Genomic DNA, 124,644 nt, shown 5'->3' on the forward strand with positions numbered 1-124,644 from the left:
GAAGCAGCTATTGAATGCATTTAAGCAGTAAAACTTCTACAGCAACTTCAGATATTGTTGCAGTAGGCAGTTTTCCTTATCAATTTTACCTTGTCGATGGGATTTTGTGAGGTGTGAAGGCAAGTGGAGTCGTACTTTGAAGTATCGCTGATCTTGGTTGTAACACCAAACTCTTATTTAAGCAAAAATATATTTAAATAAGAATGAGATCCTTTAGGGAAGATGGAGCAAGAAGCTTCACACACGGTGAATGGAGGGACACTAGTGCAGCTCCACATTGAGCCATGCAGTGACTTCTGCTCTTGCTCTGTGTTGTTACCTGTTGTTTTACATCAATCTACTGGTTACTGATGTGCAATCTGCCCGTCTGCTTGGAGATGTTTTAAGGGGTTTGTTATCATTAAAAGACACTTTGCAGCTGAATGAAGGGTCACAACTTAGTAGGTGGTGTTCCTGCCATCGATGCAACCAGCTGAGGGTCTGTTCTCCCCCAAAAGGTGAAAACAAGGTTTTATCTTCTATATTCCACCATAGTTGTCAGAGTAAGGAGATTACAGTGTACTTGACCCTTAACAATTTGGAAGATGATGTTCACTCAGGTTTCACTTTTCCAGTTACATAGATCTGTCTCTCTTGCTCGACCCTACAAAATTGTTATTTATATACACACCTTTTACAGGGTTGCCAGCTTCCACCTGAGGGGAGTAGAATATGGTAGGGCACTCTTTGCTCCCTCCTACCCTAGTCTACAGAGACTTTAAAATACCTCTGGGACCCTGCAGGAAGGAATGAGCTATAAAAATATGACAATAATGACTTCTTTCTAGCACCTTCAGCTAAGGAATCTCTAAGCGTGTTTCAAATATCAAAGAGAAAGAAACCCATTGCAGCGTTATTCCCTGGGTATAGTTGGGAAATGGCAGCTCCACAAGGTAGAAAGTCTTGTACAAGGTTAGATGCAAGGCTGATAGCAGATCAGGAGATGCAACCCAAACCTTGTGGCACTCAAGTCTGACCTTTGCTATGGGAGTTGTCCCTGTCCTGATTCCCTCAAGATCATTGGAAGATTTCCTACGTTTAGAATCCAGTCATCAACTCTGAAATAAAATTGTTGATTCCTCTCTACTGCTGTCCCCAGCATATACTGTGATCTTGTTCTTCATGTTATATATTCTGTGAGGTTGTTCCCATGTTCTTGTGTTTCTGATGATTAAAACCTATTAATGAAAGAATTACTATGAAATTCTCTCAGTTTGAAAGGAACAGACTGATAACAAAGTGCTTAATGAAATCACTTGCAATCATTTTCATTTGTCAGAAACACAAAACAACGTTTGCAGCAGCTCAATATTGCTGTTGAAGTTCAACAAGAATTGGGATCATTTTTATTAAGAATGCATACATAAAAACTTACTGGCTGGTAAATATTTTGATATGTGTTTCTTGCAGAAAAGAAGGGCTCTCTTCCATTTTAAACAAGCTAAAGTTATACCTACGTGTCTGCAGACTAGAATGTAACAAATTACCAGTACACAATGCTCTATTCCATCCTATCAGTCACAGGGCTGTACCTTTACTTGACTGTCCTGTAAATATTAACAGACATGCTAGATAGTGATAGTTCAAAGCAGAGAAGTACCAGAATTATTCTTTTCATATTCCAACATAATGAGCTTTCATTATTTCTTACACTTCCATATTTGCCCCAATTTATGGGGTAGATAAGGGTTGAATTTTGAGGAACGACATCATGAATTGCTTTTCTTATTGATCGAGCTTTTAATGTGCGAACAATGAAAACAAAACTTGCATTTAAAAACAAACATTTCTAACACAGGAGCTGCATTAAAATGACACAAATTGCTTTTGTGGGCTGAATTTAACAGAACACCCATGAGGTTCCACTTAAAAACAACAAGCCAACAAAAATCAAATTGCATTGTTTTACTAGCAAACAAAATGGTGAACATGCCTTGGGCTACGTTTTCAGCATGTTTTCTTGAAAGATCAAAGCTTAAATCCCATTAACCCTTCAAATGTCAGTCTAGTGAATTCATTTCTTTACCTCTGGGCTTCTAATACTCCCTTTAACATGAACCAAACTCTTTGCCCACATCTGATCCTTTTCTTCCTCCTCTGAGTGCAGCCAGCGCTTCGCTCGTCTCCCCCACCGACATCTCTACGGAAGCACCACCTTGTAAGTGGGTAGAGTTCAAACAGACGGTTATCCATCCCACATTGGTTTCCCACTTTACTAACTTGGAGATGTGGATAGAAGCCAGAACTTTTTTATTTTTTTTATTTTTTTTATTTTTACCCACTCACTGGCACTGCATACCTGCTGGCCAATGGCTGAATGAGACGTTCACCAGCAGACTCATCTTTAGAGCAAATTGTGGTCTTGGTTTGATCCTTAGCTTTTAATGATACCCTTCTGCGCATCAGGTACGTGGGTATTTCAGGGCATCTGATGTTTGCTTTTTATGAAGGAAAGCTGATCTGTGTTGGTGTGTCATGCTTGCTGTCACCTGTTTAAACAACCATTGGCCATCTCATGTGCCTCCTGTTCACTCAAGACACCTTCTACCTGAGGATTAGCTGCTTTCTCAGTGATAAGAAACTAACAGCTTTGCATCAGGATGCCTTTTCTAACATGGCAGACCAGATCCTAATCTGACTTTACCCTTATTTCCCTGCTCAGCTGGGACCCTGTTATGTGTAGAAAAACTGAATCCTCCAAATACTTATTAATTCCAAATATCTGTGTGTGTGAGTTGTGTAATGTCGGAAAGATTAAGGAGATAGAACAGATGCACCCTTCTGGAAGTGGTTTGTCCTTACAGGAAAGTGTGGAAAGATTTAGATGCACTGAAGAGCAGCAGCATTCCCCCTGGGCGCTGCAGGCTGATCCCTCCCAGCCCAGGATGACACCGGCATCCAGTCGGATCCTTGGAGATTTGGAAATGTGCCAGAAAGCAGGGGTCAAAAGGGAGGTTTTTTTCCTTTTTTTTTCTTTTTTTCCGTGGCCAGAATTACAGTGCTTAAAAACAAACCAACAATGACAACAACAACAACAAAAAAAAAAGAGTGAGGGAGTGGAGGGGGGAAAAAAAGAAATCTGCAGGCATTTCTTTCCAACCAGCCCTGCATTCATTAACTTGAGCAGTGCAAGAAGGTGGCTGTGTCCCGGCTCATACAGAAGCAAACTGTACTTCCCGGCCGCGCTACCCTTCCCGGGCCTCCCATCGACATGCCAGAGTTCACTCTTAAAATGATTCAGTTACAGTACCAGCCCCACAGCTGTCTGCAGCTGTATGCCTCCCAGCTCCGCACAACTGGCTTTTCACACAGAAATGGCCCCTTTTAAAAGGGTTACTCGAACAGATTGCTGCAGTCTAACAATGTGTAAAACATGGTACTTCAGACAGGCTTTCCTTTTTATTGTGTGGTCTTTTTTTTTTCTTTTTTTTTGGAGCCTTTTATACTCCCAGACGAGAAGCACTATTGGCAAATAACTCGGCAGCGTTTTTTTCCACCTGAGTACTTGGCAGGGAGGGGTCCTGCCTCCCCGCTGCCCCCTTCCCCTTGAGAGCGCCTCGTCCCAGCTCCCTTTCTTTCTAAGAAAAAGTGAAAACTCACCCCTTGTCCTTTCTCCCTGAAAGACCCAACTACGCAAACGGGACTATAGCCCCAAGGGCTGCTCCTACGCACCTGTACAGAAACCCTCCTGCAGGATTGCTCAGCTCTTGTTTTTTCCTCTACATCTCCTTGCAAGACCATGGACCATGGCAGAGTCCGTGGTAGTTCTGTGCTACAAGGTATAAACACGAAACAATTCCCCCCGTTTCTCCCTTGATGTGGATATTTCGCAACAAATGCCCTCAATCTAAAGAAGGTGTGCAGGAATAATAACAGATGGAAATTAATATTTTATTTTCGAGAATTTCTGAAGCATGCTCCCTGCTGCCCAGACTAGGGTTAAAGGGGAGAATCTCCTGCTCTGGAGAGCTTGCAGTCAGAACAAAAGGTGCAGAAGTTTGCCATCATCCCTCCCGCTTTTACTTGACTATTGATCTGCAAGGAGGAGAAGGAGAGGGGGCAAATAAAAGCCTTTTCTGATTTTTGTTTGTATTTCTGTTAGTTTGGGAATATCGAGGGCTGGTGGGGAGTGTTAGTTCATAGCAGAAAGGCCAGCATTGCTTCACCTTCACTGTGAGCTGGTTCTTCACTCTTCCCATGCTTTCCTATTTTCCTACTGGGATGAGGACCTGAAGAGAAAGGAGGGGGCAAACAAACAAAATGGCAGCACCTTGTTTTCCTTTGGCCATCACTCAAACCTCGTACGTGTGCTTTGGGGGAGAGGGGAAATTAAAAATTAGACCATTGATTATCTGCTATCAGCCATCGCTGGAGAGGAGCTGTGAAATGAATTGCCTTTGCCATCCTCGGCCGGAGCTTTTCCCTCCCCGGTTGAGCAAGTCTTGCTGGGGCTTGTTCTGTAACACACACGTACCCCTGCCGTACCTGCCAGCAAGCTGCCTTTTCTGCCATGCGGCAATTTTTCTGGGGATTTTGTGAATGTAGGGAGTCAGGGTAATGCTGTGCTTGAAACCTGGATTCCGGGGAGAATTTCCCTGCACAATGGACTGAATTTAAAGAGGCTTGCTCCAAACAGCGCGGTGGCTGAGTCCAATTTCCAATGTGAAGCGAGGTGTGATTTTTAATTTAGTTTTTATGAATTCTTTTTTTTTTTTTTTTTTTTTTCTAATCCCATCATCATTATTCTGTTCTAAGGTTTTTGCCAAATGCTGGCATTTGGTATTGATTTGAAACATAGCAAACTCTCTCGGTGCCAACTCACACGAAATAAAGGCTGACCTGGTACTGGGCAACTGTGGTCAGAGCGGGCAGCACGATGACAGGGCTTTCACCAATGCTAGATGGTTTAAATCTGCTCTCTCCTCCAAATTAGGCTGCTTTTCAATTAGCTGGAAAGGCACCCATTTTACACTAGCTGTGGAAATGATGGATATAGTTTCCACACTGTTGAATTTAGATGAATTTGCTTCCCATCTGAGGGTGACTGGGTTGACTGTGCGATGTGGTGTAACAGTCCCACCTCCCAGATGGTGCTTTTTTGGCTTTTTCCAGGGCCACCAGAGAGGGATGTGATGTTCCCACCTTATCCCTCTGGTGCTCCCATGAGGTCAGGGTAGAGGCACGCTGTGCTGCCTGTCCAGGCTGTCCTCGCTGACATGTGGCAACTGGAGACGCTGAGGTTGGTCAAGCTGAAACTTTTCACTGGCCCTACGTTCTCACAAGTCCACCCCCCTGCCTTTTTTTTTTTTGGTAAAGGAAAGCTAATATCTTGGCTCTTTCCTTTGGGAAGTGTTGTGGGATACCCAGGAAGCAAAGGCATCAAATTAGCAGGACCTTCTAGGATCAGAAGGCATCCTGGAGGCATTAGATATGGATGGTATTTGATACAAGAACTGAGGTTTCTCTGTTTTATTGATTTAACCTATTTGTGGTCGTACACGCACAATGGACTACATTATGCGTGCCATGTGGATCTGTGCTCCTGCCAATAAACCCAGAAACCCCACCAGAGTGAGCTGAAGGGCAGATGTTTCCCACCCGACGTCTCATTCCTTTATGGCTGGGAGAGGGAGCGCCCGTTCCCCAGGCCCCCTGCAGCAGACGGGACAGAGGTGCACATTTTTGTGTCGCCGTTCACATAAGCCCCTTGGCCCTTCAGTTGTGGCAGATAACCCCCTTCCTGTGTGGTTTATTCGTGTTCCCAGCAGAAATAATGCATGTGGGCTGAAGGGAAGCCTGAGCAGAGCGGCTGCTCTCAGCTGGACTGCAGGAGCATGGCAAAGGTCATCATCCATAGCATGACCACACCTGTAATTTAGGAATCTTTTTTTTTTGCAACACAACAGAATAATTTACCCATCATTTATGCTTATGCTGACACAGCTTTGGTAATACTTTTGGAGGGACTGAGAACTTAGGCTCAGGTTTTTAGAAATGATGCCTAGCCTTAGGCTGCCCAGCTGGTTGGAGAAGTCTGAGGTTGGATTTTCGGTGGTGGTTGGTACCTGGTTGGGCACACGCTGGTGGCAGGGAAGTCACTGGGCAGAGGATGTGAAAACCAACTTCCAAGAGTCTCAAGCTGAAGGTGAAGCTCAAGGATCAATAGAGATTTAACTTAAAACCAGCATCTGCTATTGCAAACATCTCTTCTCTCTGCATGTTCCTCTTTTCAGCACAAATCTCAATGTACCCAGGCCCAGTTCAGTCAAAGGTACATTTCAGGAGAATGAGAGAGAACTGTAATAAACCCAGGTACTACACGTGTTGGTCACTTGCTATATAAATGATGGATGGCTTTGGAGTACCAGCGTACTAAAGGGCATTTAACACAGGAAAATACAGTAGTGGCAGCACAAATGGTGGTTTCCTTTGGTGCTGGAGGGAGGCAGCTTGGACAAAAAGCACAGCCCAGGATTTGCTCTGCTCTAGTGGAGGTTTATGCTCCGTGCAGGCAGCAAGGTAGGTGTAAGGCAGAGGACGCTCTTCTGCCAAATTGCACTGAGGTCTCCTCCTTCCCCTTCATGTAAGTAGGAGCCAGGATATTTAGTCTCCTAATCCGTAAGCAGCTGAAATTTCTCTAATGGGACATTTCTCATTTAAGCTGTTACCTTCCTCAGAAAAAGCCTTTGTTTTGAGAAGAAAAAATAGTTATTTACTCTGTTTCAAATCAAGATGGAGCATTCCAGCGAAGCTGAGACATGCTTTCCATCCTTTTTAAAATTAAACACTTCAATTTTCCATTTGGAAATGACTTTTCATTGCCATTTTTGTATAATACAAGTACATTAAAAAAAAAAAGTCAAAATTGAAGTGAAGCACTTTGTTTTTTTATTAAAGTGAAACCATTTTGAGCTGCTGAAGAACTGTTTTGTGCAGGGAACAGAGAGGATCTTTCAGAATTTCCAGCATTTCAGTGCTGTTTCTTCTGATTTTTAAAAACACTAACAACAACAAAATGTGGAAAACCGCGAATTACCCGCAGAAGAGTTTCCAGTTTACCACTAGCCCCAGTAAGCAGTCCAGTGTAAGGATTAGCTGTATATGGTCTTGCACAGCACGCACCAGCATATTTTACAGTTGGGACTGAAAGTCTATATTTAAATAGCAATAATTTACACAAAGAATTGACAGATTGGAATGCACCTGGTTCAAGCTGTTTGTTGCTAATATCATTCCAAGTTCTCTCTGGTAAAAGCCAACTTCATGGGTACACACAGTCACACCTAGGGCTGCTGCACTGAAATATGCCCTCAAATTACATTTCTGTTGCAGGCTTGCAGGGCTAGATCTGGGACAACACAGCTGAATTTTTTAGGGTCTCCTGCCATGCAGGGAGAGGTGTAATTTGGACGGTTCCAACAACAACCGGGCCCTTTAAGGAGACTTCAAGTGGGACCCAAAAAATCCAAGCCACCCCAAATCACCAGTTGCTTTTGAAATTTGAGGCCAAGCTACTTAGCTGCACTGCTGGCAATATTGTTTAAAAACAATGGGGCTCAATTAGAAATTAGAATTATTTTAACACTTCGGAAGGCTGCCAAGTCATTTCCTTCTCCTTTATTGATTTTTTCCGTTGCCAGTAAATATATATGCAGCAGCAGAATGAAAGAAGTAGCATTAGAGGGGGGAAAAGTTAAGTGTTAAAAAGGAGACTGTAACAAGATATGTCCCTTGAACCTCTGGGAGGGAGGAGGACATTTTAAGACAGAAGGAAGCAAGGGATTCATGGAGGCATTCACAGGGTTCGACGTGGTAGCAGACAGCCCAATATTATTTTCCTTCCAGTGCTTGCCTGATCCTTTACTTAGATTGGCTCCTGTTTCTTCCCCTTATTGTGCAGTCCCTGCGTGAGCTGGTCTCTATGTAAAGACATTCCACCTACATTCCTCTGCCACCGGCTGAGACGAGGGGGGAGCGCAATTATGTGGGCTATCGAGACACAAAGGGCTCTGCTCCACTGCTACAGCTTATAAACTTGAGGTAACTTCTTTTTCCATTAAAAATAAAATAAAATGTCCACAAAAACCCCTAACAAATTAAAAAAAAAAAAAAAAAAGGAAAAAAGGAAAAGCCAACATCAACAACAAAAATGCAATCCCCCCAAAATTGAGGTTGCCAAAAAGGTTTGCTCCCTACTTTTCCTACCAGTCTACGATGAAAGTTTTTTGAGCTGTAACGATCCCAGTTGCAAATATCTCCTGCCCGTCACTCTGTAGAGCACCACCACACAATAAACGACTTCTTTCCTTTTGGCAATCTCTGTGTTTCTCTCTGGCATTTGATATACTTTTTTTTTTTTTTTTCCATAATAATGGATAAGGTGGGAGCAGATCTAAATGGTCCTTGGTTAAAAAAAAAGGGGCTGTAGCTGATAATTTGGGAATAGTTGTGTCATATGTACACTAGGGTCTGATGTGGCCATTATAACATCCACCCAACATGTGACAAAGCTTAGGGATGACTCTGCCTTCCTCTATCTTCACCAGCATGCTTGAGTCATGTTACCATACTGCTAACAAGTGCTAGGCATATTATGCTCTACACACCACTGAAAGGCAACTAGCTCTGAAGGAGACATGGCAGGAGTGGTCTATAAAAGCACCATGAGTCACAAAAAGTGTGAGCTGGTCAAATTCTTCAGTTGAGTAAGCTGGAACATGGAATAAATTGTTTGGAAGTTCGCTCAAACTGGACCTCTTCCAGGTGAACATCTTCAAGGATGTTATCAGTGCAGGATTTGTTATCAGAGTTATTACACTTCTCAGCAGAGAACTTCATTAGCTATGCTTTTTTCCATGTGCAGTGCTTTCTAAATGTTACCGCCCTGCTTACCATATTGATTTCTGTGCCCCTGCACTCTTTCTTCCCATTTTGTCTAATAAGCAAATTTCATTACCTGACTTCACAATTTTTCCTCTGGGCCATTAGAATTGCTTGACTGTATTCCTGGCAGAGCCCTTAATTAGAGATGGATCAGAACTGATGCCATTAAACTGATCCATTAACCACACTCTTCCTGTGACTCCAAATGTGGGTGCTTCAGATAAAATGCAACCTGGATCCAACTCACCATTGAATTCATTGTCCAAAGCTCCAGACCTCCTTAGCTTGCCAACGCTGAAGAATAAAAGTTAAATGAAGCCAGGCACTCCCACAGACCTTTTGCAGACTCTGCCTAAGTGGTCTTGATATAGGAAACATCTCCGTCTTTATTCTGCAACCAAAGCATTGCTGAATTCTTTTCTTCTAAGTGGAGTTTTTGGGAGGCTAGGTACTTACTTCATTAAAATGAATGTTCTCTGTGTCTTCTATTCATATAAGGATCTTTGGGTACATGGACTGTCTTCATGTAGCATGATCTGTAAGAGCAGGCATGCATCCCTGCAGCTGGCTCAATGGGCAGGCTGGTCACTGCGTGGCTCTGGCACACTGCTTAAAAGCTGAAAAGGGTGAGCTGAACCCTGGGGAAGAGACAGCCCTGCTACCCCGCACTTCCAGCCCATGTTGCAGCCCTCTGAGCCCAGTGCTGGCCTGGGGCTTCCCCCAGCCCTGGGGGTGCGGCTTTCTGAGGTTGTAGAGCATGAAGCCAGCTTTGGAACATCAAATTTCCTAACTATATTTGCTTTGCTTTTAACAAAATACCCCTGAGAGCTCTCTGAAAGCCAGTCCAATTTTTAAGTCTTCCTATAAAACCCAATTAAGTTGGAATCTGTAGGCTAAGATAGACCCTTTGGCTTTCTGCAGCCTCGTCAGGTGATGCATTGCAGCAGCCTGGCTACGTGCTTAAAGAAATAGTTTTATTTAAAATTCACTTTCCTCTATTTCTCCGTGTGTTTTAGTTGGGTTTCAAACATCTCCATCGGCCAGCATATAGTGAGAACATCAGTCTCTGCTCCTGTTGTAGGAACCTCTCATGCTGCTGGCCTGCTGCCTCCTTTCAGAGCTAGACAGAGCCAGAGATGGGTGCAGAGAAGCTGAACATGAGGATCTTAAAGAGATGCTCAGAATCGAGCAAGAAGGTTGTTATGGCATGGGAGCATTTTGCTCTGAAAAGAAAGTTGCACCGTGAAGCTGTGATGCAGAATGGGATTTGCCAAGCGAGAGAGCCCACATAGCTGTGTCCCTGCCTGGCTGTGGTTGTAAATAATAATAATAATAATAATAATAATAAAAAATATACTTGAAGTCATGGAGGGCTTCATCCTGTACTTCCTGTAGCACCCATACTTAATTCCCAACAAGCAAAACCAAAGAGCCTCCCTTCCCATGAAACCTCACACGTGCAGCATTGAAACAGGTCTGCTGCTGCTACACACACAGATATTACAGTAAAAATAATATGTGGTTCTCCCCTTTGTCCCCCAGAATGGCTATTTTGGGGTTCCCCAAGGAAGGCTCAGCTCAAACAGCACACTTTCCAGAGAGTTATTCCCAAAATGAGCCCAGGGAGGGTTAACGTGGCCTCGCACCGAGCCTCGCAGGGCAGTGCCTGCTGGCAGGGTGCGGCAGTGCTGCCTCGCACAGCTTGTCGGAGGCAGATTATGGTGATGATTATTTTGTGAAATAACACGTTTCTTTGTCTGCGTCCTACCCCACAACCTTCGGTAATGTCGCTGGTCTCAGCTCTTGCTGCCAATTTTGCTGCTTTTCCCTGTTTGCAGAGACCTTAATGCTCTGTTTGAATTGGCCTGCAGAACAACCCTTCGAGGAGGGCGAGGGGCTGGACAAAAATGGGAGGCTTCCCCCGTCCCCCCTCTCATCCCCCCAAAAAGAAGTGTAATTTGCCTTTAAAGGCTCTTAAACAGCAAACACATTCTGTCTGATCCTCCTTAATAAAGTATCCCAGCAGTGCTACAGTGCCTTATTTGAGGTCTGTGCAGTCTCATTAAATTTGATGTGTCACAGAGGGCTTGGACATGTGAAAGGGAGGTTGCAGGAACGAGGATTGAAGTTTGCCAGATTTGCTAAGGAAAAATGATTCATTACGGCTCTGCAAAATGGACGCCCTTCAGGCTTCCCGCTCCATTGATCGTGTGCGCGCGGACGAGGGAGAGCCGGGCGAGGGGGCCATGGCAGCCGGCAGATTTAACCCTTATTAATAGCTGGTTAAATTACGGATTCGGTTTGATCTCCTAAGACGTACGCTTGTACTTCTGTGCTCCGAGTGGAGAAAAGAAAGGTTATTAAAGATTTAAGGGTTGAGAAGACAGGGTGCGGTTTGTGGTGCTGTGAGGAGCGGGGCAGCAGCTCCAGGCTTTGCCTGCCCGTGTTCGGGTCCCTCCGAGCCCGCTCCATCCTCCAAACAGCCAGGGAAGCCCCTGCACCCCCAAAATCAGGGTGCTGCCAGCCCCAGCACCTGGGGAAGGAGAGGAGGGTGGTGAGGAGCCGGTTTGAGACCCCAGCGTGCTGCTGAGCCTGTTGCACAAGGTTTTATTTATTTGCCTCCTGCCTTGCTAGGAGCAGATGACGGCTGCGATGTGTGCTGTGGTCTGGAGCAGGAGACCCTGTTGACGTGTGGGTTTTTGAGTGTTGGAGCGTGATCCCTGCTGTTTTGCACCAGCGCAGCTGAATGGCTTTGTCCCGAAAAGCTCGGGTACCTGCCGGGTGCTTTGATGGGGGAACAGCCAGGGCAGCCCCACGGGGGCTTGAGGGCATCACCTTTGCTGGGTTTGGGGTGGGTGAGGAGGGAGCTGGCGTGGAAAGGTTTGGAAGCTCCTTGGAAAACACTGCAAGGGTGGGGTAAGCAGGACACTGATCTGGGAGAGTGCCTGGGGAAGCTGGAGCTGCCTGACAGCACCCACCACACAGTGAGGGCAACAATAGGGCAGGATCTCTGGGATTGGGAAGGGGTTGATCCCAGACGGGGCTGCTCCAGCAGGGCGATGCGCGACCCGTGTTGCAGTCCTTTCCTCTCCCTTTTCTCTCCCTCCGTCCACGAGCCTGCAGCGTGAAGCTTGCAGAGCAGCCAAATTTCAATTCAAGACACCAGGGGGAAAAATGGCAAGAAAACTGATCCCCGGGATCCATGTCTGGCTCTTTGGACTGCAACAAAAGGCGGGAGAAGCCCAGCAAGGGGGATTTCCTGATGCCGCAAAGATTTTTCCTGATTTGTGGCAACTGAGTTGGGGGGCCTAAAAGAAAAACATTTGTGCTTTTAAAAAGGTTGTAAATCACACTCTGAATGCTCACCATTTACATTTTAAGTGAAATAGGATGTCAAGCCATTTTGCTTTATGTTTATTTGCAAATACAGTATGCTTTACTGTCCACTTTCTCTAGTGCCTGTGCCATTTAAATCTTATTGTATATAGTCAAAGATGCAGGGAATATAAATCTCACACCGTGTATATATACACTGATTATTCTGGGGAAATGCAGCCTGCCAGCTAGAATTCACAGTACCTGAGAACATGCGTGCGATGGGATGTGCCGTTTCTGCAAAACTTTGGGTGTGACCCTTGCCCAGCAAGGATTTAAGAGGAAAGCCGCCGAGTTCAGAGGTGTGGCACAGGTATAAAATGGATGTAAATCAGGTCTTTTAATTTTGGAGAGCAAATTTCAGCTGTAGATGCACACAGATGCTGTATAATAAATACAGTCTCTCAACTGTATATTTAAACAAAGCATTAAAGCATTCACACTTCCTGTTGGAGTAGTATTTTATTTCTTTTCCTTTATTTATACAGTGTGGCAGAAAGAGCAGAAATAAATTTCATCAGCTTCTTACTGCCTCATCACCAGCAGAGACACACAGGAACAAGATGAAACATTGTTCAAATAAAATGTAAATTTAACTCGCAAGCCTTGTCCAGTAAAACGCTGTGAGACTTGGCAAAGAACACCGCAGGGCAATATGGAGAGCTAGACGGGGCCACAGGAGGGATGGACCTGGTCGTGCTCCAGGACTAAATGAGCTGAAGTGGTGGGGGTATCGCTGTGCAGGCTGCGGGCTCGGGTCCATCCCTAACGTCCACGCTGGAAGCACGAATATCGATTCCCCGAGTCCTGGTGCTAATGAAGTTTGGTTTTCCTTGGACTCGTGCCTCGTTTTTGCTTCGCTCGGTCTCCCAGAAGGTGAGGGCTCCCAGTGAAGCCTTTGCGGTGGCAGCGCTATTTGTGGAGCTCTGCTGTAGCTCTCTGGTCTTTCCTAGGGCAAATCTTTCCAGCTTTTCCCCAAGCTGGAGGGTTTGCTTCTACTCCAAGCTGGCTGCAGTTCTGAATATCCCAGGGATGTAATTCCTGGTGGGACTGCTGTGCCTCGGGCAAAATGGTCTAGCAGGTGTGAAGGGGGTAGGGATGGGGACGAGGTCAGCATCACTGCCTGAGCCTTGCTCCTCTGGGCTGTGCCCCGCCAAGCCCTGCAGTGCTGGTGACGGAGCAGGACCCATGCAGAGTTGGTGCTTTCTGCACAGAGGAGCTCGGTGTGCTCGTAGGAAAAATATTTCCCCACCAGCGCTGTAATGAGAGGTTTGGATTGCCTTGCCTTGAAAATAAACAGACTGCCTTCCTCTGCTGTTAAGCAGCGTCACTTCCCTGACCTCCGTCAATCGGATTTACATCACCTGAGGATCAGGCCCACCAGAGAGCAGGGGGGTGAATCCTCTTCCAGTGCACCCCAGGAGAGGTGGGCTGGGGTCCCTGCAAAGCCACACCTGTACCGGTGTCCCTGCTCACAGCCCAGTTAAATAAGGGGAGAGGAACCTAAGTCATCAGGAATTTGATTTGCAATTACTGTTCTGCCTTACTTTGTATGTTTTTCTCACGTTGAGACTGGAAACACAGCTAGGAGATGGTGCTAGATCTTCCTCGAGCTGCCCTCCTGGTTAATTAAAAGATATTCTCCCCTATAGCTTCCAGCACAAATCCCATTTACCAGGCTTTCTCATGGGCAAAGAAAGGCTGCAATTCTAGCTATAAGGCTAAATAGATCCACATTGTGCTGCAAGGAAAAAAAAAAAAAAAAAGCACATCACAATTCAGTTAGCTGCTTAAAAAGCTGCCTTGCTTATTGCCATTGTTATAAAACCTAATAAATCATGAGATTACTTTCTCAGGGTCCTAGAAGCTGTCCTGTGGGTGGGGAGATGTAGATAGCAGATGAAATCGGGATGTCGGCTCCCCACACGTTCAGCGTGGTGGCCACAAGCAAAGCCCCCCCGAGCCCCCTCCCCAAGCCCCGAGTGGTGGCGCTTGCACACAGGAGCTCTGTTTCTGGTGGGGAGGAGGCTGACTAAGCCTCTGAGCATGCTTTTAGGGAGCTTGGAGGCTCTGCTGCTTTGTATCGTTTAGCTTACATCTTGTAGTGCTGAAGAGACTTCGCTCTGCAGTCACCCAGACGCCGCAATGCTTCTGAAATGAGACCTCGGGCACACTGCACAGACCTCTGCCCTCTGGGGTACCAAGGGTGTTCCTCTGTTTTTAGGATCAGTGGCTCTCGGCAGCCCTCAGGAGGGATGCTGGTGTGGACGAGGTGCTTGTCCTCATTTCTGGGCTCATCCAGATCCCCCGTGGTGGAGGAGGTGCTGTGTAACCGCCAGGGCTGCACGTGTCTGGGTTAATTGTGGTGTAAATCTGCCCATGTTCGGACCTGTGTTAGAGATAATCCTTTGGCAAACAGCTGAAGGAACAGACCTGAGGAGTTTGTACCTACACTGGGACAGCTGGTGTCAACCATGGAAGTACGTTCATGTTAAAAAAAAAAGTACATCTGTGTCACCCGTGTTATTGCAGTATTCCTAAGGACCCGGTGGATTCAGCCTCTGCTTTGTCCTGCAGGCGATGCGTTTGACATAATGTCCATATTTTGGCTCCAGCCACCAGGCTGTATGAAACCACAGCTCAACCCACCTCTGCTGAGCAGGAAAACGCAATTCTCAGTGCAGGTTTTTGCTTGGGGACAGGATGGTGCTGTGGGCAGCACGCCAAGGAGAGGCAGAGAGTGCAGGAGCTCTTCTCAGCTCTGCTGTTGATCCCTTGGGTGGCTGGGGCCAGGATTTCACTCCCTTTCTGTTTGCTTTCCCCTATTCACATGGCAAGGGCTTTTAGGGTGGGCTGGTGCTGAGCACCACGGGGCTGGGGAGCTGAGCCCTGCTGCAATACAAATGCCCCCAGAAGGAATTCATGTGGCTCTGTTCCTGCTGCTGAAGCTGTACCAGCTGCCACCAGCCCAGCACCTGGCCCTAAATTTAGCTGGAGACCTGACACACTCTGCAAGCCAAACTGGGGCATCCTGTTCCTGGGCGAGCAGATAGGAGCGATTCAGAGAGATAACATATTCCAGGTCTTTCTCATTACAATTCTCCTCATGCAAGATTATCTTTGATTTTTCCATAGCTCCTCCACACTGGCAGCCAGAGGCTTTGTTTAAAACACATCCATCATTATCACTGTAATGTATTATTATTATTATTATAACTTATGCATTCATATAGCATTTTCCCACAACAACCTAGGAATCAAAGTGTTTTACACTTTGCAGTCGGAAAGCAATCTGAAAGGAGAAATCTGGGGTGTGTGGAGGGGGAGATTAAAAATACTTAGGCAAATCAGTGCAACTGATTTGTGGTGCCCAGTGAAAATTCCTAGTCTAAGTAGGAAGCTAAATAATGGTGAGAAGCTGTGGGTAGGTGAGAAAGAAACTATTATGATGGATAACACTAGATGAAAGAGAATTTAGAAGGGACTTTGCTTTATCTCTGCCCTGAAGGATGTTGTCCAGGTAGCTTTTTGCCTGCATTGTGGCACACAATGCCCCGCCTTGAAAATGGGAATCCAGATCTTGCCGTAGCATTTGGACACCCAGGAGCTAAGGTGTAAATTCAGCTGGGTGTCATTAACAAGGGTCAAGACTGCTGCCTGCCCAGAATGCCAGTGATACATCTGAAGTTCTCCAGTTCTTTGTTTTCCTCTGCAAATATCGATTAAAAATAAAAGAGCAGCAGCAACAAAACCAAACAAACAAAACCAGACAAATGAACAGAAAGGAAAGATTCGGGACTGCGTGAGGTCAGGGTATACTGCTGTTAATGTAAAGAAGGGAGGCAAAATCCAAATGAACCCTAAATATGCCCCAGTCTTTTCTCAAAGAATTAAAACCGGCTCACATCTGCATCACTCCAGTCAAAGACAGCAAGAGACCTCGAAAGAGATCATAGTGACATCTTGATTTTAGATCTATCCAGACAGACTAGAGAACCCTGAAGCCTTCAATAATTCATTGTTTTCTCCTCTTAATTTCCTTTCCTGCTATGAACGTGCACCATGCCATGTGTTTCATGCTCAAGGTTTCGCTGAAGGTGATTCTGTTTGTGAAGCTTTTAGATGCAGCCTCTTCTCCTTTTAATTTTAATGCAGCATTTTGAGGATGTCTCCTGAAAACCTTGATGTCTGCTTTGTGGAGCATCAGGAAGGCATGAAAAGATATGACTAAGGAAGATTATGATATCGTTCTGGTTAAGTGCAAATGCATTTTATAAAATGCTTTGGCTTCTTACTAAGAGGAAGTGACAGATCATCTTTGGCAATTTTATTAATGCATCTTTTCTGTATTGTACTATGGATTCCTATTATTTTCTAGAAACGGACAAGGATCAGACTTATTTTTCTGAATCTTTCCTGTCTTCTCTCAAGGAATCTTGTATGGATTTGAGAAAATGTATCCTAGATCCAAATGTTTCTTTTCTTTTAGATAAATATATATAAATATATATGTACTTATATTCTAAATCCTTGTTTGAATACCTGCCCACTGGTTATTACACATTATAATTTAAATAGTTTAACACCAGCCTGATTCTTCTGCTAGATTACAGCGCAGCAGCCACCCTCTTGACATGTGTTAACAGGATTATTACCTGTCTGGAAGTTCACCTAGATGTCTTTTGAGAGCTGCCATATTTACAACTAGAAAATTAGGAAGAGCATCGTGGTGGCTGAGAATTTCATGGATGCTTTACTCACCCACGTTTGTTACAGCTGAGAACCAGTTTCTGTGTCACCCCCATCGCCCTGATGCGTTCCCAGTCCTCAATGTAACCTCCCAGGTGCAGGGAAATGATGCTGTGAAGTCTGTTCCTTTTGATGCTTGGGTATAATATATACCCAATATATATAATATATAGTTATATATGTGTATAATGGAATAAAACCAGAGTTTTATCCTTCTTTTCTGCCCCAACTCCTTTACATCATGAGTTCAGTGTCTCTTCTGGTGGGATGGGATGCAGCTGATCTGGTGGAAGGTCTGTCCATGGAACGTGGTGTCCATCTGTCCAGGAAGGCAGAATAAACCGAATGGCCTCCTATTCTGAAGGCCATGAGGTGTTTTTGCCAAAGGAGTAGAGACGAGGCTAATTACAGTATCAGGGATATGCTGAGAGACTAGTCAAATACAAAATATTCTATTCATTTAATATTCCTGATGAATAGGCAAATTACTCTAATCACATTAGTTATTCTATTCATTTATTAGCTAAGAGTGATTAGTAGTGAATAGCTGTAAGAGGATCTTCCAGGTGCAAAAATTAGGCATCTATAGTTTCATGATGTTTATTTTCAGCTGAAGATAATTGTCTCTTTAGTTCATCTCAGACGTACATACACACTGACACACACAGATACGCTCTCTTTTGTCCAAGCACGGGGAAAAAAGGTAGAAGAAAATAAGGCTGGCACACAGGTGTGGAGAGATAAGGACAATTCTCTGCGGAATTTAACAGGATTTATTTAAAAAGAGTTGGAGAGAGATTTCTCAAAGATTATGCCAAGTGAATGCAAAGGGATTTGAATCTCTGGTTCCCACAGAGCACGCTGATAATGCTGTTTTAAGCACTGGGCTCTGCTACGTTCCTGCTTAATTTGATCGTGCTAGCGAGTTGCTTCATATGGATATCACCTGGGTCCTTTGTGTGACAGTGGCATTGTCGTGCTGCTGGGTTTTCACCCATCCTCTCCTGGCCCCCAAGGAACTTTTGGGTTGTTCCCGATGGGCTCAATGCATGTGCTGCCTGGGTGCAGGACGGCGTTGGCCAATTTACAAATGACGCAAAAGTTTGAAACTTTTCCCTTATTAGCAACCATATCAGGAGTGTCGAGGCGACTCCAGCACATGAGGAAAAACAACCAAAATGGCTGGAAGTCTGCCTGAAATAACTTCATTTATAATAGCCTAACAAATATTTGCAAGAAAGAAAAAAAAATCTCGCCGTGTTCACACAGCTCTTCCTGTGGGTCGCAGTTAGGGACCAGCAGACACATGCAGCAGGACAGGTCACATGCTAGTGGAGAAAAGTGAGGAAAAAAGTGGGAAAATGTGGGTTTGGCTGTGGGTAGGGTCAGGGGCAGGTAACGGGGAAGTTCTGCATACTTTGACTTCGGCACTCGTGCTCGCGCCGTTGCCTTGGGACTCATCTTTCACTTGGTGCCTCGTGGCTTGATGGATTTCGCTAGGGCTCTGCACCAGTTTGTCTCCAGGCGTGAAACTGCAAGATCAGAGTTTGGACTGCAAGCAAGGCATTTCGCTTATTTCACCGAGTAGAAAATCAATGGGCAATAGTATTTGGACAGTAAATTGACAGTAGTATTTACTTCTATATTGCGCGCAGTGTTACCCAGTGGCGTTAATTTAATGTTCCCATGCACTTTCAGGATGTTATGCTAAACAAAAGCTGAGCTGTCATTACATTTTTATAAAGTCAATGCAGTTTCTAACAGCTTTAAAAAAAGAATTTAAAAGAATTGATCAAATATCTCATTTTTCTAAAAGAATCTGGTCCTCTGGATTTCCCTGAGCTGTCAGCTTTCATTGATATGATCTGATTGATGCTGTTTGCCACATTAAGAAACGTCGGAAGCTAATCTGTTTTAATCCCATTCTCTGTTTTTAATATAATACTCTTCAAGGGAACTGAAGGTTATTACTTATTTTAAATAGCTTAAATATTTGTGTCAAAACATTGTCCTGAACGGTTCAAATCCAGTCTTTGCCACAAGGCTGGGGAAAAAAAAAAAAAGAAAACCCCCAAACCACCAATGTTGAGACCATTTGGAATGATCTAATCCATGCTTCAAATCCCTTTGTTCTCCTGTTCCCTTGCAGTGCTGGAGAGTTTGAGCTGAATGCTATTTATTAGATTGTTTGAGTGTGTGCTGGCTGCTAAGTCTCGTTTCAAAGATTTTTCTCTGAAGGCTGTTTTGGGAGGCTGCATTTTTCAAACTCACAATTTGCTCCCAGTTTGGAAGGGAACTGCTGCATCACAAGGCATTTTATATGGCAAGGACTAAGAATCCATCGCCATGCTGCAGGGAAGGCTCTGTTACACTGAAATGGGGGAGCCTTTATTTCGGGAGGTGAAAGCCTCGGTTTTCCAGGACTTTAAAACCAGTATTTGGGAGGGGGGGGGGCCGAAAAAAGTCCATGGGTAATGAGAGTTGTACGTTATCTTAGAGGAATCATTTGTCTCTATGCCACTTGTTTAACCTGGTTTGCCAAGCTTGAAAATTTAGATTTATTGGTGCCAGAAATAGGAATGGAAGCGTTTAATGGGCTTTTGCTCCACAGAGGTGATGGGGAAAAGCGAGAAAAAGTCCAACAAGGCTGCAAGTGTGGGGCAATGACTTTTTTTCCCCCCCTGTGCCTTTGTCAGGGGTTCATTTGCTATATCCCCCTTGGTAAAGCTTCACCTGTGAAATCAGACTGCAGCCCCATGCAGGAGGCATTTTCTCCTCCCTGCAGTTGCCAGACAAGGAGCCTCTCCAGTTACGAAGGTGCCGGGCTCAAGATGGCCCCCGCAGCATATGCACGTTTGCTTGTGCTTGTGTTTCACTAGTGATGCTGTTGTTTACACTACATGCTAAAACAGGGCTTGCACTGGCTTCGCAGGAGCAGATGTGAATGAATGTAATCTTGGACGCTTTCCCAGTTCTGGCTCGGAGCGTCCAAGTGCTCAGTATTTCCTGCACGAAGCAAGTCTAGTCTAACACAATGCCAGCTGCACTAAATGTGCTCTCGGAGTGAATGCTCAGTGTCTGGGTGGCTGATATCTCTCCTACAAAAACCAGCGTTTTCAGCCGGTCCCGTTTCTACCTCATTTCCTTCCCATGCCGCCGAACCGTCAGCGGCGCCGTGCTGCTTTCGCCGCCTCGGCAAATGTCGGCGTTGCTTCTGCTTGGAGCATCTCCGAGCAGGATTATTCAGGACGAGGCAGTGGTGGTGACAATGCTTTTCTCGTGCCCGGCACCTTCCCCATGCACCTGCTGCCACTGTGCGTCCCCACGCTGCTGCCACCCGTGGTGCTCCAGCCCTGCGGGTTGTGCCTGGCCCTCTGGGGTGAGCCGTCCTCATGGGGACAGGGAAAGGGAGGTCCCCGAGGGAGCTGGGTATGAGCTGCGGTCCAAAGAAATGGGCTTTCTCCTGCCCGTCACCTGCTTCTGATTATGTCTTCAGATTTAGAGCTAGCAAATAGGCGGACATTTATGTTTTATGTAGATCAAGCAAAGCGGTGAACATTTAATGCCTTCCTGCCAAGTTTTTCACTCGCTATAGTACATAGTCCACTTAAGAGCTACAATCTGGTTGCTTCATTTGCTTTCAAATTCGGTTCCCATTTGTTCCTCCAAGACATTTGGGTAAGTGGCAGCATCTGTCTTATGTTTGTGTTATTCACACTGAATTTCCAAATGGACATTTCAAATGGGTGCAAGATGCTACTCTGGCTTGAAAATCAGACTTCTCCAGGCTGTGCTTGACTTATTAGATGCTAAATAGGCTCCGTTTTGATGTGGAGCGAGATGGAAGACCTCCAGAGCAGTGCCGGAGCCTCTGCAAGGAGCAATTTTCCTGCTGCAGCTCTGTCGGCACCGTGGTGTGGCCACGACGGGGACACAAAGGTCCCCGACCCGCGGCAGCGACATTGGAAGGGCCGGGGGTTGAGCCCTGCATCCATACGATGGCCGAAAGGTCACCTGGCAGCCTCTGCAAAAAGACAATAAAATAAAATAAAAACCGAAGGGCGTTTAACCCTCAGGTCCCAGCCATCAGGTTTGTCGCATTTGGCTGCCCGAGGAGCCCTCTAGCGGCTCTTGGTGCTGCTGCCGGCAGGGCAGTGGGGTCCCCGGCCCCCAGCTTGCTGGGCTTGGGGTCCACAGCCCCCCTGCACCCCTGGGCCACCCCCTTTTTCCCAAAGGTTTCCCCTCCCGGTGCCAGAGGTAGCCCAGATGCTGCCCCGCTGCCTTGTGCAGCCTCCCACGGGGGGATTTCTGACCCGAGCGCTGCCTTCTCCTGCGGGGAGGTGGATGTGGGGTGAATGTGGGCTCAGCGGGGTTTTTGCTGGGCACAGAGGGGACATCTCCTCCTCAGCTGGGTGCTGGGATGCCCATGAAGCCAAGCTGGGGCTCTGCGTGCCCATGACTGTGCTGGCTGTCCCACTGTCTTAGCAGGACTGGCAAGGATTTGGGGATGGAGAGATGGCTTTTCTCTCTCTAACTTTCCCTCCATCACATCCAATATGAATTTTCTTGTCCCATCTTACAGGTGGAATCCCTGTAAGCAAAGGAAACACCTCTGCTCTTTTATAAAACAGCGACACCCGGGCTTCTCTGGGCAAGCTCTGTTCTTCACTTAATTATTTCTACAGTTTGTCTGCTACCCTAATTTCCCTTTCTTCATTCTTAACATGTTCTCCATCAGCACTTTCTCCAGTTTCTAGGCCCCCCTTTTCGGTCTGTTTGCAAACAAATTTGACATCGTCCATTCCCTTTTTCCTCAGACGATCAATTTTTTGAAGTAGTTGGAGAAATTGTTTGGATGTTCCCCTGGGGAAATAGAAGCCTTAAGTTGTTCCCTGACAGTTTTACTTCTCATGCCTTTCACTTACAGTGGTGGGGGGAATACAGATAACTGCAGATCCCGTACAGCTCAAACTGTTTGTGGTGGTAGTTACAATTATCTAAAATAATTGGCAGACAGATCTGTGGACTTAATGTGCTGGGCTAAATTAATACTTCAAATGCTGGCACTTTAACAGCCTGTGTTTGTGACATTGCCTGTGCTGGATCTTCTAAAATGGGGTAAATTGGCCATGCCAGGCATAAGAAGGCATAAAAAGGTTTCTCGTGTCATTTTAGATTGAGGTTCATTTGTACAGCTATTAGGAAGGACAGGAAGGAATATTGCGCGCACCCATAGGAATCTTCTTTCTTCTCAACCTAAGTGTGATGCCCTCATCTCTCAAAGACTTGAAATAGGAAATTTTCATCTGCTGAGCTGCGTTGCTTCACAGGCAGAAATGGCAGAAAGCTCATTTTCATCAGGAAAATGAGGGGAGAAGGAAACATCTGTAATTGCTGGATGCGCATTCCCCTTCCCAGAGGCACAGAGCTGCCTGCCTGTCCCCAAGAAAACCCGCAGAGTTCCTTGAATGCCACCTCCACCGTCTGGGGTGGGACTTCTTAGAAATACTGAGTTTGGGGTCAGATTCAGCCAGATTCAGGGCTTGAGGAAGCCTCCTGCTTCTGTGGATGGGCTTGGCCAGTATCTGGATGGAGCCAGTCAAAACCTCTAGGAAAGGAGAGCAGGAAAGGGGTGCAGACAGAGAAGCTGCTCTGCCTACAGCCCTGCAGGCGGCTCTGGAAGCAGAGCCACGGCGGTGACTTTTGCCAAGAGACCTCACTCCCCCACCAGCCAGACTGTGGGGAGAAAGACATTGGGAGTGAAGGGCTGACAGAGACTGACAGAAGCTTAGCACCCTGCTGGATTCAGCATTTGAAAATCTGCGATGAAATATAAAATTCACTGCGCCGCGATGGCAGCGAAGTCCCTGGTGCAGCCCTTTGTCTGGAAGATGCCAGGGAAGACTGTGCCAAGGTGCTTTTCCCTGACCATCTGCCTTATGAGCCCACATGCCAGGGTTGATGCAATCCAAAGCCTGATAGCACACAGGCCTGCTGGTTTATGAGAATCCATTTCGCAATTAAAACAAATATTTAGGATTTCTTCTAAATGAAGTGGCCAAGTCCTCAGAAGGAAAGTCTGGCAGATCTGAGCCGGCTAAAGAGGCTTCCCTTGCTCTCATGACAGATGCAAATAACACTGAGATTCAGGCAGTACAGGGGTCATATACATCATTAAAAAGTCACACCGGACCTACATTAAAACACAAAGGAACTCGAAAAGCAGAGAGGAAGAATACTGGCTGTGAGCCTTGGTACAAGGCACATCCTCTCCCTTCTGCTCAGCCGAGATCTCGGAGTGATAAGCAAGGCGTAAGAGATAGAGGTTATCCAGTGACCAGGGACGCTGGCTTTGTCTTCACCTTCCCTTTCTGATGTGACACAGGGCTTCTTCTCCACACCCGGGGAAAAACCCTGGCCTGGCATGGGCTGTACCAAGTGTGTTCTTCTTCCTGAGCTTTCTAGGGCTGTGCCTCTTCCAGCGAGGCTTGATGTTTCCTGAGCTTCCTTCTAGGACTACCACCATGTTAAACAAATGCATATGCTTCCTGCAGTTCCTTGGCAGTCTTTTGAATATCTCCTATGTGGTAATGATGAGGTCTGGCATGCCACTGTGCAATCCAATGGTCTCACACCCCAACAGAGCTCAGCTGCAGGTCATATGTTCCCCTCTGAACCATATTTTCTGATGAAAACCTTTTTGGCTGCAGCCTCGTAACCAGCTTGAGTTAAGTCAACAAGACAGAGGAAATGACTTGGCCGAGATGAAAGGGCAAGTAGGTAGTGAAGCTGGGCCTGGAGCAGGGTCTCTTGACTCACGGGTGGTTCTTTATTGCTGTTGATGAGCACAGAACGAATGCCAGCCCCTCCTATTAATGCTATGCTCACCTTCATCTGCTCTTTTGTTTCTGCTAAGCAGAGGGAAGGAAGAAAACGAACTCCCCTGTGAATATTGACGTGTTGTACAGGTCAGAGATGATCCCTAGGCTCCTGCCTGGAAACACTTTTTGGGGTGCTGGACATTCCCAGCCATGCAATCAGGCACCCATCCTGCATCTGAAACATGTCAGCAGCTGCAAACCATGTCCTTTGTTCCACCTTGATCCGGGGAGGGAGGACTGGCTTAGTGCTCTTGATGTCAGACCCCAGAACTAAACACGTTACGGGTCTGGCTGCAGTTACCTGGTGCTACCTACTGCATAGGGGACACAGGAATTGCATCCCCGTGCTCCTCTCCCCATTTAAGCTGTGCTGTAAAAAGGAGTGTGGGACCTCCTTTTTTTCTGCTGGCAGGGTTCTGGCTATCATTCTGTGTGGATGGTTTCTAGACACACATTCCTTTGTTTAGGAAGACCCTGTATTATGTTGACACAGCAGCATGTGGCACTAGGAGAGGAAATAGAAAAGGCTTTTGAACACAAACTGGACAAGTGTTAGAAGAATGCAGGGGTTTGCTGACAGCCCTGTTCTCTTTCAGGAAGAAAGATGATTAAATATTTGGGAGCAGCTGAAATCAGAAATTCAGATCTGCATCCCCACTTCCTAAAGAGTGTGGGGCAGGCTGTCCAGGTGTTTTATTCCTCCTGCAGGGCAGTGAGCAAAGCAGGTTCTGTATTAACGTGGTGGGGCTCCTCGGGCTCTGGGCACTATGTGGATGTTGTGAGTATGGAGAACAAGGAGATGTTGGAAGCTCTTTGGGTTCTTTGCCTTCTTCTGGCATTGTGTCGTACGTCCCACTCCATGAGCCTCAGTTTCTCCTCTGGGAATATTAATGGTTATTGGTGAAGTGCTTTCAGGGCTCGTCCATGAATTTTTAAAACAGCACAGAATTGCCAAAAAATCCGTGGTTTCATTCCAAGTCAATAATTTCTGACCCCCTAAGGACCATGTCCTCAAGCAAAACACATCTGTTGAAGTCAGCATAGCTCCATCAGTTTGTAACACCTATGTCAGAAGTTTATCTAAGCTGTTCCACCGATCTTTGTTTCCCAACCTGTTTCCTGATGGATAGTCCATGAAATATGCCTTTTGAATGGCCTGCACACTCAGGGCTGTTTCCTGGGCTTCCCAGGCATAGATTTAATTCCTTATCTTTCTGCAAACTCCCCAAAGGTCTGTGCGCAAAGCCAGCATTTCTGCTTTTACTTGGGACTTGTACGCACCATTTCCATATTTACAGCTTAACTGTTGCTGCCACTCAGCTGAGCCACACGAAATGATGGCAAAGGCTCCAGGGATGATGTGACAACAGGGAGGCTTCATTTTGTGTGAACCCCAGCAAAAACAGCATGAAGGGGCATCTTAGATAGTCCTAAAAGTCCTTTTAGAGGAATGTAATAGGGTAAAAAGCGATGGTGTTTGAGAGTGAGTTTTAATCTCAGCTCTGCAACTGTCACATGGGGATAATTGATATTTTTTAATTTGTTTCTGTGGGTGTGGGTTGTAAGAAGGTTTGGAGTAAGCACCTGGCATCTCTCGGGAGATTTCAGGGTGCTTGGCAGTACCAGGCACCAGCTCAGTGGCAATGTGGGGAAGGAGCCCAGAATTTGGCCACCACCGTGGGCTTCATCACAGCCTCCCAGCCTCCCTCCCTGCATTTCACCTCCCGCTCCTGATTTGTTCATCTCTTGGGGGCCTCTCTGTTTTTAATTCCATTGTTCCTCACCTGGGAATTCCAGGCTATTATTTAATTTCCTTCCAGATTTCAGCCCTTCCCCTCGCTGCCCAAATCTCCCCCTGCTTCGCCAGCCCCTTGGAGAGGGCGTCTTGCTTTTCTGCCCCTCTGTGCAAGTCCGTTTTCGTTGGCTCTCTCAGCATCTCCTCTTGTCAAGGCATTATCCGGTGGGGAGCCTGATTATTTAGATTCCTCCAGTTTCCCCTTTTAATATATCTCCTCTGTGTCCTGCAGCCTGACCCCTGCCAAAGGACCTGCCACGAGGGTTGTTTCTCCCAGCCTGAAGCCCTCCCCCAGCTTCCCTTTCATCTGTGTTTTCTAAGAGCTCTGGGCTTCAGGCAGCAAAGTCAGAGCAGGGTTTGGGGCCTCCGGGTCCACGGCCGGATCCCTCCCCCATCACCTGAGAAAAGGCAAAAACCACTTCCAGGGCCCGTTCTGGAGGGGGTGGGGAGTAGCCGAGCTGGGTGAAGGAAAGGAAAGGAAACTATTAAATCCCCCCCTCCCCAAACTTTTTTCTTTTTTTAAATTATTATTATTTTTAATTTACGGCATTAGGGGATTGTAGACACTCAGGGTCAACTCCTGTGCTATGCAGGTCTGCTTTAGGGCAGCAGACCTGCAGAAGGGAAGAGGGGGTCCCTACAAACCCAAAAGCAAGTGGGATTAGTGATGTGCTGGTCCGGCCACATCTAGAATAGGGTGTGCAATCAGGGCTGGTCCTTGCTGGGTCCATTTCAACCAGAGGGACTGGTCCACTGATGGGGACCTCAGTGGGAGCCCTCCCTGCATTCAGCATGAGGACAGAAGCTGTGTAGTGGGATTTTCTTCCTTATTCCATAGAAATATTATTTAGCACCTCTCATCCACCAATATCCAGGGGTGTTGCATAGCAAGGCCCAACCATTTGGGGTGTAATGGTGAGGTGGAAACTGAGGCAGGCCTCCCAGCATCACTACTGGGTACACAGCCACGGTGCTTGCAAGCCCTTGCAGCCGCAGAGACCACAAGCACGGCGGTGATGTTTGTGTTGAGAGGCGCTTTTGGAGGCTACTGTAATGGAGGGTGCAAATCTGGACACCCTCCCTGTTTGAGGTGGTGCAAGTGTCATCTCGCGGAATTCCTCGCCTTGCCCCCTGTTTCACAAGCTGCTCGGAGCTCCCACAGGGAGGGCTGACACCAGCTGCAATTGTCGAGATACTCTGAGCAAATCCCCCTGTGATCTGTATGATGGAGAGCATATGCACAGCCCGGGATCTGAAGGAAATCACCTCCCATATGAAGAGCATAAACATGTTTTTCCAGCTCTCTGCCAGGGATTTATTCGTAAAATTCCTCAAGAAGGAGGAGACCCTTGGAGGTCTCCGAGCTCTAGACCCAAAATAAATAAAATGTTGCAAGAATATATTTAGCAAAGATAATGCTGGACACAGGAAAACAGAGAGAGAATGGTGGAAAGATATGCCTACTGGGAGCTATTTTTGGGGTTCTGTCCAAAGAGAGGGGCACTGCCTGGATGCTTTGTTCGAGGCTCAGGGGATGCATAAGCCCCACACCAGCCACTGGTACTGGTGCTCAGTGCACATGGCCAGCCCAATGTGGGTGCTGAGGACTGCTATTGACAACTCTGACTTCTGAGTTTTGCTTACTCCAGCCTTCCAACAACACGTAGAGGAAAGAAACCCTTGTGGAGAGCTTCCTCCTTCAGAATCAGCCAGCGCTGATCCCGTAATTGCCAGGACTTGTCATTCCCGGTCCCATCTATCACGGAGCACAACGTGACTCCTCGGCCAGGGAAAATTCAAAAAGAAGCAGTTTGCTGTCTGCTTCAATTTGCCAATAAAGAGCGAGAAAGGCTTTGAAAACAGGACTTTAACTGGCTGTATTTCTTGATGAAAACCTCCTTTATAGGATGTAATGGGACATTTCCCTTGGAAGAGTGCTGGGCCAAAACTGCAGTTATAATTGTTTCCCCTCTTTCTCTACCCTCATCCACCCTTCCCTTCCAGGGCCAGCAGTACCACTGGATTTTGGCTTTACAGAGGGTTGAGGACTGAAATATTGCCCCTCGCCCAGCTTTCATCTCCGGCCAAGCATCTGAGCTGTCCCGCCGACTCTCCCCCCTGCCCTCAATGACACACGAAGGAAGAGTTATTGGTACTGAGCAGCAGCCCTTCCTTGATATTGTCAGGAGGGGAGGGAGTAGGAGCAGTAAAACAAAATGTTCATCCATTGCTAGGACTGCTGCAGTTAAAATATCCTAAATACTTCCCAGTCCTGCTTGCCCAGGTATTTCTTTGGCTGGCTGATGTTAGCACTGCTCAGCCAAAGTGAGGGCTTGGACTGATAATGAATATGTTGCAGCTATATAAGTTCCATGCCTCTGTTAAAATGCATCTATATTATCCCTGATATATTACATTTTTAAACATTTGGTTCCAGGAGTAAAACAGTGCTGTCATATGGTTTCAAGTAAACCACATGCTTCTCCAGGCCAAAGACTGTAGGCAACGAATATTACAGGAAACAGAGATTTGACATCTGGATCAAAACTGCACCGCAGTTCAGTTACCTTCAGGTTTAAAAACCCCCAGCATTAACCTCCCCCTCGGCAGTTACCATCTTGCCCCTCTCCTACCTGTCTGAACATCGCTATAAACATCATTTTCTGGCTGATTGTCTAAGGCCCCTTTTAGGTTTTTTACCTCCATAGGGAGCTCAGCCTGGCGATGCCCATCCCAAGGCACTCAGCACCCTTGGCCCATCTTGCATCTCTCATGCTGTGCAGATATCTGCTCTTATCTCTTGCTTTGCTGGAAGTGCCTGTCTCACCTGCAGCCAGAATAACTCCTGCCTCCAAATGCGGCGTTGCTAAAGTGTGAGCAAAACCCTCTGCAGCAGCAGGTGAGAGGCTGCCGGGGATGCTGCAGGGTGCCAGCACCTCGTCCTGCACTACTCGGTCTATGCTGCAGAGTGTGGTGGAGAACAAAGTCCAACCCGCTTAAGGGTTTAGGAGAAGGGGAAGAGGAACCCAATGAAACCATTTTTCTCTGGTGTTCCTCTGCAGCGTGCAACTTGAATTTGGATTGTAAAATGTCTGGAGTTGGCTGCATCTTTTTTAATCTGGTGTTTGTTTGGTATCTCGTGAAGTGGGTGAACGACCACAAGCATGGTGATTCAGCAAGAGGAAGGGCAGGAGTGAAGGAGCAGATGAGCTGAACCCACAGGTGGTGTAAAAGGAGCACGGCATCCCTGGTTTGGGGAGGTTTCTGTCGTTTTGGGGATCTGGAGAACAGCAGAGCGGTGATTATTTTCTAGCACTCAAAGCACATATTAACTCTGAGTTCAAAATTCTTTATTTTCTTTGGCTTAACGAGAAATGAGACCTAACATGGTAATCATACATAATACATGAAACAAGCAAAAAGACATAAAGCAAACAGAAATGAGATCAAATGCTCGGGATACGCAGCAGTCCAGGGCAACCCAGCACTCGTGTACCACTGCTCGCAGCAATAACATCCACGTTCCTCCTGCACCTTCAACGCAGGATCCCAAAGCCTGTTGTAGTAAACAAGACTCAATTCATGACCCTCCCGGTGCCCAGCTGAAGGAAGGAAGGGAGAAATATTTGCTCACCTCAGCAAGGAGCAAAGCCCCTGTCCCCAGGGAGGAGCACAGCCGCTGTTTCAGCAGGCACAGGGGGGGCTCTGGTGGTCTGCTGAGCCTCCCCAGGGAGAAATGGGGTCCTCCTGAGTCCAGGCAAAAGGATATGCCAAGCCTTTTGTATGGCCAAAGATATTAGAGCTCTATGGACTGAAGTGAACTTGGTCCCTACCGAACACGCTTATGGCTCTTGGACTTGGGGTAGGCTGCATGGGATGCGTGTGCTGGAAAACAAACCCGGCAAGAAATTCGATGTTGAAAGGGCGTTTAGCGAAATGAGGGAAGTCAAAATATTTCATGAGCCTTCTTTGTTTAATCACCGCGCTGTGAATTTCCCCCAGCAGCATGTAACACCCCCATCCCCCTCCACACGCGTGCACGCACACACCCCCTCCGCACCAGGGCAACTGCTCGGCATTTTATTGGAAAAATATAAAACGGCTTTGCATTCTTACCTTTATTTCGAGACCTCCTACAAGAAACAGGAAGGGTAAACATGAAAGATCTGTTTCCTTTAAATTGTGAGTGTGGGGGAGTTTTCCTGTAGTGAAAGGGCTGTTTTGAAAAGCTCTAAATGCTTTTGAATTGAATACATAGAAGTAATGTACACACGGTTTGAATTTACAGTTCTGGGTCTCCTATCCCCCTCCATATGAATCCTATAAGTCAGACGTGTTGCTACAGTGATTCCCACCGGGAAAGTCTGGACCTAGACTAGGAACAGCTGTAGATCTACAATCCACCAAAGTCGGCTTCTGAAACAGATATGAATTATTGGTTCAGTCAGATAAATATGGCTTTGCCTTTCCCCCACAGGCAACCACATATGGCACTTGGAAAGAATTAAAACCTTTACCCTTGGCCAGGTCTGGTTAAATAATGGCTCTTTCTTATACTTTCCCCCTCTCTCCATTTCCTCTCATTCATTCTTCTTTTAATTTTCCTTTCATGATCTTTTTGGCACCGGGATCCAAAATGTCACCTCCTCAAAGTGACCCTGAATTTTACAGTGTCACCTACAGGGCTGCGGGAGCACGGGCAGGCAGGCGGATGGGAAAAAATGCAGTTCTTATTCAGTGGGGACAGAGCTCTGCGGGGAGAAACAAAACCACCTTTCTGCCTCTCAGCCTGGCCACAGTGAGCCCAGGAAAGCCTCAGAGGCTTCAGCAAGGCAACAAAAACGGGGCTCATTTCATCTCCCCATCCTGGGCACGTGCATGCTTGCTGCACACCTGGAGACCCTGCTAACCTGCACCTGAGAGCTGCTCCATCCTGCACCTCCGAGGGTCCCTGGCACCCCCTCCCTGCTCTCTGCCCCTCTTTTCTGCCCCTCATCCATTTGCTCCTTCGGCATCACGAGCTGGAGGTGCTGCCCCCCGGCCAAGCCCTCCGCCAGGCTTAACCCAGTTCTCTTCCGAGAGCCTACTTCGTGGGCTTTAAAAATCTGGAATTAAGAAACCTGTAACTCGCTGCTTTATCTCATTATCTCCTGTTTTGCATTTTAATGTGCCTGCTCTAAAAAAGACCTCATTGATATTCTGGTTCGGCATGTGTTTGTTTGTGTCTCTTGGGAAAATTGGCTACAGATATTACTAAGTCAAAAACACACACAGGAGAGTTTGCTGCATATTTTCCTCCCCTTTTTTCTTTCTTTGAAAGAAGATGTTTTCTTCACTTTCTTGAATTGCAGGCGAATTGAAATGGCAGAATTTGGAGACAGCTCGGGATGTAGGGTGTAATTTACTGATCGTGGAGATACCTGTCTGCAGGCATCCTCCTCCCCCTCTGCAAAAAGGACCCCAGGATGAAATAATGACCTGGGACGGCACAGGGTGCACCTGGTGGATCAGCCCTTCCTAAAACAGAGTGCTGGGTCATGCAGTGGTGCTGAGCCCTCGGTTCTGTGCTGGAGAAGGGTTTGTCCCCACCTGGGGTTTGGGGTTTTCCTTGGGCAGCTTGCTCTGCTCCTGCAACATGGTTCTTCACGTCGGGGGATGCCCCTCGGTCCCCCTCTAACAGCTCAGGTCTGTCCTGCTCCCTCCTCGGTGCATCCTTCTGCCTGCACGCAGGGTCTAAAAGCCCTAAAAATCTGCTGCAAACAGGGAAAATCCAAATAGCTCAAAAGCATCGTGGTTGAAAAATTACAGGGGACTTGGTTTGGGTGGCTTCAACCAGTGAGATGTTGCCAAAGCTTTTTTTCCCCTCCTGTTCAAGGTGCAGAATTAGCTTTCTGCCCTCGTGCAACCACTGAAGATCCCTCTGGTGCTCCTGTCTTGAGCTCATTTAACTGTTAGTTCTGATGCATTTCCAGTGTGTGACTATTTGCTGCTCTCCTCCTGTGGTTAGGAGGTCTTAATGGGAGGAACAGCCCTCTGGAGGCTCTCCATTGACTAGGGAGGGAGTTTAATAGCTGCTTCAGATGAGAGGCTGAATTTTTTAGGTGGATAAATATTAGATGAGGTGAACCCCAGGCTGGCTGCTTGGGAAGTCAGTGTCAAGTGGATCTGTGAACAGATTTTTAAAAATGCAGATGTTTTCAATGCGTTTTCAGGAATGACAACAGTTAAGATATCCATCAGGCTGGGGAACAGCATACAAGAACTACTTGGTGGTCTCTTTTGGGGTTTTGGCATTGCATTTCGTACAGGTGGCATCCCCGGGGCAGGATGGGAGGGGAGCTACACATTTGTAAGGGACGTGGCTCTGAGTGTGTGCAGCTCAGTCTCACAACCATGGCAGCTTTAGGGTTTACCCTGGGCATGGGATAATTTAGTAAGCCCTGCCATCACGTGGCATAACCCAATCTTCCCACCCAAAAGCTGTTGTCATCCTTAGTCATCTTCCTCATGCGTTGCACTGCTGCATTCTGCTGTGGGCAAGGGATGCTGCCCCTCTTACACCAAAGCCCAGCTCCACCCTGGTCACTGCTGTGAGGCTCCAGGTGCCCTCGCAGCCTCTTCTTGCTCCTCTTGTGGCTTTGAGCGATGCCACAGGCTCGCCCAGCAGCCTCCCCACCCCTGGAGACTGCTGTATTTCGGCAAAAAATGCAGCAAAGCATTTTTCAGCTCCATTGCTCTTCAAGGGTCCAGCGTAGGGGACTGAGCAGGGGCTTTTCATGCAGGGTTTGAACTCGGGCTGGATGGTGTGTGCATGCTTCGGGCACGGTGTGCTCTGAGCACTGCATGGCAGATAAATGCCCAGAAGCATAGGTCTGCATTTGCTATTTCTACCTCTTGTGCATGTCATTATTAAAGAGTTGTGGACGCTTTTTTTTTTTTTTTTTTTAAATGCTCCTTCAGTTTTCTGTAAGTTCGCTGATATTTCCAGTGGGATCACCTTAGCAGCCCCCATCTGAGCCAGGGCAGCTTGCTCGGCTCTGCGAGGGCAACAACAGCTCCGTGGCTCTCTGCTCCCACCAGCAAAGAGCTCGGGAGCCTTCCTGCACAGAGGGCTCCCGACAGCACCGCAGCCATGCTCTCCACTGACTTTAAAAGGGACCGAGGTGAAGGAACCCTTCTTTCTTTATTATTTTTTTTTTAAATACCCTGTGGTGCCGAACTGAAATTGCAGCCAGCTTCTATTTTCAGAGGCCTTGCTAAGAGAATGTTTTTATCTGGAGATACAATGACTGTCGCCCTGTAGCCTGCAGTTCCCATGCTGGTGCTGCCAGGACCCATGAATGCTGGCTTTATGAGTTGCTCTCGCAGGTGTTCGGGGGGCATGTAATCACTGATGAATAGTGGGGGGACACAGAAACTCGAGGCAGGCTCTGGCACGGGCAGCTAGGCCAGGCTTTTTTCACTCTGTGAGAAAAGAGAAAAGGGAAGAAAAAAAAAAAAAAAAGGAAAACACAAAATTACAGCGCCTTCCCTCTGCTCCTTTTGCATGCTCGACTGCGGAGAGCTCTCCCAGCCTCTGCTGGGCTCGCTAACTGCAGGCTCCCTTTATACCTCCCCAGATGTAAATTTGGCCAGGGGACTCCTCATGATTCCCCCACCTCCTTGGCGGTTGCTGCCCGTGGAGTCCCCGCAGGCAGGGCTCCACCGGCGTGGGGTTTGCACCGTTTGGCTCAGGTTTGGCTTTGCATTTCGTGCCCTGTGCTTTCTGACACATAAATGAAAAATAAGTACATGAAGAGTATGTATAGGTTGAGTGCAGTCCTCAGTGCATTTTGGGAAGGGTTATGATAATTATGGTTAATTCACCATCCATCCTGCCTGATGCTTCTCCTTCTGCAGCCCTGCAAAGACAGCTCACGTGGTGACGCATGGGCACAAAGGGAGGTGAGCAGCATTGAATGGGCAGTTTGATTTTTGGCACGCCTGGCTATGAAATATTTGAATTTGCAGCCAAATAATGTACTCCTGACAAAGTCCTGGGCCACCTGTGCAAAAAGCAGGAGCCCAGGCTGCTGATGGCTTGCGGGTACAGAAGCTGGTGTGAGCCCAGCTACCAGGGGGCATAGTGGCATCACCCCCAGGAAAATCCCTGTGATTTCTCTTTATTAATATAGTTGATATTAAAGCATTCTCTGGAAGAGAATAACCTCAAGTTATGATTGCTTTTATCAGTCAGTGTCAGGTTAACAGTTAGCTATAAAGCAATATATCCTTAAGCTTAAAAGGAAGGCAGTATTTTTGAAAAATATTAATATTCAGGGTGTGCAGCCTGAGCCAGTGTTTTTATTTGTGCTCATATTTTTTCATTGCCTTTCCTTTACACCTCAAGGACACATTTATGATCTCCTCACGGTATTTCACTTCTGAGGTGATGGTGATGCCTTGAGAAAAAACAGATCTCACATTAATTTGGCCCCCAAAGCCATTAAAATGCTTGTGGAATAGGGAAATGTGAGTGCAGTTCTCTGATACCCAGCTGTGGCTATCGGGGATTTGCCATTTTGTGTCTTATACCTGCAATACCAGTACATGGAAAGGCCTAATATTGGGGCAGAGAAGATTTTCTTTAGAAATCAGGTGAGTCTTTGGAAATAAAGGCACTCCCTGCCTCCTGGAAGCCACAGCCCTGAAGGATTTGTCCATTATGTGCAAATCCAGGATAGTGCCTGAACATGCCAGCAGAAATAAAACCTGCGTGGCTTTGTATACCTGTGCAAGTAGGGTTTTACCCTCCTGAGGAGGAAACAGAAACGTGGAGGTGATCTGCCAGTAAGTGAGGATAATTAGGATAATAAGGAAATCAGGGTGTCCAGAGTGCCAGAGCACGCGTTAGGTTGGAAGAGGATTCTTGGAGAGCTTTGCAAGGAGTGATACAGCACCTGTAAGAGAGGAATTACCCCAATTTCTGCACTGCATGGCTCCAGCAGCCGGGCATCGGTTTGGGGCAGCAGTCTAGGCTGAGCTCAGGAGCAGGAGATGGACCCATCTGGGAGGCAAGTTATCCCAGCCTGGTTGGTCCAGAAGTCACAAACTTCTGTCACAAAATTCTGCCCTTGTGACAAGAAGTCACAAAATTCTGCCCTTCCATACACTGGCACTCTCTGTGTTGTCTGCAAATTTAATGAACATAATCTCCATCGAGGTTATTATGGAAAATGCTGAATAGAATCAGGAAAAAAACTGTTTGTTTGACACCCACCATGCAAAGATTTCCCCAAATCTTGCGGTTTTTAGCATCGGGGGGAGGCATGTAGCTTCTACCTGGAAAATCAGAAGTTCTCCTGACTCCTTCCAGCTCTGCTCTGTTGTCAGATCCGTGTCTCACCTTAAAGAGGAGACCACCCCCGCACGACTGAAGTACTTTGAGGTTTTTAAATAGCACCCTTCCACTCCCAAGCAATGGGACCGCATATGTACTGAGGATGACATTTTCATTCATAAAGATCTCAGGATCCACCACAGCTCTTGCTAGCATATTTTACTACCTCCAGAGGGGGATACGGCAGCCATCTTAATGATGCACCATTTAAATTTGCACATGATTCACTCGAGTCGTGAGTTTATAATTCTGCGGAGTTATAAAGTTCTTGTTCTGTAATCAGTTGCTTCCTAACTTGAAGTCATCTCAAATTATAAATTGCTCCTCTAACCAATGCGGAACGCGGCAGCATAATATCATGATTGATGCTATAGAGAAAACTCTGGTACAGTTTGCATGCTATCAAATATAATCCTGGTGCAGGTGGGTGACTGAAGCATGGGGTAAATGCAGTTGATTAGATATTTTGTCTCATTCAGGATCCTTTTCTGCGAGCACTATATGACTAAATGCATATTGCATGAGGGGCCTGTTCCAAACTCCATTGAAACGAAGTGAAAGGCTGCCGTTTCCCTCAGCGTGCTTTGGATCAGGGCACAAACACTGCCGGGCATGCGGCGGAGACGTTGTGCTTCAGCTTACGGAGCCCGTCTTTTCTAACGACAAAAACAAATGTTTGTCCGTGATGTATGGAGCTATTAATGACAGTGATTCCTCTGAGACCCCGACGATTTGCAAATATCGAATGTATTTCCATTTTGCAGGGGAGTGGTAGAAACCGAGCTGCGGAAAGCTAAACGAGCTGGCCAGTTCCCTAACGAAGAGCCAGAGCCTTGACCTCTGCCACAGCCTAACTGGGCAGGGATACTGATGCTGGCAGGGAGAATACGGCTACGAGTGTGTTCCTCGCTTCTAGCATTGTTCCTGCTGGGGAAATGGATGCTCTTTTCTTTGTGCAGCCAGCCTTTTAGGAATTCAGGACCCCAGCAGAAGTCTGATCCTGCCGTCCCCTGCCTGGGTCCCAGCAGGGCTGCACCCTAGTGGGATGCTGGGTCCCAGGGCTTCATCCTGGAGCTGAAACAGGAGGCGTGAGGGCAGAAATTGTAAGGCAAAGGGATTTGTTGTTCTGCTTCACATCCTTGTAGGAGCGTTGTTAGAAAATTTGCTTTACCTGGCGTGTATTTATGAGCTACTGCAGCCTGGTTGGGACCGGGCTGGGAGCTGCTGCCCTTCCTGCTCCCAGGAGGCTACAGCGAGCCAAGCCCGTGCCCCACGCTGCCTGTGACAAGCAGCATTTTGAGGAGTTTTTCTCTCCCTCTGCTAAGTGTTTGCATTTATACGTGCAACATTTCTCCTTCTTCCTCCTCGCTCCTTACATAGCCAGGAGAGGGGAGGCTTCAAGGCGCGAGGGCAGCCTGCCAGAGCCTTCAGCCTCCCCTGCCAGCGCTGATTGCTCTCGAGAGCCGAAAATTTAGTCCGGACCGGGGCTGTAATATAACTATTTGCAGCCTCATGGGACACTGTTTGTGTAAACGCCTGGGAAAATAAATAAATGAAGTGGTGGACACCTAGAGCATAACGGGAGCCTGTAGCTGGAGGTGCAGCCACCCCACTGCAGCCCTCACCGGTGAGCAATCAATGAAACTTTGTTCCCCCAAAGGGTGGGTGGGTTTTTTTCCCCGTTCTGCTCCTCTCTAGCGGTGCTAGAGACCTCCAAGAGGGCTGGGAGCATATTGCAGTGACTTCCAACCTCCGCGCAGCTCTTTGTGCCAGTGGTGCATTATCTGTGGCTTTTCTTCTTTTTCTTCTCCTGCTTTCTTTAAAAAGCCATAAAACAGCAAGTACTGTTCAGTGATTAAGATTATTTGGGTTCACTTCAGTCCTGGCATGGTGCAAATAAAAAATAAAAATAATTAAAAAAAAAAACAAAAACGTTAAAGGGTTTGTTCTCTCATTTGCAGAAGAAGCCGTCTCACTATGGGAATGAACAATTAACAACATTTAAATGAGCTGAACTTAGTCCTTTTCTTCCATTGTCTTTGTGCCTTTGAATCATCTGGAATTGGATTTTCTCTGCTGTATATTTTCCGGTGCGCTAAAATGTTTTACATAAATTGCAGACTGGTCCTGAGCTGTAACCCCCTCATCCCCGTGTCCCACGGCTCCTCTAAAAATTAGCAAATGCTGCAGTTAATCACCTGGAGCTGCTGTATGATTGCAATCTTTGCTGATCACGATTTTTTCGCTGCCATTTTTTTTTTTTTTCCTCCCCCTAAAGAAAATACAGTGCAGAGACAGGGAGGGCGTTCTCTCCCCAGTTCCGTATCTGCAGGCATTTCTGCCTTCATTAATTAAAAATGATAGCAGGGAAGGCAAGCGAAAGGTTTTGATCTTTGCGTCGAGAAGCAGCGTGCAGCCTCTGCTAAACCCTTTCAGCGATGGATTTCGGCGTTCCTTTTGCACGCCGCAGCCTCAGAGGGCTGGCTGTATCCGAAAATATTGCCTCCCTCCCCGGGAAAAGCACAGTGCATTGGAGGAGATAGGGAGTAAAGGGATAGAGAAAATATTGCACGGGGGTTTGTGTCCATCTCACGCGGGCTGTCGGAGGTATTCCCATCGGTTTGCTTTATTGAGGTGGCGAAGAGAGAAGTGGAGATGTGATGCTGAGCAGTTTGGGGGGATTTACAAGGGATTTTGGGGATGGGGGTGGATTTGGGGTTTGTCTTTCGGTCGCAGCAGGACCGGTGATGGGCAGCATGGCGATGGGAGAGGTTGGAGGGGCAGAGGGATGAAACGCAATTCCTGCGGGCTGTTAACCTCCATCCCCGGCTCGGGAAAAAGGGGAGAAGAGAAGCGCGGGCGGCGTTTCGCGTGGTGTAGCTTTAAGAACCGAGACTGAAACACCTCAAATGAACTCTGCAGCAGACAGCTGAAAAAAAAAAAAAAAAAAAAAAAAAAAAGAGCGGGCCTGGCCCCGCTGCCTTCCTATTCTTCATGATGTCATTTTTCAGGTGTCAGTTTGCCGGAGCGAGATTGGAACAGGCCTTGTTGCTAGGACATGAATGGGGAAGGCGCTGCCCATTGGCTGCCGGGGATTTCTCGGGCAGCCAAAGAGGAGGGAGCAGTCGGCATAGAAATGAGGAGCAGAGGCGCCGCTGGCCGGGACAATTAATGTGGTTGCGGTGTCGGAGCAAATTGTGGCGCAGAGCACTGCACGCGGGCAATTAGACCCAAAATCTTCCCCCGTGCAGGCTGCCCTAATGGGTCGGAGGCAATTAGCAGCTGTGCTGCCTTCTGCTTGAGTTGGCAGGTCGGAGCGGGGCCGGTTTCCCTCTCGGACAACGTAGGTTATAGCAGGTTTTGATTACCTTCTGCCTGCAGAAATACAACAGGTAGAACCGATTTCCTCTGGTTGTGGTGATTATTGCCATCTAGGTCCATGGTGTGCAGAGAACGAGGTACCACCACGTGTGATGAGTGCCCGTAGGAGGAAGGAGAGGAGCGGGGCCAGTGGCTGGTGGAAAGGTTCACCTCGTGCTGTATCCCCCACAAAGGCAAGGAGCCGGCGGGATCCTGCTCCCCGCAAACACCTCCAAGCAGAAAGTACCACTTCAGAAAGCCCAACCGAGTCCGATTGTGGTATTTCAGCCCCCCGCTATAAAAAACATTCCTATTTCAGTTGTTAGAAGTGCTTGCCTGATGGTGGAGCAGGTTTGCCTGCCCATCACCCTGCCCATCATCCCAGCCCGCCCCGTCTGTTACCCCTGCATGGAGAGGGCACCGATGTGTGGCTTCACAGAGGTCACCGTGGTGGTTCTGCAGAGCCCACGGGGAAGTCGATGCCACCAAAGGCAGCATGCGTTGTGCTTCAGATGGGGCTGGAAGCTGTGGAGTTTTGCCATCAGCCCCCTTGCACTGCACACAGGACAGTGCCCCGTGCCACCGCGCCAAGTGTTCCTGCCCTCAAGCCGGCTACGAGACCAGCCATTTTATTTATACCAGCCTGGGAGCACTAATTCCAGTTTCAGAGCATTTGCATTTGTGGCGCATGCCCAAAAAGTAGTAAAAAAGGAGAAAAAAAAAAAAGATTTTTTTCCCTAAAATTTCTATGTAAGCAGAGCTTATCCTAAAAGCAGTCAGTTTAACCATTTCAGCTCCTCTCCCCAGAGCAGAAGTAAGGTGTTTTCAGTGGGTTTCCCCAGGGGATGATGCACTCGTTGGGCTGTCCCGTGGCCATGCACAGGCAGACACACACCAGGCTCCCCCTGCAGTGCCCCTCGTCCCGTCCTCATCCGTCCCCCTGAGCAGAGCCCGTGGGGCCGCTTGGCTTGGGAAACGTTCGTGTGCAGTTTCACCACTCTAAAATAAATGAATTTCCATCTAAGATGTGGGGGCAGGGAGGGGTTAGAAGGGAAAAAAAGTAGACGCACAAACTGGAGTCCTGCTGCAGAATTAGGGCAAAAGTCTGGCCTTGTTTATTCTGATGTAAATCAAGAGTAAACCCGTGCAATTTTGTCATTCCCCACTCTGACGCATTACTGTAAATCCTACTTTCGTAACTGTCATTATTTATGAGTGTTGCCGCAGTGCTATATGAGATCAGGGCACAGTTATGCCTGGCCACGTGCATCTATTAAGGACTAGAGCTTGTAAGTTTAAATAGACAAGACAGACAAAGGCAGTTGATCATCTTCATTTTACAAATAGGGGCGTAAAATTACATGATCTGCTTGAAAGCATTCAGGAAGTCGGTGTCTGGTCTGGACAGGAAACGGTTTTCCTGTCCTGAAAAACTTCTCATAATAATAATAATAAAAATCCTGTTTGACGTTTGGGTGAAGAATTTCGAGGGCAGGAAAACGTGATCGTTAGCTGCCCGGTGCAAGTCCAGGTTTCAAGCCCTGAGTGTGTTTTGTGTTAAAGTGTCTCCTGTATTGGGTGTGTAGGGGTCCTGTAGGGGTACTGTAGGGTCTCTGCTCACAAGCTGAGCCATGGTCAGGCCATCCTTTCCATCCTTTCCATTTCCAAATTACCATCCTGGCCACTTGTTTGGTGGCTGTGTGCTGGGATGGTTACTGCTGCAATTCAAGGATTCCCTCCCATTTTGTTCTTGCCCTGTTATTTGCCTCTATTTAACTGGAGGTCTTAAATCCTAGAGGTCAAGTGTAAATACCATCCACCAGCCTGCCTTTCATTGGTGAGGCCACTACAACACAGCCATCTCCTCTTTTTGCATAGCTCCACACCCCGAGCGACTTCTAAAAGCAGATCAGGTAAACCTAATGCCTTGGTGTTGACCTGGGAGGAGAAAAAGGACTTTTTAGTCCATTGAAGATGATGTTTTTGTCTCAGCTCAGCTCCGTCCCCTCTTCCTACCAGTGTGCAGCATCGGCACAGGTGAGGTTTCAGCTCAGGTACTGCGGGAAGCACCTTGGTTGTGCGCCTGCAGGGATTGCTCACACCTGGGAGAACCAAGCAGAGACCTCTTGCAGGACGGAAAAGGCAATTAATTAGGCTAAATAAACATCTATCAGGGTGCAAAATATGCACAGCCAAAACGAAAGCAGCGTGCTGGTTCATTGAGCCTGAAAAGACTTCGCACATTTTAAGCCTCTAATCGCGTTCATGGATGCTTGTCCCCCTCCCCACCTTTCCCCCCCCAAAAAAATGATTTCACACCTCAAGGACGGCTATAGCCACACGAAGCCACGGCTCTGGGCCACACACTGCTTTGTGGCATAAGAAAATGGTGGCGCCGGTGGCGTGTCAGGACCTTGGCTCGTGGCCTCCAGCCTCACCTCCGCTCCCGGCCTCCCGCGCCGAGCCCTCCGTGCCCGGCCTCCCCTCCCCGGCAGGGTGCTGCGTTACCAGGGAGCTAAGCTAAAGAACATATGGAAACGTCACGCGGGTATATATAGGAGAGGAGCGAAAATGGATGCTCTCGGGGACGATAAACATTAGCGTGTCTGCGGGGGGAAAAACAAGAATTTCAGCTATTTGTGCTGCTCCGGGGGATTTTTGTCGGTGTTTTCTTCACTAGTGTTCATAAAAGAAAAAAAAAAAAAAAAAAAGGAAAAAGAAATAGATCATTTATTTGAATTACTGAGTCTGTGAAAGCCAGGAGCCATTCTTGATGTTAAACTTTAGCTTTTTTCCATAAAGGCACAGTAACAAGGCAAGGTGTTAGGAATGCGTGTCAGCAGATATTTGCGAGGAGACATTTTGAAAAGCTGAAGTGATCAGTTTGGGCGCTATCAAGATTTTGGGTCTGGTCCTGGAATACCTTGGTGATCCAATTATTTCTTCTGGTTTTAGATAGCATGAGATCCAAACTAAGATGTTTCTATTATGCAAACTCTTACAGGTAGCTTTGACCCTTTTTTTCTCTTTTAGTGTTTTTTTTTCCTGATTTTTTTTTTTTTTTTTGATGAAGATTTCACTCTGCCTGAGGGTGTGTGTATTATTCAGCAAGGAGCCAGGTCCGTGCTCCACGGATTGCTGTGTTCTCTCTTTCCAAGCAAGTGATCCCGAGGAATTTGATGCGGGTTGTGAGGAGAGCACGAGGCTCTGCACAAGGTGTCCTGCACTGAAACCCGGGCACGGCAGTTCCTGCGCCAGGGTATCTTGATGGGTGAAACTGATTAGGAAAGCTTCTCGGTTCAGTCCTGGGCAGGCTGCAAAACGATCCCTGCTCTGTATAATGAAGTATTTTATCTACCCTGCCCTATAATAAATCGAGAGAGGGCTTGGAGGGGGATTGTCATCTGGTCTCGATTAGCATTGCTCCGCTGATGTCGATGGCGCCTTGACAGTGCTCACCAGGTGAGGACGTGGCCCGTCCAGGGCGGTCCCCTGGGGTTACAAAAGCAGCATTGAGGGACCACCATTTCAGGGGAGGAAAGAAGCCAAGAAAGGGCCAGGACAGCTTGCAGGGAATCTTAAATGACATTAATTGAAATCTTATCACTTCCTTCATCTTAAGGTGAACCCAGGGCACAATAAAGAGCAATTATCTGCCATCTTCCTTCATCTGTCCCAAGTGCAGGGAGGGAAGAGTATATCCATCACTCTTCCTGCTCTACCTTTTTTTTTTTTTTTCCTGCAGATAATACAATATATTTACAGACCTGTCACCCCTTCAAACCCCTCCTCTCACAGGAGGGCTGAACAAAAGCATGTGAAAGCAGCAGAGACAGGGAGAGAGAGGGGATTGGGAAACTGGAACCACAGCAAAAATGTGGGCTTCTGCCCTCCAAGACAACCCTGCTGGGGTCTAGAACTGCCCCACACCAGGGCAGTGGCTGTGGGAGGTTTGAGGGGGCTGGAGGTGTGTGTAGGGGTGATGCAGAGCCCAGCTGGGACCAGCACTGTGGATGCTGTGATGCTCAGACTGGGTGCCACGCTGCTGGAGGACCTGGGGAGCTGCTGCTTCAGCCCCAACTGCTGGGAGCTTTGTCCTGTCCCTGCTTGTGTTGGGTTAATTCTGCAAACACGCTGAGGATTTGGGGCCAGGGCTGATGTTGTGGCACTGTTCCTCGCTGCTAAAATCCATGTGGAAGGTTTTACAAGTGACACGGGTGTGCAGGGCTGTGCCCAGGTCCCGGTGTGCCAGGGGCTCTGTGTCTGAAAGCAATTTCCAGGGTGTTTGAAGAGATCAGGGACAAACCAGCACTCGCTGCAAACTGTAACACGTGCTTTGGTTTAGACAGCAGGGAGGAAATTTTATCAAGTTGTAACAGGAAAATGTGACCGAAGGTCTTGGCTAGAGGAAAAAGGAGCAAAAGGGCATGGTTTGGCCATAAGAGTGTAGGAAACCAAGTTTCCATGTTGCTGCTTGCTTCTTTGTGCTTAATCTCTCCCTGCCTCAGTTTCCCTGCCTGCGAGCAGCCTCACCTGCTGGACCACGAGGGTTTGTGGGTCCGGAGCCAAAAGGCTGCCCTGTGGTCATGTAGATTTATTCCCAATAAAACCCATGTAGTCGGCAGAACGGCAGGCATGGCTCTGCGTGGAGCCACATCCCCTTCCCCAATGTCTGAGAGGAGAAGCAGCATTTTTTTACTCCAAGGCCACGCTGCTCTCTGACAGCAAATCGATGCTACTGTAAACACGGGAACAAAGGAGCTCGCACAGGAGAGGGGGACGGAACAAGGAAAAGGGAGAGATGGAAAGCTGATAAGCGGCCAAAGCTGAAACAATGTTGGGAAAAGCTGAGTTACTTCAGTACCTATTCATACCTCGGCCAGAGCTGGTCACTAGCCCGTTCCCAAGGCCATCAAGGAAGCGATGGGTTAGGGGCTGGGTGGTCTGGGTGGTTCCTGCCCCACAAAAACCACTGCCTCCCGATGGATGTCACGGGCAGGGTGAATTCCCTCTCATTTGGATCAGCAGTGAACGTGGTTTCTGTTCAGATCCTATAGGAGAGAAGACTGGAAAAATGGGGGGTCGGGAGTCAAGAGCTGGGCTCTGCAGTGGAAGAGCAGCTTTGGGGCCTGGCAAGTTGAAGTTTGGGATGGAGTCTGGCTCTCAATACCCAGGGCATGGCGTTAGGTTTTAAAACATTGCTGACCAGCCAGTGAAACCCGTGAGAGATTATTTAGGATCGTGCTGCTCCACGTGGCAGGAGCACAGATTTCCACCAGCAGTGATGGAGCATGACCTGCCCAGAGGTCTTTGCAGGGACCAACATGCTGTTGGAAGGCTCAGCCTTCAAGGGAGACTGGGTTTTCCTGGTGGTTTGGGGTTTTTAGTGTGTATATTCTCTGTCTGTCCTTCGAAAAGCCACACGGAAGGGTTTTCAGGAGATCTAGAATAAGGAGAAGGGAGTTTGGTCTCTGAGTACCCCCATCTGTAAAGAATCAGCAGAACAGCACCTAATATAGTCCCCAACACAGCCATTGTGGGGCTTAATTAAACTGCACCGAGTGCTCAGAGATCCTCAGGTTAAAGGCTGTGTGTACAGTGAGTTACAAAAGCAAACAAGGTGAAATTTTGCACATGTTTTGCTATAGCTGTCTTCATTTATGAGAAACAAATCATTTAATGTACTTCTTGTATGCAGCCTGTTTATATAGGATGTGCTTATTATTCCAGTGGGAGGGAAATCTGGGAGTTTTTGATTATCATTTCTGAATACGTAATCCACATAAGGAATAAAATTTGAATAAGACGGTAAAATAGCACAAATAGGTTTTATAACTATATATGCGTATAATTTCATTCCTTAGCCATGGGAAGCGTCATCAATTTTAATAGGCCCGAAAGATGGAGGGAGGTAAATTTAATATAGTATAAAAATAAAGGTAATCCCAGCAAAAGACAAGCACCGAGCGGTTACTAGAGTCACTGCAGGCAGAGACAGTACACGTTTTGTGTCCAACAATAGCAGCGTACGTGACTTGAAACGCTCTTTCCTTATAAAACCCAATACCCACCGGTTTGGCTTATTAGCGCTAATCTTCAAAGGCAGGCATGGGGCTGAGGTTCCTGGTTCGGCTCAGAGGCAAACAAGGTGCCAGTGCTGCCCACGGCCAAGACAGGGGGTTCGTGTGTGAGCTTTAACCTCTTGCTTTTCCCCTTTTCGGCGGCACGAGGAATGCCCAGAGCCGTGCAGAAATATGTCTCTGATGGATAGTTTACATGTGCAAACGCTGCAGTTGAACTCGCACTGACTCCGCGCAGAGTAGATCGGGTTAAATGGACTATTACAATGGCAGGAGCTCATCTGGAACTAATAATTTTTGAGGCCACCAAAAGTAAAAAGTAAAAAAAAAAAAAAAAAATAGGGGGCGGGGGGGCAGGAATCCTGGTGAGTTTGGTGGTACGGTGACTAAAGCTTCTGCTGCCATCTACTGCACGTGGGTGGCAGCAGGACCAGCTACGAATTCGCTCTCTTTTGGGTTGAATTGGCCACGGAACAGGTTAAATGCTGAGGGATGGGTTGGGGTTTGGAAGGAGATGCCCAAAGCTCTGCACGCCCGCTTGGCCCTGGGCTCTGGCTCTCGCTCGTTGCCCGAAGCACCATGCAGCATCTGGTTGGGCTGCCCTGAAGGCACCCCAACGCGGTGCTTCCATCCCCGCAGAGCTTCATCCTCACCCCGCTCACCAGGCTTTGTTGCCACTTGCTTAGGATTCACCACCACGGGAGCCGTTTTTGGCTCCGGTTTCATGGGGGGGGGAGCGCTAACAAAGCTCCCATCAGCCGCATGCGAGCGGCTGCGTCGCAAATCACACGACAAAACCGGCGCTGGGTGACCGACATCTGTTTTGTCTCAGCAAGCGCAGCACGAAGGCACGGTGCCGGCCCGTGGCCCCACCCGCTGGACCCAGCTCAAGCATTACCGTGCTCGCCGGCCTGGCGAGACAATAAACGGAGTCTATTTATTTATGATGGCTGGACCCGAGCAGGTCATTGGCACGGTCTCCAAGGGCGATGCGTTCGAATCCCTTTCTCAATTTTCTCTCTTCCATCTCTCCGGGCTGCCTGCTATTCTTTGTGCCCGTTCTCCCAGGAGATCTGGTCTCGAAACAAATAGCTCGCCATCGCTGCGGCTCTTGGTTGTGAGGTTAAATAAGTTTAGGAGGAAAAGTACATTTCAGATGGTGCTGATCCAAACGGAGGAGCCAAAGGCACTATTGTCTTGACTAGCTCAGAGCCTGCCGTGGTAATTTCCTGGGTACATAGGCATGCCGGCTATGAGCTGCAGAGAGCCACTGCAAAGTGGAACTGGATTAAAAATAAAGCTGCTCTTGTGACAAAACAAACAACTGGGAATTGGCCTCTGGGCTTCTGTTCCTGGCTTTCCGCGGGATCTCAAGAAAAGCCACGACGGGGGAAAGGGAAGCCGTGGGATTTCACAAAGCTGGGTGAGGACGTGCCACGCTGCCGCAGTGCCGGCAGAGCCCCGGTGGGTTGCTTGGGGCAGGGCACGCTCTGAACTGCTGGGCCCCAGCCCTGGCCACAGATGGGACCCAGAGGGACCCCCTCAGCCTGGCAGGGATGGATTCTGCCTCTTGTGTAGAGCTGTGGCACGAGGAGCCCCTGACCTCTTCTCCATCTCTCTGCTGTTACCCTTCGGGATCTCAGGGCTGGGGAAATACGAAATGTTCAAGCAGCCATTCTTGCAGTGGGAGGTGAATGAAAAAGTGCCAAAAAGGTTTGAGCACGGCGCGTTCAGGTTCCAAATTCCTCCTCGGAGGGCATCTGCTTCCCTCCCTGGAGCACAGGAAGATCCAGGGGAAATTGGCCTTCTCCTTTGGCTGGGCCTCCCTGGAGCCATGAAGCAGGGTGACGGGAATGTTGTATTTTGTTTGTCTCTGTCCCCAATCCTGCATCTCTATACCACGTTCCCCTCCTGCACAGGCTGTGTCAGCGGTTTCAGGATGTATTTCATTAGCTGCTGCTCAGCTCACAGCCCCGCTCGCCATTTGCTGACCGTCTTCCTGGCTTCCTGGCCTTCCTCCCCTTGTGGCTGCCCTGTTCTCATCATCCTCAGTCGGTCTGGGAAGCGGTGTGATGATTTCCAGCCTGGCCACAGGCAGGTGCTTGTGCCGAGAACACAGCTCCGCTGCAGGGCCTGGGCAGAGCAAAGCTGCCGAGCATCAGACAAGCTCAGTGATGAGATCTGGGGGAATGTGGGCTTCTGGACGCCTGTAATTTACAGGGAAGAAAGAAATCGCATGTCCTGGAAGAGCCCTGGGCTGCCATTTCTCTTGCATCCCACTTCTGGCAGGTTGAGAGGCTCATGGCAGGAGCCAGGGCTGCGATGGTTAGCATGGCTCTTTCCTTCCCACACAGACCTTCTCTTTCCTCCTTAAGGCAGGGGCTGGGCTATCTGGGAGCTCTTGGCTCCCCCGTCCTAAATTCCAGCTTGCATTTTGCTGCGAAATATCCTCGGTTATTTCATCTTTCCTGCAGAGAAAGGCTAAACACAACCACTCGGGTGTCTGGCACAAGAAACTCAGATTGCTTACTCAAAAGAGGATCAGCGAGCCAGACCTTCAGCTGCGCTCTCTCAAGATCAGAGCACATCTATTTTGTGAAATGCTTAACCCACGCTGGGAAGTGCTTTTGCAATGCTGGCCGTGCCGCACACACACCTGGCTGGCTTTGCTCCGTGCGCTCCTCTGGTGGCTGGGCCCCTCCTCCTCTGTGGTTTTTGGGTGTCTCAGGGTCATGTAATGAGCAAAGCTGGGACATCTCTTTGGAACTGGCAACACACTTAGCAATTATGAAGGTGCCGTTGTTCATCAGGAGTTTTGCCTAATTAAACTAAACCCTAAAGTGCTGGAGAGCACAGCTACACCTACTTGCGAGGGTACTATACTCTGCGAGAATCTCTTGGTTGCATTTAAGGGTGAGATAATATGGAAAGGTCATAAAGAAAAAGGAGGGAGATGCAGAGTCAGAGAAAGGGCAGGAAAAACCCGCAGTGCAGACGTCCCGGGCAGGTGGGCGCAGTCTGCAGCTATAGCTGCTGCTCTCCAGGCCATGCTCTGGAGATGTGAGTCAGGTGAGAGCCAGCGGGGCCGTGCCAAAAAGTCCCTGGGCAGCCTGGGGAGGTTTGGGAGTGGAATTGGGGTGGGAGAGGCTGTGTCTCGGGCTCTCAGAGCAATATTTCTGCAGTCGGTCACAAGGTAACTTGGTCCGCACCATTCCAGTGAAGGCAGTAAATGAATAGGGGTAAAATTTTTCCTTTAGAAAAAAAAAGTAATTTGCAAATGTTGTTAGGAAGCCTAATCAGATCGCTTTTGTGCCGAGCCTTTATTCCATCAGGATTTTCTCAGTGAGGCTGGGCGCTGAGGCTGAAGAGTCACGTAGACTGCTCCGAAGGAAAGTAGGTGCATGGGAATGAGGTGTCGCTTCTCGTACCTCCGGGGAGAGCAATCTATTCCAGCAACAATAGGGAGAAATCAGCTTCATTCATGAAGAAGGGGGCAACCGGGAGGAAGGAATGGCTGTTTGTTAGCGTTGCCTTAAGCTAAACATTAATGAAGTGCAACACTTAAGATGCGTGCATGCCTCAATTATGTCCACCAAGCTCACATGTTGCCTTTCCAATTATGTAGGCTAAAAAATGAGGTACGTGTGAAGAGACTGCTGCCTGCTCATTACCTCTCTGGGAGCTGTAATTCTGCTCGCTTTCAGCTGCCGGGGTGTCAGGTGAACTTGCACATACAGCGTTTCAGCCAGTGATGGGAATGCAGCGCAGGGATGGGATTGCTGAAGGGATGGGTGCTAGCACAGGGAAAACCGTGTGGTTTGGGCACCAGGTGGGGTTATTGCTGGTGATGGTGCTCAGTGAGCACGGATGTGAAACTCTGAAAGGCTCTGCAGGTTTTCTGGCCCCCGAGGGTGGTGCTCACTGCCTGGCTCCTTGGAGAAGAGGTGTGGGAACCGTGGGGACTAGGTAATAATTATGGAGATCAGGAGTCATTCTATTTACCCAGTCCGTTTTTATTATCATTATTAAGTGGAAAAAAATTGACAGACAAAAATTCCTTCAAAATTGTGCAAGAATAACACAATAACACAGCAGAAATCAGTGAATGGAGAAAAAAAAAAAAAAAAGACGGAGTAGCAATTCAAATGGTATTCAAATAGTATTAAACTTCAATTAAGGAACCCGATCAGAAGTTGACACTACGTCTAAAAACTTCATTAGAGACTGGCTGCTCGTAGTCTGCCCCAAGACTAATTACTGACATCACAATTAGTACCAGAAATGAAGATGCTCTCTGGAACCCACAGTAACCACCTCTATGGCACCATTTCTGTTCTGAAGTCCATTTGAAGGAGACTTGAAATTTGGAAAAGGTTCTTTTGGTCTTTCCTGAATGCAGTTCTACATTCTTACCAGCACATTACTGAAGCCCCTGCCTGGGGCTCTCAGGTCACTTCTCCCAGGATTTCTAGAAACTGGCAGGATGTGGTCACCTTTAGTGACCACATGGTGACCTGCAGGCACAGAGGTCCTTTAGAGCCACGCGAGGCCACGGGATGGCAGCGGCACCCAGAACATCACCGCACATACTCCATCCTTCTTGTGTGCTCTCCTCCTCTTTCTGTCTGGCTGTGCACCCATATATATATCTATAAGTAACTTGATCTTGACCCAAGGAGAACTGTCTTCCCAGTACTAGACCCGCACATCCCTGCTGCTAACGCTGTGGCAAGGCAGGAGAAGGTGGAACAAGTTAGGGCAAGCTTACCTGGGGCATGAACCTGCAGCACGCCAGCTATTCTGCCATTAAATCTCTGCATGCACAATTTTCCCCCGTGGTCAATAGAAAATGCTTTACCCCTCCCTGGAATTCCTCTTGGTGTGTCCCTGGGGTGCCAGCCCTGGCAGAGTGGCTGAGGAGCCACAAGCGTGTGCTCGTGGCAGATGCTGCGCCCACCCGATCTTAGAGTCCAGCCTTAGTCTTCTGTTCAAATGGACTTCAGAGTACCAGCTGGCATCTGAGGTGGGCTCAAACATGAGGTATCAGAAGTGCCTCCTTAGCCCACGTACCTCCCCCACTCCTTTTCTCCTTATGGGTCCAAACATCTCACAGGGTTACTGCCAGGTAAACCCAAGTCACCTCCCAAAAATTCGGGTAAGGACTCATGTCACATTGCATCAGGCTACTGAAACAAAACCAGAACAAAATATGCATCCACATCCATGTACCATATATACACCACAACCCTCCCACCCCATATACATCTCTGTGAACAAGATTCCGTGCTTCAAAAGTTCATAAAAATATACAATTTACCCAGAACTGCATCTATCCTGCTTATTCCCCGCCTGGAGCTTAGACTTCTCTATTTATATATAAAATACAAATACACTAGCCCTGTAAAGTTGCTTTGCTGGGAGCACAGTGGTGATTTTTGCCCTGAAGGGAAAGCCTCTGAGGGCAGGGAGCGTCTGAGCATTGCAAGAAGCGCCCTGGGGCGTGCAGCTTGGCACAAGGACTGAGGGCTGCAGTGCCCCAGAGCCCCGTGCAATGCAGGGACGACTGCAGAGCGAGCGCCAAGGTGTCCCTCACCCCCGTTGCATTGGAGAGGCGCAGCTAGCTGGGAATATTTTCGGAATATAGTATTCCAGCAAAATGCCTCGCTGGCAACAGGCTCAGCACCGTGCGAGCGTCGCTTTGCTGCGGCACAAAGGAGCCTTTCAGAGTGACCAGAAGTGACCCGTCCCCAGCTGAAAGCATCCAGCCAAGGGATTTCTGCAGAATATAAAGTGGTTTCGAGGTTCCCCCTTGGCATCTGCCTTCCACATACAGGCATGAGATGGGCTCACTTCTGCTCCCCTTATTTGAGCAGGGTTTTCCCTTAGGGGAGTAAAGTAGCAGAATTTAACCGCTATTAATTCTCACCAGAGAGGCACCATCTTCTGGGATACTATACTGCAGTTTTCAGTTACCTGTGCCAGAAATATTTGTTTAATAAGGACGGAATGCAATGCTTTTTACCTCTGATTTCAGGCTGTCCCCTGCAGAAATATGTTAAATCTTCTGCTTTACACTTCTAGAACAGTTTTGCCTCTGGGTCAGGTTCTGCTCTCTCTGTAGCTGTGACTCCAGACAAATTGAGATCCACGTGCTAGGTTGAATTATAAGCATTTTAATCTGTGAACAGCACCTGACCCACTAACAAGGTAAAAACATTGCAACTTGGCAAGCTCGCTGCTACTTATAAAATCTGGTTATGGTTTGGTCCCAACTTTGGGGGAATAAACTGTCACCGGGATTGAGAACACCAATAATTAAAAATAGAGTCAGTATTTCTATAGCGTATCAAACCATACAGAACCCCATCTCTTTAAACATTTTCTGCAAGTGAAATTAAATGGATCAGTTGTGTATCAAAACATAGTTGGCCTCTTTCATCTCATCTGTAGGAAGACTGCAATTATAATGTAATTTACACAGCAAAAATACTTCTGGCTTAAACAAAGAAAATAGCATGACAAGACAGTGTGCTGTATTTTTACTGGGCTTTGCATATATAGAGTGCGGCCAGGTGTGAGCCGCAGACATCCGCTCGTATTGATGCTCGTGGGCTTGCGAGCAGTGGGATTCGTGGTGAGATTCACATTTTGCTATCACCAAAAAAAACAGCCTCGACAATGGGAAGCAGACATTTCTACTGCTTAGCTCTGTTAGCCAGTATTATGTCTACAGTAAAGGTGAAATGAGGAGTGATAGGAATATATTACATCTACGTTACTTCTAAAGCTGAAGGTGCGACTACAGCTAGTTTTAGGAAACTACTGAAGGAGCACCGAATCCCTGCTGTAAACCAGATGAATCGAGCTGCTCAGTAATTACAGCTCTGCACGACTGTGGAGAATCTGTAAGCGAAGCTCTTCTCCAGTTGCACACAGTGGAGGCTCCCCCTTCCGTCCCACACCATCCTAGCATCTCCACGCAGCTCTGCAGAGGCTACGTTTTAAGGTGTGCGCTTCAAAGTCAGGGGATGGCGATTTGTTGCAGTGACATTACTGACATAAATTACGGATCAGGGCACGGCCAACGGGTTGGCACCTGCTGGTGATCGTTGGAGGGATTTGGGCAATGGTTGGGGGGCTGCAGCACGGCGCGGGCAGCTCTGCCTGCACGTGAGGTCAAAATTGCATAAACCGGGCGCTTGCCCAGGGATGACTGAGGAAAGATTGTGTCTTTCAGTGAGGGAAAAAATAGGTAAAAAATAAAGATTCTTATTCTCATGGTGAGAACAATGATGGGGATGCCAAAATACTACTGCCTTGCAAGATAAAGTGGCACATGTTCTACACAATAATGTGTACAATGTCTGACGACTTCGGAAATCTGTTCTTAAGCAGATTTCCCAATAAATTAACACAACAAAAATACTTTCATATAAAACAAAGTCCAAAGGATTTTTTTTTTAAAGTAAAAGCAAAACCTTCAGGGACTATATTACTTATCTCTCTCTACATATATAATCTCCTGAATTTTTTTAAAATAAATTTATTCTTGTCTTAGAAAAATAAAATGAGTAGCCAATTTAGTCAACGGAAAATATCTCACAGACTTAAAAGCATGCCCAGCAAGCATAGCCTTGTAAGACTAAATCAATGTTAAATCAAAGCAATTTGTTACTAAACCAACCTAGTTTGCAATTCACAGTTGATTACTACAAAGTGTTTCTTAAATTTTTTGGCCCATACAAAAATAACGTATTGCAACTCAAAGTGCATTTTTAAAATAAACAATCAACTATTTTTATCAAATAAAATATTTACACCATTTGGTTTTTACAGTCAGAAATGCGCTTCATGCGATGACCATGGGGACATCATCTGAAAATCCAGTTATCATGGGAGCTTCGTCATCCTCATCTCCTGGAAAACAAACCCAGAGCTCTGTTACGCTGCCCTTGGTTTCATTGGGCACAACTAAACTGGCCCCAAAACTGTCCCCCAAATTAATGCATCAGCATGTGGCCCTTAGCTGGTTGTTGTATTTGTTATATCCAAGTTTTAATTGATTATCATTAGTGGGAGCTGTTTATGTGAGGTTACTAATTACATATACCCTAGGCCAGGCTTATCCTCCTAAAACCAGATCAAACCCATGGAGATTTTCATGCCAAGGATGGCCTAAAGCATAAGAAAGAGGTTAGGTCTTGTGCTGATTTGGAGGCCCTGCAATCCCAAGGCATGACACCAAGAGCTACTGTTAGGTTGATGGTTGGACTTGATGATCATAAGGGTATTTTCCAGACCAAATCATTTCCAACCAAGATGCCAAGATTCCACGTACCTAAATCGTCCCCTGAGGAGAAGATGGCTGAGCCCAGGCGGGAGCTATAGTGGCTGTTGGCAAAGGCGGTGAAGCTGCTCTGCAGCCTGCGGTGCCTCGTGTAGAGCACGATGAACCCAATGCCCAGGGTCACCAGCAGCACAAACAGGATCGGGACCACGATGGCAGCTACGTCTGTGGATTTGTCGGTTTTTGATGCAGAGGAGTCTTCACCTACAGAGCAGGGAGGGTGGAAAGCGCTATTTGCAACCAATGCCACATTTCTCCCCATGTTACTTGTGCAGTGCCCTAATGGGGTGTTAATGGACCAAACCCAACCAAACATGGCCAGATTGCCACAATATTCACATCTGAAAATCGCAGGATGGTTTCTTCCATCCTGCCCTGCTAGGACACCAAGCCACCAAGTGACTGGCTGTGTAATATTGTATTAACTCCTCCTTGGGTCAGCTTCTGAGGCTTTAATTAGTGTTAATTGAGGAAGAGGGGATGATGTTAGTGTCTTACCGGTTCCTAGCTCATCATAGAGAAGCGTAGCCGGCTCCCCGCACATCTGCCCGCTGTACAGGCATCTAGCCCGAACTGTGAAGGAATAGTTGTGACCTATCTTCAGGTTGGAAACTTTGAAGAAGTTTTCCGTGGTGTTCCCGAGATAAGCCGTGCTGTTCATCAGGCTGTCGAACATGTGAATCTCGTAACCCTAAGAAAACAAAAACACAAACCCCAAATGGCTTGGCTGCAGAGGTCAGCTTTGCTGCTTCTGACGGGCCTTTGAAAGTTGTTTTTCCTGCTGAAGCTTTGTGATGAAGTGCATCAGGCTACCAGCCAGGGGAGAACAACAGTGGAGCCTCCTCCAGGCACGCCTGGCAGCAGGCACTGACCTTGGCCAGGTCAGAGAGGAGATTTCGGCCTCTGGTTCCCTCTGTTCTTAGCAGCCACCCGAGGCCATCCAAAAAAATGGAGCCCAGTGATCATGATGTTTTTTTTTCTGATGTACATTTCTACTTTCTCATGCCCCAACAGAGAGCACATTGCAGATTTTCTAACAAAGCCTAAATAACAATTCTCAGATGCTACCGATGCATTTCCCAGCATGGTAGGGCAGTGGCCTGCTCCCAGTCCTGTGCAAGTATGATAGCTGACCTTTTTCAAGAGGATAATTATGTTCTTAAAAGGTGACCGGCTGGATCTAACAGCACTAGTGCCGTGGTTGTGATGCAAATTAAAGCAAGCTCTATGTGGAGGGCTCATCAGGGACTCCCAGGGGAGCAGAGCCTCCTGTTGTACTTAAAGACTCTGTGTAAGGAGCCCTGCAAGCGACTCTGCTCTTGCTTTTACTGAAACGCTGCCTGTAAGATGGGGGAAGAGTGCCACTTACCCGGCTTTCATTGAAATTACTTTCCTTTAACGCTAAACTCTTCCAAAAGAGCAGAATGTGGTCGTTTTCTGTAATAATTTTTAAGGCATCTGGTGCAGACAGTGGTACTGCAAATGAGAAAAAAACAGCAGGCAGGTTAGGTTTTAACAGTGATAACACTTTTCTTCCATTTGAGAAACAGCACGGGGGCCACTTCTGAAATGGAGTGGGTTTTAGGGATCAGCCCAATGCACGGCTTACAAGGGGAGGGTGCTGTGGTGTGACCTGGTAGGAGTCTGATGGTGGGTTTTATGGTAGGGCAGCATTTCATATGAATACTTGCTCCTTTACCTGTGTTAATCTTCATGCTGGATTCTTTGCTCATGTTTCCCAGTTGAACAATCACGTGGTATTTGCCTCCCGGTTCGAGTTTCTTAATGGTGTACTCCACCGTGCTGTTCCGCGTTTTCACTTTGTAGATTTTATCTGTTTTTCTTACCAAATCTTTAACTGCAACAGCATACAACTGAAGGGGGAGGGAAGGCACGCATGGTGAATGACAGGAGACCTTACTTTCCTGCAGACTTGCTAGCAGACTCATATATTAGGGCATCAGACTGGGGGGCCAAAACTGGCATTAAAGCATGCCTGCACCCTATAGAAACCTGGGAAGTGAAGTTGGTTTTCAGGCCTCTTGCTGGGTTAGCTGGATCCCTGCCCGAGATCACTACTTACAGATAGAGAAAATGCAGTTACTGGGGCATACGAGGGCAGGAGGAAGACCTCAGGTTGTATTTCTTAATGAACAATGGGGATGCAATGCAAACCTGTGCCATGTCAAAGTCTGCAGTGTTGTGGGGGAGATTTATACCCCTAAACCTTTGCTGTTAAAGCCTTGGGACCAGATTAGGAGCGGAAAACTTGCTGAGAAAAACAATTTCCTTCAGTGGACCTGTCTGTGAGCCAGGGTTTTTGTGAGATATTACCATGTCCTGGTCGGGCGAGTCGTAGGGCGATTCCCACTTGATGACGGCAAACGTCTTCCCGGTGAGCACCGAGTGGAGGTGCCGGGGGGGCAGCCGGTTGTCAGGGATCATCTTCACCACGACGTAGTCAGACGGTGGCCCTTGGTAGGGAGACATCACACGGACCTCGAAGGGACGGCCCAGCAGTTAATAGGGTGCCTTCGGGCTTTGGTACCGGACTGCGGCCCGTAGCGCGGGTAGGAGAGGGGCCAGAAACGCAGCCTACCAGGAACAGGTACTGCTCGTCCCGCTGCACGATCACGGTGATGTTGTGGGAGGTCGTGGTGGTGTTGTGAGGGCTCCTGTACAGCTCGAGGAAGGATGTGGCGTAGAAGATGCCGTAGACCTGCAGAGGAGGAGACGACAGGGACGGTACAAAGCTTGTTGTGGCAGGGAGCTCCCACCCAAACTTTCGTGTGCTGTTGCTTTTTAGGGACATGATGCAAAGACCCTGTGGCAGGGGCAGCAAGCACTTGTCTTACTTTTTTTGACATAAATTTTTCTATGAAATTCAGTCCCAACAAACAATCCTGTTTAAAGATTTCTTGTGTTTTGAGGTTCCAAGCTAGACCCCATCCTGGGTGGCGAGAAAAGGGCTCGGTGCCTTACCACGTTCCTCGGCCCAGTCCAGTTGCACTCCACTGCAGTCTGGTTGATGGCCCTGGCTTTGAGACTTGGTGCTGCCGGTCTTGTCCCACTGGTCATGACGTGTACAAAGGACAGAGGACTGTCGCCCAGCTCCGTCTTAGCCCAAGCAGAAATTTCGTAGGGCGTCTGAGCCGTCAAATTGGCCACTGAGCAAGAGGAGAGATTTGCACTGTTAGGTGAGGCCCAGCACTGCAATGGCAGGGTGAGAGCTTTAAGAAATGGTCAGCATCATTAAATAATCTTAACCAGGATCCTCTCTCCCTTGGTTTGTGTTTTCATTCATTCTGAGTAACTTCTTTTACACAGAAACACCTGGGTATCTAGCCCAGCTTGTTGCTTGCCTGTATTGGGATGTTTTCCTCTACCTTGACTGTGCACACCAGTTATTTCTCCAAAGCCGAAAATAATCTGATTACCAGGGACATGTACTGTATACCAGCCCAAGAAATCATTGACCTTTTGCTGAGTAGATAAGGAATCACAAACAAAATCCCCGTGATGAGAAAAGGCTAGTGCAGCTCTAGGGGATAAATCCCAAATCTCCTTGAAATCTCCAAGTCCTAAGAATAGAGGCTAAGGATTTGCCGATTTGTCCTTGCAGGATTTACTCTTTCCTAAACAGAAAGTACTGAGCTGAGCTGCCATTACAAAAAAATAAAATAAAATAAAATAAAATAAAATAAAATAAAATAAAATAAAATAAAATAAAATAAAATAAAATAAAATAGCTGTGGCTTTCAGTAAAAACACTCTGTTTGGAGGTGATTTAAGCAGAATTTTACATCTAAATTTACCTTTCTGGATCGACTTTTCTCCTTCTATGGTCAGAGTTCTTTTTTCCTGCCTGTGCGTATCAAATGTCCAGTAGATGTTCACAATGTAACCGCTGACCTGTCAATATGAACTTACATGAGCTTTTCTTGTATTCAGTGAAAAAGAGCCACCATTTTAAGTTTCCAAATTGTATTTTCCATCCTAATTAAGAGAGCTGGGACAGCTGATGAGTACCAAGTAATAAATTGGCATGGGATAATTAGTTTCCGAAAGCAATTGTGCTACTAAAATGGGTGCTGGCTTATCTTATTCAGTATTTATCCCATATCCAACCCAGGTCTTTTCTTCTACTGTAGTTGCAGAAGTAAAGGTTAAAATGTTACCTTGATATTAGTATTCATTTTTAGGCTGAAACTTATGGAGTCCTCAGTGTAGCCCTCAACACGTATGACAGGTGGAGGAATGACTGGAAGGAAAGGGAGAAACGGCTGTTACTGCAACCCCAAAAAAACAAACATGTAGGGAGAGGACAGGCAAAATGCAGACTTTCATTATGACAGTCACCAACCAGACCCAGAACATCCCCATCTCTCCATACTACAAAGAATCCTGCATTTTTAGTAGCACGGTGTTTTCTTTCCTTTCTTTGTCAACATAGCAAGGGTGCACTTTTATCTCACAAATTAGATAGCAGACAATTTTGACATCAGAATATAGGCTTGGAAAAAAAAACTTGCCAGGAGTACAAACAATTTCAAAAGGCTTATCAAAAAACATTTCAGAGGGAAATGATTTATCGTGTTGGTTGGATTTATCTACCGTCAGCCCGCAACGATGTGATCGTTTCTGGGAACCTCCGTGATTTTTTAGTGGTCTGACACAAAATGCAGCAACCATCATAGTGATAAGCTAAGAGGGAGAGGAATGAGCAAGCAGCCTTTCAGCTAACAGTATTTAAGGAATTGCTGGTAATGTATTGTGCTTATCCAAAGGTAGAATCTAGCCTGCAGTCCAGGAGAGAGGGACTTGCATCCTGCATGCCACAGAGTTCAGAGGAAGAGTCAACAACCTGTTCAGACTTGCCACTGAACTCTGAGGTGGCTCCAGTTAAGCGAGCAGGTACAGCAAAGTTGTTAAAAATGTCAGATGCTCAATAGGGAAAAGTAAAGAAAGAGGAGGTGGTTATGTGCGCTGATACTAACACTTTGGGCTTACATTCAGTATTTTTGCTGCGTTGACCAAGTTGGTTGAAACCAAAACAGCATTTACCTTTGCCTTTGATGGTGGTTATGGATTTGGAATCGCTCCAGTTTCCCACTCCTCGACTAGTCACTGCAGCAACCTTTGCAAATAAGACGGTTAGTTAATATGAACGAACGTATGCCACCAACGCTGCATAATGCAAACAGAGAGCGAGGTTAGAGCAAGGGTATGGACATGGTGGAGCTCATGGGAAAAGGACATTGAAGCAAGCAATAATTTAATTACTTGGCAATAAAATGCTTATTACAGAGATAAAGCAGACTACTTTAAGTCAATTAAAAGAATCTAAGAGGAGGGAGGTGCATCCTCTCTGCAGATAACCGCTCTCTGATGAGATCTTTATAAAAAAGTCTATAAAGATAAGGAGCCTTGGAATCGATCAGCCCTGGTGTAGGTAAGATCCGTGCCTGCAGAGCCCATGCGAAAGCTGAATCCAGTTCCAAAGATTTATTTGGAAACAAGGTAGTATGGGAAGGAAAGACATGGAAGGAAAGAGTCACTTCAGCTGACCCAGAGAAAACCATTAATGCATGGGGGGTTATCCCAGCTCCCAGTGAGCTCCCACAAGTACCTGTGCTCAGCCTGCTCATGGAGGATGGACAGGGGCAGAGTACACTTTTCCCAAGGTTGGCTGTGCAGATTTTCATTTCCTCTCCTTATTAGTTCTGCCTATAATTACCCAGCTTCTCCCATGTGCACGCCTTCCCCACATGCATATCTGCTTCTTTTCCTGGCAAGAGTCAGGACCAAATTTATCTCCGCCCCAGATCTGGTGCAGTTGCAGTGAGCTTGGAATGGGCAGCACAGATTTCATAACACAGCCTGGCCTCCTGGGAGGAGGAGCAAATCAAGGGCCATAATTCGGGGCTTAAAACTATACAAATTGTTGGCACAAATGCCAGGCCCCTGCTGAGGGCTGACATTAAAGGGCAGAATTTTAACTGCACACTTTTTTAGCAATTAGTTGACTGTGTGGGACTTGGACTGCCTAGCAAAGAGTAACAAGCTCCTGCAGAGTGCTCCTGCAGACAGAGCTCTGAAAATACTCACTCGAACCGTGTATAACGCGTTGACCTGCAAGTTCTTGATCTCAGTGTAGTTCTTGGTGGTTCTGAGCGAGGACCACTCCTTGGATCCACTCCGGCTGTATTCCACCTAGGAGGACCAAAACAAGGGGTAAGGGCTTCGTGGTCAGCAGTCCCACAGGGCCACAGGTCTTTCTATTACTCAACCATAGGAAGGAAGCCAGAAACAAAACCATGGACTGAAAACCATGGACTGAAACAAAACCTGAGGACTGTGTTGCTACCTACAGCCCTGCACCATTTCTTCATTTCCTCTCCCATCTTGCCCAGCATTCTCAGTGGATTTCCACTTCAAATTGCAAAATAAAAAACGTGGTGCAGGACTCACAATAAATTCCCGTATGAGGCCATGGGCGTTCACAGGAGGGCTCCAGCAGCCTGTCACCACCCCCTCGGCTTCTTTTTTTAGGGACAGCTGAAGGTTAAAGGGGGCATCTGGTACTGGGGAGAGAAACAAAAATGTTAGTGATGGTCACAGGCGGTGTGTCCAGTTCTTCTGGGGAACAGCAGGAGGTGATCAGGGTCTCCTAGAAAGGGAGAGGGCAGACGTTATCTCCTGCAGTTGTCTCCCAAGGCCTGATCAACCCTTTCGTAATCTGACCTCCAGCTTGAACCGAGAGGAGCCAGGCAGGTCTGCTTACGTCCTTCGGGTGCCCGCAGGGTGATGAAGTCGTTGGTGTTGTAGACTCTGCTGAGGCACTGCACCTGGACCTTCACCTGGTAGGTGCAGTCAGGCTTGAGGACCTTCAAAACGCTGTTGGTTTTGTTGCTGTGGGTTTCCAAAACCTTCCAGATGCTCTCACCAACAGTCCTGCACAAGAGTCAGACCCCTGCAGTCAGGAATATGTTCAGGAACACAGGGGGACACAGCTTGCCCCAAAGGATGAAATCAGTTTTCTGTGTTTTAAGGGCTTGCTGCTTAGTTTTCTGCTCAGTAAAGCCACGGCACCAGCTTGAAAAGCTGCTGTTTCAAAGCTTGAACCAAACATAGCTCGGCGCCTCCTAAGCACCGTCCTCTGAGGTTTGCTATAACCGCTGTGCTCTAATTTCTTGACTTTGTTCTCATTGTTAGCAGCCCCACAAAGACGAGACCCAAGCAGAAACAGAAAACCCAATATACCCACATTTCTGTCCGAGTAAACAATTTGAAGGAAACAAAGACAGCTTTTCACAAATGTCCCCTAGTTGCTGCTATTTTGGGTCTGCTTTGCAACGAAGCATTAGAAGATTTTCCAAACAGAAATAGACTGCAAAGCTCCATCCTCTGGGGCTCGATTTGGTACGGTGCTTTGCTGCAAATACGTGCGTGCTGCTACCTCTGCTCATGTTTCTCCTGTCCTTTCCTTGCCACGACCACCCATGGGTCATGCAGTAAGTGGTGTACCTGTAATACACGTTGTAGACACAGGAGGTCGAGGACATCCTCTTTGGCCGAGCCCATGTCAGAGTGACAGCGCCGGAGAAATCGGCCGTCCACTGCAGGTTCTGGACTTTGTACACGATCGTGTCGTCTGGGGGAGCAAGAGGGGGAGTCAGTCTGCTGGTGGAAACAAGCCCTTCGCCAGGAACAGAAACGGGAGGTAGAAACAGTGAAGTGACTGAGGGGAGGGTTTGCACCATGCAAATTGGATGTGTAATTCAGGTGGGGAAGGGTGGGCAGTGCAGAGCAGGAATGTCACTTTTCTGCTTGTGCAATGGATCTGTGCTGTCACCGTGAGCCACCCGGGGCCCCTCTGTGGGGCTGCCCATGTCCCGTCTTGTGTTCAGTGGCAGGACCAAAGCTGAGGCTGGGAATTTGGACAGCAATGTGTTGGGGCAAGGGGAGAGCCTGGCCGGATGAAGTTTCCAAAGGAAAACAAATGGTTTTCCCTGGGTGTAGACTCCCCATGAATCTCCGCAGTGCCTCCCCCCTGCACCAACCAGCCTCTCCCAATCAATATTTAATTAAAGAACTAAAACCTGACTGATGCTCGAGGCCCCGAGCAGGTCGGTAGGACCGTGGTGCACCTCATGGCTGGGCAGAGACAGCGATCGATCGCGATTCTCTGCCCGGGGCCAGCTGCAGCACACATCCCCCCATCCCCACGGGGCCAAGAGAGGTGGTGGTGACGATGGAAAATGGCTGGGAAATGGGGTTTGCAGGAAAAAGGGGAGCGGGCGGCAGCTTACCCGTACAGTTCCTCTCGTCGCTGCCATCTGAGCAGTCCAGGTACCCGTCGCAGCGCTCCACCACCATCAGGCAGGCCTCGCCGTCCTCGCACTTGTAGCCCTGAGGGCACGGCAGGGTGCTGTGCGTTGCTGCAAGGCAGAAAGGGTGCAGGGCTCAGTGCCGCGAGGGTCCCGCACTGGCACCGGGCTGTTTGCGATGCCAGGTGCTGGTGCAAGAGCTTTCTGGCAAAGTGTTTTGGCGTGACAAAAGAGCCACCATCAGGAGAACCTGGGGCTTAAGCCACCGGGGAGGTGGTGGAGTCACCTCCTTAGATCTTGGGATCTCGGAGATGGGTGGATGTGGCACTTAGGGACATGGTTTGGAACTGTTATGTGATGGATGGACTTGATGATCTGACGGGTATTTCCAACCTAAATGAAATGAAATCCATTCTGTGAAATCCACAGCTGGACTTCTGATGGAACAGGCACCAGTGCTTTGGGTGCTTTTTTTTTTTTCTTCCTTTTTTACTGCGTGGATTCCACCAGCGATAAATCCTCCCGTCCTCGCAAAGAGCATCCCAAGGGAAGGAGCCAGGCGAGACCCTCTTGCCCCCGCACTTACGGCAGTTCCTCTCGTCCGTGCCATCCTGGCAGTCCCGCCGCCCGTCGCAGCGCTTCCAGTTGGGGATGCACTTGTGCAGCTGCTGGCACTCGAACTCGAACCTGCTGCAGCGGCCCCGCGGCGCCGGGGAGGTGGCCGTCACGTTGGGACCTGCGGGCAGGAGAAGTGAGGAGAGCACCCACGGCCACCAGCAGGAGGGACCGAAAACCGTCCCCGGGTCCCAACTCCACTAGATGGCAATGTCTTCCCATCCAGCAGGTGGATGGCTCCCTCCCGTTGGGGTGCCCAAACTTGCGATGCAAATCGCTGGGGTGCAAGGCAGGGATGCCACCGGGCATTCGGGAGGAAGAGGGTGAGGAAGAGAAGAGCTTACGGGAGGTGGGGCAGGCGTCCTCGTCGGAGCCGTCGGTGCAGTCCTTGTACCCATCGCAGACCCAGCTGTTCACGATGCAGGCGCCGCTGTTGCAGCGGTAGTGGTTGGGCAGGCACGTCGGCGGGGCGGCTGCGGTGACGGGAACTACTGGGGAGCCTGAAAGGACACCGAATGAACGGAGAGGCTCTCGGGGGCTGCTCCCAGCACCCAGCCAGCCCCCGTGGTAGGGGGGAGCAGGGAGCAAGCCAGGCAGCGCAAGCCCCGTGTTTTATCTGCATCGTCTCCTCGCAGCTCATGAGCAGGGGGTTCAACAAGGCAGAATGCCTGTTCAAGGGGGATTTTGGGGCCGTGGGGCCCCTGTATGCAGAGCATCACGGAGCACCACAGGTCCTCACCCTCGCACTCCTTCTCATCTGACCAGTCCCCGCAGTCGTTCTCCTCGTCGCATTTCCACCGGTTGGGGATGCAGTGGCCATTCCCGCACTGGAACTGGTAGTACCGGGAGCAGTTCGGGGCCTCTGTCGGGTTTTCTGATGAGGACAGGAGAGCCCCGTGAGCCCCAGTGTCATCTCAGCAGCCTTCAGCACATTTGGGGCACGGGAATACCAGCCCTGAGAGCATCACCCCAGCATCCCCCCTGCACAACTGTGGGTCCTCTCTTCTCCAGCATCCCCATTCCTCCCAGTCCTCCCTGGCCTGGTGTCACCACCCCAGTGTCTGCGTGCTGGGTGCTCCATGGCCAGATAGCACCTATGATGTCAAAACCAGGGCTGACAGTGAAATTCACCCAGAGCATGGCAGGAAGGGAGAAGCAAACCCTGCCGCTCCGAAACGAAGCTGCAGCTGCTTCGTCTGGCTCCGCACAGCTCCTAAAGCTACCGAGGGAACATTGATAAATATTGAGCTTGGCTGTAAGCTGCCTGTCTGCTTCGGGCTGGGAAGCCGTGGAGTAAATATGGTCACACAAGACTTAGTCAAGCACAACGTGTGCCTGCCGTATCGGATTTTCAGTGTGCTCCAGTTAATCTACCTGCAGTAAGAGGAAGATGACAGCGATGTATATTCAAGATGCTCTGCAACGTGCAAGTGGGATGGTGCACGCATGCATGTGTGGGTATAAGGAGCAGAAGAAGCCTGTTTTCCGTGCCCCGAAATTCAAAGGGGGTGACGAGGGACCTCGAGGTACTGCTCACCACAGTTTGCTTCGTCCGAGTAATCCCCGCAGTCATCCATGCCGTCGCACTTCCACACCAGGCTGATGCACACGCCGTTCTGGCACTGGAAGCTGAACTGGTCGCACGTGCGGTGGAACTCGGGGTCCTGGGCTGCACGGAGGGAAACCAGAGGGTTAGCATGGAGGAGGAAGGAAGGTGCACCCTCAGAGGGCATCTGGACTTGGGAAAGCAAAGTATTAGAGTCCAAAGCCGCTGTTTGGGTGACCTGGCAGGGTTTGGTACCCTCCCCATGCCTCCTTTCCCTTCTGTCTCCAGCCCTCCTCATGCAAAGTGCCCTGAGATGCGCGATATCACGCTTACAGCATCCAGCATAGTTGGCATCCTCATCTGATCCGTCTCGGCACTGGACGATGCCGTCACACACCATGGAGTGGAACAAGCACTGCTGCCGGTTCTTGCACACGAAATCCATGTAGCGGGTACAGAGGGGTTCTGGGGAAAGAGGAGGGGATGGCATCTCGGCCAGCAGGGCGGACACTGATTTGGACAAACCCAAACGCAGCATCCAGATTTCACGGAGCTACAGAAAGTTTTCAGGACCAACAGACTGAGCACCGTCCCTGCACAGACTGCCCTCACCCCATAATGTCCTGATCCCCTTTCCCTCATGCCCTGAGCCCGGCAGCCCTTGCTGCTGAGGTCCCACCAGCCCCCCTGGGTACTCACCACAGTGCTGCTCATCCGAGGCATCGGAGCAGTCGGTGATGCCATCGCAGTGCTTGCTGGTCGGGATGCAAGTCCCATTGGGGCACTGGAAGCCATTGCACTTTTTTTCTGAAAAAAAATCAGAATCAGGTGGATTTTGTTGGTTTCCTTTCCCATACAAAAAAACTGCAGCGCAGCCCCGATTCCCTTTTTCCCCGTGTTTGCCCTCTTTTGGAGGGACAGGAGTCATCTCTCTGGGTTTGCTGGAGCGTCCCCGTGCCGTACCGCAGTCGGCTGGGTCCTCGTCGGAGCCGTCCTGGCAGTCGGCGTCACCATCGCACGCCCAGCGCTGCGGGATGCAGTGGCCGTTGAGACACTGGAAGCTGGAGGCCTCGCAGGTGTGGGACACTGCTGGAAGCAGAGCAGGGAGCGGTGCTGAGCACGGGGCACTCAGCACCACGCAGCCCTGCGCCCTCCCTCTGCATCAGCACATCACATCGTGCTGGATCCCAGCACGGATTCGCATCTCTGCAGCACAAGTTCACACCCAGAGGGCTTCAGGCAACACATTGCTGGGAATCTGGGTCTCCCCAGGCCAGGCCATGTCTTTTTCTCTCTCTGCTGTATTTGCTCATAAGACCACTGTGCCCCTGGGATGGTTTTCAGAGGCTCCTGAGGGGTCCTAATGCTCTCCAAATCAGGAGCCTCTTTCCCTTTGATCCCAACCCTTGACAAGTGTGGGCACAAGTGACTGTGGCTGCATCTTGCTGCAGATGGCAAGAAATGTCACAGCAAATGAGCAAAACCTTGGCAGGGTGGCAGGGTCCCTGTTCAGGGACCCTAGGATAGGGGCAGTGAGCAGGGATGGGTGACACCGAGGGGCATTGGGGATGGTCTGGAATTAAGGCCAGCGAGCCTTTTCTGTGCTCCCACAGCAACCTAGAAATACAAGTCTCTTAAAAACGAGGAGGCAAATTAACTCTATCCCAGCTGAAACCAGGACAGGGTTTCAAGGGGATCAGAGCCTTGGTCTTTTTTAGGATCCTGTTGCAAACGTATCTGCCTGTGGGGGATGCTGGTTGAAGCCTAGCATACATTGTCGCTTTAAAGACAAATGCTGCTCTTCAACCAGGAGAGCACTTGTCATTATCGAGAAGAAAAGCAATGTGCAACTTAATTAAATTGCATGCTGGTGAATTTCAGGTTAGCTAGTGACGTGTCCTTGCAGATATTTCCGAATGCTACAGTTTTGTGGCAGTAATATTCTATTAGGCATTCAGTGTGAAATGTAATTATTTTAGATAAGAGCAATAAATGCAGCCAGTGGAGTCAGATGAAATGTTTCTCAAATAATTGTGATCCTCTTAGATAATTTCAACTTTAGGCTCTACAAACCCGATACGCGTTTTGAAGTAGGTTCCGTTCCCGTAGCAATTCTCTCTGGAGAAACTCATAGGAGAGATAAGTGCTACCAATATAAATTAAACCTCCTCGTGCAGCCACGCACACGGAATATCAACCACCCTCGTCCCCAGAGCATCACCGCAAACCCTGCGTGCTCCAGGCAGGTTCAGCACTGCAGGGGGAGATGCAGGAGCTCAGCACGGTGCCTCCCATCCCCTGGGGGCTCCCCTCACCCCATCAGCCCATCTGTCCTGACGCTGGTTGTTACCTGGGCTCTCCTGTGTACTGCTTTATGATGTGACCTCATGCCTTTCACTGCTGGAACAAGGCGCTGCCTACTCTCAAAACTCTTTTCTCCTCGTGCAAACATTTGTTTGTGCGTTGTTGTTTTGGTATTATTATTATTATTTTTAATGAAAAAGATCAATGCATTGTTATCAGCTGGCTTTTCTGATGAGGAGTAGGCTCTATCTGGCTGTTGACTTTAGCAGACTGTCAGTTTTACAGTGGTGTTGGGGGTGGTTGAGTACCGTGATTTCAGAGCATGAGGCTCCCAGGTGCAGGGCATGATGCACAGGGTGAGGACTAGCATTTCTTGCAACCAGGTGGCATCAATTTGAGTTATAAGCAAAAAAGAGAGCAGACCTGCCACTTGTGGCTCCATAGCTCTGCCACCCACTTTAGATTTCTGAAGCCATGGAGAACAGCAAGGCTGCTCACAAGAGGAGCTGCTTCCCCACCAAATCTGCCTCTCCTTTGCAGCCTCTCTGCAGTTTCTTGCTTTCTTGTTTTCTGCAACGTGCTGAACGGCAAGAAACCGGTCAGAGTTCAAGCTCTGAAAGGAGATCAGTGCACACTGCCCTGTTTGTTGCCTCGCTGCAACAAAGGAGCCCATTTTGCACACAAGTATCCTTTGGCTGCCCGGCGGCCACGGCCCCGCTTCGCTATTCAGTGCGCCTTCAAAGGCACAGCCCCCGTGGCACAACGCCTTGCAGCACCTCGGGCTGCTGAGGATGTGCTGGGAGCAGCCCGTGGTGGTGCAAAGCACGGTGTAAAAACATCCTCACCAAGAGCCATGCGAGTGAAACCCCTCGAATGCTGTTTGGAGAGGTTGGGAGCCCTTAAGGAGTGATGGCAGCGGGCTATTGAAGACATCGCAGTGCTTACCCGTGCAGTTGGCTTCATCAGACCAGTCCCTGCAGTCGTTATCACCATCGCACATCCAGGAAAGGCGAATGCACATCCCTGAGCTGCAGCTGAACTCGTCACTTCTGCACTGGTGAGCCTCTGCAAACAAGCACAGGCGCTTTTCAGGTGCTTTGGGGGCTAGGGGAGAGGAGGAGGACAACTTCACACAGGCTATGGACCTAGGAGAGGAGGCTGATGGTTCAGAAGCAACAACCCTGCAAAGCAGAGCCATCTAAAAGCAGCTTTTCCTGCCTTGTCCCTAGCCCTGGACAACCCAGGGGTCCCATCCTGCTCTGTTTACCAGCGTCTTTTCTCCTTCAGTTCAGCACTGACCTCTCTGAATCGCTGAGCTGGAGATGGATGGCTGCAAACACGGGAACACCGAGCAACCCACGCCTCCCATGCGTCTGCTGGGCGGCTGCCCAAGGTCAGCCTTTAATCTCTCCCAAATATTTGGCTTCGAGTTACAGGGGAACCCAAGGACCAGAGCGGGAGAGCTGGATGACAGCAGCACAGAAGCCTCCCTGCCAGACCGCAGCGAGCGGGGAATCACTGCACGGCCTCGCTGGCTTCTTCCCTCCCTTATCTCCTGCCCAGAACGTGGTGGGAGGAGGTGGTTTTTGGCCAGGGTGAACACAAGGGGATCTGAGGCAGCACTGCCTTGCCCGACATCAGGCTTTCATCCCTCGCACAGGGAAAGGGGAGGAAATTTCAGGCCGGGAGGCAGCTCACCGCAGTGACTTTCGTCGCTGTTATCTCCGCAGTCGTCCTCCAGGTCGCACTTGTAGGACAGCGGGATGCAGGTCCCCGAGCCCCGGCAGCGGAACTGGGTCTCGGCGTCGCACACCGTGGTGGCTGATGTGGCAGGGAGAGGAGGAGGAGATCAGGGTCATGGGGAGGGGACAGATCCTGCCACCACGGGCATGCATGAAGGAGAGGGAAAGCATCCTGCAGAGCCTCGCTCAATGCAGCCTGAAGCACCGCTTCGATGTCAATGTCAATTTTGGGGAACGGGGCTGGAAGTCATCCCGCCCCACTGCTTGCAAGCCAGGGCGGAAAAGTCAAGGGGCAAATGTTGCAGGGCACCAGATGCCCAGCCAGCTTGGGATATCATCCCCAGGAGCTCCTCTTGCTCCCCCTGACTACACACGGAGTATAAGCAGTCGGCTCAGGTGCAGCGACACCGCAGCAGACATCTAAATTTGGAGGGGCAAACGCCAGCGCAGGACACTCACGGCAGTTCTTCTCGTCGCTCATGTCCCCACAGTCATTGTCATTGTCACACTGCCAAATGCTGTTGATGCAGTTCCCATTGAAGCATCTGTACTGGTTGGGCAGACACGTGTTTTCTGGTGCAGAGGGGAAAACAAAAACAAGCCGGCAGGAGGCATGACGCCGCGTTTTGGGACAGCAGGCTGCTCTCCTCCTCACCCAAAGGGCAGCAGGAGAGGCTTTGAAATAGAGGCTGCCACCTCGCAAGGCAGGAACAGAGCTCAGTTTTACCTTCCTTCAGGCAAGTGGTGTTCTTCATGACGTAGCCACGAGGACAGTCACACCTCACCTCCCCTGTGGGCAGCACGGAGCTGGAAACCCCCTCGGGGCACTTGCAGCTCCGGCCGTTGTTGGACTTGGGCAGGCAGAGCAGGCTGCAGGGGTGGGTGATGCAGGCGTTCTGCCCTGGCACCGGGGGAAAGAGGGGGACACCATGAGGGCAGGAGGCTTCAGACCCCACGGGAAGCTCTATCCCACCCAGAACCCAGCTTTAGGTTCGCACCCCAGTTTTTTCGGTCTCTTTCAGGCTGGGAAAAGCCCTCTGGAGATCCTACGCCCACCTGAAGAAGAAGCCAGTCCATTACCTGTTGTTTTCCCTTTGTAAAATATTTTCATGTCCATGATCCCGTTTAACCGGCCGACTAAAGTCTCCATCCTGGAGCCGCTGGTTTTGGATGCTCGGAAGATGCTCAGCTGCGACCAGTCGTTCCAGTAGATCTCATTCTGAAACGCAGGCCCTGCTGTCGGTGTCCCCTTGCACTACAGCACCCTGTGGTCACGGGGTAGCAGCGTGCAAACCCTCCCCAGCCCGTCGGGAGGAAGATGAGGAAGACCTGAACTGGGATTTGAGCATGAGTGGAGCAGACATTGCTAGCTTCAGGGGGCTGTGGGAACACACCCGGAGCATAAAGAGATTGAGCATCGTGCTAGCTCCTTCCCACCAAACCCAAAGTGCTACAGGCTCTGCATCCACCTGCCCAACGCAAGCAGCAGCCGCAGTGTGCGCGCAATGGAAACGTGTACAAAATGAGAGGCTGCAGCGATACCTTAAACACAGCAATAGCGTAGGGGTGTGGGAGGCTGTCCAGGATCACGGATCTCTGCAGCCCGTTGAAATCCACCCTCTCGATTCTGTCCATGTAGGCTTCGGTCCAGTAGATCCAGCGGTCGTCCACCGAGATGCCGTTGGGCCACCGCACGCCCTCCGAGACAATGCAGCCGGCCGAGGACCCGTCCATGTCACTTCTGTAAATGCCGGGTCTGGAGTCTCCCCAGTCGGTCCAGAACATCAGCCTGCAACAGGCAGAGAGAGTACCCGAAATAACAACAACCCATGTCACGAGGGAACAGGTTATCAGGCGGTGTTTGAGTGCTTTACATTCCCCGTCTCTTGCAAGACGTGCCTTTGGGAAAGGAGCGCTTTGCAAGTCAAATGAGCGCGAGCGGCAGATCTGCGAGCAGAAGGCAGGCTAATTTAGCTGCAGTTTCTGGGGCATGAGTGCAGCTGGAGGTTACCTAGCTGTGAACTGCTGTGTCGAAGAGCTGGGAGCACCGCAAGGTGCCAAAGCAGCTGTCGGGGTGGTGCTCGTGCTCTAACCGGCCACGGGAGTGCAGCCAGGCTCTGTCGGTGCCTCCCCGTCACCCCCAAGCCTTGCCTGCAGCACCTCCCTTGGGTTCTGCTCGTGTGAATGTGGTGGTGAAGGAGAGGGCTTGGTCTGCCTGGTGCCACCTAGGAGAACTGAGGCTACTGTGGATGATTTCTTACCCTTCTCGGGGAACCAGGGCGAGGGCTCTGGGTCGCTCGAGTATGGAGGAATTGAGGACGGTGAGACGCAGGTCTCCGTCCGGATTGGCAACCTGGAGTCGTGATGAAAGAGAAGGGCTGTGCTTACTGCGGGCTGCTGCCTCCCTAAAGCTTTGTGAAACCTGGGGCATTTAATTAATGCATCCTAATAAAATAGCTGCCACGGGCACAAGGAGCAGGTACTCTAAGGTGCATGATAACAGATGGTGGGGTGGTGAATTTATCGGCAGTTTGGTGTCACCGAAGGAGCTCTGTTTGCAACCCACCTGGCTGGGTGTGGGTGTTGCTTTTTTTCCCCCTCTTTGGCCTCACAAACTGATCTCAGGGCTGAATATTATCGTGTTCTCAGGAAACAAGTGTAGGATGCAAGGAAAAGGTTACACGGGGGAGGTTCAGGTTGCCTATTAGGATATTAGGAGAGGGCGCACAAGGGGCTGCCCAGGGCAGTGGTGGAAGCCCAGTCCCTGGAGCCATTTAGGAGATGTGTGGACATGGCTCTAAGGGACACGGTTTAGTGGTGGGACTTGGTAGGTCAGGTTGACTGTTGGACTTGATAATCTTGAAGGTCTTTTCCAACCTAGATGGTCCTGTAGACCCAAAGCAGCATCATGCCATGCTGCTGGTGAGGGCTGGGGCTCAGTCACAACAAACCAGCAGTATTTTGGGGCCCAGCTGCCCCAAGGGTGCCCTGCTGCAGTCCCCTCTTTGCAGCAGGGGTGGTGTGGCCATACCTCGATTTTGGGAATCCCAGCATTGACCCAGTACAGCAACCGACTGAGAGGTTCAAAGGCCAAGGCTTCCACTGTTTCCAGCCCGGTGCTTACGATTATTTCCTGCCCAGAGCTACCATTGAGACAAAGACGCTGGGAAAAGAAAAAAAGAAAAAAAAAAAAAGAAAGACAAAGAAATAGAAAAATGAACATTAATAAAAAGCAAGAACATTCCCAGCCTCGAGATTAGCAGAGGCAGGTGTGCAAGACAAGTTGCACAGAGAGCTGAGCGATGAGAAACGCCTGAAATGAGGCTCTCAGCTCAGTCCTGCCCTGGCAGCAGGAGCCCCCCGCTCACCTGGATGATGTCGAGGGTGACGTCGGCCCAGTACAAGCAGTTGTGCTCGTAGTCAAAATCGAGGGCGACCGCCCCGCGCAGCCCAGCCAGCGGCAGCTCCTCGCTGACGCCCGAGGAGAGGTCGTAGCGGTGGATGGAGTAGCGGGTGGCGTACAGGATGAACTCGTTCTCCTCTGCGGGGACAGGGCGCTCGTCACCCGGGCACCTCGGGCCCTTTGGGGATGCTCAAGGAGTGCAAGGGCATTTTATCTTCCCCCCTCCTGCCTGCATGCTATGGCTCCACGGAAAACGTAGGCAAAGGCCCTTGTCTCAGTGGGATTAGGCTGATTAGGATCCACTAATAGCCTTACTCGCACCCCAGGAAAACCCTCCAGCCGTTGTTTATCCACAGGGCCGAAGGAGGAGGCGAGGATGGCAAAAAGCGCTGTGACCGCTTCCTTTCTACATTAGCATGCTGGCAATTAGGAACAAAAGGCTGCTCTCTGCTCCTCCAAATTCTCATAAAAAAGGTGAGAGCGCTGTCTCGGAGGACACCTTCCCTGCAGAAGCTATCCCAGCGTGGGGTTGTGTTCCTGATGTGCGCAGGGTGGTGCACAGTGGATACCTGGCCCAGGACAAAGTCTCCCGGGTGTTAGCACGCTACAAGCGAAGCCCGATAATGCTATTAACAAGGGAGGCTGATGGCAGGGAGTAGCTCTGGCTCTGCACCCCTAATGAGATTATAAGGAGATAGGAAATGGATACCGTACACCCAAGGGTTACCATGGCACAAGCCAACACGTATCCAAAGACGATGAACAAACGCTCTGGGAACACGGCACTGCAAAGCTGGGGCAGGAAGGGACCGCAGATTTATTTTCTGATCACCAGGGCCTGTCACAGCATGCCCAGAGCAGCTTCCAAATAGCTGCAGAGGGCTTGGAGGGGTGGAAATCACATCGGTGCTGGGCGAGGAGGAAAGCTACATGTGGTGAGGGCCCTGCCTGCAGCGTGGTGCCAGCCTTGTGCAAAGCCATCACTCTCGAGCTGCTGCGTGATGGCAGATTAAATTAAAGCTGCAAGGAGCAGAATGCAAATAGCTGGCAGCACGCAGGCACGGCAGCATGTCAGTGCATCATAGGTTTGAGAGGAGAGAGCGCAGGGATGGAGGTGATGTCTTACTGGGTGTGTGAGGATAAAAGGGCAGCCTCTGCCCTGGTCCCCAGTAGCCGTGGCTAATTTACATCTAAGGCACGAGCTGAAGGTGTCTGAATGAGGCCGTCCTGCAGGTACTCACCAGCCAGCGGGCATGGTACAAGCTCCCCTTCGAGCCGGGACTCGATGTCTCCACCTGTACACGTGTCTCCGGAGATCTTGCGGTAGCTGCAACACACAGAGCCAGGCAGTTCATGGTCCTTAGCTCCAAATTAGATGTTGTGATGTATGGTCTGAGCATGTGTGTGTGTGTTTTACCAGTTTTAGCACCAGCAGCATAAATGCCAGCGCTGAGAGGATCGGGTTCCCCTCCCGAGCACAACACGTACCCTCGAGTCCTCTTGTAAGTTGAGCCAACGGGGCAAGGTACCGGCGGGTCGTACGGCTTCCCAGCAAATTCAGGGTCGGGGACACAGACTTCTAATGATAAATCCTCGCTCAGCTTAAAGCCAAAATCACTGAAAGGAGACAAACGAGGTGAGGAGGGAAGGGAGGGAAGGAAACCAGCGTCACTGCGCTGTGCTATTACTCCCCTCTATTTTTGCAAAGAAGTTTTAAGCTCTCACTCATGTATTATCAATATTTAGCTGTATACCAATACCGTACAGCCCAGACAGCTTCTTTCATCAGGGCATTTCACAAACACCTCACAAATAAGCCTCCCCAGGGCTGGGCAGCCTGGGCTGGGACAGGTAGCGAGGCAGAGAGGAGCCAGAGCACCCCGTTCATTTCCTAACCCCAAAGCTTTGCATCCAATTGTCAGAGCCCATTTCCGAATCCCGACAGCTGTGTGGTTGCATTGCTGAGCACACTGCAGATAAAATGATAAAGCAGGGCCAGCTGCTCCTGCTCAGGGTCAGCAGGCTGTTTAGCAGAGCATCTCTACGTGATGGCAAATTGTCTGCCGTCATTTGAAAGAAGGTGATGGATTAACAATACTTTCCTCTTCTAAAGAACCTTTCAGAGGCTCCCCAAAGGCTCTAGGGACATTAATTAAGTCTCATGCCCCATTATTAATGAAAGGATGTTTTCAGTCTATTTAGTTTCCTCTTCGCTATAAAATCAAGCAGCGATACAAAGAGCTAAGTAAATTGGATGTTTGTCCACTTTGAGCGATTGGTCACAGATATTTATCTCAGACTTACGACCCAGACTAAAAGAAATTAATTGGTATTTACCATTCAAAGTCTTCCCTCGTACAAGAGCAGTTGGAGACCATGACAGGCCTGTCAAAATCCTCCCCATTGAAGCACGTCGCATGAGGAGTCCTCCTTTTGAAAACGGTTTTATGCCCCAGTAAGCATTCATTGCCTCGCTCGTCGGAGGGCGACCACAGCTTGTAGTCGTTCTCAGTACATGGGACCCCTACGAGAAGGGACAAGGTTGGCTTAAAAAATTGCGTAGGCATCCCAGAATGAAGGATTGGGAGCAGGAGAGTGCCGGGTCCCCGGGGAGGAGGCGCCAACCCCAGCCTCTTGCCCGGCCCCCGGCTCCGTGGTGGTGGAGGTGAAGTTGTGATGCCTCGTGGAGCCGTTCTGGTTGCCAGACAGCTCCGCTTCTAACAAAACGTCAAGGGAATCCGCTGCAGATTTTAGTCGAGCAAATTCCTCTGCCAAGCTTAAACTGCTCTTTGATTAAAACCGCTGCCTCGCAATCAAAGCTGAAGCGGGTCATAAAACATTCATGGGCACAAGCCTTCAGAAGGTTTGCTCTTCTCTGTTCCTGCTGAACAAATCCCTCGGAGACGAGGGAGGGAGTTTGGGTGTGAGCATCTCCAGCAGCCGTGTCTGCATGGACATGGGTGTTTTTGGGCGGGTGCACGGTGTGGGCACCAGCCGGGGTTTGGCGAGAGCTTTATTAAATTGAGCAACCTGGGCCAGGACGGCTCTCGTGCACCCGCTGCAGCCCTGGTGGTGTCCCTTACCCAGCACATCGGTGGTGTTGATCTGCAGGATCAGCCAGCTGTGGCCGTTCTCTTTGTAGGAGCCAAAGATGGTGAAGATGGTGCTCTTCTCCCCGGGCTCCGTCAGCAGCCCGTACACAAACACCGGCTTCTCCGAGAAGGTGAACGTCTTCCAGGTTTCCCCTTCGTTGGTGCTGTACCTGAGGAAACAAAGGAGCGGGATGTCCGCAGTGGGCGAGCCTTTGCCTGCCCCAGGGCAACCTCTAGCCCCAGCCCGAGGCCAGCCTCCACTGTGCCTCCCTTACTTGAGCTGGTCGGTCTCCGTGCCTTGCGCGATGGCCACGAGAATGCCCCCGTGGTCGCCCCAGGTGTAATAATGGGGCCCCGACAGCGCCTGGAAGAGAAATGGGGTGAAGGGAGAACATCGGGGCATGGGGATAAAGGGCGTCAGGGCATTTTGCATATCCCAGTGTCAAGACCCTGAATTGGTCACGCATGTTAGGATGTCCCTGGCTTAATGCTGAGATCGCCCATAGCAGAGCTGTGTTGGATCAAGGGGAAAGCTTTGCTGAGAAGCACACGTCAGGGCTGTTGTCTGACCCACACGAACCCCTCGGGTCTCCAAGTGTCTGGAGGCACCAGAAATTCAGCTGCGTATGGGCCAACTCCTGCCATTGGCCTCATTTCCCTAAATAAACAGTTGTGTGCTGCACCCTGGACTCTCTTCCTCCTGCACCAAACCTCTCGCCCTCCTGCTCCCCACCTCTGTGCCATGCCCGAGAGCCCAGCGGGGCCTTGCTGCCCTCCTACAGCAGCCGAGAAATGGTTCTTCTTGGGCTGAGAGCTTTCCTGAGAGCTGAACAAGAAATGGAGCTGCGGCAAGCAAAAACAAGCCCCGGAGATGGTCTGCGCATCCGCCCCCAGGAAGAAACTTGTTGTGCTTCCTGCTCCCCCCCCCGCTCTGCACAGTGAGCCCCAGCACAAAACCACTCTGCTTTCCTCCCCAGGGAGCTCAGCTTCAAAACAGAAAGCACGGACGTGCCCGACTCTGCTCGCAGTATGCACTAACGCGCTCGGGGATGATCCCGTGAAGGGCACCAAGCGCACCGGCTCCTTTTTACTGCTTTTTCAGACCAAACCAGGGATCTGCAGAGCCAAAAGCCTTCCAGCAGCCTCCAAACCCAGGAAGCAAAGGTTGTGTTGTGCTTCCAGCTGGCAAACAACAGCACGGGGTCATTCTGCCCCTCTGCGTGGGACACAAAGGGGCCGGGTGGTGCAGCAGCTCGGCGCACAGCACTCCAAAGTCTCAGCTTTCTGCACACTCTCCCTGCCCAGAACTGCAACGATCTCACCAGGGGAAACTTTGGATCCCCACGTGGGTCCCCAGGCGGATTTTGGAGCTGCCAGCCCCAGGGGTGCTGTGGCAGCAGCCAGAGCTGCGGTGTGCCCAGACACTAACCCAGACCGCGCGGCACTTACGGGGAGGAAAAGGAGGCCGGTTAATTCACAGGACTAAATAGCTTGCAGATGTTGAAATACCATATTACACTCGCAGCAGAGCGCGCGGGCAGACCACAAATACTCCCGCAGACCAGAACACCCACTCAGTAAACAGCATTGAGCTCCCTGTAAACTGAGGGCAATGTCCCGTGTTTCTGGAGGATGCTGGAGCCTCTCCAGCCCCTTTGCAAAAGCCCTGGCTGTCAGGCTCGTCTAAAAGGGGCCAGATGACCCAGGCCAAGGACACGTCCTGCGAGCTGAATAAATACAAAGAGAAGGGAGAGCTCTGCTGCACGTGAAGCGCTGCCTTGGCCACGAGGCTCCCCTCCACTGTGCCTGTTCCTACATCTACATCCTACAGAATGTATATCCTACAAAAAGAAAAAAAAAAAAAAAAAAGCCTTTTTGCTTTGATCTCAAGGGGCATTCAGCATCTTCCAGCTCTTTGATGCATGCACGGAGGTCACCTTTAGTGCCTGGAGGCTGCACGGCTCTTATCAACATCCCGCCTGCTGCACCGCCACTGCGGCTGAGCTGGTGAGCAGGTGCCCTTACCTCCCTCCACCTCGCCCCGGCGCTGCTGGAGATGTAGACGTTGGTTTTCCTCCCCATGTTCCTGCCGACGGAGCCTAGGAGAATGAGAAAAATCATTCCTCTCCAGGTACACAAAGGCACTGCTTAAAACGAAGCCAGCCACCTCAAAAACTATTTCAGTCCATGAGCCAAGAGGCAGTGATGGAGGAGCTGATTTTTCCCCATAGAAGCCAATGCTTTAAAACCAAATATTTTAAGGACCATTACAAGTTTTAAAAGCAGCTGGGGAAAAGCATATGGCTATAAACACGATCAAACAAAACGGGCTTGTAGTTCTGCAAATGTTCCATAACTTGTTTTCTACGGGAAAAAAGTGAAGCAAACAGCAATTTCTGTATGTCCAAGCCCCCTTTCGCTTGGACAGAGGCAGGAAGGAGGAACAGAGCGAAATGGGCAAGGTTTCTAATGTCACCGTGCTGCAGTGACACGGACGTGCTGTAATTACTGGGAGAACGGGGCAGCAAAATGCACAACGTAATTGCCATTGTGTAAAATCCCTCCTGCTGGTGCATCTGGGAGCGAGATGCCACTAAGTTTTTGGTGTCCTGACAGCAGGGAGCCCCCGAGCCCTCCCCGTGCAGCCCTGGGGAGGAGAAGCAGTACCGGTGGCGATGATCAGTCCCGGCGCCGACTCTTTGGAGAGGATGGGCATCCTGCGCAGCTGGAAATTCAGCAGCTGGCTCAGGCGCTGGGCCAGGTGGAGAGAGCAGCCCTGGGCGAGCTGGAAAAACAAAGCGCATCAGTGGGCATCCACCCCTCGTCCCACCGAGTCCTGCAATCCCCCTCCGCCCGGCGCTACCTCGCAGTTCGTCTTCTCCCCGTAGTGCGTCTGCGCCGGGGGCTGCAGCGGCTCCCAGGTGCCCCCCTTGTCGAAGGTGATGACGGAGCGCATGTTCTCCTCGCTGAAGGAGCCGTTGATCAGCGTGGCGATGTAGACGCCCCGCACGCCCTCGACGCGGTGGAAGTCCGCAAAGGGCTCGTTGGCAAAATACCTGCGAGGGGAGGCAACGGGGAGCTCGAGAGCCTTTAGGGACCAAAAGCAGCCGACAAGTACTGAGATTTTGGCCGGAGAGCACGCTACCTGACCAAGGTGTCACTGCCAGCTCCTCCCGGGCTGTAGTACAGCACATTTTCTAAGGACAGGGAGAACTTCAGGCCCTCTGCCTCCGAGATGTAGAGGTTGGTGCGGTTGTTGTCGTGGCTGACGCACACAAACACCTGGTCCTCCGATGCGTCGGCGATGTAATACTCCTGCGGGATGTGAACAGGAGGCTTACGAGCAGGATTTACATGTAGGGCAATTTAGCTTTTCCACTTAGCAGTCACTCTTCCCTCTGCCCTGCAGCAGGGAGGTCGTCTTGGACGGCACCGCTTACCTTAATTGGGTGCTTGGTAACGAACTGGGCCACCCGCATCGGCTTGCGGTTGAAGGAAACCCAGAGCTGGACTGATGGTGGCTGTGAGCTACCCATCAAACGCTGTGGTGGAGCAGAAGGAAACATTAGGAGCAGATTTCAGCCCTGAAAATGCCCTGAAATTGGCTGAATCGGGCAAATCCATGGATGGTGTGGCTGGGGAGCAAGCTGGCACCCGCTGCCCACCTCCCTGAACCCGAACCTACAAGCCAGGGATGGTGACGGCATCCCTGCAGCAGTGATGAACACGAGCATCCCTCCTGCTGCCCCTTCTGCCAGGTCAGGTGGAGGGAAGGAGGCTGGATTGAAGCAGAACAGCCTGTCCTCGCCTTCCTATTTTTAATGATTTGCACCAAGTGAAAGGCGCCAGCGCTGAGCCAAAAAAGCAAAAGCTGGGGGCAACACATTTCACGTGGGTTGCCAACGGTAAGAACCCAAACCCAGATTTAGGCTCCAAAAATAAGCGGCCTGATTTTTCCCAGGCTCTGCATCGCTAAGCAACCACGGCTCCCATGGCGAGGAGCAGGAGTCAGGAGGTCCCCGCGCCTCTGCGCCCGAGACGCAGCCGCTCTCCTCCCCTGCACCGCGGCAAGGTTTGGTGCAGGGACCAGATCCCGAGCACGGGACCCCCATCGCCAAACCGGGGGGGTCCCAGCCAGGCTGATTGCACCAGAGTAGGTCCTACTGGTCCTCATGTACAGGTAATTTTAATGTGATTTGGTGCAGCACCAGCCAGTACAGGAGAAAGCGTGGCAGTGGCCCCTGCACCCCAGGAGTTCTCCAGGAGCAGAAACAACCCTGAAGAAACCCCAAATTGAGGTCGTGCTGCAAAATGTCATGGCTCGAACCAGCTCCAGCTGTCAGGGTGCTGCCCATGAACCCGAAGGCTGTGCAGGACGGGCTGGCACCTCCATGTCCCCACGCTTCCCCTGACACCAGCAGCGCACCCAGATAAAATCTGCAGGCTGCAGGGCGGGTGCAGCGCCAAGGCGCTGGGCCCTAGGAGGTGCAGGAGAGATTTCTGAGAAACTGAAAGCCCTCCTCTGAGCTGTCGTCTGCACGGTGATGTGTTTGCTGCTCGCTGCTGAGGAACCATGGCGTGGTTGTGCAAGGAGCCACCCCCAAAGGGCAAACAAAGAGCTTGCTGGAACAGCCTCGGTGGCAGCAGCGGGGGGGATGCAGTGCTTGCATCTTGTAAAAAGGATGGTGCTCCTTAAATTTGAGGGAGAACAAGCATTGTAGCTCCTTTGTAAAGGATTTGCCAACAGTGAAAGCACCGATAGGGAGCTTGATGCTTTCAGTCTTCCCTTTGGGTTTGTCTGAAACTGGCTGACAGCTTCAAAACCAGAGGGGGACTGGGCTGCCAGGGGAAAAAAGCACCACAGCCAACCACCGCCACCCCCTTCCCTTAGGAAAGCAAAGTGACAGCCCGGCTCTCTCGCCATGCTGGAGCACGTTAGGCTGCTTGGACGTAGCTCATGCTTGAGCATAATCCTCACTGACACGTGGCCTCCAGCCACTGAGCCACAGCCCCCCTCCTCCTGCCTCTGCAGGCATCCTGTGCGTACTCCCAGGGCCCGGCACTTGGCAGCCTGACCTACTTCTGCCCAGCTTGATAAAAAAGAGGGTAGGAGACAGCAGAGCTGCTCGGCACTGCCTTATCCACGGGTACGTACCACAGACTTGGTGGCAAACAGGTATTTGTCCCTGAGCTGGAAGTCTTCGGCGTCTTCCAGGATCACCTCTTCGTTTTCTCGGGTTTGGAAGAAATCCGTGCTGCGAATGACAGTCGAAGCCCCGGAAGGCTCGTGCCGCTCGATGTACACCGTGTTTGGCTTGTCGTAGGGCTCGACGCCCCTGGAATTAAAAACAAAAAAGTGAGGTTTTATCATTCCTGCGCTCCCAAAGGCACCGAGGAGCCGCAGCCCTTCCCAGAGAAGCGTTCAGCATGCAAAGTGTGGGGGGAGCTGGAGCACCCCCAAGGTGCAGAGCCCAGGGAGCTCAGGGAGGAGGAGGCTCTGCAGTGCCCACGGGAGCTCTGTGAAAGGCAGAGGGACCGGGCATGGCTCAGGGAATGCAACGACAATGTTTGCCCAGGTGTGTTTGCCTCCTGAAGTTACCGCGGCGCTCTGTGTTTCCTAATTTTCCTCGTTAAGCTCTAGGCCAGGAACGATGGGTTCGGAGCCCTCGCCAGCCCTGTTTGTCAAGTGCTGTCCCTTCTGATGTGCCCCCGAGGAGATGAGATGGAAATCTAGATTAAATGGCAAGTTTGCATACTGCGAGGCGTGTGGTGAAACTACGGAGATGGGGATCGGGATCGGGAGGGCTCGGTGCTGCCCTGCTGGAGGGAGCTGCGGTGGCCAGGGAAGAAGAAAGTCGGTGCCCGGGCTGCCACTGGGTGCTGGGACAGGGTTGGATGCTCCTTGGCACCCCCAAAAAAGTAGGGAGAGGGCAGGAGCTGGATGGAACACAAAGCCACGACACATACCAAGAAAAGGACTTGACGTGTTCCTGAATCATGATCCAGGTCTGGCCAAAATCATCCGATTTCCAGAGCTGCAATGACAAAGGTGAGAGATGCCAGGGGGACACGGACCCTACAGCAGCCCACGAGAGGGAATCCCTCCCTCCAGGAGGATTTCCCCCTGCCTGCCGAGCCGCTTGGTTTTGCAGTAACTCCGAATTAAAAATAACTTCTTTTTTTTTTTGTAACGGGTAAATATCCGGGTAGAGCCGCCACCCTCTCGGGGCCGGTTGCAGCACCGAGCCCAGCAGCGCGCTGTCACTGCCCATCTGCGGCTGCAAGGAAGGCAAAGTTCACGAGCAGAGAGAGCAGAGATAGCATCTCGCATTGCGCCAGCAAGAGCAGCAGCAGCGATAAACACGCCCGCCCGCAGGCACATCAGCCCCTCTGCAGCTCCCAGCCTCCACAGGGCCCTCGTCCCTGAAAGCTGCCTGATTTTTTTTTTATTTTCTAAGCGCCGTGGTGGCTCCCGAGCTGGGATTTTTGCATTTTATTTTTTGCTTCCAGCCCCAGCAGCCTGCCCGGGACAGGTTCTGCTCGCAGCCAGCTCCATCCCATCAGGGTGCTCACAGGGACCGTGCACGCATCCCGCTCATCACTCCCCGCTCATGTTTTAGGGGATGCTTGCTCAGCCTCCAAATTTCACACATGCCACGCGTGTGTGCGTATCTGAAGGTGATGTCATTATTTACAAACTGTACCCTGTGTCTTCAGGGAAAAAAAAAAATAAAAAGGGGTTGTTTTCGAGAAGCAATTTGTTATGCAAGACCCAAAGCCAAACCACATGCCCACGTTTAATGCTGCAGGGGCCGTTCCTGGCCGAGCTGTGGGTTAGGACTGCAGCAGTCGGGGAAATGGGGCCAAGGGGTCAGGGTGAAGCCAGGGTAGAAGCTCTCACCTGCTTGTTGGGATGGGACCTGTCGAAGCCCAAGACGAGGTTAGGGTTCCTGCTGTGCAGGAGGAGGTCTGCTGCCCTGAAGGGGATCGAGAAGCCCTGGATGCTCTTGCAGAAGTCAGTGGTGAGCCAGAGGTAGGGGACGAAGGCATCCACAAAGATATACTGGGGACAGAGGGGGAAGGAAGGAAGGAAGGAGAAAAACAGGCAGTCAGCCTCCTGGAGATCAGAGCGGGGCACAAGCTACCAGGGAGAGGGAGACAGATCCTGGGGGAGCATTTGGGTGGGTGAACTGTGGACCTCGGCCCAGTTGCCCTCTCCTTTGGAGAGGGGAATATCCATGGGGATGGCGAGTGGCAGCTCGGCTGCTGCAGGGCAAGGACATCCCACCTCACTTTATGAGAGCTTCAGATAAAGATGAGAGCTGGGATAAAGATGCCCTCATCCCTCCCTCTCCAAGGGCTTGTCCCTCCTCACCCGCTGGTTGTCGGCCGGGCTGTGGTAGAACTGGGAGATGGCCACGGCGCTGCTGTTCCCATCCCCGAAGCTGAACCGCTCCGAAATCTTTTTAAAGCTCTTCCCGTAGTCGTAGGAGACGTAGACCTGGAGGAACACGCTGGGTTACAGCGGGCAGAGGCCACACGGTGCCAAGGCAGAGGTGAAGCAAGAAGGAACCCGCAGCCGCCCTGTGCCGGAGCCGGGCAGCATCACCATGGGGTACAGCACTCTGCATGCTGCTGGGGGGTCTGCTGTGCCAGAATTGACCCCAAAATAGTGTGGGGTCATCCTCACACTATGCTTATCTCCCAGGGCAAACCTGGGGGCCTCTCCAGCATCTCTGCACGGAGCAGGAGGCTGTGAACGCTCGCCCGGTGCCGCGGGAAGGGCAGGCTGCGGTACTTACGTCGCTGTTTTTGGGACCCAGCAAAGACAGGCTGTCTCTAGCCAAGGCCACGATCACGTTGCTCTTCTCTCCTGCCCAGTGAACGACCATCTGGTTGTGGGAGTCGTTGAGGCTGACCTGCAGCGCGGAGGAGAAGGGCACCGTCGTCAGCCTGGGCTGCGGGGGAGGCTGCCGGCACCGGCTCATCCCGGGAAACGCACGGGGTTTGGGGAAACTCCTCCAAACCGGGGCTTGGGGAAGCTCATTCGAACCGTGAGATGAAAACCCCGAAGGCAATAAGCTTGGGGGCTTCATGCCCAGCTCCTTGGAGCTGAGAATGCGTTTATTGTGAGTACCAGCCAGGTGCTCAGCACTCGCTGCAAGCTACCACAGGGTTAAAGCACCGAGAAGACTTCCCCGGGGAGGAGGCGGTAAAGGAGCATCTGTTATGAACATGCTGGCGAAACCTATGTGTCTGAAGGGGTTCGTTTTCCTCATATTTTGCCTCGGTGAAAGAGGATTTGGGGGATGACAAGAACAAAAATGACCCCCAGGTTGTGCTGGGGCAGGGAAGGGTCCCTCCGGGGATGCCATCGCAGCCCCACTCCAGCAGGAGCTGAAGGTGCAGGAGCTCTGCACAACCCTGCTGTCTGTAGGCAAGCTGCAAAAATACGGGGCTAAGCCCTTCTTAGGGCTGATGCCCTACAGCTCCTGCTCCCCCCCCCCCCAGCGACCAGAAAATAAATGCTTGGGAAAAACGAGGGTTTTATTCTGCCAGGGGGGAGGCGAGTGGAACAGAAGTCTCCAAATCCCTCTTATATAATGGGTTCGTGCAAAGGGGGAGAAATAATAATAAAAACAAATTAAAACCATGCAGGGGGGGCAGTGAGAAGCACCCCAGGGTCTGTGCCCAGCTCAGCTCGGCACAGCCCCGGTCTCCCCTTTTTCCCTGTTAAAAGCAAAACATCACATCTAATTTTTTTTTTTTTAGGTATATTTTGGTTATTCTAGTTATTTTGTTCAGATTCCCGGTCGTGCCCGGGATGAGGTCGGTGGCTGCAGGTTTATTGCTGTCGGAGTTTGGGGAGAGGGGGGCTGTGGGTGCAGGGTCCCTGCAGGGGTCCAGTGCCTGCTCCTGAAGGCAAGGCAGTGCCGAGGGGTGCCTGGTCTCCCCCAGGCACATTTTCTCCAGGAAGGGTTTGTCACCGCCTCCACGGCGTGTTCAGTAGCACTTTGCACATTTTTCTGCCAGAAATCCGATGCCAGAACCATTCCCCCCCCCCAAAAAAAATAAAATAAATAATCCAGATCAGGAGGCTCCCACCTGTGCCTGGCTTTAAACTCACGAGGAACATCTAAAGCTTTTTCCCCCATGAGCCAAAAAGGGGACCTGTCACTGGGGAAGGGAAACTGGGGACGTGTGGGCACACCCCAGGGCTGGGACAGGGCTCTGGGCTGCCTGAGGAGCAGCTGAACCTCGTTAGTGCTCAGGGGCAGCCTAATTAGGGCTGAGCCCTTATATAAAGGCTGAGCTGATCTTAGCTGAGGTTTGGCTGCCTGGGAGGAAGGAGGAAGTGGTGCTGAGGGTTTGTGCTCAGCAGAAAGCTCTGGGCAGCTGCAAGCTGCTGACCTGGGCTTTACCAAAGAGCCTGAAGGCACCAGGAGGCTGCCCTGTGCTGTAAGTCCCCCGTTAATTGAAATTCTGGGGATCCCAAGTGCTGTGGGGATGTGGCACTCAGGGCAGTGATAACCAGGACCCCAATCCTTCCTCTCTGGGTAGCCTCGTGCCCCAAGCCTGGTGCCTCGTTGACCAGGATGTGTCCTGTGAAATAGAATAAAATCTCTTATCCCTGCCCTGAGCAACCTGTCCCCACTTGCAGGGGTGACACTCACTCAGCAGACCCCAATGTCACAGTCCCTGGCTCCCCTGGTGCAGGAACCTTCCCCAGGAGCTGCTCGGACCTAAAAGGAGGCAATGGCCAGTGCCCAATGGAAGCAGCATTTAGCATAATTTCCTCTTAATGGGGCTGTGTTTTGGTCTCTGCCAAGTGATTAAGTGTATATGAAATATGCATGAAATTCTAATTTGTCCTCCCAGTACGTGAGGTGCCAGATGAAGTCCAGGAGGGGAGAACTGGAGCCAAAGCACAGAGGAGGCTGCTTGGTTTTCCTCCTGTTAACAGCATCCCCCAACACGTGGAAGCTGGGAAGGGACAAGAGGGCATCCCCTGGAGCTGATGTCTGGCCAAGCAGGTGGGAGCTTCCTTGGGGTGTGAAGGGCAGAGCCTGACCCCGAGCTTGGGTGCTGTCTGCTGGGGGGGTGGCACTGCCATGGGATGTGTGACCACAGCACGGACACCTTGTATGAGCAGGAGCTTCTCAGGCCTGGCTGGTGTCACACCTCAGCACGTGCTTTTCATGAAGAAGTGACGTGGTGCGAGCCCTCGGTGCTGGAAAAATGGGGCTGCACAAGGCAAAAAAAAAAAAAAAAAAAAGCCTCCTAGGGTTATGGGTTTTTTTCCTCCGTCCTTGTTACGTAACAAAAATGAGATGCTTAAAAACAAATGCGGTTCCTAGAAATTTTCTGAATAATTAATAGGCTATTACCAGGGCTTGATAAAGCGAGCCCGTTGGAGAGCCACGGGCCTCTGCGGTTTTGAGCTGCTGCCGAAACTTTCAAGGTTTCTTGGCAGGAGGGGGGACACGAGCTTCACATGGCCCTGCAGGCATGGTGTGGGTGCTTTGCTGGTTCGGCTGAAACCTTTGGGCAACCCCCATGAGCCGTGAGCCACTGCTTGCTCAGGGTGCTCAGAGAGCAATGCCAAAGGTTGCAGAAAAGGCCCTGGCTAAATATTTTGCTCCTGTTAGCCGGAAAATGGGGACACAGCAAGCGGGATCAGAAGCAAAGCTGCTGCTCAGGTCGCTCAGGGCTTTGGAAGTGTAGGATCTGCACCTCTTGTCCCATGGCTTGCTGGAAGCTGTGGTGGGCTGGTGCTAGCCCGTCCCTCCCCGTGCCCTAAGCAAGGTTTGTGCCATGGTCTGGCACCACGGGGAGCCACGAGGCAGCACCCGCCCCGTGTGCCTGCTGCATCCACGGCACGCTGAGCTCCTCGTGTGCTCCCCCTGAAGCTCTGTTACCGTTCCTTCTGCTCAGCTCCCCAGCATCTGCTTCTATCCCTGCCACGGTATTTTAAAATACCTTCTGTGCCTGCCGCGGCGCTGCTTGTGGCTTGGACTGCAAATGCCAGGGCCTGAAATCATTGATATGAAACACGGGTGACTCATTTCAGAGAGTGCCAGGCCCATCTTAATTCTGCTAATACCGAAATCATCTGCTTGCAGAGCTGTTTTCTCTCTGCTACCACCAACAGAGCTCTCCTTTTGCTGCTGTGCCTAAAAGAAAGGCAAAGGGGGAATGGAGGGGGGGAAAATTGGGGTTGGGAAGGAAGGGGCAGGGGGCCTGGGGACCAGTGCCAGGATGTGTTGTCCTGGATGCCACCAGAAGGTCCCTGTCTGATCCGGGAAGGTCTCCGCAGGGCCAGCAATCTAGGTCAAAATTAAGTACGGTTCAAATCCGATGTAGTGCAATTGATTTCTCCGCTCACATAGCTGGGTGGCTTTACCCTGCGAAGCACTTTTCTGTGTCTTTGGGAAGAAGAACGGCTCTTTGGCACTTTGCAGGTCGTCAGGGGCTAGGTGGGCTCTCATTCAGGGATGTGCTAATGGCCTCAGAAGAAAAAAAATCTCTCGCTCTCTGTGCTCGGGGGCCACTTTGGCTGCGTGTTATCAGGACGGGGAGGCACCGAGGGGCTCCAGATACCTCGATGCAGCTCTACCCACTGGCACCAGAGGTCCCTCCAGCCTGGGAGGAGGCTGCCCTCCAGGGAAAACTGTTATTCTTGGCGATCTGTAAGAGCACTGTGTGTCGGAGGGATGTGTGCTACCAGCTGAAGGTGTCCTTTGGGGTCCCCATGGCTGTGGAGAGGGGCAGGGGGTGCCAGGAGCTTGCAGGAGCATGGGGAGAGGCACGGGGCCTGGTGGAGCAGCTGTGGTTAGGTGAGATGTTTCACGTCCCAGCGTGGCTTCCAGCAAAGGTTTCTTGCTAGCTGCTTGCTTCTGGCGAGGGAGGGCTGATAAACCCCATCGAGACAGGAAAGGGCGCTCTGCAGCTCAGCGCTAGAGGTGTGTTTGTGCTGGAGCTGCAGGGGAAATGCTGTCCCTAGCCCTGATCCTCTCCTTTGCCTCCCAGGAATAGCAGATGGGGTTAATTAACATCCTGCCCCACCACCACCATCATCATCATCTGCTGCTGCTGAGACCCCAGCGTGCTTGGAGCCAGCACACAGGTAGGCAGCTGGTGCTCCAACTTCTTCTGCCTCTTGTTCTTGCACTGCACAAAGTTGTGGCTTTTGGAGTAAGAAAAGCTGGAGAGAAGCCTTGGAAGGTCCCAGGGGTTGGGGCCTGAGGGTGCTGAGCTGCTGGAAAGCTTTTTGCTTGTAGCCGTGTGTGCAGCCTGGGTGAGGAGGAGACTGCTGGTGGTGAGCTGAGGGAATCCACATAACGAATTGTGCTTCTGTCTTTGTTGGTGTTTAGGGCAAGAGGTGTCCGAGCCTGTTCCTGAAGGTGCTGAGCAAGCTGCGTCTGGCTCCTGAGCAGCAACGAGGGACTGCCTTCTCCACCTTGTTTCTGGCTGTCACGGTGCGTCCCTCCTGCTCTGGTCCCCTGGCCATGTCACCTGCAGCGGTGACAGGCAGCACCAGCCTCACGCCACGCTGCCCTTCACCTCCACACGAGGCTGCTTTGGGGCTGGGGCAGGAGCCAAGGTGCAGCATATGGCCGAGCAACCTGCCAAGCGCACGGGAGCAGGATGCGCCCCAGATAAGGGTCCCCTGCTGTGCCGGTGGCTCGCTCCAAGCACTGTCCCCTTGCTGGTGTCCCTCCTTTACAGGCTGCTTGTCTGATTTTCCTCTGGCGTTAGAGGAGCACCAGAGACATGGGAGGGATGGGGCTCGTGTGGTGCTTGTGATGAAGCTGGAGCATTGTTGTACGAGGCTTTTTTTTCTTTTCTTCTGTGCTGGGATGTGCAGTTACCTTCCTCCTTTCTTTTCTAAAGTAGACCATGATTTAAGGCACTGCAAGGCCTGGGAGAGGGGCTGCATCCCTAACCACTCAAAAGTGTTTTTTTGGGCTAATAAACTCAGTGATGTCCGGTATCACAGCTTTAACATTTTCACGTCCTACCCCAAAGCAGCAAAAGGGCAAATTTTGGTATTCAACCTGCGCATGATACTGCTGGTGAGAGCAACTCAATTCTCCAGGCAAATCCCTTCTGAAATCTTAAAGCAACAAGAAATCACCCAACGGAGGCCAACTTTGATGTGCAGCTCCCACTGCTTCCCCTCTGTCCTGTTCTGGGTGTCACTGGGTTTACCACAGCCCCCCAAATTCACTCTATGTGTCCAGGCTGCCAAGGCTGCTCATGCCCGAGCCATGCAGGAGGGCTGGATGGCAGGCGGGGGGAGGCTGGGGGCAAAAAGCCTCTTACTGAAGATGAGAGGCAAATATAACGTTTTTCTTTCTGAAACAGGGTCACAACATTTTTATTTATTTTTTTTTAAAGCAGCCAAATGTTGAGGCAAGAGGAGGCGAAGCAGGTTTTCAAGGAGGGGTAGGAATTGCTCAAGGTGGGGGTAGAAGTTGCTTTCCTGGCCTGAAAATCAGGGAGCAGGGCTTTAGGAGCAGCACAGGCACTGTTCGTGCCCCTCTGGAGCCTGGCCTGCCCCCTGGCTGGCTCTTGCCTATTCTAGAAGTAGGAAGAAGGGGAAATTATAGGGTCTGGGGAAGGTTAAGTGCTAGCTAAGGAGGCAAACAGATGTGGCCGAGGACAGGGAGCCTCACCTGCAGCGTGCCTCATCTGTGCCCCCCAGGGCAGTCTTTTGGGGCTGTGGTGGGACACGGGCAGCGTAAGCAAGGAGGGTCAAATGAGGCAACATCATTTAGTCTGACGTATGGAGATTAAAAACAACAAGAAAGAGGATGGGCTGTTTCAGCCCGAAGCCTCCCGCGGCAGGCAGCCTGGGTGTAATTCCTTCACATCCCTCAAGTGATGGAAAAAGGGGGAGGGGGGCTGTGGTCCCAGTTGCAAAACTTGCCAAGGAGCTGAGCCCCGAGCAGGGGCGCTTCCAGCAGCAGCAATTCCCGTGCTGTGCTGAGGAGCAGCTCCTCTCCTCCTCATTTAGAAAAGCCACGGGGAACAGCTCAGAAACACGAAATCCATTACAGAGAAGGGCACGGCGCATCACACAGCAAGGTTTTCTATCAAAGGTCACCCCTTCCACCTGGGTTCTGCATGTTAGGATGTTTAACACGAGCACGTTTAGGTGATGCCACCCACCCCAGGGCCTCGCCGTCCCATCTGTGCGCTAGCCAAGGGGCTACCTGGCGGTGTCACCGCTGCGTGCCCTTGGCCACCAGCATCTCCTGCTGCTCATTTGGGTGGGATGGAGCCCGTGAGCATGCACCGCGACCTGAGCAGGGCAAGGTGGCTGAGAACAACAGGAGAGGTGGAAATCGGTGGCAACAGCGCCCAGCATCTCGCTGCCGGCCTCTCTCAGCGGGGCAGACCCCGTGCACAGAGATGATTCTGCCTGGGGATGCTTTGCCTGTGAGCATGTCCCAGCCCCTTCCATGGGGGGGGAGGGTTTGGGCTGGGGAGGGGGGTGGTCGTGATCCCCATGGGGGGGTGCCCACCGCTCCAGGAGGATCCCCGGGGCCGCAGCACGGGGAAAAAAATCACGCGGGGAGAAGGTGGAGGTGAGGGGGGGGGAAGCGTTGTGTCCCCAGGCCTGGGGACATGCGGGGGGGGGGCACAGAGGGACGGGGACACCGGCAGAGGGGGGAGCGCAGGGGGTGATGTAACGCGGCGTTCCGCCGCTTGGTTCATTGAATCGCTTTTTTTTTTTTTTTTTAATATATATTTTTTAAAGGGGGAGGTGGGGGGTCTCCGGGTGGGGTTGGGGGTGTCGGGGAGGGGCTGGGGGGCAGCAGGGCTCACCTGTCCGTACACCTGGATGGGCTCCGGCGGGCGCTGCTGCGCTGCGCGGCGGCTCCGCGGGGCTTCGGCGGCGGCGGGCGGCGGGGCGCGGAGCAGCGCCGCGGGTCCCCCCCGGTTCCCCCGGTTCCCTCGGCTTCCCGGCGTCGTGAAGAGCAACAGCAGAGGCAGGAGGAGCCCCCAGGCCCGGCGAGCCCCGGCTTTGCTCGCCGTCGCCATCTTCGTGCCGCCGGGGCCGTGCGGAGCCGTGCGGAGCCGGGAGGAGCGGAGCGCCGCGCCGCCGCCCGGAGAGAATGTGCAACGGGCAGCCCCGGCTCCGCATCCCCGCCCCCGGAGCGCTGCCCCCCTCGGGGATGCTCGGGGCTCCGGGGGTCGGCCCAGGGGGTTTCAGGCCGGGGATGCTCGAAAAAGAGCGGTGAAAATGGATTTAAATAGCTAGGTGGTAAGGGGTGCGCGGTGGGGGGGGAGGGAGGTGGGGAATGATAAGGGGGTAGAAAGAGGTGAGGGTAAATCGATAAGAGGGGGGGGAAGTGGTGAGGAGAACTGGGCAGAAAGCAGCAAGAGAAAGGAACAGTCAGAAAGCAGAGAGAAAAAATAAGGGGTCAAAAAGTGGAGAGAAAAAATAAGAGGGCAGAAAGCAGAGAGAGAAAATAAGGGGTCAGAAAGTGTTGAGAAAAAGTAATGGGTCAAAAAACAGAAAAAATAATGGGTCAAAAAAAAAAAAAAAAACAGAGAGAAAAAATAAGGGGTCAGAAAGCTGCAAGAATAAATAAGCAGTCAGAAAGAGGTGGTAAAAATTAAGTGGTCAGAAAGCAGTGAGAAAAAAGTGGTCAGAAAGCAGCAAGAGATTATAAGCAGTCAGAAATGCACACTGAAAAATAATAATAAGAACTCGATAAGAATAAGCAATCAAGAGCCCAGCAATCAAAACGCACAGTCAAAACCCCAGTCAAAAACATACAATCACAACCACAACCAAGAACAAGCAATAAATAAATAAACACATGTATGTGTAAAGAAAGGGTTGCAGTGTTTTCTCTCTGGGGGTGCATGAGGTTTCCCTACCACCCCAAAAAAAAACGAGGTGCACATTTCCTCTGCCCACCCCTAGCAGGATGTGGTCCCGGGGCTGTGGGCAGTGCCGCTTGCATCTGGGCTGTGGTTTACTGGGAGCTGGGCCCAGGCTGTCACTGGTGCCACCTGTAGGGAGGGTTAACAGAAGATTTATGAAGGCTGTGCGGCGTGTGTGTGTGTTGTGGAGGTTACCTCGTTTGCCAGCCGAAGGGCTTTGTGTCTAACCTATCTCCAGCCCCATCCTTGTGCTGGGGGCTTTTTGGGGTAAGCAGTTTTGTAGGGAACCCGTTGGCCCTGGCACGAGGAGAAGGGGCCAGCAGGGCGCACGGTGGCATAGGTGCAGGTACTGGGTGCAGAGGGGGAGCCACAGCCCGGTGTCCCCTCCTCATCCCCATCCCCTCAGCACCCCAGCAGGAGGTTTCCAGCACGGTGTGCTGCCAGAGCAGCTCCTTCTGTGCAGGGCCAAGCCAGCTGGCCGTGCACTCCCCCATAAAATACTCGGCACAGGTGACGTGCCTGCGTGGCCCTCGTAGCTCATCCCTGTGGCAGAGATGATGTACAGCTACACGAGGATGGTGCAGAGCTGCTGCCCGTGGCAACAACCCAGATTTATTGGTGCAGGAGAAGGATTTGGCTCTTGGGAGCGGGGATTTCACTCGAGGTGCCCGCAAGCTGCAAGGAGAAATTCTGGAGCATCCTTTCCAGAGAGCATCCCACTCGTCCTTGCCAAGGACTCGTGTGGCCATATTGATGGGCAATGTTGTGCTAGATGGGTTTTTAGGTGCAGGGCACCTAAACCCCATTCCTAACGCCATGAGAAAACCCTCAAAGCCCATGGCTGTGGACTGGCCATGCGGGGAGGACTGCTCATCAGTCCCTCGACCAGCCCCCAGGCAATCTGGGACCCCCACATCTTGCTGGCTTTAATAGCAGCAGTGCTGCCCGGAGCTTTCCCTGAGGAACCTTTCACCCAGAAACCTAGTTAACGTGTTTCAATTACGGAGTCGATACAATTAGAAGCCCTCCTAATAAAGCTTTTAGCTGTCTTGACTCCGTGTAATGTGCCTCCGGAGGATCACAGGTCACCAGGGTAAGGGCAGAGACTGCGGGAGATTCTGGTTTTGAACAAACCCATAAAATGGGTTTCTGGCTGGAGAGGACGTGGTGGCCAGGGGAGAGAAATCCCAAAAGGCTGTGGGATCCTGAAAGAGCTGCCTTGAACTCCCGGACAAAGCAGCAGCTGAACATGATAAAATAATAAATAATAAATAATAAATAAACAGGAACAGGTAGGAAATGAGGAACTGGCTTGGTCATGGTTTCCAAAGCAAGGAATCGGGTGTGCATCGGGCTCCCCCTCGTCCTCCCGGCCCCCATGTCGTGTAGGACCCCTCAAAGGGGGCTGAGCGCTGGTAACTGGGAACAGATGAATGGCTCTTTCTTTGCAGCAGGGAATATAGGGTTCTCCTCGGCCAAGGTAAGGTTTTGAAATAATAACAATCATAATGATCCGTCCCCTGCTGTCGAGGGGAGGGGGAGCAGCGGAGTTGATTTTAAGGGACATCTGGAGTTCATCAGCAGCAGGGGCTGGGATCTCCGAGTGGAGGTAAGGAGCCCCTGCCTCCTGCTTCCTCCCCGTTATTTAAGGGATGCCTTGCATGTTGCTGGACTCGAGAGCAGACCCCAAGCGAGCTGTCCTGCCTCGCAGAGCGATCCCATCCCTATACACAGGGCAGAACCCCAAGGAGCCGTGCTGTAAAGCTTGGGCTGAGCCTGGTGCTCAGCCAGGGTGCATGGGGACTATGAAAAGTGCCCGTCCTTTGGGAAATCCTGCAAGGTACAGACCCGAGCAGTCAGTTCTGCATCTATTTCCTAGGCCACCTAGCTTTTAGCTGAACAATTTGCTGTTGTGCCGGGGAGCCAGACTTCTCAATGGGGCACCGACGGAGCCCTGCAGGTCGCTAATCCTTTCCGCTCCCCTCGCTGCGCTCTCACGCCAAGAATCCCTGGCTGGAAACCCAGAGGAAAAATCATTTCCTACAGCCTTCAGGCCTGGCTGTGGGGAGAGCTCCAGCTCAGGGCTGTGTTCCCTGCGGGCTCACGGGTTGTGGTGGCTTTGCATGCTGCCCCGGGGCTCTCCCCAAAGGGGCTGGGAGCTGGGCAGGAGGATGAGGGGACGTGGTGCCTGTTGTGGGGCTGTTTTGCAGGGAATAGCTATGGCAGTAACCCCCATGGTGATTATAACAGCATCGTGGCAGTGTTTTGAGCTCTCCCCGTGGTTTTGCAGGTGGCACCAATCACAGGCTCAGCTGGAGGAAAATGTGGGTGCTCCATGCCATAGTCCCCTCTTTTATTTTATTTTTTATTTTATTTTATTTTATTTTATTTTATTTTATTTTATTTTATTTTATTTTATTTTATTTTATTTTATTTTATTTTATTTTATTTTATTTTATTTTGGTTTATTTTGGTTTATTTTGTTTTATTATTTTATTTATTATTTATATTTATTATTTTATTTATATTTATTTATTATTTATTATTTTTATTATATTATTTACTGGCTAGGAGATCTCAGCCCCAAGAAGCAGCCCGGGAGGCATTACTCAGCCCATGGAGTGGCAGCAGGTGGGAAAAGCTGAGGTCCTTTAACCAGCTGGGACTCGGTGTCTGGGGCCAAGGCTGCTGGGTGTGAGCCCCGAGGGATGCACGGGGGGTTGGTATGGCTCAGGCCACCGATTTATCAGCAGCAGCCTGCTTTGCAAGAACCCCCACCCACGCCTGGTGGGGCCAGAGGGTGGCAAATCCCCAGGGGTGCCACGTGCTAGGGCAGGGAGACGGGTGCCAGGCTTTTCCCGAAGGAGGAAGGCCCCCCCCAGCTTTCATTCCAGCCCCGTGCTGTTGTCCCTGTGTTCGATCCAGGCTTTGCCTTGACCCTTGGTGCTTGTCTGGCCTCCAAGTTGTGCAGGGGCAGAGTTCGTGTGCACGTGGGGGGATTGAGAAAGCGCAGGGAGGGGAGCGCAGGGAGATGGGAGCGTGCTGTGGGGGCAGGGAAACATGTTATTTAGGGAGCAGAGCATCTGTGGTGCCCATCAGCGGGGTATTTGGTCCCAGACGGGTGCAGGTGTCTGTCCATGTCCCAGAGCACCCCAAGAAGCAAAGTGCCATACGGTCACCCCGCGTGGCACTGACCCAGGCAGGTGCTCCCCGAAGGCACTGAGCCCTCTGATGGGGGAAAGAACGATTAAAAAGGGTGACAGCAGCACCCCACCTGGGGCTGGGAAGGCAGGAGGCCGGCAGCAGCACCCTGCGGGGAGGTTTGGGGCAGGGGAGGTAAAAGAGCAGTGCTGACCCTACATGGCCAAGCTCGGAGGGGTATTCAGGTGCTGGGACCACGTCCCCCTGTGCCTTATGCAGGGGGCGATCGGTGTGGGGCACGGAGCAAGGTGCTACTGGGGAGAAACGGGGTGCTGGGCGCTCTCTGGATTGGGAACAGAGGCTGGAGATGTCACCAAAGTTGGCAAGTGGGATTTATTGATGGCCACCCTGACCCCAAGGCCAGGCGGCCAGGTTTCCAAGTAAGCCCGTCAGCTGTTAGGGGGGGACCTGCCACGAACCAGGGCTCCCTCCCACCGCCTGCTCCCCAGCCCCTGCCCTTCCTCCCGCGGTCCCTCGGGGAGCTGGAGGGGCCCACGGGGCTCAAAGTCTGTCCCTGCCCTACAGGCCGGCCCTTTTGTGACGTGTCCCCGTGTCACAAAGCCACGGGGAGGCTGCGCCCCGTGCCGAGACATCCCCTCGCACCCGGAGCCTGCAGCAGCTGCAAAAAGGTAGGGGTGGCTTTTTTTTAAGAAATAGAGGCACGTGGGTGAAACATCGGTGTCTGTGATGGGAGAACCAAGTGCCTGGTGTTATCAGCCTCTTGTCTCAATGCGATTTGACGCTGCAGCCTCCACGGCAGCTCACGAAATGGGATGGCCAGAGACCCCCATGACATTAGCACCGTGCTCGTGGTGCTGTGGTGCTGTTACAACACCCGCTGCAGGGTCTCGGGTAGCTGAAAGTGGCAAAAGGGATGGTTTTAAGGGAGCTTTGCAGCACGGAGAGAGGCTGGGGAGCACCATCATGGGAGCAGGGCGGGCGCCAGGCTTCCCAAACCTGATGTTTGGGGGCACGGGGAGCAGGGAGGGCACATTTTGGCGCAGGGCAAGGACGTGGCAGGTGGTATCTGAAGGAGCCTGGATAGCAGCAGCAGCACGATAGCATCAAGGTGTCTGTGTGCCAGGAGGAGGGGATGGGGAGGCCGACCCGTCTGCAGCGTTCAGGGGGAGCCATCTGCAGGCCTGGTGCCCGTCAGTGCCGAAAAATCAACCCACGTCAGTCGCTCTGGCGCAAGGTGAGGGCTCTGCACGGGGAAATTTAGTCTGATGGGGGTCGGGAGCAGCAGGACGAGGCCTGGCCCCTTTCCGCGGCGGCCGGCCTAGGCCAAAATCTAGTCGGTTTTGTCAACGGCGCCGTTGGGCTGCTCGGGGCCCTTCTCTCGCAGCCTGCGCAGGTAGTCGTGGGGGCCCTTGCCCTCGAACGAGGTGGGACTTTTGTAGGAGCCGCCGATCTTGTCCCAGAGGGTGAAGTACTGCCCGTAGTTGTAGTCGAAGTAGAGGTGGTGGTCGGTGTGGTGGGCCGAGCCGTTGATGACGTGCCGCAGCAGGCGGGGGACGCGGTAGTCGCCGTCGTGGATGGAGATGGTCCAGACGTTGACGAAGATGTAGAGGCCCAGGTAGGTGATCTTGTGCAGGGGGAAGAGGAAGGGGTAGACGTGGTAGGGCAGGCTCTGCATGAAGCCGTCCACGGGGTGGAAAGCGTGGCTGGCGAAGGGCGTCGCGATCTTCCACAGGTGGTGGGGCTTGTGGAAACGCTGCGGGGACAAAAAGTGTGGTGGGCCCCTTGTGGGGTGCTCCCTGAGACAGTCACGGGCCAGAATCCTTGGGGCTGGCTTTTGGGCCACCCGTCCCCATTTCCCTGGTGGTGTTGACTCCCCACAAGGCACAACTCAGCCCCGGCCCGGATGCCAGCCCGTTATAAGGAGGTCCCTACCTTATAGAACAGCTTGTGGTGGAGGCCTCGGTGTATCCAGTAGATGCCCATGTCGGTGAAGAAGAGGAAGGACAGCATGCTGAGGAAGACTCCTGACCAGCCTGGGGGAAAGGACACGTCAGTGGCAGCCCCCACGTGTGCACAGGGTCAGGGTCTGCCTCATGGAGCAGATGCAGGGCAAAGCTCACCAGTCTCTCCTTACCAGGGGAAACTGGGTTTACTGGGAGCTGAGAGAGGTGACAGGAGGGCTACCAAATGAGGGCAGGGCACGTGTGAAAGCGGCCGTCCCATCCCTTAGGCACCAGGGGTTTGGCCATCACCCTGCACGGGCTGGCAGGGTGCGGGGGCTCAGGCACACGGTGTCTACAGGTCCCGGGGTGAGGAATGGGGAAGCAGAGGCGTTTATGGAGGGAGCGATGGAGAGCACGGGAGCAGCTCACCGTAGGGGGAGTCCTCGATGTTGTCGTAGAGCTTGCTGTAGCCCCGCACCTCGGCGAAGAAGAGGGCGACGGTGGGGACGCTGATCCAGGGCAGGGAGCGCAGCGCGTAGGCGATCTCCCGACGCACCTGGTTCTGCGGGGCAGCAGCGCCAGGGATGGGTCAGGGCATGGGAGGAAGCCAGGGAGCTTCGTGCCACCCTTCCTGCCCCATCGAGGCCACGGCCGGGCGGGGAGGGATGGTATTTAGGGTGGCATCTGGCATGGCTTGATATCTATCAGCGCCGTGCTAAGGGTATGGTGAGCAGGGTGCTGGTTGCCCAGATTGGGGCCAGGAAGGGGGTTTGGACATGGGGGAGCCGGAGAACAGAGGCAGGGACAGCATCACGGGGCTGGGGGCTGTTGGACAGGCCAGACTGCGTGCAGAGCCATCACCACGTCCTTTGGGTGCTGGGCATCAAGGAGTACATATCATAACACCACGCGGCCACTCTGCCCCGTTTGGCCACTCAGACACTGGAATGAGCTGCCCAGAGAGGCGCTTGGGGTCCTGTGCCCATTGGTGTCCGAGAGGCATTTGGATAAAGCCCTTAATAAAATGCTGGAACTTTTGGTTAGCCTTGATGCAGTCGGGCAGTTGGGATGGGACCATCATTGTAGGTCCCTTCCAGCTATCCTATCCCTATCCCTATCCCTATCCCTATCCCTATCCCTATCCCTATCCCTATCCCTATCCCTATCCCTATCCCTATCCCTATTCCTATCCCTATCCCTATCCTATCCCTATTCCTATTCCTATCCCTATCCCATTCTGTACTGGGTGGGCACAAGGGGCATCATCTGCAGGACACCAGGGTCCCGCAGGGGACCCTGGAGGGGGCCGGCTGGGTTTTGGGAAGCCGGGAACCCACCTCTAGGAACATGGGGTGCTTCTGGAGCTCATGGTCGAAGATGAAGTAGTAGCTGAGGGTGCCGAAGAGCAGGTAGAGGGTGAGCGCCCCGAGGTTGGTGATGACGAAGAGGCTGAGGAGCTGCCGGCAGGGCTCCTCCTCGGGCCAGCCGGCGGGGTACACGTAGGGGGTCAGGAGGTGGCGGTCGGCGGCCTCCAGCACCAGGTCCATGGTCGCTGCTGGGGGACGGGGATGGGGACATGCAGGGGGGCAGCGGCAGGGTGGGACCTGCACCCTCAGGGGTCCCCCCGGATCCCCATGAATCCCCCCAGGGCCCCCCAGGTTAACCACGGGGCCGGATTCCTCCAGCTCCCCAGAGATGCCCCCTGGATCCCCATGGGTCCCCTCGGATCCTACCCGGGGTCCCCAGGGGTTTCCCCCATGGATCCCCCCAGATCCCCATGGGTCCCCCACAGCTCCCCCCTACAGATTACCCCGGACCCCCCAGATCCCCCACGGCCTGGATCCCCACGGTTCCACCCCGCTTCCCCCTGGCTCCCCACAAATCCCTCCAATTACCCCACTGACCCCCTCGATTCCCCCATGGACCCCCATGGAGCCCCCCGGACCCCCCCCAAATCCCCCTGGATCTCCCGGGATCCCCCCAAAATCCCCCTGGACACCCCCGATTCCCCCTCCCCCGGCTCCTCCCGGTTTCCCCCCGGTCCCCCCGGCCCCGATCGCGTTGGCCCTTTAGTGCCGAGCCCCCCCCTTGCCCCCCATGCCCCCCGTATCCCCCCATATCCCCCCCGTGCCCCCCGGTACCTGCCGGCAGCCCCGAGCGCGGCGCGGGGCGGGGCGGGGCAGCGCCGCCCGGTAGCGCCACGTGACGTCACTCGCGCCACCACCGCCGGTGACGTCACGAGGGGGCGTGGCGCGGGAAAACGGCCCCGCCTGGCGGGCGCGGGAAAAACGGGACGGGGGTGGCCGCGGGTCCCCGTGTCCGTGGGTCCCCGTGTGTGTCCCCCGTGGGGTTTTTACCCCGTTTCGATTCGGGCTCGAATCAGCTGATTTTCTATAAACCCTTTTTTTTTTTTATGTAAATCCACGCTGTTTTGGTGCATCCCGCCTGGTGCTCAGCGGTTTTATGGCCCACGGGGGGGCATGCCCAGGGGAAGGGTCTGCCCCCGAGCTGGGGGCGTTTGCACCCCAGGAGGGTTTGTTTCAGGACTATGCCAGCCCCCCCAGGTGGGTTTTTTAGCATTATAACTGCCCATCCGCCTTCCCTCTGTCCCGGTTTGCACCGCTAGGGCTGTGCTCTTATCCCCAGCTCACGGACAGAGACCGACCCTAATACCAACCCCATGGTCCCATCGTGGGGCATGTGGGCCTTTGGGAATCGCTGCACCCACCGCAGGCAGGCTTTCTTTTCCAGCTTTCTGGCTCTGTCCTTCTCTCTGCCTCTTCATTCTTGCTTTCTGCCTCTTTCTGAGGTCTGCTTCCCTTTGTGTCTGCCCATCTGTCTCGTTATTTCTGCTTCTCCCTCTCCTGCTGTGCTGCTTTCTCCCTCCCCGTCTTTTTTGTGTGCCCTTCCATTGCCCCTTCCATTGCTCTCTTGTGCCTGTTCGCCTCTGTCTCCTGCTCCCTCGTTGCTTTTCTCCCTGGCTTTCTTCCTCTCCCTGTGTGTTTGCCTGCCCGGGTGGTATGACCACACTGCCCACCTCTCCCCAAAAGGCCCAGTCCTCCCCCCATGGGGTCCCCGGTCCCCTCGTGGCCTCATCCCCACTCAGCTCCGCCACACCACGCCGTTTACGAAGGAGTACACCGCTTTTTATTCTCACGCAGCCATGTCACAAAACACAAACACAAGACAAGTCCCCCACAGAAACAGCCCCCACCCTGCGCCAGCCGGCCCCCCGAGCCCACCGCCCGCCTGGTGCCATCCTGGGTGGGCAGCCCCCGACCCTGCTGCCCACCTCAAAAGACACCGTGACGGCTCTGACCACGACGAGAGGACTTGGCTCCAGCCCTCTTTTCTCAGGCTCACCCCCGTGGCCTCTCCCCACGCATCAGGACAGGCCACCACGTACATCTGGGTTCCCCAAAACCCCAGGAACACGTTTGGCTCTCCACCGTGCACCCCGATGGCTCCCCTCTCCGGAGAGCCACCAGGTGCCGTGCTCCTGAGGTGTGCTGATGTCCTCTGATCCAAACGTGCTCCTCTGGTCCATCACCTGCACCAAAACACCTACCTCTGGCTGGATCCGAGTGCTTCACCGATGCGTCCTGCTCCCTGGGGAGCCCCTCTGAGGGCAAGGACACATGCAAGTGCATGCGTCTGAGCCCATCCTGCGCCACTAACAGGGGTGCTGGGGATGGGGCGCTACAAAAGAGAGCCTGGGAAAAGCTGCAAAGGAAAAACCAAGTCCCACATCCATCCTGACACGCATCCAGCTCTGCCATCACGGTGCCTCCGATGCCCATCCAGGCGCTCATCTGTCTGCTCTCCAGGTCGAGTCCCTCTCCTGCCAGGCCGGTGGCAGGCTCACTGATGGGGGTGCTGGCTCCTACCCTACAGAGACTCAGGCTGACGCGAGAACAGTACTTGGCTGGGCAGCGGAGCCGCACCTACAAGGTCGGGTCCCGCGGAGCCACGCACAGCCACAGCCACAGCTGTGCCACCACCACAAGGCTCGCTTGGGCTCGGACATCCCCCGAAGAGCTGGAGGCTGTTAAGACAAGAAGGACCCCGTGAGCTTGGAGCCTTGCACGGACATAGCACACATCCCCTGAGATGATTTTGCCAAACTGACCCTCTGGATGCTCCACCTCTTAGCCAAGAGGGCACCACCAGCACACGTCACCACTGACCTTGATGCTCTAACCACAGCCCGAGCCTCATCCCTGTCCTGCTATGAAATGCCACCTTCCCCACGCTGCTGCTCTGTCTCAGAGCAGACCCCCCCACCCATCTCACCCCAGACCCTCAGGACTTGCCCCTGCAGCTCTTGCCGTCCCCTTGCAGTGTCCCCGTCACGCAGCTGCACAGCGGCCCGTCCGCTCGGCTTGTGCAGATCTGCTCGCAGCCGCCGTTGTCCTCGCACCAGTCTGATCCTGGAGGCAAAAACACGTGGAATCGGGTGGGGACGATGCTGCTGGACCCCAAGCAGCCCCCGCTTTGGCCACTCGGACCCCCATTCCCTCCTGCAGCGAGAAGTCCTACCGGGGTTTTCGCTCTCCCCTGGGGCACTGCCATCACCTCGTGCCACAGAGGTCCCGGTGGGAGGCGGACACCCCCACGCCGTGCCCTTCCCCTGGCCACATGCACTTACGCTTCCTCCGAATGGGTCCCACCGAGAGGATCTGCTCGTGGGCCTCCTGGGCGAAGGCGCTGGCTGACCGCCGGTGCTGGGGACAGTTCTGGGCAGGGACAGGAGGTACATCCATCACTCTCAGCCCCTGTCCTGGCCCCCTCTGACCAACCCAGGTCCCAAAAAGACACCCAAAGCAGCCAAAGCTCAGGTTATGGACAACCTGCCCATGGCAGAGCTCTCCTCCCCGCACCCAGACGGAGGTATGGTCCTCCCAGCTTCCTCCTCGATCTCTGGTCACCTCTTGAACAACACATAAACCATGCCCATGGTGTCCTTCTAGAGCTGCAGAAAAGTCCCGACCCACCTCTCCAAGCCAGCCCACAGTGCCTGCCTCACTTACTATCTTGCAGGAGTATTTCTCTGAGTCGCAGAGCGAGACGGCGCAGTGCAGGTGGACTTCGTCGTAGTCCCCGATGAACTTGAAGACGGTGACATGGAAGCGACAGGTCAGGGACACCCCGTTCTCCTCTATGCCGATGGTGTTGTCCTTCATGTTTTGGCACCTGCGCAAGGTACAGACGCTTGCCATGGTGCTCCTGCTATTGGGACTCTCTCTGGAAGGACTTTACTCTCCCCTCATCCCCTAAGACCTCTTGCCCAGGTGCTGTAGCAGTGCTCTTTGGTCCCATTGTACCCATGGGCGCATCATGGGACCCACTTGTCAGCATAACTCATCCCTACAATATGTATGGGTTTTGGCTGAGAGAGAGCTAACCATCATCATAGTATCTCCTCTGGCACTATGCTTTCCATTTATAACCAAGCCTGGGCTGATATTTTGGCCTTGGCTGGACAGGACAGTGACCCCAACTGGCCAACGGGCTATCCTGTCCCGTGTGGCACCGTGCTGAGCAATAAATACTGGGGGAGAGATGGACAAGGAGGGGAGGACGTTCTCCTTGCAGCATTTGTTTTCCCAAATAGCCATTGCACACGATGGAGCCCGGCTTTCCTGGAAACGACTGAACGTCTGCCCGCTGCAGGGATGTTGTGAACGAACTGCTGATTTTGTTCTGATTCAGCACAGCTTGGGCTTTACCTTTTACGCTGCCTTTATCACAGCCTACACGTTTTCTCTTACCCTTCCAGTTCCCTTACCCTCCCTCGATGATGAAGTAGCGCAGCTTGTCGTTGCTGTCCCGCGAGGGGGTCGCGTAGCACTTGTTCAGCATCAGGATCAGGTGGTTGGAGTCGGCCCCGACCACGAAGACCCCCACGTAGAGCACATCCCGCGTGGTCAGCACGACTTCCCCCTGCCGGTACGGGTGCTTGTAGGAGGAGTTCTTGTACAGGGCCATCTTGGTCGTGAAGCTCCCTTCCTGCGTCGGCACGGTCAGGTTAATCACGCTAACGACAAGAAACCAGAACAGGCTTGGACCTACCGAAAGGATTACTCACACCTCATCACCTTGCTGCACGTGCACACCCAGGAGGGGTGGCATCACTCCCCCTGCTCTGACCTTAGCATCGGCCGCACGACCGAGTCCAGGGAGATCTTGATGTCCAGCTCGTAGGCACAGGAGAACTCCACGTTGATGGTCCGGTCCCGGGTGATGATGTTGCCCGTGTTGTTGGCGCTTTCGATCCACACCGTGTTCTTGTACACGATGTGCGTGCTGTTAGACTGTGGGAGGGAGCAAACAGTACCCCTCGGGACTGATCGTCTCTGACCTCCTGCTCCTGATGGGTGCCTCAGCATCGCGGTGTGACCACGGGGGCTCTCCATCTCTATAAAATACCACCTCTGGCCCCAAAGGTTTGTGTACCGCTGCAGTACCTTCCCCTAGGGAGCATCCATACCCAACAATTCCACTGTCACCGGCTCAGATCACCCCTTCCTCCCTCACCCCAAAGACCTCAGGAACCTCACAGGTTCCTGAGCCTCCCAACAACTCCTCTTCCTCCTCCTAATCCTCCAGGCTAGGACACAAGTCAGCTGGACAATGAGATCTCAGACCCAAAACTCTGAGAGAAGTCACCCTGGCTCCTTGCCCCATCCCACCTGCACCAGGTTGCCGCAGTTGCCCTTGGTGTTGTTGATCTGGAAGGAGATGAAGTCCTCGCCCTCGATGCCGGGGCAGTGGCGGTCGTTGACTCGCACGCCCTCACGCTCGAAACCCAGCTGGAAGAGCTTGCACTTGGAGATGGACACCTCCATCTGGGCGGCTTTGCAGGTCACCTCCGCGTCGATGATGTCGTGGGTGTCTAGGGCAGAAGAACGGTTACGGGACCACCAGAAAGGACACGGCACACCCAGACCCTACCCCAGCCATCCCTTCTCCCCCTGCTGGTGCAGACGTGCTCACTGTTCCCGTAGGGTGGGGGCTCGACGCAGCCGCACAGCTCCCCGCCGTCATCCAGCTCGCAGCTCCGGTTGGGGCAGTCGGCGCCCGCGCAGGGGTCTTCCACCACTCCTGCTAAACAGCACGAGAAGCGCCGCGAGCGGGACCTTTATCCTCAGGCCACGGGATGGGCGCCATATGGGATGCCCCTGTGGGATCCCAGAGGACCCCGTCTCTCTTACAGCAATTCTCCTTCTCGATCCACTCGGTGCCCAGGATGCCGAAGGTGCGGCACGCCTCGCCGTAGGCGGCCAGCGAGCCGCACAGCTGCACCTTCTTGTGGTTGTAGCAGCCGTCCAGAAAGCAGGACTCGTAGAAGGGCAGCGGGTCCAGGAGGCCGTAGCAGGGCTGGAAGAAGCCTTTCATGTCGGTCAGCTTCAGGCAGTAGCTGTCGCTCTGCAGCTTCTGGATGCGGACGTTGTCGCAGGACGCGGCGTACTGGGAGTACTGCAGCTCGTTGCAGCTGTGGGCACCGGACACGTCGCAGGGGAACTCGCGATGTGCTTGGCCCTGCTCCCTCCCATGCCCGGTGGGGTTGCCTCACCTCTTCTGCATGCCGTTGGTCTTCCAGCTCTGTGCCAGCAGCACGCTGCTGACCACGGGTTTGCCCCGCAGCGTGGCGTAGTCGTCCGCCGGGTCGCCGTTGAAGTTGCCGCAGAGGCCGCACACCTTGTTCTGCAGCCGCTCGCCGATGGTGATCTTGATGACGTTGAAGCCGTTGTAGCGGATCTGGATGTCGGGGCCGGAGTCGATGACCAAGAAGCCTTCCTGGCTGTAGATCTTGGTGGAAAGCCCCGTGACGAAGGGGATGCTCACGTGGCTGCCGTTCACCTGGTGTGGGAGAGGACATCAGGCTGACGTCCCTCCTGTCCTGTCTGCTGCCAGATGGGAGCGTTGGCCACCCACAGACATCTCTGCAAATGCTTCCCAGTACCCCAAACAGGAAAATATGATGCCTCTGCTTGAGCAGGGGTCGTTGGGCCTTCTCCTTCACCTTGTCCTTCTCCCAACAGATCTCACTCAACCCCTGTTACCCTTAGATGCTTGCATAAGGCTGAAGTGTGTAAGCCCTACAAGTGTGCAGAGGCTCTAGCTGGGGCTCCTCTCCCACCGAGACAGCCACATGCAGAGTTCTCCTACCCTAAAAGACCAGGCCTGCGTCCCCCAGCAATTAAACAACAGCTGCACCTCCCCGCATGCAGGAGGACGGAAAGACAGGGACAAACTTTGCCTCCTGTCATCCCTCTCCTCCTGGCTGGCGTCACTTTCCCAAGCCCTATGGACAGCAGTCACATCCCTTGCAAGGAGCTGCTGGTACCAATGCTACCAGTGACCTGCGTGGCCTTTTGGTCACACATGGGGACTGGTACACGGCCCTTCTTCATCGATGGGCATGGGTGGCTGGCCCCTTCGCTCAGGAGCTGGTCCCCCGTGGCCCAAACCTCATCAAGACCTCACCTTGACGGTGTTCCTATCATTGATGAGGATCTGCTCCTCGTTGATGTAGAAGTACACGGGGGAGATGACGGTGAGGTTGGGCGAGGACCACTTGTCGAAGTTGATGATGAGCTGGAAGGAGAAGTCGGGCAGCTTCTGGCAGATGGTGGAGAGCACGAAGGCGCAGTTGGCGGGGAAGCGGAGGAAGGCGCCGTCGAAGGTGCGGAAGACGCCGCCGCCCGCGGCCAGGCAGAAGGAGCTGCGGGTGCTGAAGCAGCCGCGGACGCCGTTACGCGAGGCGCACTCCTCGTCCGATTTGCAGTGCCGCGGGTCGCACTGGATCAGGTTCCGTCGGAAGCAGCGGCACCGCCGCGTGCAGTCCCCGTTCCAGAAGAGCTGCTTGGGCTGAAAGACAAACGGGTCACGCCTGGGGAGGGACAGGGACCCCTGCCTGACCCTCCGTGGATGCTCAGCCTGGTTTTACTTCCCTCTGCCTCATAGAGCAGGAAATCTGGTGATGACACACTGAATGCTTGTGCACAGCTGCCAAAATCCCTGCTACCTGCAAGCAGGAGGACACTGCACATTTCCACTGCCACGGTGACCTCATCTTGTGCCCAGCACTGTAAATACCTCCTTGTCCCTTTCTTGTGCCCTGCCTGCCAAAATCCAGTCCACCAAGCACCCCATAGGACAATAATGGGGTAAAAGCACACAGAGGTGTGCTTGGCTTGGCAAAGACACTCTGTGCAGAGCAGTTTCACCATAATACCAAAAAAAAAAAAAGAAGGAACACAAAATGTGAGCAATGCCACCAGGACAGAAGGATAAGTGGCATGCCAGGGATGACATCCCTCTTATCTGTCTCCCTGTGCCCCCCGGCACCTCCTGCCCTTTTTTTTCAGCTCGTATTGATTCACACTGAGCTGGAGATGTCAGCACATGCTGCTTGTGTGATCCCTGCTGGTCTCCTCTAAACACCTGCCCCGCACACCACAGTGACCAGGCACATCGCGACACCTCAAGGGATGTCACACAGGGGCTGGGAGGCAGCACGGCGAGAAGGATGTTCCCAACGTACCTCGTAGTATTTGCCATCGGAGTAGCAGCCACAGTTCTGGGGCAGGATGCAGCTCTTGCCGTTCAGGACGTAGCCGGGGTCGCACTGGCAGCCCTCCACGCAGTAGTGGCTGCAGTCACTCTTGAGCCGGATGGCGGCGCAGCGCGGCTGGCACAGGGACACGCAGCTCTCGTAGTGGCTGTTGGGGGGACAGCTGACGGCTGCAACGTGCAGGGAGAACACGAGGGGTGCAGATTAGCTCCTTGGAGGAAACTGACTTCTCCTACAAGCTCCTTACATCACCGGCTGCCAGCCACCATCTCATGGGGAGCGCACAAACCCTCTGGCACTGGCTCCTGCTGACCCTGGGGCTGGAGGACAGCGGTGCCCAAAGAGCTCTTGGGGGTCCCCAGCCCGCATATGGAGCTCCCATGCCCTCTGCCTGAGTACACATGCCAGTGGAAGGGGTTCTACCAGCTGGCCTTTGATCCTTATCCATCAGACCTCAAAGCCTAGGGGCTGCTGTGCACCCAAAGATGCCACCAGTTCACTGGGGTGATTTTGGGCAGGACACACAGGGTGACAGCTCATGGCCCCTGCCCTGTGGGAGCCTCTGGAGCCAGGAGGTTGTTCGTTAGGAGGAAGAACAACATAAATTTAATTTTCAGTCTTGTTAGCTGTGACAATTACTTCCCAGCTGATTTGCCAGATAGAGCGGCTGCCAGGGAGACTCACGGAGCCCATCCTCGGGAGCTTAATTGGACGTTGTGCTGTAATCTTATTGACTACAGCGAGCGGCTTCATTAGAGCAAACATGTACTCCTGGCTGCGAGTCTCACTAATAAAATTCCTGGGGAACAACAGCAGGATGGATGATGCCTCCTGAACCTGAGGCTTCACCTTCTCTATCCCTGCTCCTGCTGTGCCACACATGGTTCAAAACTACACCCAGAGGACTGAGCACATGGGGACAGATCCAACCCTGGCAAGGACTGGATGGACGCTTGCTGCTTTAGGACTGCAGGATGGAAACAAGAGAACCTCAGGTGCTGATGCCCCAAGTGCCAGGGGAACAGGCTCTCAGTTCCCATGGCTCTGCTGCATGGGACAGGCTGGTGTCCATGGGGCGAGGATGTGCCCATCCTGCTGTGGCCCCAAGGTGCTCCAGATCACCTCTGACACAATGACAAGTGTGACATTGAGATGCCTGTGCAGACCTAGGGCTCACAATTTCTCTCTTCCGTATGCTAGTGATCACACTGAGGACTCAGAGATGGCTAATAAGGTGGGGATGGCAACCCTCCACTGTGCCCGTATGGGCTGCTTGAAGGGAAAACTGCTCAATCGCTGACCTTCAGCCCCACCAACGCAAAAAACAAGCATCAGCACTGCACACGTGGCAGAAAGCTTCCTCCTGAACTCCTCCCTTGATGCTGGTGGGGATGGGGATGGAAGTTGGGCATCAGCCTGCCCTTTCCTGGTCCCATGGCACTTAGCAGGGTGGCACTTACAGCACGAGGTGAAGTTCCTCCAGCCAGTGACGGCGATGCCCTGTGTTTGGCATGTGCTGGCGTAATTCTGCAGCCAGCCACAGGCCGTTTGCATGGCCCCCCCGTCGACACACGTGTCGAAGAGACAGTTCTTGTAGAAGAAGCTGGGGCTGATCTTGCTGTGGCACTTGGCAAAGACACCGCTTTGACTGGGAATGAGGCTGCAGAGCTGCTGGGGCTTCCAGAAGCCTTCCACCTTCCCGCAAGCAGGGCAGCGGTCACCGCAGCCCACCCGGCAGAAGGTGTCCCGCTTTGCCCAGCTCTGGACGAAGTCGGTGACACCGAATGCTGGCATGCCACCCGCGGCCACCAGGTCATCCTCGGGGTTGCCGTTGTAGCGGCCGCAGAGGCCGTAGGTCAGGTTCTGGAAGCTGCGTGGGATGGTGACGGAGAGGAAGGTCTTCCAGTCGTACACCACCTTCAGCCCAAAGTCGGTCTCAACCACGATGTGGAAGCCGAAGGCGAAGATGTTCACTTTGCCCTGGCCCAGCTTCAGGGGCAGGTAGAGCCGCTCGTTGTTGATCTACGGGGAAGGAAAGGAGGTGGTTGGTGAGCTGGGATGCTCAAACCTTCTGCAGCAGGACACCGAGGTGCTGCTGAAGCAACCAGCCTAGAGCCAGCCTCCAAAACGTGGCAGCCAAAAAGGAAGCCCCCTCCAAAAGCTGTGCCAAGTGGTGGTCTAGGGACAAATACTCCAAGATTTGCCCTTCCTGAACCTGGAAAATCTACTGATACACAAATAACGGTGCACAGGGAACCACCTAGGGGGGTGGGAGGAAGAAATAACCCCTTGTAGATGCTGCACCCACCACCACTCTTTGCCCCTCACGGCCCCCGCTCACCATCACGGTGTATTTGTAGGCGCGGTGGATGACGATGTTGTAGTTGAAGACCTCCACTTCCACTTGCTTCACCCACAGGGCCAGGGAGGTGTCCCGGTCCTCATTCTTGGCCGTGACGGTGAACGTGGGGAAAGTGTCCGACCTCTCGGCCCGTGGCCGGGAGATGGTGGTGCACAGGACCAGGGCGCAGCTGCTCTGGAAGTCGAAAGAGTAGCCGTCAAACGTCAGGTAGTGCCCGTAGCCGGAGACGATGCAGGAGGCGTCCGTGCGGACATGGCAGTAGTAGAGGCCGTTCTCCTCCAGGCAGTACTCGTCGTCCTTGCAGGAGACGTTCTCGCAGTACACGCTGTTGTCCGAGCCGTTGCAGTAGCAGAGGAAGTGGCAGGAGATGTCCATCCAGAAGGTCTGGTTGGTGGCCAGCTGACGGCCCTCGAAGTTGCAGCCGCACTCGCCGCGGGGAACGCAGCGGGAGCCGCGGAGGGCGAAGCCCTCGTCGCACTGGCAGCCCTCTGTGCAAGTGTCCGTGCAGACGGGGCCCGTGGCCAGCGTCTCGCAGGTCTCCACGCAGCTCATGCACTCCTCAAAGTGGCTGTTTTCAGGGCATGCGAGGGCTGGGGGTGTTGGACAGAGTGTGTGAGTAGAGAGAAATGTGGACACGGGGTGAGCTGCGACCCATTTGCAATAAAATTAAAAAAAAAAAGCAAGAGGGGAAGCTGTCCCAGCACCCTCCCAAACACCCGGTCTTCCCATCCCCTTTGTGACCCCCTTTTCCTCACTGCCATCACCCTCCTCACATTGGAGACACGTGCCAAGCGAAACCTCCTCCTGCTAACCCAGAGGACGTGTCGCCTTCCCAAATGGATGCCTCTCTAAAACCTCCAGAGTGGAGGCATCCCACTGACTGTGGGTTGCCATGCTGGGGATTTTTCACATTCGCTGCTGAATTATGAATGTTTTCCCATCAACGGCAAGTTTATAGTGACAGCTAAAAACACGCCTTATTCGAATTATCCTCCGGTGATGGCTTACACTACTGTCAGCCGCCATCTGCGGCTCTGGAATGCTCCTACACCACGTCGTAAAGCTCCTCGCATCTCCTGAAATGCCACCATGAAATTGCTTAATTGGGAAATCTGTCTCTGCAGGCAAAGGGACTGCTTAGAAACTGCCATCGGTCCACAGGGTGGCAGGTCCTCATCTTTGGGTTCAAAAGACACTGTGATCCTAACACACACCGGTCACCTGATTTCAGACTTCTCATGCTGCCCTAAGAGCTGGGATGCTGTGGAGCTCCTGAAAACCAGCCAGGTCCAAGCCTCTCTTCCACCAGTTGTTCTGCTGTTGAGGGTTTTCCATCTACTCTATGGAGGAACACCACCAAGGGGTATGCACAAGGTGCACAACAGGGGGAAGAGAGGCTGTAATTTCTGGTGGCCCAATAAAAAAAATAAAAAAATGCAGTCTACTTCTTTACACCCACAAACTCCTGAGAAACAGACCTTCCCAAGGTGTTGAGGATACTTAAAAATGGCCCAGATAATTAAAAATTTTCCCAGACTCACGGCAAAAGCTGTGGCTCCTCCACTGGCCCACATCCACCTCGGCGTTCTTGCAGGCACCAGCGTAGCGCGCCACGGCGTCGCACAGCTCCGACTGGTTGCCTCCGCTCTGGCACAGGCGGAAGAGACACGTCCTGTAGTAAGCTGAGACGTTGACCACGCTGTGACACTCCAGGAAGGAGCTGTTGGTGGGGTCGTTGATGATGCCGCAGTTGGAGCGGCTCCTGTAGGACTTGAGCAGCTCCGAGTCGTTGTTGCATGCCTTGAGGAGGTCCCCGCACTCCCCGTTGCAGATCTCGTCGAATGTGGTCCAGCTCTCCAGGAAGAGCTCCAGGTTGTCCGTGCACTTGCCCTTGGGCAGGCAGAACTCGTCGCTGCTGTTGCCGTTGAAGAAGCCACACAAGCCCCCGGTACAGTTGAAGTAGGCGGTGGAGAGGCGGATCTCCAGGAGCCCCGAGTTGTAGTAGCCGATGCTCAGCAGTCCCTCTGCCTCCGTCACGGTGCCGTTGTCGTTACGGTAGATCTCCAGGCGGCCAGAAGGGTGGAAATATGGCAGCTCCACGTCGTAACCATTCACCTGCAAGTAATAAGCGGATCACAATGTGTCAGTAAGGGTGATGTGACTTTGCACGACATTCCCATCTGCTGGCTGCACCGTGACGAGAATACAAAATGCTTCTTGACCCAGGCTCAGTACTTGAAGGCCAGGACCCTCCTTCAAGTGGGAGGATGTAGCTGTCCCCTTTTGCATTTTGCCCCACAGAGGATGTGTTTTCAGTGAAGAACAAATTGGAGAAGAAAATAGCAACTTTAGGAAAGCCTCCAGGTTCGACTTAGTGAATAAATGGGAATAACAGGGGTTATATCCTATATAACCACTATATCAAATCCAGTGGTGTGGACACCACAGTACTGCTTTCCTCCCCTACAAAACTGCTCCTTCTGGGGGAGTTGGACAGTGAGCAGCCCCATCCACTCCCAATGAAACCTAGAGCTCAGATTTGCCTGACCCAACCGAGCCCTTTCTTCATCCGGCACCATCACCCACTGCTGATAAATGCTTGGCTAGTAAGTGCTTGGCAAGTGAGGCTTGGCTGGAAATGCCACCCATTGCTCCATTTAACAGTGCCCAACAGAACAGCATCCCACCTGCTCTCCTGTGGCCGTCCTGGCTCAGCACAACAAAGAGCAAAACCTCAGCTGCAATATGGAGTTCCAACAAGTAAGGTTGGGATGCAAAAGGCACAGAGACCTTTGAGTAGGGATATTCCTTCTTTTCCACAGCCATTTTGCTGACCATACAACATTGTAGCCACCAGCTCTACTGGCAATCGTGGTGTTAATCAAAATCCAAGAGCTTGCAACATATGGGTGCTAATTTTATTGTCTGCTTGCCCCCAGCCTTGTTAGCTCTTTGATGTGGTTTGCATGGGCTGTGCCATGAGAACAGCATCTCAGTGAGTACCTGCTGCCTTCTGCCTCTACCCACCCAGGGACACGGATGGAAAGTCTATGGGGCAAGGACCATGAGAGGACACGATCCCCGTCCTTCTGCCTCTCACTTTGGAGGGAGTGGATGGACTTTGGCACTTGTGATGGTCCCGACATTGAGGAGCAGTCCAAGGCCATGGACCTACAGCATCCCCAAGGGGACATCGTGGCATGGCATGAGCCTCTGCCTCCCACCCCGACCCTCGGTGGCACCTTTACCTTGACCTCCGACAGGCTGGTTCCTCCGACCTTCACCTCTTGGCCAACCACCTGGATCCGCACGACACGCAGCCCGTTGGGAACGTATCCTGGCTTCTTTTGGCTGATGTCCACCTCGATGAAGTCCGGCCTCTCCGCACAGGTTTTGAGCAGCGTGTAGGAGTGCTCCAGCGGATAGGGGAAGGCGACGCCGTCAAACGTCTGCAGCACCTGGTTCTGCCCCACCAGGCACAGGCTCTCCCGCTTGGGGTAGCAGCCCCGGTAGCCGTTCTCTATAGTGCAGACCTCTCCTTCGGGGCAGGTGATGTTGAAGCACTTGGCCTCCCCACCATCCTCGCACTGGCATTCCACCGTGCAGTCCGCCGTGGCCCAAAAAGACTCCCCGACGGCGTAGTACCGGCCGTCCACGTCGCAGCCACAATTTTGCACAGGGATGCAGCGGTCGGCGCTGAGGACGTGGCCCTCGTCGCACTCGCAGCCCTCAGCACACGGGGAGGTGCAGGACAGTGGGGCCGTCAGGTCCGAGCAGGAGGCAGGGCAGCTGCTGGCACACACCGAGTAGTGGCTGTGCTCCGGGCATCGCACGGCCTCTGCTGTGGGTGCAGAGGGGACACAAACAACAGGAGGAGCACGTTACCATGTGGTTTGGGGCCACAGATCTCATTCCTATTGACCCACGGCAGTGGCAGTGTGAAATGACCCAGGAACATCACTTTACAGTAGACTTGGCCTTGCCATTTCTCTCCTGTGCCTTCCCTATTCCCTTAATGCAAGCAAAAGCTTCTCCAAAATAGTCCCAGCACGGTCAAGCCTCCTGCAGCAATTTAATGCCAAAAGAGATGGGTGTGCTGAGCAGTGTGCTGCCCTCCAGCCTGCACTCCAGCCCAGCCTCCAACATCACAGCAGCCAACTTCTGCCTGACCTTTTCTACCCTTTTGCTATCACGAGACTCTCACACCACAGAGGGTGGGGATTGATTGGCTTTTGCCAGACCCACTCTGCCTTGAGCAACTCCCTCCTCATCGTTCCTCCCATCTAGATTATCTCCCATTGAGATTATTTCCCATCGGGATTATCTCCCGCTGAGATTTCCTCCCATCAAAATTATCTCCTAGGTATGAAGGTAGGCACCCACAAGCACTCCCAGAACAAGCACCCCGACACTTACCGCATCCCGCCTGGGTGCGCCACTCTCCCACCGGGATGCCCAGGGCTTGGCACACCGCGGCGTACGCCTGCACGGCTTGGCACAGCCCGGTGCCGTTATCCCGTGCGCTGCACAGGTCGTAGACACAGCTGTGGACGAAGGCGGTGGGGTCCACCACGGCACCACACTCCCACAGCGGCCCGCCGCTCTTGTTGATGAAGCCACAATATTCGGGGGAGAAATACAAGGACTCGGTGGTGGCGTCACAGATGCTGCAGTTCTCCACGCAGCCGGGTGAGCACTTTCTCTCGGGGTGAGGCACTTGCCAGCTCTCGCCCAGCTCTGGCACGGACACGGCCAACCTCCCGTCCGAGCGCAGGATGTCATCCTCGGGGTCTTTGTTGTAATTCCCACAGAGACCGCACGTGCCGTTGATGTACGTGCCGGGAACGGAGACGGAGGCATAGTGTTGCCCATCGTAAGTCACTAGTAAGCCAAAATCGGTCTCCAGAGCTGTGGACAAGCCACTTTGGTAGACTTTTATTGCTCCCAGCTCCAGGGAGATGGGTAAGGACACCACCAAGTCATCCACCTGCAGGAACACAACCGCATGACTGAGACATTGCAGGAAATAGCAAGAGGTTTCGGATGGGAGCAGTACAACCCTGTGTTTACAGATGGGTGCAGAAGGTCAACCAGCCATCAGTAAGCTTCAGGCCTCTGCTGACCCATGGCTTTGCCACCAGTGCTTTCCACCCCAAGGGACACACAGAGCCACGAAGCACCATCCCATGGTCTTGGGGCTGCCAGCACAGTCCCACCATCACCTTGGAGGACCCAACCCACCAAGTTCACCCCATTCAATGAGGCTCTTACCTTTGCTTTCCCAAAGCTGCCCTTGGGGAGGACGATCTTGTGTGAGTAGACCTCCACAAAAATGTCCCTCAGCCAGGAGACGGAGGAGCCGCCTCGGTTCTCGTTCTTGGCCTCCACGTTGAAGTAGGGCAGCTGGGAGCCTGGCCAGCACTGCCTGGCGAGGAGGTAGGAGCAGGAACCCTGGAAGTGAAAGAGGAAGCCGTCGAAGGTGTGGTAGTGCGGATCTCCGAACACCACGCAGGTGCTGCTCTCCACCGGCACGCACTGGAAGAACTTGATCTTCGGTTCGCACTCTTCAAAGGGGCCGCAAGCCACCTCCTGGCAGAAGATCTCATTGTTGAAGTCCAGGCAGCGGCACTTGGTGGTGCAGTTTGAGTTGTCCCAGAAGATTTCCCCTTGACGGAGAAACTGTCCTAAAATTGCACGAAAGAAAAAGAAAAAAAAACACAACGTGCTGCATCACTTTTCACTTTTCTTAACGGAGGAACCTCACCCACAGTTGGAGGCATGGTTACACCAAAACATGATTTCCTCAGACAAGGCTACGGGTCCTACAGAGAGGTCTGCAGGTCGTATGCCCACAAAGGGACGTGCTGCCGGGCTTCTCAGCCGCTTTCTGCACGCTGCTGGCAAAGCAATGCTATCACAGCTGAGCTTGCAGTGCGCCCTGCATCCTTTTTGAGACCTTCCCACACCGAAGGGCAGCAGTCGGTGTGAGCACCATGTGGGCTGGCCGACTGGTGGGCTATTTCTCCTGGGTTTGAGTCCTTCTGCTGTTACCAGAAGCAATTCAGTCCCAGTCCAAAAAAGCTCATAGTGTTAGGAGACCAAGGAGCTGCTGGTAAGTAACTTCCACCCCACACGTCGGATCTGATGAGCGATCCCCCAGCCGGCAGACAGGAGATGGCAGAGTAAGGGTGGCAGACACCCGTGTGAGCTTCCTCCCCTCCATATGGCTGTCTTTCACACCTCTCCTTCACGCGGATTGCACCGCGCACGCTGCCTCTGCTTTACCTCTCCTAAACTTTTTGTTCTCTTCCCCGCCTGCTACAAAAAAATGCTGTTTTACAGTTCCCTGTGACGAACATCTCCTTAAGTGAGATCTGCTCGCAACGGCTCCTGCACCAACCATCCTGCTGCGTGCGATTGCAGCAAACAGGAATTTTAGGATCGGTGAACCCAAAACCATTCTGGGGCTGCAAGAGCCTTTGGGTCATCCAGGTCGTCTTTGGAACAATCCTAAACCAAGCCATAAGGAAGCAGGGCAGCCCAGAGCTGCGACATCTCCAGCATCCAGCAGAAAGGGACAACTCCCTCGTTACAGACTCCAGGAGTACAGCGGGTGCTCCTGACAGCTTTGTTTGTCAAAGGGCAATGCGATGGTCTCTCCGTAGCACAGACCCCACGATGTCTCATTTAATCCCTTTCCATCTCCATGCCACCAGTGACGCATGCACAGACACTGCAGTTGGTGCAGGGGCATGGAATTTATCACGCCCCCCAAAAAAACCCACAGAAACAAGGGAAATGGGACCACTCCATCAGCTTCCCCATCCCAGGGACAAGAGGGCACAGCCGTCCCCAGGTCTTTCTCATGAATAAAATAGTCTCACGGAAAACCCTGTCTAAGAAAATTATTGAGGTACTTCTCACATCTCCATCAGCACTGCAGCAATTAATCGAGACAACCTCCAGGTGTTGTTTGGTTCCTGAGAACCCCTCGAGCCCCATCAGCCCTGGACTGTGTGCGTCCAGGCAGCAGAAATGGAGGCTTTTAGCAACGCCTTGCTGACGAAACCACGGGAGTGAAACCAAGCAAGCACTGGCGACAGCTTTGTTCACTGGTGGTTGAAGCCTCCCAAAGCTTTATGGGCCCCTCTCGTTTTTCTCAGAACTTCCAAGTCAGGTCTCATCCACACTGAGAATTGGCCAAAAACGTGCATTGTGAGCTCATTTTCCAGCCGTCCAAGAGTCAGCACGTAGGGATGCACCAGAGTTGGACAAGACATACCCACGCAGAAACAAATGACAAACCTCTCTGTCCCCATGACCTTTTGCCATTCTGCACCCCAAAACTTGCAAAAAGGCATTGCTATTTCTCTCTTACCTCTCAGGCTGCAGCCGTTGGCCGGATCTATTTCTCTGCCATCTATTTTGAAAGCCCAGCGCCCAGGCACATTAAGGTTGGTCGTTTCCTCTATATTGACTATGTCTGGGGTTCTGGAGCCTGGGATGCTGAAGAAGTTGGTGACGTTTCCGCCGTTGAAGCCAGCCTAACACAGAGAGAGAAAAAAATCCATCACGCATCCATCCTCCTCGCAGGAAAACAACGCTGCATTTCTGCACCTCTCTGCTCGCAATAAATCCTGAGTATGCTGTCTTTCATCTCAAAGCGTTTTTTTTTCAGGAATCTCAGTTTTCAGGTAGTTTGGATGTGAGTGAAAATCTCCGCAGGCACTACAAGCAGTACGGATCTATGTTTACATTTTTATGTAGGTTTAAATCTATGCAAAAAAATTACATCAGGGAAGCTGTGGGCAACTATCAAAGAGCTGGGGAGAGCTGGGGACATGGGACCCAGAGCCTCACCTGGGCCATCACCCCGCCGAGCCCGGTCAGGGGGTCCCCTCCGCTGGCCGTCCCCGTGGTCCAGCTGATTTCCTGGTAGTTAAATATGGCAAAGGACGACACCCCGTCGGTGATCAGCACAGCTTGAAAAGTGTTCACCTGGGGAAAACATCAACGGAGTCACAAGGTGAGGTGGCTTTTCTCCTGATGCCCTTCTGCCACGCTCATCCCTTGCCTGGGAAAGCTGCAGGAGCACGGCAGGGACTGGGATCAGGAGCAGAATGGGACCCAAACACGCTGCCTCTCAGTGCTGTGACGCCAGCTGCCCCCATCCCCACCAGCCCTTCCATCTGGGAAGGCAGCAGTGCTGTCTCCAATCCAGTTCAATGCCAATAGATGGCAGCAAGAGAATGAGCTTGTGGAAAACAAGCCCTCAGCAAGGCTCAGGCTGTTGTGACCTGTTATCTTCCATTACCCTGCCTTAGCTTTCTTCCTTGACGTGTTTTCTTACCCAGTTCCCTGCTGCATCCATATTCCACAGCGCTACCGGTGCGTTACAGCCGAGGCAGCCGTGTGGATTGTGTTTTGCCTGGCTGCCACATCCCATTTCTACCTGCTAAATCTGCTGATCGGGCCCTTCCTTTGGTTGAAATGACTCTGCATTTCCAGCCCCAAACACTCCAATAAATTGAAAAAACTGCAAGCCCTGTACAGGAAAAGCATGGCCAGCAAGGGCAGCATAAAACCGAGCTCTTCATTTTGCAGTTGCACGGAGGGGATACCTGCAGAAGCCCCCTATCCATGTAAATCCAGAGGAAGAATTCACCCATGGGAACATCAGAGAATCACAAAATACTAGGGGTGATGGATCATCATTCCAGGGGTGATGGAAACATGATGGATCCATTCCAAATCACAGCAGAGGACAAAGCATGCACTGCACCTCTTACAGAGGTCTCCCTCTGGACCTGATGTCCAGAAAATGTCTTTCTTTGCACTGCTACCAGGGCTGTGGGCAGCCCTTGGGACTCTCACTGCAGTCTGCGGACCACAGCACGCCCAGAATGTCCCCAGCATGGTGAGACAGAGCAGTTTTCTGTCTCCCATCACCTCCTCACCCTGCCTGGAGGTCTGTGATTGCTTTCCAGCAGAGACAGCACGTTACTCCAAGCCGGAGCATACTCTGCCTCTGCTGTGGCACCAAGAGGGGCAGACCCTGCTCTGATGGCCCCAGGAGGTTGCAGATCTCCAATATTCCTCATTAGGAATACGTTCACGAACCACAGAAACTTCCCAGTCTGGCACTTGTGGACAGAAACGCATTGAGCACCCTAACCCTATGGAAAAAATAAATAAATAAAGCTCTTGTAAACCAAACCCATTTGCTCCGGAGTCACCGAGAGACTGCAACCGCAGCATCCCCAAGGCCACATTTGCAAAATTGTTTTCTGCAGCGATTCTGCACTGCGATGAATTTCCTGCTTAAGTTGCATTGTGCTATTCCACGTGCCAACCCCGAGCCTTGGCCGCTACTGAGTGGGAAGACTGCTCTATAACAAAATAAATTGCATTGTGTTGCAAATGTAATTCCTCGGGCAATACACGAACCTCTATATTGCTTGCTGTCTGCAAATATATATATATGTATTTTTTTTTTCCTGCAAGTGCTGCCAGGACTGGCAACAAATATGCATTAAATTTTGAGCCTCTCTAACAAATGGAAAAGAGCTGAATTGTTTAGCAGAGCCAACTCCTCGAGACAGAAACGGCAAACTTCTGGCACTCGCAGAATGCACACAAATACTAAAAATTACTTTCCCAAACAACAGTCTGGGAAACAGATCTTACTTGCTGCCTGCACCCCAGCCTCCTGTGAGGTCCTGCCAGTGGCACAGATCCCCCAGTGCCAGCTACTCACAGCAATTTGCAAGCCTTTCATGTCTGCAAAAACATCTCAGCACCATCGCTATCCTCAACGATGGGACTCGCACCCTTATGGAAATAGAGCCCACAGCCAAAATCCACGTGTGGCTCTGGTCAGCCTGGAGGGGTCAGCTGTCAGCACAGCGCAGCCAGCAGCCCCTCTGAGTTTCCCCTTTCTGTTTCAAGCACAGGTTTTCAGAGCAGCTGTCCCCTCCCTTACACCAGATGCCCTCGCTGCCCCCTGGAATTAGCGCTGTGCCACAAGAAGAGCCACCACCATTTGGAGCAGAACCTGGGCTCCTGCATAAAGGCTTTTAGTCCGAGGTGCCCGTCCACAAAAATATCTCAGCATTACCACCGTGCTCAAGGCACGGAGGGAGGCTGGCATCTGCACAGCCACAAGATGATTGAGGCTGAATGATCCTCAGCGGCGTCAGAGCCGTGTCTTGGCACGCTGCCTGCCAGCCGATGCTGTCCCTGGAGCTCTGCAAGCACCGAGCAGGGCTCGTAGACAGAAGGACAGACCCTAGAGCCAAGCTACAGGAGAACAAAGCGACCTACCCAGCCTTACACCCCGGTGTATATTTGCACACAGATGGATGCGCAACCATCTAACACCACCCATCGAGGCACACAGCCGATTGCTCTTACCGGCGTCGTGCTGCTCCCTCCGTAGAAAGTGACCTCCTCCCAGGTGACGATGAAGACCCAGGTGGCAGAGAAAGAGGACATGTCCTTGAAGTGCTTGCGGATGTCTTTGGAGGCTCTCCTCAGCAGCTCGGGGTCCGTGCTCTCCCTGTAGTAGATCTCCCCGCGGATGCCGTTGTGCACGTCAGCCCAAAAGGGCGCAACGAAGGCCCGGCCGTCCGTCAGGGGGAAGGCCTCCGGGGTGAACTGGCTGACCAGGGCGTTGAAGGAGATCACGCCGTTGTTGTTGACCTATAAAGAGGACAAGGGGATTGGAGAAAGCCCTAGCAGCAAGCTGCTGGAGCATCAGAAAACGTGGGGTGAGCGTTTTGGAGGGGGATGGTTTGTGGGAACGGCAGCCCATGAGAAGTCCTGGACAAGAGGGAATGGTCTTAAATTCTACCAAGAGAGGCTCAGGTTGAAAATTAGGAGATATTTCTTCTCAGAAAGAGCAGTCAGGCATTGGGACAGGTTGCTGAGGGAGGTGGTGGAGTCCCCATCCCTGGGGGTGTTCAAGGACAGGTTGAGCCTGGTGCTTAGGGACATGGCTCAGTGGTGACATTGGTGGTAGGGGATGGTTGGACCAGATGATCTTGGAGGGCTTTTCCAACCTTCATGACTCTGATTCTGTGATTCTATGATCAAGGCACATACACCCGACTGGTGGAGGCCAGCACGGTCACAATGGCTGCGTGCAGGAAGCCCCAGGCAGGACAAAACCCTGAAAAGCCTACAAAAACTGCCCAGCTTCACCGAGCACCGCCTGCAGGAGCCCCTTTTCCCTCTGCCAGGATCTTGCTGCTCCATCGCTCGCAAACAGCAGCAGCCTGCCCTTGTCGTGGGCACCTCCACGTGCGGCCAAACCACCACCTCTTTTTTCCTTGTGGGTCTCTGCGTGTTCTTGTTTCTTGTCATGTAACAGGAATAATGTTCCTTGTGTCAAGCCCTGAGCTTTGCTGTACCATTTAATCACCTACAAAGACAATTTATTGCCTTTTATATTCCTTCCCCTTGAACATTAGCCCATTAACTATACCTTTGACTTTCTTAATCATAAAACCTATCAGTTCATGAAATCTAAGAACTTGTCAGGTGGGTGCTAATAAATCTTCCCATTCCTGACGACAGCGAGAGCGCGTTTAAAATGCAGCAGCTAATGGCTAGGAAAAGAATAAAAGGAAGGTCTGCTGCTCCGCTTACATAAACGCTTCTGTACGGGGCTCCGAAAAAGATGAACGGGATGGAGAGCTTGATCTCGGGAGAGCTTCCATCATCGACTTTGGGTGTCCTCGTGTCGTTGTGCCAGAAGGGATACAGGCTCGCCATGGCGTGAGCTGCGAGGAGAGAGAGGAGGGAGTCCTTACGGCTAACTGGGGACCGGTCCTGACTTTTTGGAGAGGGCACGGTGGGGACCGTGGCTTTTCCTGCCCCCGATGGCAGGGGCAGGAGAGAGAGCATCGCCCAAGGGTCCTCTGGGGCCAAGCCACCACCAGCCGCGCTTACAGCTCCCAGCAGCACGTTTTGCTTTCTGCATGACTGTGCCCAAGCCTGTGCTTCAGCTTCACGTCGCTACAGCACCCACAACAGCCCCGCTGCCCCCAAGATGTGACGGAGGTGCTGCTTCATGCCGTGCTCAGAGAGACCAACTGAGAGCCAGGCAACCCCATGGCCACGCTCCTCCTGCCCGTGCCCCCAAAGCCCCCAAAGCAGGGCTGGAGCACCAGGGGCAGTGCCCTTCTTGGCACAGGCAGGTTTCCTGCTAAAAGGCTCTGCTGGTGAGCGTAACTGCCTCTCCTGGAAACATTTTAGGAGATGCTTTTGATGTGTGGCAGCACAAGCCTGCTGCTTTCTACCAGACTAAAATCCATTTTCCAATCAGCTCTCGTCACAAGCAGACACTCCTGTCCCCAGGGCACGTGTCCTTCTCCGCTGCCGCCCCTGCCAGGTCTCTGCCATCGTCTCATCCCCTGTTTTTGTCAGCTGCCTACCAGCGTGGCTCCTCACCCAGCAAACGGGGACTTTGTGCCCTTTCCTCCCCCTCCTCCCCTCTTTGATGTAGAAGAGCAGCGCCCAGCCCTCGTGACATTCGATCACAGCTGTTGGGAGCCACCGGGCTCCGAACAATCACGGCTCTGTTTACCTCGATTCGGGACATGCTTTTATTTCCTAGGTCCCAACCTGTGCCCCTTGGAGGCCTCCAGCTGCAGACAGCTTGCTGGATGGGGCCGGGAGGCTCTCTTCAAGCATCCTCCTCAAGGCTGCCCAGCCAGCATCACCGGCTGACCCCTCTTCGTGTCTCCAACCCAGCCTTAAGGGGGATGGAAACAAGGGGAAGCCTTTTCTGACCTGGCTGCATCCTAAAAAAAACACACACACAACCCAAGTGCCCCGCCAGACATAAAGGGAGGCAACGTTTGACAGCGTCCGCGAGCCTGGTTTCACAGATATATCCAAAAACTCCTCGCTGGCAGCCTGTAAAGCCAGTCATTTCACAGCTGCTACACAACTGACGGGTTATTACAGCCGAGGCAGAGCTCCCAGACGCAGATCTGACTTCTCCTCTAAACAGGGAGCTCAGCACAAACTTCCCAGGGGCTGGCTCCCTCAGCAGTGCTGGTGCAGCACCGCGGCGCTTTGCATGCGGCACGGCGCCTCGCCGAGCACCGCCGGGCCCCGCCGATAATGATTTTTGCCTGGGTGGCGTTTCTCATGGCTGAACCAGGCGGCCTCATTTTCCGCCTGAGGACGCAGAGCCCCGGCTCGTGCCCGACAAGCTCAGCCCCAAGGCACCTCAGCCGCCGGCTTGGGGAACGGCTTCAGGATTTCCCGGCTCCCTGTTTCCATCCTGGAGGTCCTGGGGTCAGCCCCACGCCCAGCACTGGCCACAGGGTGCAAATCTGCCACAATACCAACCTAACGTGGCTTTTCCAGTCCGTAGCAACTCAGCTTGCCCTTCTTTAAATTAACACGTAACCAAAATTAATCACCCCATGAGACTGGGGAGCTGCTCCGGCGCTTTTCACCACCCTATCAGACCACAGCTCAGGGCTCCTACCAGACCCCAGGCAGGTCACCAGGGCTCTTCCAGCCTGATCTTCCAAACCTCCTCCTCACACAAAGCTGTGAGAACTGGGCAGAAGCTGCTGCAGATGCCCCTGAGACCCCACCAGGCTATGGGCACCTCTGCTCCTGCTCGTCCCCAGCAGGTGCCCAAGGGAAAACCTGGCTATGAGCAAACCCTGACATTTTGCTGCTGATCATTGATTGACTCCTTAGGTGGCATTGGCTGGTCGTGAGAAATTCTTCATACTTTATTCTGTAACACTGGCAAGACTGCTGCAACCTCTCCAACACACCCTGTGTGCGCGCACAGACCTCCCCCCGATATACGCACCCATACATAAAGTGCTCACCGAGGCCCGGATACCCGTCGGCTTTGCTGCTGACTTCGTATTCAGAGCAGCACGCCAGCTCCTCATTTAGCCTAAATTCCCCGTGCTTCATTGCTCTCAATGAGGCGAGGGCCATTTGCACAGGCGGGAGATCCATCTCCGCCACGCGCTCTGTCCCTGCTGCAGATCCGGCACTGGTGCTCACCCACAGGGGCGCACAGATCTCCCCACGTGGCCATCACCCATCAAACCTGCTAGCCCTCTGCCCCGGGGAAATGCTAAATCCACCCTTGCACTTGCTCCAACCAAGGGAAGGGGAATTTTCAGGGTGAAAATCACCGTATTTCATGGTCTCAGGGCATGGCACTGCTCCGAAGCTTTCCCCTCTCAGCCGGGGAGCGGTACTCACCTTGGTGCCGCACGGTCATCACCAGCAGGGCCACCCAGGTCCCGAGAAATGATCGTTTGTTCATCCTAAAGGGCAGAAAGAAAGGAGGACACGCATCACTCCCCTGGGAAATCCCATCCCCAACCAGGCGCCGGGTGGTGCAGAGCTGCGGGTCTCTTGCCCACCGAGCAGACCCCAGATGCCTCCTTCGTTAAGGGCCATAACGAGACCTCCCTGGTGCTAATGGGAGATCGCCCTTCGGGTATGGCACGACAAGCCCATAACCACATGGAAGAGCTGCTAATTTCAGGAGGTGTCGGGAAGTTGCCAAGAACCCGGTGTGTCCCCATGGTTCGGAAGCAATTCCTGCCCCCCAGGGGGGAGCCTTGGGACACGGCCCCAACACCTCGGGCTGCAATGAAGGAAGCACAAACATTTACACAGCTGGGCACCTCTTGCTGTACAGGAATCAATGAGCGAGGCAGGAGCAGATACGAGGCTGGGAAACGGGAAGCGAAGCCCTGTGCCAGCTTTAATTCCTTCCGTGCCTAATGCAATTTGTTCGTCATTATTAATCCAATCGAAGGTATCGCTAAAACACCTGCTTTGATTTCTTCGCCCGTCGCTTTCGCTCGCTGCACGTAGGCACGGCTCGGGCACGGCTCGCAGGAAGGTATCGACTGCTCCCAGCATGTGCGTGCAGGAGAAGATGAGCGGCTTCAAACTACCCCTAAACCTCGTGTGCAGCCTGCCTACACCAGGCAGGATCAGCTTCCCTTCCTATGGCCCATAAGCTGCAATTTCATGGGCACGATGGCCACGAAACACAGCATCTCTGCAGCTCACCCGTGGGATTTATTCCTATAACCAACAGGGAGCAACAGATGCGGCTACTTCTGATTATTCACACATAAAGCCCAGGGATACAGCAGGGGACATGGCTTTGGGAAGCCCAAAGCCCCGGGCAAGGGGAGTTTCTCCCTGCCCCACTGCTCAGGGCACCACTCACGGCCACAATCTGCCGCCCATGACCCAGCTCCTAGAAAAACTCATTCCCCCAAGGAAAAGCTTCACCATATTCCCTACTTCGGAAGGCAAAAAGCAAGCAACAGGATGTTAGAGAGGTGGCAAATCCCAGTCGCTGTGGGGTTGTTAGCAAAGAGCAGGCAGGACTAGCAGGGACTAGAGCAGCCCGAGAACAAGAGCAAGCCCAGCACCGCTTGGGTGCCACATAAAGATGTCACTTAACGTGCCCTATACAAAAATACTATTTATTTATTTATTTATTTTTAGGTATGGAAAAAAATTACCCACCTGCTTCGTAGGCGAGAGGAGCAAGGAGGTCTGAAATATTAGACCGGTCTTGGTAGAACAGGGAGAAGGCTTAGGTCAACGCAGAACGCATGCCGCTGCTCTTTGGCCAATTATTGCCGATGAGTGGAGCGACGTCTCGGTCCCCTTGCTCTGGCAATTGAAAAGTCCCTTTTCGTCAATGCTGGTTCGGGGCTGGAGGAGTGTAGAGTTGCAAATCACAAGCGGTGCCTCTATTGATAACCAGCGGGCTAATCTGGAGATCAGATTCTGGCCTGGAGAGGGAGAGGAGCCGCTTTCTTCCCCAAACGCTCACCCCTCGGGTGGGTGCAGGTGGAAATGTCAGCTAGCCGGAGCTGGGCTTGCGGCCGCTCTGCTCAGCATTGCCTTTTGCTAAAGGAAAAAGAAAAAAAAGAGAGGAAAAAAAAAAAAAAACTCAAAGAATTGAGCCCCTTCCTCCTTTGTGTAAGTGAAGGAAAAAAAAAAAAGCCCTCTATATAGTGTTACAGGATTAGCATTAACAGTGCAAGGCTCAGAGCACCATTCACAGGCAGTGCCCCCAAAGCTTCAATGCTCTTACTTTTCCACCGAAGTCTTGCTCCGGTTTCTCAAGCACAACACACGTCTGCTTTTACAGGTGGGAGAGGAAAAGCCTCCCAGTGCGTCCGTAGGTGCTCCCCAAGGGTGCTGGAAAGGATGAGAGGCTGTCGTGGCTGCTCCCGCTGCCGCCTGCTTGGCAGGGACCGACTTGGATTTTATTTGAGCCAAAGGGGATGTTTCAGTGGGGCACTGCTGTGAGCCTTAGCCCTGGTTCCCCCATAAAACCTGTGATTTTCACGGGGTTTTTCCCTGCCTCTGGGCTGCACGGCTCGTGGGCAAGCGCCCGCAGCAGCCAAGGATGTTCTTGCTCCATCTCCCCTTCCCTCCACCTCCAGTGGCTGCACGGCTCCGCAGGACCTGGGTTTTGCTTGATCTGCATCTACCTCGAGGGACAAAACCGAGGCACGGCTGAGCTGAGGACCTGTCACACACCTGCCAGCTCCGTGCGGGCTGCGAGCCTCCAGCTGCGCCGTGGGGAGCAGAGCAGCCTGAGCTGGAGCCTGCAAGGAGATCTCCGGCGATTTAATTTGGTTCACACACACACACAAAAGAAAAAAACAAAACAACAAAGCCCAGGCACTTTTCCTCGTCCCCAAGCTTTGAAACTCAATGGAAAAAAACAGGTAGCTCACCCCTTCCTTGGAGAGGCCAGCTTAGCCAAATCCTCCCTCCAGCACCACTGCCACAGCAAATCCCAGACTTTGCTTCCTCTTCATCCCCCCAAACGTGGCCCTTTATCCTCCAAACATGGCCTTGCCAGCAGGAAGCTTTCATTTTATTATTATTATTTTTTTTTATTATTATTATTATTATTTTTCCTTTTCTAGACCAGCAGTGCCTTTAGGGCTCTGATATTCCCTGGATTACTTCCAGCCTGCCGCTCCGTGCACCTTGGCTCTTCCCTTCCCTCCCATCCACATTTTAAGTTAGCCAAAGGAAAACCCAGTGACTCCAATCCTGGTTTGTAAGACAGAGAAAAACCAGTGCCGGCAGGTTTCCCTCTGCTCCTTTTGCAGTTTAATCTTCTGGTCCTGTTTGTCCTGGGCAAGTCTACACTGATGAAGTTTGATTAGGTTTCACCGCCTCTTTGGGGAAGACTTTCCCTTCTAGGTGATTTTCTTTTGGCAGGGGATGCTCGCATCCTGCGGTGCTGAGCACGTCGGGAGCCGAGCAAGCCGCTATCGATTTATTTTCCAGAGAAAATTCCATCCCACAGCCAGCCTTGAGAAAAGCAAGTGGTAAAGGACGAGGTGCGGCAGGCAGTGCTCAGCCATGTGGCATCCCCATTTCGTGGGACTCAGCCCGAGGAGGACGCCCTGGTGAGGGTTTATTCCAGGATCCCACATCACTTAGCGGAGCAAAAAGCCTCGGCAGCTCGCCCTCTCCCAGAGGTGCACGGGTGAGACAGAGGGAATCATTTTGCTTCAGGGAGCAAGGAAGTTCAAAGCTCAGGACACTTTTTTTTTTTTTTTTTTTTTTTGTGCAAAAACTGAAGTTTATTGAACTGATCCAAACCAATTACCTAAGTGGCCTGAATTCCACTGCTCGGTCCGCGAGCAAACCGAAGGCAAATTGCGGGCGCGGGAAGCGGAGTCCCCAAGAGAGAACCCAGAACAAAACCTGCGATAGACTTA

General features: G+C 51.9%; 3 protein-coding genes across 6 annotated transcripts; all 3 read right to left on the reverse strand.

The window, feature by feature from the left end:
• Nucleotides 1-48,533: 48,533 nt before the first annotated feature.
• SORL1 (sortilin related receptor 1) lies at nt 48,534-89,069 on the reverse strand. Of its 2 annotated transcripts, none has more exons than XM_068659320.1 (48): nt 88,756-89,069; nt 81,723-81,839; nt 81,296-81,421; nt 80,822-80,983; nt 79,888-79,955; nt 79,076-79,256; nt 77,361-77,462; nt 77,066-77,235; nt 76,784-76,976; nt 76,588-76,705; nt 75,946-76,019; nt 74,196-74,284; nt 73,912-74,090; nt 73,166-73,352; nt 72,317-72,445; nt 72,070-72,155; nt 70,794-70,966; nt 70,457-70,588; nt 69,687-69,778; nt 68,968-69,214; nt 68,506-68,644; nt 68,153-68,326; nt 67,885-67,998; nt 67,382-67,504; nt 66,629-66,748; nt 64,343-64,465; nt 64,079-64,186; nt 63,713-63,844; nt 63,371-63,502; nt 62,573-62,707; nt 62,178-62,333; nt 61,805-61,954; nt 61,201-61,329; nt 60,416-60,542; nt 59,673-59,842; nt 59,360-59,472; nt 58,997-59,101; nt 57,953-58,025; nt 57,067-57,149; nt 56,704-56,800; nt 55,871-56,055; nt 55,488-55,607; nt 55,223-55,387; nt 54,588-54,762; nt 54,258-54,364; nt 53,387-53,579; nt 52,880-53,092; nt 48,534-52,458 (listed from the first exon to the last, which is right to left on the reverse strand). In XM_068659320.1, the coding sequence occupies exons 1-48, from the start codon at nt 88,969-88,971 to the stop codon at nt 52,391-52,393; spliced, it is 6,570 nt and encodes a 2,189-aa protein (XP_068515421.1). In that variant the 5' UTR covers nt 88,972-89,069; the 3' UTR covers nt 48,534-52,390. The 2 variants fall into 2 exon arrangements, with proteins under 2 accessions (XP_068515421.1, XP_068515420.1); XM_068659319.1 differs by having other exon boundaries at nt 64,343-64,468; nt 88,756-89,068.
• Nucleotides 89,070-93,326: 4,257 nt separating this feature from the next.
• Nucleotides 93,327-97,195, reverse strand: SC5D (sterol-C5-desaturase). 2 transcript variants are annotated; one of them, XM_068659260.1, is made up of 5 exons: nt 97,070-97,195; nt 96,266-96,483; nt 95,358-95,490; nt 94,918-95,018; nt 93,327-94,738 (listed from the first exon to the last, which is right to left on the reverse strand). In XM_068659260.1, exons 2-5 carry the CDS (start codon nt 96,473-96,475, stop codon nt 94,316-94,318), a joined length of 867 nt encoding a protein of 288 aa, XP_068515361.1. In that variant the 5' UTR covers nt 96,476-96,483; nt 97,070-97,195; the 3' UTR covers nt 93,327-94,315. The 2 variants fall into 2 exon arrangements, with proteins under 2 accessions (XP_068515361.1, XP_068515362.1); XM_068659261.1 differs by having other exon boundaries at nt 96,266-96,480; nt 97,070-97,169.
• A 931-nt stretch (nt 97,196-98,126) lies between these two features.
• TECTA (tectorin alpha) lies at nt 98,127-121,394 on the reverse strand. 2 transcript variants are annotated; one of them, XM_068659117.1, is made up of 23 exons: nt 121,121-121,394; nt 118,520-118,653; nt 117,284-117,571; nt 114,731-114,868; nt 114,249-114,414; nt 112,142-112,554; nt 111,287-111,857; nt 110,119-110,711; nt 108,412-108,985; nt 106,850-107,460; nt 105,969-106,530; nt 104,479-104,678; nt 103,419-103,802; nt 102,505-102,791; nt 102,143-102,423; nt 101,925-102,035; nt 101,621-101,823; nt 101,079-101,242; nt 100,717-100,965; nt 99,959-100,121; nt 99,577-99,664; nt 99,242-99,358; nt 98,127-98,973 (listed from the first exon to the last, which is right to left on the reverse strand). In XM_068659117.1, exons 1-23 carry the CDS (start codon nt 121,182-121,184, stop codon nt 98,873-98,875), a joined length of 6,462 nt encoding a protein of 2,153 aa, XP_068515218.1. In that variant the 5' UTR covers nt 121,185-121,394; the 3' UTR covers nt 98,127-98,872. The 2 variants fall into 2 exon arrangements, with proteins under 2 accessions (XP_068515218.1, XP_068515217.1); XM_068659116.1 differs by lacking the exon at nt 121,121-121,394 and having other exon boundaries at nt 118,520-120,986.
• Between the last annotated feature and the right edge of the window lie 3,250 nt (nt 121,395-124,644).

This window comes from Anas acuta, chromosome 23 (genome assembly GCF_963932015.1).
Source record: "Anas acuta chromosome 23, bAnaAcu1.1, whole genome shotgun sequence".
Taxonomy (NCBI): Eukaryota; Metazoa; Chordata; class Aves; order Anseriformes; family Anatidae; genus Anas; species Anas acuta.

Bases quoted from the DNA above. Each gene is read 5' to 3' on its own strand.
- SORL1 (XM_068659319.1), bottom strand. From the start codon at position 88,971: ATGGCGACGGCGAGCAAAGCCGGGGCTCGCCGGGCCTGGGGGCTCCTC. The intron at 67,505-67,884 runs GTGAGTGTCCTG...CTGCCACATCAG, and splicing joins GAGCGACGAGAAGAACTGCC to CCACCACGGTGTGCGACGCC. The intron at 57,150-57,952 runs GTAAATGCTGTT...CTTTCCTTCCAG, and splicing joins AACCACCATCAAAGGCAAAG to TCATTCCTCCACCTGTCATA.
- SC5D (XM_068659260.1), bottom strand. From the start codon at position 96,475: ATGGACCTGGTGCTGGAGGCCGCCGACCGCCACCTCCTGACCCCCTAC. The intron at 95,491-96,265 runs GTGGGTTCCCGG...GCTGCCCCGCAG, and splicing joins AGCACCCCATGTTCCTAGAG to AACCAGGTGCGTCGGGAGAT. The intron at 94,739-94,917 runs GTAGGGACCTCC...TTGTCCCCGCAG, and splicing joins ACCACAAGCTGTTCTATAAG to CGTTTCCACAAGCCCCACCA.
- TECTA (XM_068659116.1), bottom strand. From the start codon at position 118,777: ATGCTCTCTCTCCTGCCCCTGCCATCGGGGGCAGGAAAAGCCACGGTC. The intron at 111,858-112,141 runs GTAAGAGCCTCA...GTGTTCCTGCAG, and splicing joins GCAGCTTTGGGAAAGCAAAG to GTGGATGACTTGGTGGTGTC. The intron at 99,359-99,576 runs GTAAGTGCATGT...TTTTGCCTCCAG, and splicing joins GGGACCCATTCGGAGGAAGC to GATCAGACTGGTGCGAGGAC.